A 121,896-nucleotide genomic window follows, 5' to 3' on the forward strand; every position below is an offset into this window, starting at 1 on the left:
AAAATGTGGAACATTAATTGAGATCTCGCTGGCTATTTGCAAAATGACCGTCTTACCATCACGCGGCACAGAAGCTGAAAACGTTCATCACAAGTGCCAATTTGGCCAAGTGAACCCCAAGCCGAGAATCCGCTGAATGAATTCATATATACAGCAAGAGATGGGCGAACAAAAGTCGCTTAGGTCACGATTATGAAGCTATTATTTAGAAATGGTGCCTGAGGGTTTGGCGGTCTTTGAGGCTATTCTACGTCTACGTTTTATTAGACGCTGCATCATGCATCATATGTATCTCAGTAAGGGCGATTTACCGGCGGCATTTTAAATTTTGACTTCATCCAGCAACTCAAACATTCTTCGGAATTTAAGGAATTTCGAAAAATTACTTCTTCTTTACCAATTTCTATGTTAGTGTTTTATGATCCTTAATGATCAAAACTATATTTAAATAGAAAATCATAATATTTAAACCTAAAACTCAGTAACCTATTATAAAATACCTCAAAAATCATAATCAAGGTTCTTATTTTGTATTCTTAACAAATAATTTAAACTCAAAAAATGTAAAGCAATATTGTTATTCTATCAATAATCCGATCCTATCAATGTAGCCGATTAACGTCACAGATAGCACTGTCGATCAACAAAGCGTCACGACGCATCGTTTTTTGATTTCTGAAATGCCCAACGGGAGTCAAATCCTGAGCACCCGGATATTAACTTTCAGCCAAAGCCATTCAGCGTTCGCTGATTAATTGAGTACCGTATATACTTCATTTTCAACCCCTCAAACGTCGAAAGCAATTCTGAAAGAGGAAACAATGGCGATTTATCGATGTTCTTTTTACCTCTGGGTAGAACCGCCCTTGTTATGCGACAAGTTCTAAAAATTGTCAAAGGCCCCGAAGCGAAGAAGGATTTGGATAACATTAGGTTTTCAAAAATCCACGATTTTTTGGATTTTAGCGACATGTCCTCCCACTTTTCGGGTAAAAAGCGCCTTAAGTCTAATGGAGGAAACAACCAACTAAAGAACGAAATCGAACTGTTTCCATTAATTTTACAGTCTCATTTGGACTGACACTGTTATCTCCCCCCCAAAAATGTTTTCTTAATAGTTGCATAAAAACTTTTATCTTGTATTTGATCACAATGTTTTCTTATCCAATTTTATATCTTTTCGCCTTGGCATGTGACAGCCCCAACAAGGACTCGTGTTTTCGGATGTAAAGTTCATCCAGTTTCCATTCCACCTCCGATCAGCAGAAAGAACCAGTCTTTCAAGGAATTTAAATGGCGCTTTCTGTTTTCTATCCTAAAATGGTAAAAACGGAAGGGAATTTTCAGTACAAATTTTTCATAGAGCATTTTAAAAATTTTAAATAAAAATCAAAATTAAGAAATGAATTTACAATAAACGAAATACTCTATACTACTGTTAAATCTTCTGTGACAATTACCTTGAAAAAGTAGGCCTAACGGCTTGCTGAAGGGCCGGACCAACTGAACGCGGCAGGAATCGTGTTGGGCCAAAATATCACCCCAACTGCAGCGAGTATTTTAACATTCTGTACAGTTGTTAACACAATCGTCAGTTTCCACGGCAGATTCTTCTGAACATATCGATTTCTTTGTCCAGTTAAAACAGATCATGTCCGCCATAATTTTACAGACGGATTCAACCAGTGGCTCCATCCGTGGCTTTTTGACTTGAATCTCGGTTCACCAGGCCAAACCCAAGGCCTGAACTCAAAACCCCGACTAGCGCTGGGGGAGGGTATTTGGGTTCGGGGCGAAGGCAAGGCGCTGACAAACCAAAAAATGTTGAAAATGCGTTTTGCTCGAAACAACGAAAACAAGGCAAATGATTCGGTTTCGCTTTTCGTATCAGCTCACGGACTTAGACGGTTTTCTCCTTCTTTACGCAGAATTGTCGCAAGGCCGCCAAGGAGTTTCCCCCGGAGCTGAGGTTCTCTGGGGATTCTGATCCTCCGGCAGTAGCTGCGGCTGCTGACTTAGCTCTGCAGTTAGCCCCGGCGCCACTGCTACCCAAGGAATCGAACATAGATGACAATGCGTTGAGCGAATCACTTGGATACTTCTTTGTGCTTTCCGAACTCCCATCGTAGGATTTGTGGCTAGAAGCGGGTGATTTAGGAGTTCCTGATCTCTGACTTTCGGCAGGGCTTTGAGGAGGTAGCAACCTAATCTGAGGACTTTCGGCCGAAGGCGGTGTCTTCGGGGAGCACCTTTCCACATTATTATTGTTATTGTTGGTGGCACTCCTATTAACCACAGCTGTCTCTATTTTGGATGACTCCTCGGCTTCATTTTGTTCATCAGCAAACTCAGACTTGATCTCCATATTAATAGGTTCCGATTCCGCCTCCCTTTCTTGCTTTATTGCTGGCTTTGACGACTCCTCCTCATGCCCTCCCCCTTGCTGCTGTTTTTCGGGAGTCGGTGCACCCAATCTCGGCCTGGCTTCTGCACTGCACTCACTGCCACTCCTTTCGCTGCTTGTATATCTATAGTGCTGATAGTAGGGATCATTGGTATCGATCAATGGCTTGTTGTAATCAACAGTTTCATCGATCCCCAATCGTTTCAGTATGCTGGAGGCCACAGGCGAGGTATTTTTGGTGGATGAGTTGGATGGACTACTAGCTGGCAGGCTGGCGTGTCTGGGTGGGGTGTCAAAGCTGGTTGTAAACATCTGCTCAATGGCACTCAAAACAGAAGAAGCCCCTGGAGCCTTTGCGCTACCGCCGTTCTTTTGCTCCACTAACTCTGGGGACTTGTTTTTCGTTAAAAGTTGGGCAGTAGCAACTTTGGCAATTTCTTCTGGGGCTTTTACCCCTGTAATATACTGCCGCATGCGTTCGGCAAAAAGAGCGGCATCGTTTTTATCGCCTCCCCCAGGTCCCAAGCCGGGTTTTCCTTGCACCGAGGATTTTTCGTTTGAATGATCTTCCTGCGTCGTTCCTGATCCGCCCTTCATTTCCAAAAGTTTCCGTACAGGCAGAGATTTCTCGCGCTTTTTAGGAGTTGGTCGCTTTCGCGCTCCTGCAGACTGTAAGAGCGGTTCAGCATAGTGATTGTTCTTGGCCATGTGGTTGCTCAGATCACCTAAAGAATTAAAGGCCTTATCGCAAACTTTACACGTGAGGACTGCACTGAGAGTGCGACTTTCTTCGGAACTCAGACTGTTGTGGCTTTCCTTGGCATCTGAGATGGCATTGGCATTCCCTGATTTGATAGATATACTCTGCTCCTGCGATAGGATATTCGTGTAGTGCTGGGTCTCCTGCATGTGTTTTGTCATTTCGCCTAGAGATCGGAAACTCTCTCCGCAACGCATGCACTTAAGGATCTGCATGGCCTGCTCTACACCCTTGCCAAGCCAAACGTTCTGGCCTCTAACCAATTTTCGTGGTAGTGGCGTGGGTGGATCGCCTCGATATTGGAATGCATTCTTCACATTTGCCGATGGTGAGTGATTGGAGGCGCTTCCTGAACTGTGCTTTCGGAGGTTATGATTCTGCGGCGGTGGCGGTGGAGTTGGATGGTGTTGTTGCGGCTGGGGATTGTTACTTGGCAGATTACCAAAAGGTGGTACATTCACTCCACAATGCTTACTGTCCTTCATGTGAGTGGTCAGGGCCTCCAGAGTGGGGAAACTCTGCTTGCACCACACACACCTAAACACCGAACTGGCCACACCCTTATTTTGCCAGTGTGATTGCCAAATGTTATGCCTCGCTTTGGTCACTGCGCCACTACCAGCACCACCGACTCCGGACGCTCCTCCGGATTCGGAATTCTGTTTGGATGTTGGTTGAACCGGACTTTTTGGTGGCTGAGATGCTGCCTGTGGGGTTGTGGCCTTGGAGGAGTGCATTTTTTCCTTGGTGCCCATTCCACTCGCTCCACCCTTTACAATATCAGACATCTTTTCTAGCGGATCCATTACCAAATCGTTTTTGCTATTCCAGTCGGGGAATTGTCCCGCTCGGAAAATATTGGCGGCTGCCACAGCGGCGAGATAAGGATTAACTCCTGGCAACAGTTGACTGGCTGAAGGCGAAGCCACGGAATTTGCGGGTGGGCTGTCTGACTTGAACATTTTCTTAACCTGAATGTGACCAAGTTGAGGCTCCGATTCGTGACCACGTTTCCGGGTTCCTACGGAGAGATCAAGTGGATTGTTGGCACCGTCATCAAAGTCCTCCTCCTCGCCCTCGGAAGCAGGTGGTTCAGCCGATTCCGCCCTTCCATACAGATTAGTGCGAAAGTCCAGAGCTTCCGAATTATTACTCGATGTAGTGGGCGAAGCCTGTGGAGGAAGTTTAAATGGAGCCGCCGCCTCATTAGCCAGTGGGAGTGGCAGCCGTGGACCCGCCCCAGCAGCTGCAGCAGCGGCCAAAGGAAATCCATACTGCTGGGCGGCTGCTGCAACCATGTGCAAGTACGCCTCCATTGAGGGCGGCTGGGCGGGCAGGGACTGCGGAACTGCCGGAAATGATGAGTGTAGTGTGGTGGGCCCTTCTCCGGGCATCACTCCGGTGGATAGAGTGGCTGCGTCTAACCTATGACCTACTCCGCCGCTGGCAGCACCACCACCATTCTCTGAAGAGTTTGAGTCATGCGATGGACACCGCTCGCTGGAATTCGCCGACTCAGTGGAACGCGGACGAGCTGTGGGCAGAGCGCTGCAAATACAAAAATGGTTATATACATAATTAAATTAAAGTTTATTAATCTTTAAAAATCTAAAAAAAAAGTTAATCATTCTTTGCACTTTTCATAGCTTAAAAAATAGAGACTAGATGGAAAAACACGTGATCAAAGATATGACATGGCGAACACATTATGTCAAAATAAGAACTCCTAAGAACAATAGGTACGCGTTACTACAGTAAAAATCGTACATTTGGATGCTACAGGAATAAAACGCGACTTCTAGATTCACAGAAGTGTACCTATATATACTGATAGTCCATTAGGTAGAAAAGGATTGAATTTCAAAACAAGAGAGAACGCTATAGTCGAGTTCCCCGACTATATGATACCCGTTACTCAGCTAGTGTAAGTGCGAAGGACAGTTTTTGGCGGTTTGTGGGCGTTAGAGTGGGCGTGGCCAAAAGTTTTTTGGCAAATAGATAGAAATTTACAAGACTAATACAAAACTGAAAAAATATCAAAACATTTTTCAAAAGTGTGGGCGTGGCAGCTTTGGGCGGTTTGTGGGCGTTAGAGTGGGCGTGGCCAAAAGTTTTTTGGCAAATAGATAGAAATTTACAACACCAATACAAAAATGAAAAAATATCAAAACATTTTTCAAAAGTGTGGGCGTGGCAGCTTTGGGCGGTTTGTGGGCGTTAGAGTGGGCGTGGCAAAACGTTTTTTTGCAAATCGATAGAAATTTACAAGACCAATACAAAAATGAAAAAATATTAAAACATTTTTCAAAAATGTGGGCGTGGCAGTTTTGGGCGGTTTGTGGGCGTAAGAGTGGGCGTGGCAACCTGAATCGACAAACTTGCGCTGCGTCTATGTCCCTGGAGTCTGTGTGCTTAGTCTCAACTTTCTAGCTTTTGTACTTCCTGAGATCTCGACGTTCATACGGACAGACGGACAGACGGACAGACGGACAGACAGACGGACGGACAGACGGACATGGCCAGATCGACTCGGCTACTGATCCTGATCAAGAATATATATACTTTATATGGTCGGAAACGCTTCCTTCTGCCTGTTACATACTTTTCAACGAATCTAGTATACCCTTTTACTCTACGAGTAACGGGTATAAAAATAACTAGTAGTAAATATAAATGCGGCAAAACCCAAACCAAATACAAAATAATAACCAACAAACAAAAGCCTTGATAGGGCTTTATACGACTAGTACATGTTTAACAAAACCTATTGACCGTTAAAAACTTTTTTATTTTACTATTCGCATTCGCCACAGTCAGACAATTAAGCTAATCGTTGAGACCTTAACAGCAATCTATCACCTCTAAATAGCTGAATTTTAAAACAATTTGAGCGACAAAGCTATCTCTCCCCCTTTTGTCAACCGACTTTCGCAGGACAAACATTTCTCCTGATGAGACCGGTAGATAAGCCATCAGAAGCATTGGAAATCATTATAGATCGGTTTACCTTTTATTTCGCTTCGTTCTGTGCTAAATCATTAGCCGGACAGGGGGACCTACAATGCCATCAATGGCCAAAATATGTCAACATTTCGATTTGTTATTCAAATTTTTGAGCGCCATAAGGCAAACGCGTATAGAAAAAATAAAACTCTTTCGGAGACAGCTGTGGTTTAGTGTTTTACTCGGTTCGAGGGTTGTAAAAATTCAAATGAAACAATGGCGATTAATTCGAGACTTTAAGCGTGCGTTATGAGCAATGCGGATCATAATCAAAAATACGAATCTGAGAAGAGATTAAAGTATTTGACAAACTTGGAGGCAATTATCGTTTAGACGACCGACCGACCGACCACAAATTCCTCAGGGTTTGAATAAATTAATTGGGCTGCTAAAAAATGTGCATAGAGATGAAAAAAACAAATTTTATTGCCCTCGTAGCAGAGAAAACCAAAAAAAAAGAGAATAAGGAAAATAATTTACCATCAGAGAGACTGAATCTCTAAACTTTATTTCCTTGATTTGTTCAAGTGTGTAACATTCAAATTAAAACCACTTATGATTTTAATAGCCCCGATTGTTTGCTTAGAAAATATTTCACAGAGCCATAATTCAGCGGGTTTCGTTTAGCTTATTTTGAATGATTGCCTGATTAGCTTTGAAGTATATGCAAAGATTATAAATTGTTGATGATAGCTCTATATAATAACTATGTATTTGTGTGTGTGGGCGTATTGTGCCTTGCTGTTTGGGTTTGCATTTGAGTCGGGCGGAAATAACGGAACTTAATCAATAACCACAGTTTATGGGGTCTTTTTTAGTCAAAGATTCGGATATCAAGTATTTATCATGTGCTTTTGTGCGACGAACGATCATTCACCAAAAAAACATTTTTTACCGGCATTAAGTTGTTTGATTCGGAGGAGTTTTGTCACTGGGCCCTTTCAGAAAGTCAGTATTTAATTGATGGATTGTTTACCAACAAATCCGGCCTAGCACAATATTGATGGTATCTTAAGGAACGTCGAAACAAAATCTGAGCTGCACATGGCAGCTTATTTGGAGCTCAGTTACCTGCCAGGTATATCCAGCATATCAAAGATAGTTATTACACTCACTGCGCAATCACTCACCACTAATTAGCTATCCAGATTGCAAGGGGCGATTAAGCCCGCATACAACCCGCTCGTTTCCCCTTTATTTTGCTACACTACTATAAAATACTTGGCAACAAATTTTCTCCGCTAGCATATCATAATCTGAAATCTCGTTATTCGATTAAGCTTAAATCAAAATGATTTATACGCAACTCCAGCAAGTGCAGTTAATTACAAGTTGAAATGTCTCATTAATAATCGAGAGTTACATATTGATATGCACCCGTAAAGCGAAGGCTAACTGAAACTGTAGTTGTAATTATAAGTCTGATATGGGAGACTTGTTTGGAACTAAGGTGAGAATAAAAATAATACACTGAGTACGAGTATGAACTGACCGATCAGAATTTCATTACATTAAAAAAAGGTAACTTAAACTAAATAATTTCGACAAACACTTTACTAGTAAATTTTTCTTCACAAATATATTTTTATAGCGAATACTTAACAACCGAAGATTCCTTTGTAAGTTTCTGCAAAATGAAGGTTAGAAATAAAAGAAGCCCTATTTAAACTGACTACAACCCTTCATTCCCTCTTGAACGAAATCCGACGAATCCGTTAAGGTAAATGAGTAAATATCACTAAGCACTCACATGCATCCGGAGACTCAACCACACGCACACGCACACGCCAGCGGCAAATTGTGAACATAAATCTCGCCCGTAATAGGCGCACACGGGGAAAAGGAAAGGGGGTGCAGAATGAAAAGATGGGAAGCAGAGCGTAGCGCATTTTGAGTTTTTCACTTTTTCGCATGATTTATTCAATTCGGCTACGTCATCGCCTTGGAAAATCTTTAAAATTTGTATGTATCTGCATGCGAATCAAACGAGAGCGAGACAATTTGTCGCACTTTATTATTAATACTCCAGATGCACCCCGAAATACCCACGCCCCCACAAATGTAGTGTCATAAAACACGTTTTCAGCCTTCAAGTAATTTGCTCAGACTCAAAATACTGTTCGAGTGCAAGTGTGAAAATATATCTCAAACTTGTTTAATCATAATTTCAGAGAACACCCAGATACAGATACACAAGCGCTTACCCAAGTCAGTATCCCATCATCGAACTATTGCGATTTATTTTGTTATTTTAAGATTTCCCCGGCCCCTCCCTGCGGCTCCCTTTTGACGTCAAGTTTAGCTTTTTCCGATCTGAGGGAGTGCAAATCACCGTTTTCGGACTCGTATTCGGAAACTCAGTAGTCTTGGATTGGCGGGTGGGTGTTGTGATATATGGGCGCGCTATTGGCGAGGTGCTGAATTTATAACGACAGGTGTGCGACCACGCCGAGGTGCCAATGCCAATCATTAAATGCCATGGAATCATACATTCTTGATATATTTATTAGGCCGATCTGGCTGAGAGTCTACAATAATATTTAAATGGGAATTGAACAATTTCGGAATAATAAATCGGAAGTTTATTTTTGATTTTGATTAAAACGGTTATATATTCAATACATATGGTGTATGGTTTATACCATTTTGTTTAACCATATTTAGCCTTAGGCCAGACATGTGAACGCACGTACATACATACATAGCAAACAAAAAAATGTACTTTGAATGAGATTAGTGTTATCACTTCATATGTGAATATTTCGAATATTCGTCACTTTTAGTCTAGAATTTTAAATTTAACTATGTCAAAATGAACAAAACTTTAATCCCCTGCATCTAATCGTAATAAAGGTGTGACCCAAATGGTCCATTTGAGTTTTCTGTTATCTAAATCATTCACAGTGCATAGTTCTATGGAAAATAATTGTCCATATGACACTTACCCGGCATTTAGTGCCTGTCTGTAGATCTCGAGCATCAGAGCCTCGTGCAACATTTTTAAATTTTGCTGAATTTTGACGGTTTGTTGGAAAAAACAATAAGGATGTCAGTTGGATTTCGGAACAACTTTAATTTGACACAATAACCATATAATCTATTGTTTTGCACTTGGTACGTTATCGTATAGAACTTGTTGTTGCTGGAGCGTATAACTTTAATTATTTTATATTTTTTGGATTTTTTAATTTATAAACTTTCGTATGTCAGAAAAAAATGACGTTTCGAGGCGTATGTATTTTTAATTCCTAATTTGTGTGGGTTTAAATTTAATTTAGTAATTGCATTGAATCGTATACTTCGTTAATTTGTTTGTTGATTTAAGTAACTGGCCTTACATTATATATGTAGTGTGGATTTGTTGAGTTAAATACCGTTTAATGTAAATATATGCAATAGTTTATCTTTAGTTTTGGTAATAAATATATTTTTGTGGTATATTTTATTTAACTTGTGGTAGTTTTACGTATACTTTGTTAAACCATTTGTAGTTGTTTCTCGTGTGTTTCAGTCTTGATCGAGCATCTGCGTTTGAAATTATCAAACCTCTGCTTCATTGACTAGATATGATGATGACGCCCTAAAAAACACTCGTTCTATCCTCCCCCAAAAGCGCGTTTTAAACTGAGAATTCACTGTTCTGGCGGAACCGCGGGTCGCGATGCGTGCGTCTTCTCATCCGGAATCGTCGTCACTACTCGAACGAAAGTCCAAAGGCGATTGAATTCCGTTGGCCGGGTTCCTTCGTCACTAGCATCTGCTGCGGTGCTCTGCCGCTGCGCTGTTGCTGCGCTGCCGCTGCTGTCAAGCTGACAAACAACAACAGGGCGCTGCTGCTCTGCCGTCACTGATTGATACGGATGAAAAAATGAAGCGACGCGACGGACGCGCAGCGATTGGAAGCTGCGCTGCTGTTGACGAGCAAACACGAAGCCCCCGTTTTGGCGACGGCAATTTCTGATTCGATTTTGCGTTCAGGCGACGGCTGCGCAGTTGTGTGTGTGCTGTGTGTCCCGTGTGTGCCACCCACACCCTTGCAGGACAGCTGGCTGTCAGCGTGATTAAATGTGCTCCTCTCTTGCTCGCACTCGCCGACTGAGCCGAGAGGCTAACTAATTACCGTACGATTTTTCCAGATGCGGCGCGCGGCCGAGCTTTTTCGCACGATCGTACGCAGTAACGGTTTCTTGTCGACTGACTGACACTTGGTGAAAAGAAACCGACTGGTAGCCAAAAAGAGAGCGCGAGAGAGAGAGAGACAAGAGAGAAACAAGAGCGCAGATGCAGGGCTGTCTTTTCCCCTTTGCTGGCAAGTGAACGATTGGAACTGAAACAGGGGAAATTGCGAGGAAAAGAGATGGCGTTGTCGGACCGCTCCATCTCGCTCGCTCCAAAAGTGTGGGAAATCTGTTTTGTCGTTTCGTCACCCTTCTTTCGTTCCTATTCCGAATCCGATTCCATCACAATTAAGATTTATGACAGTTTAACACAAATGCTCTCAATCGCATGCGCCGTTCTGCTCGCAGCCACTCAAACTTTGGCTGTCCCTGCTCTGTTTTTATTTCTTTGCAAAACAAACAGTAGTTGTTGCTCTCTGAGCTTTCGTCCTCGTCACTTTTGGACTCTTCCCTCTCGCTCTCCTTTCTTCACGCCCTCTGCTGTCAACTTTTGTTCGCCTTTCTGTAGCATCTTCGTGGATTTCACTCCACTTGACATGACGTTTTTTTTTAGCTTATTTCGTTTCGTTGCATGGCTGTGCGAGCGAGAAAGAAGGTAAAAACGTGGAAAAGTGGTTTGGGGCAATTTTTACTTGAAGTCAACTCATTCTACTTTTATTTTTGGGTGCCAAAACAATTGAATTAGCGACAGTCCGCCCGTTCTGTCCTCTGAAAATGTGCCTAGATGCCGCGATTTTATTAGTTTTCATGCCATGGTGTCTATGCATATATATACAATGTATTTATGTACATACATATACTATGTATAAAGCTGAAAGCAGTATACATTTTGTTGAATTGTTAAGTGCATTTTACCTAATTTACGCTTAATTACCTAATTTTTTTTTGGTCAGAACCATGTTACCTTAAATTTATAAATTGCATATTTACATGTTTATGTACGTATAATTTAGAATCTTTCGAAATAAATTTAACAAATTTTATATGCAATAATCAAATCTTTTGATTATCCCTTTGCAGAGGATAAATTGATTTCAGTCCGACGTTTGCAACGCAGTGAATGATCAGTCTTATATATCATATACATACATAGCTACCATGAGAATAATCAGTAAAAAATTGACCTTGGTTGTTTTGATAGTAAAGTATATTATTTAAGCCGAAACACTACCAATTACCTATTACTCGTAGAGTATTAATATTAGATTCGTTGAAAAGAATGTAAGAGGTAAAAATAAGTTTGTCCGTATGAATGTTTTGATCTGAGGAACTAAAAAAACTATAACGTTAAGATGTGCTGCTCTACACCAAGTATGTTTTAGAAGACTCACTTGATTGTCACCCTACACTTCTGAAAATGTATTTTTTTATTTGAACATTATTTGCCAGTTTTTTCGATATGCCAAGATTTTGGATATAATTTTTAAGCCTAGATAACACGGATTTCAATTTGAAACTTTTCAGTGTGCAATTGAATTTCATGAAGTAATTTAGTATTGGACCCATACTCAATTCTTTTATTACAATGTTTCCATTCTAAGGTTAATATAATTTTATTTTCAATGGTTCGCAAATTTGGGGTTATGGTCCATTAGTGAACGAAAAGCACACATTATCGAAATCCGAACATTAAATCTGGGGAGGCATAAAACTCGGAATCAGAGGGCTTTACTTAAGTGAAAATGACGAAAAACTGGTTCGGTTTTTCTACTTTCTGCCGCTGGTTTTATTGTTCACTGGGTCTTCATCCAATGGGAATCCTTGCTGCACTTGTTGCTTCCAGAACGGGCTCCGTTATAGGCTGAGGAAGGAATCGTTAAAGATTTAACGATCCACCAATTAACCGATAATAATCAAATTACGTGAATCCACCTGAGTCCTAAAGAGAGAATTGCATTTGGGTCTCCAGTATCATCCCCATCGGAGTCTTCTTTGTACCCGTGGCAATAAATACTTTTACGATTCTATGATTTGATTTGGGAATCTTTATTAAATATTATTTTTTATGCCTTTACTGTGACAGAGAGATCTCTTCGCGATGGGTCATCTATTGATTTTGCTGCTCCATATTAATTTTTTATGTTTTTGATCATTCAAATTTGTTTGATTTATTTTTATTTGGAATTTCTTCTGCAAACTATATTTTTTTCTCATTTGCACGGTGCTTAGCTTATTAGGAAAAATCATTATTATTTGTTTTAGTTTAATTCAAAATCTTCAGCTATTCAGCAAACACTCCATGGAGTGCAAAATAAGTTATGATATGGATGTGTAATAAAATGATCAACAGTACATGTCTCTATGTAAAAGAAAATTTTAACCTTTTGATTTATGTGCATAAAACTAAAAAAAAAAATGAAAAAATATGAAAACATTTTTTAAAAGTGTGAGCGTGGCAGTTTGGCGCTGCGTCTATGTGTCTGCAAACTGTTTGCTTAATCTCAACTTTCTAGCTTCTATAGTTCCTGAGATCTCGATGTTCATACGGACGGACTAATCGGCTATTGATCCTAATCAAGAATATAAATTATGGTCGTAAACATTTACGAATTTTCAACGAATCTACTCTACCAGTAAAGGGTATAATAATGGGAAATCACGAAGGTATAAGAGGCAGTCATCAGATATAAGACAATATTTGCCCACGAATAGCGCAATGATTGTACCGATTGTGCATAAGTTTTTTTTTATAACCGCAGTGCTTTGGATTTATTTCTTTCATCCAACGCCATCCAATTTGAAATTATATAGAGTTGTAAGTCTCCACCAGCAAATATGAGCTTAAACTTAAATATTACTTTGATGATATATGAAATATTCGAATAGAGCGATCCACTTTTGGAATTGAAGAAAATATATTCGGTCACTTGATAAACTTAAGTCTCGATTTGATTGCGAAACTCGTCTGCGATTCTGGCTGTGATAATACTTATTCATTCGATAAATCAATCAAATAAATTACAATTAGCAAAAATCATAAAACTCAATAGCACAAAGAGCGACCATAAATAAAGTCCATATAAATATGAGAAAGCAAAAAGCGCCAGCAAAAGGAAGACAATCAAAAGAGAATCACATAAAAGCTTAAGAAGTTAAGTTGTTAATTATAAATGTGAAATTTATAGCGCCACTCTCCGCCAGAAAAATTCCACAAATTGATCATTCGAGATTTTCAAGCGAATCTTGATGACAACTTGAAATCGAAATCTGGTTTTTCGGCCTCGGTTTCTCTTAATCATTATTTTAAATGGAACAAAAATACAACAATTTGGCCAGTTACAACAAATTATTTTAAATTATACGAAGGCAAATGTTTTACTTGCATTTCTATCAGTGTCGTTACTTATCGCACACTGTATAAATTTTCAAACAGCCGGACACAAAAAACGACAAGGAATAGTAAGGGAATAAAAGGAAATCGAAAGCAGATTTGAGGACTAGCATATTTTTGGCATAAAACTGATGTTAAGTTTGTAATGAGGTTACATTGTCGGGTAAAATTCATTGGAATGCACCTTATAGCTTTAAGTCTTTTAAATATTCTGCAATACACCAACCAACACTGCCTAGATTTGCGAACGCAAATTAAGGATAAAACAAGAGAGAACGCTATAGTCGAGTTCCCCGACTATCTGATACCCGTTACTCAGCTAGTGGAAAAAATATCAAAACATTTTTCAAAAGTTGGCGCGGCAGCTGTGGGCGGTTTGTGGGCGTTAGAGTGGGCGTGACAAAAAGCTTTTTGACAAATAGATAGAAATTTACAAGACTAATACAAAAATAAAAAAATATCAAAACATTTTTCAAAAGTGAGGGCGTGGCAGCTTTGGGCGGTTTGTGGGCGTTAGAGTGGGCGTGGCAAAAAGTTTTTGCCAAATCGATAGAAATTTACAAGACCAATACAAAAATGAAAAAATATCAAACATTTTTCAAAAGTGTGGGCGTGGCAGTTTTGGGCGGTTTGTGAGCGTTAGAGTGGGCTTGCCAACATGAATCGACAAACTTGCGCTGCGTCTATGTCTCTGGAGTCTGTGTGCTTAATCTCAATTTTCTAGCTTTAGTAGTTCCTGAGATCTCAGCGTTTATACGGACGGACAGACGGACATGGCCAGATCGACTCGGCTATTGATCCTGATCAAGAATATATGTATATACTTTTCAAGGAATCTAGTATACCCTTTTACTCTACGAGTAACGGGTATAAAAAAGGCACTACTTATATAGTTTTCAGGTTGGATTAACGGCTCCACAAGCTCTATCGCTCTGCTATCGAAAATTAGTTAAGCCGAAATATATGTACGAAAAACGGGGCGCTGCAAACCTATGAGCGGTTCTGTTAAGCTTTACTGGATCAATCGGCAGACTGTACGGTAAATTAAAAGTCAACAAAGCCGATGGACTTTTAAAAGGGGAGGTGGGAGGTCGACGCATCAGCAAAAGGGATTTTAGGACATTCTGAGGTGGTGCGCTATAAAAGTGGGCTCGAAAGTTTACGACTCACTGTCGAAGCATTTGCTGAACTCAAAACGCTCTTCCTCTGACCAATGCTAATAAACCATTTTTACCTAACGCGGTAGAAAAATCGTTGAATTTATATTTTATTTAATGTTTTCAAGGGCCGAATTTATTTACCAAAGTATATTTCTGCAGATTAAAACGCTCATGTGAGGATGTTTTAGATTTGGTTGTTAGGGTTAGTGAAAACTTATCCCAATTCCGGTGTTTAGTAAAATATTTACTGTTAGCATTGTGAAATATCAACAAATTGGTATACCTTTAAACAGAGTCATTTTAATAAGCCCCGCCACTCACGCAACTTCAAGTTTCCGAGCCGAAACCGCATCGGTGTTAAGCCATCAAAAAAAAGGAGCAAAGTAGCATCCCAATCGGGATTCACATCCTCGAATCCAAGCGTCGATGAGATAAAGTTGTTTGCGTGCTGCGGCTGCGTCGTTCTTTGAGTTCGCCAGTTTGCTTTTAGTCGAGTTTTATTCGGGACTCGACTTGGATTGCTTTGTTCTTGGCCCAAGCGTTATTTATGAGAATCATTATAAAGTCGCCCATTTTATTGGGTCGCCCTCGAATAAATAAGGTTCAATAAAGTTGTTACTTTATATTGACACGAGCAGGCGGCAATCGCTCGTCACATTCAGCGATCGAGCCTTTCCTGTGGATCTCCGGCCTGTTGTTTATTTATGTGAAAGTCTTGAGAAAAAATTCCCCCCTCGAATTCTGATGCTGCCCAATGTCGTGTTTAGTATGTTTGTAAAATTTGAAAATGTCTCCAATATGTTTGGATTTTTATCAAGGCCAATCTGGTTACGCCCCAGAATCGGGAATGCTGTCTGTAAAAATGATCGTGAACATATGCAGGTCCGATCTTTACGACCGGGTTCATTCTGGACAACCTCGAAATGAAAATTGTTAAAATATTTTTATGGAATTCTCGCCTTTATGATGTCCCCTTCAAACCAAGTTTGATAACCAAAGTTGCTTAGCACGCAAAATGAAGCATACATATTTTATGTTGAGTCAATGCCTGGGAGATTGAAAACTAAAAACATTTAGATGGATTAATTATGAACTTCATATTTTATATGTATGAAAAGCTTAACTCATGAAATCAATGTTCACTTAAAAAAATATGAATTAAAAATAAATATAAATAAAAATAAATAAATATAAATTTATCAATAAATTATAAATATATTAATTTCTTTTTCTGGCTTATTAAATTGTGTTCTTTGCTTCATTTTTGTATTTAAAGCGAATACAATTTTACAAGTTCTCCTGTGTGGAACTGTAGAACTTCATACCGACCAAATACAGAATTATTTAACAATATGCCTTTCTTTTCCATGTGGAAACGTATGCGCCAATAATACACTAGATTTAGTGGCTGTAATTTGGACTCTGCCATCAGCCATGAGCAACAAAATATCTCTGGTTGTGTGGCTTGGGGAGTTGGGAATCGCCCAGTCAAATCCACTAATAGGGCCGCCAATTATCAATTCGATAAGAGCAAGGGGAAAATATCACGTTGGGGCCGATTCCGCCGGTCATACCTATGACGTCAGCCGCGGTTTGTTTTGGCTGTTCGGTCAATGTGCCAATAGCGTCAGATGTAAATGAAGTTGAGTGGAAAGCAGGTTCCCGGAACGAAGCGCGGATTGAATAGGAATAGTAGGGATGTCCACCCCATTTCCTCGAGCGGTGGGTGGGTGGTGGGCGCCAGTGGAGCGGCAACAGCTCAAATGTGAAAGCGGCGCGAAACCCTTTGATCACCGCTGACTGGCCTGACTGCCCTGACTGGCTAATTGGTCCTAATGTGGGCGCTGCCTCTTTGTAATTGATAACATGCACAGGTATATCTTTATATGGCATTTCCTAGCGGCACATCCATCAACGGTCTTAGTGCCTTAAACCACTTAATTTGCCTCGTTTGTTTTGGGGCTCTGCTCCTCAGCTGTTTCTTTGCCTTTGCTGACCAGTGGCCAAAGCCTGGCGAGGGTTTACCGCAGCTGACCGCGCTTTGCCGCCAGCAAAAGCCCATTGATCGATTGTAAATTTGGCAATATGCCGCGCACAGGCCGGTTTTGACGGATTAATTCTCGATTCGGGCCTAACTCGCATTATGATGGATGGTAGATGGATCACCGACGATCGCTCTTTCATTCAGCGAGCTTTGGGTTTCGTCCGTTTGGAAAATTGATTAAGCCACGCGTTCTTCTTTTAGCAGGTGATATTTTGATATTTTGGCTACCACAAAAAGCGGCGCTAGTTACTCGATTTCTCCGACCGGCGTTCCCCAGCTTGATTGATGTCTCCAGAAAAAAAGCAAGTGCCGAGGCCGGTGAGTTTATAAAACAAAATTAAGCAAATAAACTGTCTCGCGGTGACGCTGATGTATGAATGGGTTATTGTTTTAAGGTTGTGCCGTTATATGTGGGCGCACGTATAAACACGAAGCTTTAAGTGGGTGGTGGTAGTGGGAGTGATTAATTTACCTGGGCCATTCAATACAATTGAAATCGGAGGTATTTACCAGTCGTGTTATTTAGTGTTGTACCCGTCCTGGCGTTCTCCATAAATTTATGCGTTCTTTCGTGCTTAGATTCCGCTTCGAATTATAAAATACTGAAGTAGGCCAATGGATTTACAGTTTTAGATATTTGATCAAGCACTTAACCTTAAATATACCGTACTACCGTTATAATACAGACAAAAATTAACCAAATACATACAGGATAGAATTATATTCCTAATCTGTCTATCATTCTGTCTGTCCCCGCCGCATCAGCTTGGTATATTTTGCCACGCCCACTCTTACACCCGCAAACCGTCGAAAACGATTAAATTGTATAAAATTCTTTTATTTTTCAATTTGCCCCAGCTATTTCTGTGGCTATGCTAATTACAAGCGGCAAACAGTATCTGTTTGTCGAGGAAATCGACTTTTGTGTTTGTGTTCACTTAATGTATTAAATTATTATTTTGTTGTCTATTATTTAAATATTCGCTGGGCACTGATGACCTAGTAACAAAATTGCGAAGAAAATGGTTTTCCATTTCCAAAATTCAACGCACTTGTGATACATCAGCTCGTAATAAGGTCTTGGGAACATATTTATTTTCACTCGCGAAAACCACAACCATGCAACGTGTTTAAAGTTTTGGTTAGCTTCGAGTTTAATGCGCTTTTAATGGGCTTGAGCTCTAGTGACTCCCAGGAATTTTTGAGTGGGCCATAAATACCAGGAGCATTGCTCATAAATCTCTCACTGATTCCGCTGGCTAGCGGTTTAATTGGGTGCTTAGGCATCTTTCGATATTTGTTTTGATTTCATGAGGCACTGCTGCGCATCTCGGGGATATTATATACCAGCTAGCATTCACCATTTACTGCATACAAATACACTTCATTCCCATACCAAGAAATGGGGCAAATGTGTTTTTGCCCCCCACATATCAAAACATCTGTCAGTCAACGCTCGCAGCCTGACAACAATGTTGAGATACAAATTATCTAAATTGTATCTGTACAAAGCAAATGCATCTGGTGGATTTGTTTGTTTGTTTCTACTTGGATTTTCCTCTGCCGTCTTCTCCCGCTAACACTTCCCCTCGCCGACGTTGACTTCTTGATTGGCCCAGCGCTGAATTTTCTGTGCCCCGTCGCGTAGCTATTCATTTTCCACTCTAACTTCTAGATCTCCAGCAATTACTCAGTGCTGGCATTTCAAGCCGAAACGGACTCGTGGTGAGAGATTTCAATTTAAACATTAAACTGACAGATTTATCAGGTATTAGACTATACATTCGTTAACACTGAGCTATCGCACTCTCGGCCCTGAATTTTCAATATACACACATATGTGGTTCTAATTCCAGTTCGGAGTTCCAGGCCCAGCAATACGCAATCACGTAATTAATGTGCAAGCGGTTCCAGAACGGCCACAAAGTCACATTGTTTTTTTGATCTGATATTATGATCTGATATTAATCACAGCAAACTAAAAAGGATGCTAAAGCTGCAACTCTATTTAACTTAAAGTTGATAAATAATTTAAAATTAAACGAAAAAGAGGTGGGCGATGGCAAATTAATAACATATAATAACTAGAATACTATTCGCCAAAGGGAAGGGTTGTTTCCCGTGATGAAATGATTCGTCGACCCACTTAGGTGGCTATCTGAATCTGTTGGTCAGTGAGCGCTTAGCCGCAATCGTCACCATCCATCAATCAAAAGTGCTGGCGCATTTCGAAGTGTCTGACTGGTGAGCTGCCTCCTTTCCCGTTGCGTGTTTTTGGATGACGCAGCGCAGTTGCCGACCCCCTTCATGCGTAGGCTCGCGTCATAATCAGTCGGAGAACCTCCGACATTTGGCCAACTGTCGAGCGATCGATCAATCAACTCCCCATCAGTTGAAACATCAAAAAAGTGAACTGAGTCGTTTTCCGGAGCTTTTTACTTTTTTACGCTGATTGATAGGAGAATGAAGCTACATAGTTTAAGGAGAATTTACTTAGCCGCATTTGTAACAGTTTCAATTTAGTTCTTATCAATATCCCCGTTACTTGTAGAGTAAAAGGGTATTCTAGATTATTTTAAAGAATATTTATTTGATGAGGAAAGTGTTTTCGGCCCTATAAAGTATATATATTCCAAATCAGGAGCACCAGCCAAGTCGATCTAACAAAGTCTGCCTGTCTCTAACCTTTTTCATTTTATTATTTATATGGCCAACTTCTAGCGCTAAGCTGGCTGTTAACATTATTAATGTTAACATACATACATTAATACACATTAATAATATTAAATCTCAAAGGGTGGCATACATTTTTGTTACGTTTTAAATAATACTAAAACGCGTTTTAGTTTACGGTAGCTTACAGAAATATTAATTAAAGGTTATTGCTAAGCCTTTAAGTATCCATCAAATTTAATGATTTGGCAAATGTGGAATTTAAAACGGTCTTTGAGGCCATTGAGAATTATTTCACATGTTGCACACATAAAATAAAAATTTATTTTATTCATTTTTCGCTACCACTTAAAATGCAAAAGAACAATTTATGAAAGTATAGGAAAAAAGTAAAAAAGTGAAGAGGAAACAAAGACTAAACACACGCACACCACCTAACTGATGGAATGAATAAATGAGCAGGGAGGGCTTGCGCACCAAGCAGGAAGCATAATTTTAAATTTGTATTACCACCCAGAGCCCAATGAGGAGCAGCAACAAAGGAAACCTGAATATTTTCCACTCTTCTTCCAACTCCCAAGTTCCCCAATCCGACGTACCACCCTCCACAACTCCCATTTGCTCTCTAAATGAAATGCTCAAGTGTGCAAGGAATTCTGATTTTTGCCAAATATCCTCCCTCACATCGCAATTGGAATTTTTCCCTTTACAATTCCGTTCGTCATGTAGTTCGCTTGCAAATCAATTTAATGTTAGTCATTTTGCTGCTAAGTGGGAATTTTTTTGAAATTTCATCAAAACCCGCTCCTCCACACGGGCTCTTTCTCCACTTGCCGCATTTCTCAAACATATGCTGCTCCAGGGAATTGGCTGCACTGAAGTACTTTTCCAGAGACGAGGAGACGCTTTTCGCATCTGAGCGTAACACATTTGAATGTAAATTTGCTCAGACGCCGTTGCATGTCCATGAATTCTATCCGGCCCTCCTGCCACAGGACGTTTTACTTGCCCTTAGCTGTGTTCAGGCACGGAGAAAAACAAATATTGTATTAAAATGCTGGAAAGCAGCTAAAACGCATAATAGTAAAATTTTATGATATTACCAGCGTGAGGAAAACACGTCAGGCAGTTAGTCAAATAACGTAGAAAGAATATGTAGCTGCTGCCCGGAAAACGCGAAGAAAAGAAAACACAGAGGGACAATGAAAGTTTAGATGACGAAAAACTGGAACTGACAGCACGATCCGAGCAGGGAGCTAAGGTCGGACGTAAGACATATATATGCATAAAGTTTTCCGGATTACAGAGCTCAACAGAAATCAATAAAATGGGAGATAAAAATATGTTCACTATCGAATTGATGAAATCTTTCAGATGAAAAAAGCGTTATCATCCATTTGTTAATTTCCTGGTCACAGAATTGCCAATAAGGCGAGTTGGTGAGAATTTTAATAAAAATGCAGTATCGCAAAGTAACGGGTGTTTTTTTTAGAGGTATAGAACTTTAAATTGCAATAAAACAACGATGGATTATTCGATTGACATGAATTTTATTGACATGAAAGATAATCTTGTGGCATTACATTTTAAATATGATTTCTGGCATATGACCGCCACGGCTGGCTCGGATGTAGTCCAATCTGGACGTCCAATTTGCAATGACTTTTTCCAACATATTTGGCCGTATATCGGCAATAACACGGCGAATGTTGTCTTCCAAATGGTTTAGCGTTTGTGGCTTATCCGCATAGACCAATGACTTTACATAGCCCCACAAAAAGTAGTCTAGCGGTGTTAAATCACAAGATCTTGGAGGCCAATTCACAGGTCCAAAACGTGAAATTAGGCGGTCACCAAACGTGTCTTTCAATAAATCGATTGTGGCACGAGCTGTGTGACACGTTGCGCCGTCTTGTTGGAACCACAGCTCCTGGACATTATGGTCGTTCAATTCAGGAATGAAAAAGTTAGTAATCATGGCTCTATACCGATCACCATTGACTGTAACGTTCTGGCCATCATCGTTTTTGAAGAAGTACGGACCAATGATTCCACCAGCCCATACAGCGCACCAAACAGTCAGTTTTTCTGGATGTAACGGTGTTTCGACATACACTTGAGGATTAGCTTCACTCCAAATGCGGCAGTTTTGTTTGTTGACGTAGCCATTCAACCAGAAGTGCGCTTCATCGCTAAACAAAATTCGCTTATGAAAATCGGGAACAACAGCAATCTCGTTTTGGGCCCATTCGACGAATCTACGCCTTGCTTGATGATCGTTTGGTTTCAATTCTTGCACGAGTTGGATTTTGTAAGCACGCAAACCAAGATCCTTCCGCAAAATCTTCCATAAAGTGGATGGACACAGATCCAATTCCTGTGCTCGATGGCGGATGGACTCATTCGGGTCTTCCTCAATGCTACGCTCTACAGCAGCAATAGCTTCTTCTGTACGCACCGTACGGCGTCTCTGGGGATGCGAGTTATCAATAAGAGTAAACGCGGTGCGAAAACGGTCCATGGTTAATCGAATTAACTGCTCTGATGGACGATTTTGTCGACGATAAAATGGACGTAGTGCGCGATACGTATTCCGCACAGAACCATTATTTTCGAAATAAAATTGCACTATTTGCAAGCGTTGTTCAGGCGTGAGTCTATTCATGACGAATTGCCAAACCAAACTGAGAATAAATCACTTGACAGCTGTTAAATCGGTCGCCATCTTGAACAGTAATGCCAACTTAAAGTTCTATACCTCTAAAAAAAACACCCGTTATTAGACATAAAAACCAAATTTCTCTTGCCACAGGTTTATCGTGAACTAATAAACTATTGGAAGCTGGCTTTGGAAAATGTTTACATACATTTTCATACATTTTGAAATTGGTGATCGTTTGGTAAAGTACGAGGCATATGTTTATTTCCCATATTATTTGCGTTTCATTTAATAGGGTGGCTAAAGCGGTCTGTACAAATGGGAAAATTGAAAAAAGGTTTCCTGTTGCAAAAAAAAAAAAACAAGAGAGAACGCTGTAGTCGGGTTTCCTGACTATCAGATACCCTTTACTCAGCTAGTTTCCACTTCCGTTCGAAGGAGAAATTTCAACACTGACAGTTTTTGGCGATTTGTAAGCGTTAGAGTGCGCGTGGCAAAAAGATTTTGGAAATATTTACAAGACTAACAAATATGTGAAAAAATAACAAAACTTTGGGTGTTAGAGTGGGCGTTTCAATATGGGTCAACAAACTTGCGCTGCGGCTATATCTCTGGACATGCTTAATCTCAACTTTCTAGCATTTATAGTTCCTGAGATCTCGACGTTCATACGGACGGACAGACAGACGGACATGGCCAGAGCGACTCGGCTATTGATCCTGATCAAGAATATATGTACTTTATATGGTCGGAAACGCTTCCTTCTGCCTGTTACATACTGTTCAACGAATCTAATATACCCTTTTACGAGTAACGGGTATAATAAAATAAAATCAAACGCAAAACAAGCGAGAAAACTTCAAATTGATAGAAAAAAAAAAATAGAACAGTTTGTCGGTGGAGGAGTGACCGCCAATTCAGGCGAAACGCATTACCACACTCCAGCCCTATAAGAAAGTCCAACTACAGGACCCCAATAAGCTGGGGCGTTAAAGCAGTACACTATTTTATTGGTCGAAAATGATTTTTATTTTCAATTTTCGTCTCAGTTTGAAAGTGGAAATAAGAGTATCGTGTTGGACGAATGGTCAAAGCAATTTGATTTTGAATACGTTATGGGGCGCAAAAAAAAGCACTGAGTGCAAACAATTCGGAAGAACCGTAAAAATACAAAATAAAAGCCGAAATCGAACATGGCCTGAAAGCATCAATTCCGCAACCAGATCCCCGGAATAAAAGGGTTCTCCTTCTAGTGGCAATTTTCTGATTGTTTGGCAGCCGCACTAAAAACTAATGATTTTTTATATGTTTGTTCAATGAATCGTGCAAGCATTGAAGCCCTTCCGAAACCATTCAATACAGGATCTTGCTGATTCTAGTGCATCTATTGAGAGAAGAATTACGAGTGCTTATAAATTGGAGAACATTTAAACGTTTGCTTGAGCCAAACACCCTTTTAATCTAAGAACAGCCAGATTTAACAGAAGAGGAGTTGGACTGAACAGTTGTAAAACTGTTTTGCGTCATTGAATTAAAACCTACTCTCCAATGTCAGCTGGTGCTGTCACAATATGTAAATAGCTCTCCTTTTCTCTGCTTTCATAAATATATATAAAAAACAAGAGAGAACGCTATAGTCGAGTTCCTCGACTATCTGATACCCGTTACTCAGCTAGTGGAAGGGAGAAGGAGAGTCTTAAACACAATTTTTGGCGGTTTGTAGGCGTTATAGTGGGCGTGGCAGAAAGTTTTTTGGCAAATCGATAGAAAATTACAAGACTAATACAAAAATGAAAAAATTTCAAAACATTTTTCCAAAGTGTGGGCGTGGCAGTTTTGGGCGGTTTGTGGGCGTTAGAGTGGGCGTGGCAACATGAATCGACAAACTTGCGCTGCTTCTATGTCTCTGGAGTCTGTATGCTTAATCTCAACTTTCTAGCTTTTGTAGTTCCTGAGATCTCGACGTTCATACGGACGGACAGACGGACGGACAGACGGACGGACAGACGGACATGGCCAGATCGACTCGGCTATTGATCCTGATCAAAAATATATATACTTTATATGGTCGGAAACACTTCCTTCTGCCTGTTACATACTTTTCAACGAATCTAGTATACCCTTTTACACTACGAGTAACGGGTATAATTAGTAGATAAGTGGATCCAGATTAGTATATCTGTCAGTATCCGCCTACTAGTGCCTGGAATCTGTAGTGATGCTAAGGCTTTTCTTTTGACTTTCATGAATAGTAACATGAAATTGTGAGCTCTCTGAGCGAAAAACATCTGACGCGATGGCGAAGGAATGAGGCGGAAAAATAATGGTATTTTTGCGGGCCACTAAGGGCAGAAGTGTCAACTGACAGTCGACTGACTGCGTTCGATATTTTAATGGGCCAGACGTCATTTTGGAGCCCGCCATTTGGATCCTGGCCACCACCAAAGCGCAAAATTTATGACAACATAACGAGCCAGACGATAGACGGCGGGCAGTGTGGCAAATCGGTGGGAAAGGGTGGTGAGAGATTCAGCTTGCATTAAATGTGACGTTTGGAGTCGAAAATAACAATAATCATAATTAAGGATATGCAAATGCACATTCCAGGACATCCCACTCCGAGTCCTGCACGCAAAAAAATTTAATTCGATGCGAACACAATATATTTATTATTACAACTTTATATACTTCTGGAGAGTAGTGATTTGCCAAACTACGAGGTGCTTTGATGACATAATACAAAAATTTTAATTAGAAAACATTATAAACTAATAATACTAATAAAAACAACTACAACGATCTGGTAGTTGATTCACTTAAGTAAATAGTTTATCCGCGCTTGTTTTAATTTTTCTCCAGTGTCTGTTGATCCTCTCGTGGAAGGGCGGTGGCCCGGAGTGGGCTGTAAATCGATCCATTTACAACTGCGAATGCAAATCCGAACATTCCGCACGTATGATGATGTCCCTATCCTGCAGTGTCCGCAGTCAGATACCATTGAATAATGACTGTTAATACCCTTCAATGTGCGAGGGCTCTGTCCGTCTCTTTCGGGTCTCCCTCTCCTGCCGAGGCAGTCACTCTGAATTTGCCCCTTGCCAATCTGATCTGCCATCGCACCGAAATGAAGTGGATTTCAATGCACTGCACAGCCAAGTCAGCACGGCCTGCGAAATGGACGAAGGAGCCAAGCCGCCATCCGGCGGGTGAAGTAGCAGCGTGGACGGCGGGCGAACAGGGAAAGAGCGATAAGTGCGTGAAATAATATGCGAATTGGTCGAAAAGTTTGATAAAGCACAGTCTGAATATGAAGCCTGTTACGGGATTGCAGCTCTGTTAAATAAAATAAAAACTCTTATTGTGGTACACTGCCGGAACGAATGACTGAGACTTAAAACAAGACGGACAGGCGGACGGACGGACACGCTATTCTAGTATACCCTTTTACTCTACGAGTTTACCATTTTTAGTCTACGACTTAAAAGTATAACGGTAACGGGTATCTGATAGTCAGGAAAATCGACTATAGCGTTTACATTTTTTACCGATACAACATTTGCTATAATCAACAGCATATTTAAAGATTTCAGTGTTGTTCATAGATGCCATGTTCTGAAGCAAAATTTAAAATTAGTTAATAGGGTTGGCTAATGAAACTATCTAGACACCTTTCATCGTCTTAATCAGTTTGACTAATAAAGGCGTTTGCACCTGGATCGTCTTTGCAAAGCAGAAAGCGCAGGATTTGGTTAAATCAACATTTATCAGTATGTTAAACATTTTATTTTAATACAGAGCTAACAACGAAATGCAAACTCCACAGGTTGCACTGAAACAAATGCGGGCTCAACTGCCAGCAGAACACTGAGTTGCACTAAATAATGGAGTCACTATTAACCGGAGTTATAAATTAATACAAAATAATGCACTAAGTAAATTGAAAGTAGTAAAAGCTTGTGTTGCGAGCTGTTGAATAAAACATCAATCAAGAAAGCATTTAAAGTTATAGACTTTTTTAGTGAACACTAGGTAAGGTGTGCTCAAAGTCGAAAATTGGTTTTAATTAAATCGAATTCTGTTTTTTCCGCTTTTTGTTTGCCACTCCCTCCACGCTGCACTTTCTGTTATTGCCGTGACTGCTCTTTATTCGGACCCGCCTTTGCATGCGAATGAGGCAGGACTGAAATGAAGTGAGTGAGTGAAACGCAACTGATGGCAGCCAGGGAAGTGGACGTCGACATGTCCATAGACAGGATGTGGACACAAACGCATTTTACGCTGACGCTGCGAATTGGATGCTTCACACTGGGCGCCACAAGGGCCATCGCTGCCCATTTGATTGAAATGTTGTCTGGCACTGCAACACTGCAGTAATGATGTGGAGAAAACGGAGGGGACTTCAAAACAGTTGAAATGTCGGCTGGTTGGCATTCAGGCATTTTTTTGCTCACATTGCAACAGAAAATGTTGCACCAACCACCACCCACGTTAGTGAGTGATGTATGGTCGGTCAGTTTGCGGACATATAGTGGACAATTGGATTAACATGACGTAATTGATGCGGGAAGTGTTGAGTGTGTGGCAGCTGACAGAGCTTCTTCCTTTTTCCGTCGCAGACACATTGAAAGTGCGGAAAAGCTGTTTGTTTTCGCCTACACTAATACAATTGACAGAATATAAACATTTATTTCATTTTGGAAGCCATTGCTCTGCGAACTTATTTTTTTGAGTCGAGTCGAGTCTTTTTGTCGACCAACGCTTCTACTTCACCGGCTTTCAGCTTTTGAGGCAACATTCCGTGCGGTCGTGTGCACTCATCTTCCTTGCAACCCGTCGAGCTGGTGGTTTTTCAATGCTCACCTGCCCGAGGGAGGGTTGCATTGCAAATGTTTGTAGCCGGACACGCAACGTGCATTTGGCAGTCGGAACAGTACGCTGGAAAGAACGAGGACGAGGCTATGATGTCCTGAAAGGGGCAGCCACAGACGCTGCCAATATTGACTGAACCAGAGTTCTCGCTTCAGTTCCCTTTTTTCTTCCCCTCATATGGCGAGTGAGTGGGCTTGTGTGTTATCCTTGCATTTCGATGCGATGCAAGAGTATTTTTAATAAAATAAACCCAGAAATGTAATCAACATAAAGGATTTCACAGAGCATATATGAAATTTTCTGCTGCTGATGCTAGCATGGAAGCGCTTAACGAGATAACACGTAGATATCATCCAGCAGATGTCCAGCCCCCCTTCGTCTTGCTGAGCTGCACAGTGGCACAAGATATTCCAAAAAATAGCAATTGTTTAAAATTTAAAAATCCTCGCCAAGCAATAAAATCTTAAGAAATTTAGGATGCTGCAACTAAAATGAAATACCTATGTAAATTAAATACGTTGCTCTCATCAATCTTTTTACTACGGTTGTAAGCTAAGCGCAAAGGAAAGCCTATAAAAAATATTGTCCACAGTAACCGTCAATATCCGTAACTCGTGGTATACAAGACTGCACTTGACTGTTTGAGAAATATTTTATTTTCCAACACCTACGGCTTACATTTAAGTGTCAAGTAAACTATCAACAGATGACGGTATTTTCAAACAGAGGATCATTTACTTATAAAGCAATGGGTATCAGATTGTCTAGGCTCTCGATCTGTTCGTTTTGAAATACATGTGCAATTATCGTGACTTGAGATGACCTAGCCGAGGACCAGACAAGCAGTAATACAATACTGCCCGGTGGGTCGCATGCAGATGACAGTTTATTAAATCGATTACTTTCGGTTATTGATATTCTAAATAAACATATTTTTTCTCTGAAATCTCAAAGTGGGTGCGCTGGAACGGATTCGTCCGGGCCACTGACCACGCACTGGGCAATCATCGGTGTTACCATTGTTGTTGCTGGCCATTGATAGTATTCTATGTTGAAAAATGCTCAGACTCGCATTAACGAATCTTTCTGAATAGCTTTCCTTTCGTTCCTCCCCATTGTCAAGCCAACGTCAGCTGCAGCGCAGGTAGCATCGTCGAACAGATTAGTTTATTGCTAATCAACAAAGATGGAAAACATTTCACATTTTGCATTAAATTGACTTTGAAATTGACGGCATTAGGCAAGTTGGTTGCTAAACCAAAATTTGCCTCTGCGAAATGCGTTCAAGGCGAGAGGAGGAGGTAGAGGTGTCAGGTATGTTGTCCAGATTTCCACACTTGTGCCTAATTCAAATACGTGTTTGGCCTTCTGATTTTGACAACTGGTTGAGGAAAATAGACAAATTTCTAAATGAATTTCCAGGCTTTTGAATGCTAGTATTAGTACGTAGAACGTTGCGTAATGTATGTTTGCTTTTCGAACATTTTTGGTTATGTATTTAGATGTTTATTAAAACTAATATTGAAGAAGTAAACTTAAAAAAAAAATGTTAAAGCCTACATAAAAAAATATGCCCTCATTGTGGTATCGTAGAACCAAACCCAGAACCAATCGATCGCTGCTGACTTTCTGATATTGTGCCAGAAACTCACAGATCTGAGCAGAACCCTTTGACAAGGGACCACATGTGGTGCATTCAGCTTTCGCATTGCATGTGGCTGATATTGTATGGCGGTACTGCGATTGCGTGCTCAAGATGTAAAGGTGGCTTCACTGCACTTCTGGCGCTCTATGATGGTTAAACGCTTCTGGGTTGAAACTGTAACAGCTTCAACAAGCGCCACAACAACCTCAACAGCAGGGGTACAAAACCTTCAACTCACAAACAGCAAAGTCCGGACAATGTGATTGCCGATAATTTAAACGATACTGTGAGTAATTGCATCAGGCAGGGGAGCTGAGCAATATCTGCAAATACTAGAGGTATTTCTCCAGCTAGCGACTACCAGTCATGCAATATTTGCAATTCTCGTTAAGTGTAACCCCAACGCGAAATCGAGGCACTCCAAATGACCCGGCGTAGAATGTTCATAAATTATATTAGCCTTATATGAGTTGAATGGAGAAATGCACATAGCTGTTTGAAGATACTCATGAAGCCATGGGAGTCATGCAACTGCACGTTAATCATAAACATCTTGGCAGAACTAAAAACAAACGAACAGAGTGCAGTTGGTCGTCTTTTTTTTCGCATTCAATTGGCTTCAGAATGATTTCTACAGATCTTTTCATTCAGAACACAAGAGCTGTCACATGTTCATGGAAGAGGGATTAATTTGTTTTAATTGAATATATGATGTAAATAATTTTGAAGATAATTAAGTTGTGAAGTTGTGAAGGTAAGTAATAAATACTTTTTTAGTCCTCTAAAAATTCAAGATAATTCAAAATAATTCAAAATTCAATTCAAAATAATCTTCAATAATAATAATCATCAAAAAATAATTTCAGTATTAATTATTAATAAAATATTAATTAACGCTATTTTAATACCAGAATAGATATTTCATGAAGTATTTTTTTATGTTTTTGTATGACAGCGTCACCAAAACTCTTAAATTTAGTCATTTGCGCAAATATTCATATCTGCAGGAGCATTGCCTACCCATGACATGTGTTTCTATCGGCAATACAGACTAATTGATTCTGTTTTGCAATCGTCTGGGGTCCAGTACTGCAGTTCAGCGGAATGCCAATGCTAATAATAATAATCGTCATGTAAATTGCTTTCATCTGGCTTGTGCCCCCACCTATTACCTTTCCTCCCCTAAGCGTAAGCTTGGACATTTATAATCCATCAACTAAACAGTTTGACGTAGTCTCATTTATGGGTTTATTTTGGATCCGAACTGGTTCTGGTGCCTAAATCCGACTGGTTCACTTGTCAATTGACTTCCCTTTGCTGCATATATTTTTTGAAACTTCCAACATTTTTAACATAGTATAACCTATGACATAATATGCCTAGATCGATAATATAAGCCCACAAAACCATTTCAGACATGGTACAATAAATTCAAAAATTGCAGTGTCTCAGTTAAATTCGAATTCCGATTTTATGTCTGATTATTGATTAATTCTTGTGGCTCTCGAACAGGCGACAGGCTTTTGACTCCGCTTAATAGCTTTCGGCACATGGGTATGCATTAGATGTAAGAGATACTCGGGCTCAAGCGCAAAGTACCGTGAACAAATATATACATAAATCACAAGAAGAGCATTATTCGAAGCGGGGTACGGGAAAATTCATTGAAGACAACATTCCCAGTGACGGTAAATCACTCAAGATGACATCTATCGATGGGCCCCGCCAGATAAGAAGTGTTTCGTCTCGTTTTCGCACTTTTCACAATCAACCCACATACGAGTAAGGATGAGCAGCGATACTTTGAGGAGGCAACATGAAAAGGGACATAATCATAAAGGCTGCCAACTTGACGTCAGACCTAACGAACCTCAAAAATAACCCTATTCGATTCTTTAGCTGAACTGGGCCGCTAATAGAAGTCCAATGACGTACTGCGGGCGAGTCAACAAATCTAGACTACGTATAAAATGATGATAAAGGAACCTTTTCACCCAAAAACAATAAAATGACAAAACGTTCCATATTTTTACTTTATTTATTATGGTTTAATAGTTTATAATTTTTTTTTAATAGGAATACATACCCTTTAATTGGAATACCCGCTTTACGACTGTCAAGTGTGTGAAACTTTTAGCTGGACTTGGGAGACAATGAGGTACGAGATTTATTAGCAGCTGCAAATGAATCGGAGTTAATGGAAAATACTGAACTTTGCAGTCAGGGTGAAGGAGGCATTTGGAAAGTGAATACGATATGTGTAAAAGCTGAATTATGCCATCTGAACAGATGAGAGACAAAATGCTACAAATTGAGACGGCAAAGTGGAAGAAAAGAGCCCGATCCAGACCTAAAAAACAACTTCGATAAGCGTGAAGTTAAAGCAAGATGTGGTGGGGACCGTGATATATCACACGCAACATTAAATCAATCCCAAGGAATGGCCATCCCGTAGGACAAGAGCAAACCGATGATGGTCGAAAATCGCTTTTTTTCTTTTCCTGCTCTTACCTCGAAGCTGTCGCTTTGACAATTTACTGGCCGAAACGCCGAGGGAGCGGTACAACAGAGAGGAAAGGCATCCGTATAGTTGACTCTCACTTATCTGATGGATTCCTCGAAATTTTCCTCACATGCTCAGTCGACAACAATAACAAACTGTTCGTGCCTTTCCACTTTTGAAAGCTCAGCAATCGTTGTGGGATTTTGGGCTGTGGACCGCGGTTGAAGCCCGCTGCTCCACAACCCTCAAAAGAATGAACAAGAGCATGAATAATATTTATGAGGATGAAATGTTCCCAAATGCGACATAAATATGTCCGCAACACCCGCACATGAGACGAGTGCCAGCCAGAAATGCGTTGAGCTGCCGAGAATCGGAGTTTCAGGTTTTCAGTATTGGACTATTGCCAGTGAATCCGAGGATGTCTTCCCAGGGGTGGGCAAACGAGGAGCGCTCTGAAAGCAATGGAAAGTTGTAAAGCTTTGCAAGCGTGTTCAGTGACAGTGCTGGGAATGAGGCGCATCACATGTGCAGTAATTACGAACTGGATACGGGGCGATATCGACCTCATAAATTAGAATTTGTGTCCATAATGGGTTTCAGCATTTTATTCGCATAATTAAGGCTTTCAATTTTACTTCTGTATTTCATTTTTATTTGATGCAGTAGAGAAAAACGTGGTTTGTACAAATTAAAAAAAAAACAAAATGTCTTTTTTTCCATGGCTTGAAAATACACATATATGTATGTTCTACTGGCAGACAGCAATCAATAACATTTTAAGGGTTGCTATAGAAAATAACTCGACCTACCCCTTAATTTTGATGGATTGCTGTCCTCAAAATATAGGAGAGATGTAACGTAAAATGGATGAAACTTAAAAACAGCCGAGAGTTTTGGCATTTCAAAAAAATGGAGTTTGTTGCGGAAAACTACGTATTTACTTTACAAGCAAAAAACACCCACAGAAAAGCCCCGTTTATAACAACAATCGCACAGGAAGCTCTTATAATACATATGTACATAAGTCACTTAAGCATTCAAGATGCACCAGCAAAACAACAATTCGTTAAAAGAATAAAAAGCATAAAAAAGAATAAAAAGTTAAAAGAAAACAAAGCATAAAAACAAGAGAGAACGCTATAGTCGAGATCCCCGACTATCTGATACCCGTTACTCAGCTAGTGGAAGTGCAAAGGAGAGTCTTCAACACTGACAGTTTTTGGCAGTTTGTGGGCGTTAGAGTGGGCGTGGCAAAAAGTTTTTTTGCAAATCGATAGAAATTTACAAGACTAATACAAAAATGAAAAAATATCAAAACATTTTTCAAAAGTGTGGGCGTGGCAGTTTTGGGCGGTTTGTGGGCGTTAGAGTGGGCGTGGCAACCTGAATCGACAAACTTGCACTGCTTCTATGTCTCTGGAGTCCTTATGTTTAATCTCAACTTTCTAGCTTTTGTAGTTCCTGAGATCTAGAAGTTCATACGGACGGACAGACGCACGGACAGACGGACATAGCCAGATCGACTCGGCTATTGATCCTGATCAAGAATATATGTACTTTATTTGGTCGGAAACGCTTCCTTCTACCTGTTACATACTTTTCAACGAATGTAGTATACCCTTTTACTCTACGAGTAACGGGTATAACAAGAGAGAATGCTATAGTCGAGTTCCCCGACTATCTGATACTCGTTACAAATGTGGCAACATGTTTTTCGGCAAATCGATAGAAATTCATAAGACTAAGAATAAAATGAAAAAATATTAAAACATTTTTTAAAAGTGTGGGCGTGGCAGTTTTCGGCGGGTTTTGGGCGTTAGAGTGAACGTTGCAAAAAGATTAGAGAAAATTTACAAGACTAACAAACATGTGAAAAAATATCAAAACATTTTTCAGCTTTGGGCGGTTTGTGGGCGTGGCAAAAAGTTTTTCTGCGAATCGGTAGAAATTTACAAGACTAATACAAAAAGGAAAATATATCAAAACATTTTTCAAAAGTGTGGGTGAACATGAATACACAAACTTGCGGTGCGTCTATGTCTCTGAAGTCTGCATGTGGAATCTCAATTTTCTAGCTTTTATACTTCCTAAAATATCGACGTTCATACGGACGGACAGACAAATCTATTGGTCGAAAACGCTTTCCTCTGCCTGTTACATACATATCAATCTAGTATACCCTTTTACTTCAGAAGTAACGGGTATAATAACAACTCAATTATTATACCCGTTACTCGTAGAGTAAAAGGGTATACTAGATTCGTTGAAAAGTATGTAACAGGCAGAAGGAAGCGTTTCCGACCATATAATGTATATATATTCTTGATCAGGATCAATAGCCAAGTCGATCTGGCCATGTCCGTCTGTCCGTCTGTCCGCCTGTCTGTCCGTATGAACGTCGAGATCTCAGGAACTGCAAAAGCTAAAAAGTTTAGATTTAGCATAGAGACTCCCAAGACATAGAAGCAGCGCAAGTTTGTCGATTCATGTTGCCACGCCCACTCTAACGCCCACAAACCGCCCAAAACTGCCACGCCCACACTTTTGAAAAATGTTTTAATATTTTTTCATTTTTGTTTTGGTCTTCTAAACTTCTATCGATTTGTCAAAAAACTTTTTGCCACGCCCACTCTAACGCCCACAAACCGCCCAAAGCTGCCACGCCCACACTTTTGAAAAATGTTTTGATATTTTTTCATTTTTGTATTAGTCTTGTAAATTTCTATCGATTTGCAAAAAAACTTTTTGCCACGCCCACCCTAACGCCCACAAATTGCCAAAAACTGCCAGTGTTTAAGACTCTCCTTCGCACTTCCACTAGCTGAGTAACGGGTATGAGATAGTCGGGGAACTTGACTATAGCGTTCTCTCTTGTTTTTGGTATGTTTTATTATCTAATTATTTTGTTTCCCTATTTCTGCTACTAAACATATAATCACTAATTTCACTATACTTTTAATTTATGATGTATGTATCTAAATTAGAGGTAACGCCTGTGTGTACCTTCTTGTACATGTGTTTAAATTAATGTTAATACAAAATTGAATTCACTTAACCTTTTTTTTTCTTAGAATACATTATTTGAATAAAAATATTGTTTTAGAGATGCTTTGCAAGTCGCAGCTAGCTTAGTAGCCAATACTGATGGCTAGAAACCAAGATTTTGTGAAAAGAGGAGTCGGAGGAGGAGTCATATACACAAATACGCGAGTGTGTGCGAATTCATAGGGCGGGCAAACTTAAATCATTTCAATATTGACCAAAAGCGGCAGTAGACCGCACGCTCATGGCTCATGGGGCGGCTGCGTTTACATCAATTAATAAATCTGTCGTACCGGGCGTACATTTTTCGCCAGTCGGACCGGTATTCCTATCGACTTATCCCCACAACCATGTCGGATCGGAAGTCTCAATGCTTGACCTGCTTGTCAATCAAGTCCGATCACTTTGGCAGACATCGGAATTCGCTTCAGCACCGACTTCGACTTCAACTTCTGATTCCACATGACTGGGCACACCTGTCATAATCAATCACAGCTCGCACCGCGATTTGAATGCATCAATTATAATTTTGAGCTGGACCGTGTGAACAGTCTCTTGAATTACCGTCCATTTCCACTTCTCTCGTCCGGATTTCTACATATTACTATTGATGGACTCTGACTCCGAACAGGTATCAAGTAAATTTAAAACTTTAACTTTACACCAGGCAGGTGTTAAATCATAAACAACCAAGTCAGTGAACAATGAAACTAAAAAAACTAAAATATAAAACTAAAATAAGAATATCATAACCAAACAAGTTTTTGTTTTAAAGTTGTTATATTAAGCACTCATAATTTGTCAACTATCTTGATTTATTATGTAAAATCAAAATTAAAGTATTTCATCATGCATTCATTTAGAAAGCGTCACGTGACTTGGAGATATCTATAATATACAGCTGCGAAAACAAAAATAGCAGCACTTGCCCAGTAAAACTTTGAATAAGTCTCCTACCTACAATTTAGGGCTTAAAAGGAGCTAAAATACCTTTTTAGAAAGGTTAAACAATTCAATTTATAGGAAATAAAAAATAGCTACAATTGTTTTATTTAATCTTATCTTAAATGAGGATCTTTGTTAAAAACGACAAAATTAGGCGAAAAATAAAATAGCAGCACTTCATGAAAAATGCTTAAATTTTCAATTTTAAACTTGATAGTAAAAAATTCACTAATATCAAATGTTTGCGTGCTAAAACTACACCTTTCCCACTAATTTAATATTTGGTTGGGTATCCCTTATTACCAGTAACAGGAACTCAACGTTTTGGCATGGAACCAACCAGGTCCTGACCCCGTTTTAGGGATATTTTGCTCCAGGACTCCTTAATTATACCCAAAGTTATTCGTTGTTATTTGCCTTTGAAGCTACAACTGCTTTTCTCATATCTGACCAAGAATTTTTGATGGGATTACGGCCTGGGGACTGTGCAGGCCAATCCAAAACAGGAACAGATTTATTTTGGAACGAATCCTTGGCTTTCCTGCTGGTGTACTTGGGGTCATAGTCTTGTTAATAGTATTCGGAAAAGGGTAGCATCATCGTCACCAAAATATCCACAAACACATGTTGATCCATGATGGTTTTTATCCATGGTATATTATGGTATGGCCCCAACTACATAGTACGTGAAACAAGCACATACCATTATACAGGATCCTTCGTGTTTAATTGCTTCTACTGTGTCGTTTGTCTTATATTCGGTGTTCCTAGGGCGCCTTACATTCGATCAAGATCCATTGCCACCAAAAAAAAAACACCTTGCTCTCATCTGACAATAAAAAGTTCGTCCATCTTTCGCATGGCCAATTTAAATGTTCCTTGACGAACCTAATGCGCTTGGGTATGTGTCTCCCATTTAAAAAAAAGGAATTTCCTGGGACTACAGCCTTTTAAACCATGTTCCCTTAGACATGTGTGAACTGTTTGCACTGTTGCGGATATGTTGGGATCCTTTTTCAGTTCGGTAGGAACTTTAAATGGATCCTTCTTGCTCTCGGGCACAAGCCTTTTGAAGAGATGGGTGCCCAATGATTGTTTTTTCCCAATTTTTTCGGGATTCTCGTTGTAGGTGATTACATTTCCTATCATTTTGTGTTAACATTGAAGGATTAGGCCAATATTTCTGTGTGATTTTCCTTCAGAAATTGGTTTTCTGAGCATGTCACGTTTATCTGAAGTGCAATGTTCTCCTTGTCCCATTTTAATATTTTTTTTTTAGGTATGTTTAAAAAATAATGTTGGAAATAGTAATACAAATGTGAAGTTTTATAACCATGTGCTTTTCACCAAAACAAACCGCCGACAGGTATTGAATATTTGAAAAAATCGATAGTGCTGCTATTTATACCCGTTACTCGTAGAGTAAAAGGGTATACTAGATTCGTTGAAAAGTATGTAACAGGCAGAAGGAAGTGTTTCCGACCATATAAAGTATATATATTTTTGATCAGGATCAATAGCCGAGTCGATCTGGCCATGTCCGTCTGTCCGTCCGTCTGTCTGTCCGTCTGTCCGTATGAACGTCGAGATCTCAGGAACTACAAAAGCTAGAAAGTTGAGATTAAGCATACAGACTCCAGAGACATAGAAGCAGCGCAAGTTTGTCGAGTCATGTTGCCACGCCCACTCTAACGCCCTCAAACCGCCCAAAGCTGCTACGCCCACACTTTTGAAAAATGTTTTGATATTTTTTCATTTTTATATTGGTCTTGTAAATTTCTATCGATTTGCCAAAAAACTTTCTGCCACGCCCACATGGCCAGATCGACTTGGCTATTGATCCTGATCAAGAATATATATACTTTATATGGTCGGAAACGCTTCCTTCTGCCTGTTACATACTTTTCAACGAATCTAGTATACCCTTTTACTCTACGAGTAGTGGGTATAATGAAAAAATATCAAAACATTTTTCAAAAGTGTGGGCGTGGCAGTTTTGGGCGGTTTGTGGGCGTTAGAGTGGGCGTGGCAACCCGAATCGACAAACTTGCACTGCGTCTATGTCCCTGGAGTCTGTATACTTAATCTCAACTTTCTAGCTTTTGTAGTTCCTGAGATCTCGACGTTCATACGGACAGACGGACAGACAGACGGACGGACAGACGGACATGGCCAGATCGACTCGGCTACTAATCCTGATCAAGAATATATATACTTTATATGGTCGGAAACGCTTCCTTCTGCCTGTTACATACTTTTCAACGAATCTAGTATACCCTTTTACTATACGAGTAACGGGTATAAAAAGGTATGGACAATTCAAATTTTTTTTTTCATTTTTTGATGGGAAAAATAAATAGCATTATGCGAAAAATCTGTATTTCGTACCTTCGGTACCGCAACCTTAATTTATTTGATCGAGAATAAAATTCGTAGTGGTGCTGCTATTATTTTTTTCGCAACGTACATATAAGATATACTCGATTGCGTGCAATATCGTTTTCTCTTCAGTCAACTTGGACTTGACTTGTCTTCAAAATCTGCTTTTACAGATGCTAGAAAAAAAATGTATAGATCTGTTCCTGCAGTTATTTGGACCTTCTCTGCTCAGTTCTTTTTTCGCAGCTGGTTGACAAGAAATTTATATTAATTTATTACAGCTCGGTTGACAGAGAATTAAGCGTCAGACAATTTATGGCCTTGAGGGGCAGAGAATCATTTATGTAAATATCAAGTGCGCCTCTTTCCTCGACCTATCATTTGCTTAACGATGAGTGAATTTATTTATTTGGCCAGACCATACCACTGACTTTAGGCATATCAGTAAAGATGTGGTCCATTCTTAGTGACAAGAACATGAGCCACCCGGTAAAGAAGACAGAGAATGCGAAAGAAGACAATTCAGAGACAACAAAATTTTTCGCCACAGCTTCTTTATTTTTTTCGGCAGCGACTGTCGCCAACTCTTCGCACTCGTCCCAAAACAGTCCTCTCTTTCCATCACGCTCTGGCATAAAGTTGTCGCTTTATTTCGGTACAGTCAACGCCACTCATACGTACTTCCACACACGGTGGTGCTGGTGTTGGTAGCATCATCATTAGCAAAAGAGCTGTTGGCAGCTTTGTCGCAGGCTCCGCTGTCAGAAATTGATTTACCGTTTTAATTTCAAGTTAAAAAGCTGTCAAAAATAAATCATTCAATCCACTCGTCTCCATTGCCAGCTATCCTGCTCTTCCGTATAACTCTCGGTGGTGTTTCCATTTCTTTCTTTGCGTATTTACTCATAAGGCAGTGACCCAGTTGCCAGACTCTCCCCATCTCTCGCCCTTTTGCGCAGATAGTTTACTCGCCATTCATTAACAAGAATCTGAAAATGGGGATCGGCCGGGGGCTTGATAATGTCGAGCATTCTCATTCATGAAACGGTCGAGTGGCCCGCCTGGTTAATTGAAGTCATAGACGACTCTGACACTTTTTAATTATGTCAATAACTCTGCAGCGTTGGACCCAGGGGATCAAAACATTGACTCGCATGCTAGGCCAAAAACTTTACTTAAAAGCTTCGCACCTGAGTTGACGGCGCAATCCAGTTAAAATTAAATAAAAATTCAAAAATATATAGACAGTGGCTAGTAAGCCAATTTAAGTTTGCCTATTAAGGTCACGTGAGATCAACATATAAAAAGTGTTATTCGAAAATATAAGTGGAAGCAGCTCACAGCTCATACTGAACCTCAACCAACATATAAACTAAAGATTTCCATTGATCCGACACACAAAACTGTAAGTGTGTACCAGCCAGCCACTGGAAATAATCCTAATTTGAAATCAAATAATCATATGGGCACTTGCAGACACTGGCGTCGAAATTCGATTAGAGGTATTCATGCGATCTTTTGGCACTGCAAGATGGAAGATTCTCAAACGTCTGTGAGGAGAGCTGGATGCATGCATAAACTAGCGACAACTAGCGACATCCAACAACGAAAATCCAACAAGCAACAAGCGAGAAACCACAGGCACAGACAACTACGACAACAATCGAAAAATGGATGAGCAGCCGAGGTAAATAAATCAAACTGATTTATAGTCATTCGAGTAGTCCAACGTGCCCGAAACAATGGCAGTATTGAAAAAAGGGGTGTCGATGTGGTGGGAAGTCCACGCGTGACAAATCAAATGAGAGGTGGACGAACGGCGAAGCAACGTCACTAGGGGACCCGACATGCCAACTGCAGGATGCACTTGGCTAATTGGTTGGCGAAAATAAGCACGGTGACTGATTATATTGCTTTGAAGCTGGCAGCTTTTTGGTGACACATCAACCAAATGGTCGAGCTGAACTGGCTGCCGTCGGTTGAAAAACTGACAAATGCATCTGAAAAGTGAGGCGCGGAGCTGAACGGAACATATTGAAAAGTCATGAACTCCATACACTAGCAATTGATTTCTCCTGGGGCAGCTATTATACTTCGATTTTTATAAAAGTCGGTTCCGAGCATTTAACAGTGTCTTTCTATTGATTTTTCACTTATTACATTGGTACAGCGGCTGACAGATCGACTTGGCTGTTGACGTAACTCAAGATATTAAATTTATTATAATAATCATTGCGAGTCTATAAAAAGCAAGTAAAAGCCAATAAAAGGCAAATATAAAATTCAACATATAATATATCATATCATATCTCATACCAATAATTAGACCTAACGCACCCAGCGGCGGTTACAAAAATACAATGTATTTTGCATGTCGATGAACATTAAAAAAGGAATCAGCTTCGGAAAGCCGAAGTTTATAAACCCTTGCAGTAATTATTATTTCAAATAAAGTTTTCCTTTCCTATGTATAGTCGATTTCCTCGGCTATCAGATATCCATTACTGAGCTAGTGAAAGTGTTTAAAAGAAATTTAAAAACTCATAAAGTAATTTCTACAATTTCGGAGTGACAGCTTATTCCTGTTTGTGGGCGTTAATTGGAAGTAAATGTTTTTGACATATTGATAGAACGTATTCATACGGTATTTATAGTTTTTTAGATCTCGACGTTTATACAAACAGACAGACATACTTTATAGGTTTAAAAACGCTTATTTTTACAATATTGATACCAGTTACTCGTAGGGTAAAAAGGACTGGTGCTACTGCGACTGGTATGATAGATTCGCTAAAAAGTATGAGACAGGCAGAAGGAAGCGGTTCCGATCATATAAAGTACATATATTCTTGATCAGGATCAAGAGCCGGGTCGATCTGGCCATGTCCGTCTGTCCGTCCGTCCGTATGAACATCGAGATCTCCGGAACTATAAAAGCTAGAAAGCTAAAAGCTGAACCTCAGTTCAGCATGCAGACTCCAGTGACATAGACGCAGCGCAAGTTTGTGTATTCATGTTGCCACGCCCAAATACCGCCCAAAGCTGAAAAATAATTTGATATTTTTTTGTTAGTCTTGTAAATTTCTCTCGATATGCCAAAAATCTTTTTGCCACGCCCACTCTAAGTCCCAAAAACCGCCTAAAACTGTAAGTGTTAAAATTTCTGCTTCTTACTTATAGTAGCTGAGTAACGGGTATCAGATAGTCGGGGAACTCGACTATAGCGTTTTCTCTTGTTTTAAACTAATCTACTATGTCCTTGTACCTTGTATACAGAATAAGAACACTTTATAATCAAAATCAAACAAAAAAGGATTCGCATTAATTTAAATCATATTTCTTAGACTTCGTATCAAGTTAAAACCGAAAGTAACTTATCTGAACCAAATTGGCTTGGACGTTATATATGTATATATTATTTATATATAATATTATATTATTATATTATTTATATTATATTATATTATTTATATATATATTTAGAAGCGACGTAATCGCATCCATAGTTAGAGCTTTTTGTTCCTTTACGAAAATCTGCTACTGTCGGTCGTCTTCTCTTGTGCGGCTGTGGCATTTATGGGATAATCATGAGGTTCCCTGCTGCACTTGCTCAGAAGCCAGAATTGTTCCGCAGTAAATGGTCTGTTTGCATCTGACTCCCAAAAAGTCCAAGCACACAGATACCACTCATGTTGTGCCGCAAAGCGCATTGAGGGTGTGTCATTGGTGCCTCCGTGGCTTGGTAGAGGAGCGTTTTGTTTTTGGCATTTATGCATGCCACTAAATCTTGCTCACTCACTCAAATGTGTTTCGGTCTGGTTTTTCGGTCCGTGCCCAAAGGATGCTGCCGAAATTAGCTTAAAAGCCGACTACAGGGGCTTTGGAGCTCCCAATGGCATCGGCATAAAATTTCCCGGCATCCCCCAACCCTTGGCCAAAAAATCAAATCGAGTGCAACGTTTTACCAACTCAATCACCCTGGCTCTGGTAATTATTTTGTGACGCCAAATGGGAGGCTAACGGTCATGGACTCCCTCCCGAAGCTTCCAGCCTCCTGGCCACAGGACTAGGTTCAGTCCTTTGACTGAGCAATCGAGTTTTTGGTGCAGCTGATGCCGCCGCAGTCGACTCGTAAATATGCACGCATGTCCGGGCCCATGTTTCAGTGGGGTTTTGCGATATTTGGTGGACTTCAGTGTTGTGGGGGCTGGCAGTCCGTACCGGGTGCAGCTATTTATGCGCTTTATGCATCGTGCGTGCCGTGCCCATTTGGTTGCCGTTGTGAAATCTGTGCGCCAGATAAATTCCAAACCCAAAAGGTTCATGAAAATGCAATTTTATTTTCTAAAAACATAGACGCACTTCAGCGCACTCGCATGGCCGAACACATGCCGCCCACAGTGTTCAAGGTGTCCTCTTGGCCGGGAGTGCGAATCGGATCGGATGCAGAATTGGATTGGTTTGAGTTGGGTGGCTTAGTTGTTGGGTTAACCGACGCCGCTGTTGTCCAATCGGGTATGAAATGATGCGTTTTAAACCAGGACGCCTAATCGGCAAAGTCGGATTGGTTTGGTACAGTGGGTGTAATCAAAAACTTATAGAGAGGAATTGCAATAAATAGGGTTATATACCATTGAATCAAAGCTCACAGTTTAGGAAGCAGTTCAAAGAAAATAACCTTAGAGAAACATGGCTTTATAAGTTTACTGAAAGTGAGAGCACATAAAATACTCCATGAAAAGTTTTTCGAAATTCCTGAACCACCGTGCTTCATTTGCAAGGTCTCCGAAAAGTCACCAATTGAGTGCAGCCGGCCGGCGCACAACACGATTGACGATTGGAACAATCCTACAAGCAACCCCACGCACATGGGGTTTGCCAGGACACTTTTCTGGTCATCATGGCGGCTGCGTTGCCAGGCTCTCAAATATCGACAATCAATGACAGTCACTTGTCCAGTAAAATTAGATTTACTTCATGAAGCATTTTCAGCGCTTTATGGTCCAGTGCAGTGCCCGCCCAGCGGTCGGCAAATGAAGAGGACAATCCCCAAGCGGAGACATTGGACCCACTGCAGAAGGATCTGGTCATAATTTCATCCTGGTCCGCAGTGTAGTTGCAGTATATGCGAATTGATTTCGATTGGTTGAGTGTCCGGGAAGGATGAGTATCGGGCCCTTTTGAGACGGGGAATTGCCGGCTGCGTTAAAATTGAATTTGAATTGAATCCAGACAGCGAAAGACAAAAAATACCTCGTTTACTTTTGCCAGACAAAAGTTCTTTGATTTCATTTTTATCTTCCTTTGCTGTTTCAGCTGAGAAAATAGCTCACATAGTTGACCAGGATCTTATTAGGAAATAGGCTTCCTGGGGACATTCTTTGAGAATGTTCACATGCACACCAAACCATTTAAGTATTATGTGGATTTTGGCACGCTCCATATATTGGCCTACAAAGCACACTGGTAGCACTTTAAAGTGTCCTTGATTTGTGTGAAGCTCTAGAGTTGTATTAAATGTATTAGCCAGTTTAGTCTTTTTAAATATATCACGAAACCGCAATACAAAATATTTTATTTATTATACCCGTTCCTCGTAGAGTAAAAGGGTATACTAGATTCGTTGAAAAGTATGTAACAGGCAGAAGGAAGCGTTTCCGACCATATAAAGTATATATATTCTTGATCAGGATCAATAGCCGAGTCGATCTGGCCATGTCCGTCTGTCCGTCCGTATGAACGTCGAGATCTCAGGAACTACAAAAGCTAGAAAGTTGAGATTAAGCATACAGACTCCAGAGACATAGAAGCCGCACAAGCTTGTCGATTCATGTTGCCACGCCCACTCTAACGCCCACAAACCGCCCAAAACTGCCACGCCCACACTTTTGAAAAATGTTTTGAGATTTTTTCAATTTTGTATTAGTCTTGTAATTTTCTATTTGCCACGCCCACTCTAACGCCCACAAACCGTCCAAAACTGCTACGCCCATTTTTTCATTTTTGTATTAGTCTTGTAATTTTCTATCGATTTACCAAAAAACTTTTTGCCACGCCCACTCTAACGGCCTCAAACCGCCCAAAGCTGCTACGCCCATTTTTTTCATTTTTATATTGGTCTTGTAAATTTCTATCGATTTGCCAAAAAACTTTCTGCCACGCCCACTATAACGCCTACAAACCGCCAAAAACTGTGTTTAAGACTCTCCTTCTCCCTTCCACTAGCTGAGTAACGGGTCAGATAGTCGGGGAACTCGACTATAGCGTTCTCTCTTGTTTTTATTTTATTAAAAGGATTAATTTGTAAACTTATACACAGTGTCTATTTTATTTTAAGTATTGTGAAATTACTTGCAGATAAGCCTTTATATTTATACACATATGTTTCAAAGGTAAAACTAATGTGGATCTATCGTAGCCATACATTTATAAATACCTTCTTTTTTCTTACAGTTACATTTTTTGTCAATTAACAATTTTCTTTAAAACGAATAACAAAGTTAACCTCTTTGATGCTCTTTGTTTTTCTTTTAGACAACGTGTTTTAATGGCTGCCATTAACAACATCCCGAGACCGACTACATCAACAAAACTTTGATGGCCTGGTACTGGGATTCAGGGTTTCAGAGCTTCGGTGTTTTGGTGTATGAGCCCCATTTAAAATCACTTTGCGGCTTCGCCCTTGCCGCGCGTTGTGCATAAATAAGCGGTATTTGGGGTGCGGTGGAGCTCGCCCCTCCCATCCCGCTCTCGCACCTGCCGTACCTTTGCAGGACTCCCTTGCATCCGTCATTTGGACGGACTTTCGGCGTTGATTGATGGCAACTTTTGGAACATGGCAAAGACTAAGTGGCCCGATGGTTTCCTCCCTCGAGCATCTTTATGGCTGCGACTGGTGCTAAGTTATGACGTGTTAATAATGGCGCATAAGCACAGAAGTTGTGGGCGGCACCTGTCTGAATTTAAGCGATACATGCGATGGCCGTAAGTCGATTTATTCATCTGAGCAGCAGCAGATGGCGCACTTCCAATTGATTGATTGATAATCAGAAAATGAGTAAGCCACACAACTAAAAGTTAACAGAATTAACAGAATAGAATTATCAGAAAGAATTCAAAAAAATATAATTGTAAAAATCGAAATCTATCTAAAAATATATCTAAATAACTAATATTTAAATAGTAATTTTATATATTGGACATGAAAAGAGAAAGCTTATCACTGATCATGTCGATAAGGCGAATCCTCTATTTACTCGTAGGCTAACATCATAGCTATATGAACGTCAAGATCTCAGTTTTGTATTTGTCTCGTAAATTTCTATCGGTAAGCCAAAAATTTGTCACGCCCACTCTTACGCCAACAAACCGCCCAAATTTGCCACGCCCACAGTTTCGATAAAAGTGTTGAAATTTTTATACCCGTTACTCGTAGAGTAAAAGGGTATACTAGATTGGTTGAAAAGTATGTAAAAGGCAAAAGGAAGCGCTTCCGACCATATGAAAGGTATATGTTCTTGATCATATCAATAGTCGAGTCGAGATCTCAGGAACTATAGAGGCTAGGGAGTTGAGGTTCAGCATGCAGCATGGCCGGGGAACTTGACTATAGCGTTCTCTCTTGTTATACCCGTTACTCGTAGAGTAAAAGGGTATACTAGATTCGTTGAAAAGTATGTAACAGGCAGAAGGAAGCGTTTCCGACCATATAAAGTATATATATTCTTGATCAGGATCAGTAGCCGAGTCGATCTGGCCATGTCCGTCTGTCCGTCCGTCTGTCTGTCCGTCTGTCCGTCTGTCCGTCTGTCCGTATGAACGTCGAGATCTCAGGAACTACAAAAGCTAGAAAGTTGAGATTAAGTATACAGACTCCAGGGACATAGACGCAGCGCAAGTTTGTCGATTCAGGTTGCCACGCCCACTCTAACGCCCACAAACCGCCCAAAACTGCCACGCCCACATTTTTGAAAAATGTTTTAATATTTTTTCATTTTTGTATTGGCCTTGTAAATTTCTATCGATTTGCAAAAAAACTTTTTGCCACGCCCACTCTAACGCCCACAAACCGCCCAAAGCTGTCACGCCCACACTTTTGAAAAATGTTTTGATATTTTTTCATTTTTGTATTGGGGTTGTAAATTTCTATCGATTTGCCAACAAACTTTTTGCCACGCCCACTCTAACGCCCACAAACCGCCCAAAGCTGTCACGCCCACACTTTTGAAAAATGTTTTGATATTTTTTCATTTTTGTATTGGTCTTGTAAACTTCTATCGATTTGCCAAAAAACTTTCTGCCACGCCCACTATAACGCCTACAAACCGGCAAAAACTGTGTTCAAGACTCTCCTTCTCCCTTCCACTAGCTGAGTAACGGGTATCAGATAGTCGGGGAACTCGACTATAGCGTTCTCTCTTGTTTTTCTTTTAAAATGCATGCATTGGGCATTATCATGATTCTTTGCAAAGTAAATCCGCGATTTTCGACTGGCATGAAATAAAATCTAACTAGACAGTCCATGCCCAACAATGCTCTTCTTTTTAGGGGCCTGCACAGCAGAGATCATCGATGCGATCACTAAATAGTGATACTCTGGTGCCGTTTTGATCAATTCAAAATATTTTAATCGAGGATTTTGGTGGATGTGAAAATAATAATTTATGAACATAATAATAACAAATTCGCTAATTGATTTATTGTCGATTGTATAAACACCATTCGCTTAATTTATGCCGCTGACGTCTGAGTGTTCTTTCCTTTTCTATATTCTTTGAACCAGCTTGGAGGAGCAACCAGTGAGTTAAAGCATCCAGGCCAAGCATCGAACGTCGAGCACTGGGCGCGCTTTTTGGGATGGGATGATGTACGGCGATTGTCCTGCCACAGTCGCACACACACTCTTATACTTGTGCACAAACCGTTCATTATAAAGGAGTCAGGTCGTCAGGTGAGCTTAGCGAGAGACAACACAACCGCAGGCAATCACTGGCAACAGGCAACGCAAATTAATTATTAATCAACAGAGTGAGCCCAGCATCTCGGGAGAATAAGCATCTGAAGGAAGTGGGGACCTTCACCCTTCCCCTTCAACGCTCGATCCGCGATCGTCCAGCCAAGAGAGTGATTTATGCCCTCAAGTCCCTGCTCCCAGACCTAACGAATCTCAAAAGGCCAGCCCCTATCCAAAACCCAAAGCCAGACCCAACTGACAATGTTCCGACCAAGATGGACGGCCAATGGACGGCGATGGAGATGAAGACTAAGCCCAAAACCAAGACGAAGACGAAGGCCATGCAATCAAGCTCGGCCAACACTCAGCGGTAGATCGTATACAAGGTCAAGAATTCAAGCAGATATGCTGGATTTTTAATTTAAGACTTTTTTAAATACTTTTTAAACAGTTATAGGGTTCTTTCATATGCTTGAAAGGAATTATTCCACATTTGTGTTTTTTATAGAGATCCTCGACTATCGATGCTATACGAGTAAACGGTATAAAAAACGTATATTCACTGTCCTGATGCTCCTGATGTAGAGAAGCGATGACTGGTTTTTGCGTTTGGTTCCGGAATGCCTGTAAATTAATGGCCAACTGTAATATACATATAACAAATATTTTTCAATGGATCTGCTTCAATGCGTCCAGCAAGAAGAGTTCGCCGCTCTGTGAGCCTTTTGGTTACACCCATATCAGTCAGCCCCCAAGTACGTCAGTCAGTCAGCGAATGAATGTTGTCCGTCTGTCCGGAGTCTGTCTGCCCGTCCGAATGCCCATCGCACACGCAATGGCCGCAGTATCATCATTTGGGATACTCAGATCTCGGCGGGACCAAACCAGCTTGCGGTTTACGGGGTCGCGCGGCGGATTGGGGAGATGGGATGGGAGGGCCTCAAATTGCACCACAGACACAGGGCGAATCAGAAATGCCAGAATTGAAATCGCATTTTAAATCATCTCTCGGTGGAGCTTCTCGCTCTTCACCCTCCTCGCCCACATGGTGCCCAGTCACAATCGTCTCAAATCTCGAATAACAAATCGCATAATTACGGGGAAGCGGCTGTCCATTGCGTACCCTCTCTCTACCATCTGTGCGTCCCGCTCTAGTCTTCTGCCTGGCAGCCAAAAGAAGACGAAGGAGCGAAGACTCGACACGGCGACGTAGTTCGAATATGAAATATTTTAGCTAAATGCCAGCCAAAGAAACAAAAATGTGGGATTGAAGCGTATAAATCAGCGGGTATTCGCTACGTTCCCCACCTTTCCTTTCGGTTCTTTGCAAGCTGCATCAATATGTGGATGCACAGCGGCTGTGAGGTGTCTATGTGAAGCATAAAACCAACCAGGGGCGATAAATCGAAATGATTTTTGCACTGAACACGCAATTAGTTCTCCTCTAGTGCCCATCTCTGTCTTCTCTCCACAACTTAGCATCGAAAGATTCACAGAAGATCGGAAATAAGAACGATACCAAATGATATGGAAAAATTGTTTTGATTTCGCAGGCAGATCAATGTCTCTTATTTCTAATTACACAACTAAGGAATATTTTGGAAATTTTAACCTTAGACTGTTGGGCAACAATGTTGTTGTTGTGAACGTGTCCTAAGATATACAGCCTCTTTCCTCAGACGGTAATTTACCGGTATTAAAGACTTTTGGTAACAATAATACATTTCTACATTTAATTATCCAGCTTTCGTAAAATCAAATATAAGATATTCAGTTTTAAAAGAATCGAAAGTATTTAGACCCGTTACTGGTGTAATAAAAGGGAATATTAGATTGCTTTTAAATAGTATGTAACTGCCTTTCCGACCCTTTAAGACCATTACCAGTAAGCCTCTTTCTTGGCAATATAGATTTTTTCAATCAAAATAAATTTTTTTTTAAAGCCTTAATTTTGTTACAATTTTACATTTTTCTCTTATACTCGTAAAGTAGATTAGAAAATGAAAACATTCAGCAGTACCTAACAACTTTTGCAAATGTTTTCGATCAGTTGACTGAGATGGGCATACTTTTACAAGAGGAACTATTTGTGATGAGGGCCGAAAGATTTTGACTAAGCTGAAACAACGGGATAGTACAAGCATTTGTGGCTTAGAGCTCTGAGTTAAATAAGAAAGGTGGTGAAAGAGGGCTGAAAAATAAGCAACGGTAAAAAAAGAACACGAAGTGCTATTTTTGCGGTCGTAAGGGTCACCTTCAAGGTGAGTGTAGGCTTAAAAGAGGAGAATGCAAAAATGAAAAAACGAGAGTGCTAAAGGTTTTTTCTCCCTATGTTGTTTGAGCAATAACATTTTACTCAATAAAAATACATATATAGTTTTAAATAACCCCTAAGATGTTCCACAATTTTAGTGTAATTTTATATCAGTTAGCAAAGCTGTTAATAGTGGCTATAAAGTGATATTTAAAAGGAACTGTGCGCTATTATATAATAGAAACAACAGAGAACGTTAGTCGAGTCTCCCACTATCAGATACCCGCTACTCAATTTGAAGAAGTGCGAACAAGAAATGTTCACATTTCTCTGGCATATTGATATAGGGGCATATTGATATAGAAGTGCGAAGGAGAGTCTTCAACACTGACAGTTTTTTGTGGGCGTTAGAGTGGGCGTGGCAAAAAGTTTTTTGGCAAATCGTTAGAAATTTACAAGACTAATACAAAAATGAAAAAATATCAAAACATTTTTCAAAAGTGTGGGCGTGGCAGCTTTGGGCGGTTTGTGGGCGTTAGAGTGGGCGTGGCAACATGAATCGACAAACTTGCGCTGCTTCTATGTCTCTGGAGTCTGTATGCTTAATTAAGCTTTTGTAGTTCCTGAGATCTCGACGTTCATACGGACGGACAGACGGACGGACAGACGGACATGGCCAAATCGACTCGGCTATTGATCCTGATCAAGAATATATATACTTTATATGGTCGGAAGCGCTTCCTTCTGCCTGTTACATACTTTTCAACAAATCTAGTATACCCTTTTACTCTACGAGTAACGGGTATAAAAATGTTTCAAAAGTGTGAGCCTGACACTTTTAGGCGGCTTGTGGGCGTTGCAACTTGCGCTGCGTCTAAGTCTCTGGAGTGTGCATGCCTAATCTCAACTTTCTAGCTTCCTGAGATTTTCCGTTTATTCAAACGGGCAGACGGACAGACAGGCAGACAGATAGACAGACAGACGGACAGGCTGACATGGCCAGATCGACTCGGCTATAGATCCTGATCAAGAATATACATACATACATATATACTTTATTTGGTTGGAAACGCTTCCTACTGCCTGTTTCTTTCTTTTCAATGAATTCAGTATACAAATTCAGTATTACTCTTCGAGTACTGGGTATAATAACGAAAACTTACTGAGCGCAGTAAAAGTTAATAATTGGTTTTTGTGTAATACAAAATAAAATAATTAATTACGTATTATGCTATGAAAACGGTGATCAAACATAAATTAATAAATGGCCTAAACGTTATGATTAATGGAACTACACGAAAATAATCTTGTGCATGGATTAAAATTTAAGACAAATTAAAAATAAATAGACTGTATAGTGTGTTTAAAAAGTAAAAGCTGACGTTACCATTTACGCATTCCGAAAATAAAGTCAACGAGCTTTTGGAAATCGTCCATAGTGACGTATCAATGTCCCTTCGATCGTTGGCTCAAAATATTTGATAGACGACTGACTTATCGCGTTTTGTTTATGTTTATTTCACCAAACGTAAATCGAAAGTCATAAACATTTTAAATAGTTCAAGAAAATGTCACAGTGCCAAACAGGAAAAATAATTAAAATATTACAAAGGGATAACGGAACTGAATATGTTAACTAACTGTTCCACATACGCCACAACAGAATGGAAAGGCAGAGAAGATGAACCACACTTTAATTAAAATAGATCGCATTATAGTAAATGCAGCATTGGATGAAAAGTTTTGGGCAGAAGTCGTGCATACTGCTGTTTACCTACGGAACAGATCACCAACTAAGGCATTGGTAAATATGAAATAAATATGAAGCATGGGTTGGAAGAAAACCTACAGTAATTGCACGCAATTGCACTAAATAAAACCGAAAATAGGAAATTCCACTCAAGGGGAAGAGAACTGATGATGGTTGGATACTCTGGCATATCCAAAGCGTATCGCCTGTACGATAAAGGCAGACCCGTTCGTCTTATTGAGCATATGGAAGAAGCTTCACATGAAATTGAATTTGTTTCAAAGCAGATTTCTAATTTTAGATAAAGGTGAAATTCAAGACGACAGCAGCAAACAAGAGGGAACGCTATAGTCGAGTTTCCCGACTATCTGATACCCGTTACTCATCTAGTGGAAGAGCGAAGAAGAGTCTTTAACACTGACAGTTTTTTGGCGGTCTGTGGGTTAGAGTGGGCGTGGCAAAAAGTTTTTTGGCAAATCGATAGAAATTTACAAAACTAATACAAAAATGAAAAAATATCTAAACATTTTTCAAAAGTGTGGGCGTGGCAGCTTCGGGCGGTTTGTGGGCGTAGGGTAGGCTTGGCAAAAAGTTTTTTGGCAAATCGATAGAAATTTACAAGACTTATACAAAAATGAAAAAATATCAAAACATTTTTCAAAAGTGTGGGCGTGGCAGTTTTGTGCGGTTTGTGGTCGTTAGAGTGGGCGTGGCAACATGAATCGACAAACTTGCGCTGCGTCTATTACTCTGTAGTCTGTAATCTCAACTTTCTAGCTTTGGTAGTTCCTGAGATCTCAGCGTTCATACGGACGGACCGACAGACAGACGGACGGACAGACGGACATGGCCAGATCGACTCGACTATTGATCCTGATCAAGAATATATATACTTTATATGGTCAAAAACGCTTCCTTCTGCCTGTTACATACTTTTCAACGAATCTAGTATTCCCCTTTAATCTACGGGTAACGGGTATAAAAAGAAGAAGACGTCAAAGATGACAACGATACCGCAGCACGTACTGAGCAGCGTGACAGAGGAAGACCAAGATTGCTCCAGCCTGGACCCAAAGGGTACAATTCAGTAAATATGTTAACAAATTAACAACGAATACCTCAAACTGTTAAAAGAGCTTTGGCCAGCGACAACACTGATGAGTGGCGGGCGGCAATGCAAGAAGAGTCCAACGCGCTTATAAAGAATGAGACTTGGGAGATAGCAGACTTACCCCTAGGCCAAAATTAAATAAAAAGAGACTCAACTGGCGAAATCGAGCGTTACTGGTGGCAAAAGGTTGCGGGAATACCTACGGTGTAAGCTACGAGGAGACATTTTTACTAGTGCTCAGATATGCCATAATTCAAATGTTCTTAGCAAAGCGGCTGAGCTGGACTTGTATGTGCACAAACTAGATGTGTCAACAGCATACCTACTACATATGTATATGCAAACTCTACTAAAGTTATCTATATGAAGCGGCCAGAAAAATGATCGGGTTTTGAAGCTCAATAAAATTCCTGTATGGACTCAATCAGTCTGGTCGAATATGCAACTTGAAGCTAGACGAAATGCGTGCACAAGCGAACCGTGCTTTTATACACGGAATAAGGGCGCAATCAGCCTCATAATAGCCGTTTACTTTGACGACCTTGGTAAGTTAAAGGAGATAAAACAAAGGGGCCAATACCAGCAGTAACATATTTTGCAACTCTTGGAGCAGCACGGCATGCCCAATTGTCGTACCCCTTCAGTACCATGGGATGCAGCTTTCCACCCATATGCGAAAGTCAATCCCCTTAGCTGGTGGACCAGATGGAGTACCAATCAATTACTCGGTCACTCATTTATAAAGCCATCTGAACGCGACCTGATAAAGTGCATTCGCTGTGTAAGCTATCCCAACGAAACACCAACTGTAAAGCAGATACTACGATTCTTAAAAACTACCCTGGATTTGAAGCTGAAATATCAGAACACTGGACAAATGGTGGCTGGTTATTGGGGTGGAAACTCTATAGATCGCAAATAGTATAGTGGTCATATCTTCATCTTAGGAGGCAGCACTTTTACATGGGAAAGCAAGAAGCAGACGTCAGTTGCATTGAGCAACACAGAGGCTGAATATATGGCACTTTCCAAGGCAGCCACAGAAGCAGTATAAAAACAGTATAAAACATTTCCTTCTTCTATTTTAATATCTAAATGGAAATGAAAATGGCGCACTTTGATCTACATATTTAATCTCAATAGTTTTCTATTGATAGCTTTTAATCTGAGAGACACATTGCGTAGAAAGCGACGGACGGAAAAACAAACGGACATGGCTATATTGACTTGGCTGTTGATACTTCTCTAAAATATATAGTATATATTGTAAGTGTGGTCGTGATATTTTATCAATTGGTCTTGTCGTGTAGTCTTCGTTTACCTTGGTTCGTTCACCTAAAATTTACTTTAAAAAAAAAACATTTTTTTTCGGTGGAAACTGAAATTTTGTATGCAAAATTAAAACTTCAAAGAATTATAAAAAATAAACTACTTAAGGCCCGCAAAATAAATATGTCGGCTAAATTCGCCTCTAATATACCTTTACCGTTTAGTCTTATACATTCATTAACGAAAAAGATCATTAAGTTGAATAAAAAACTTGTAAGCAAATAAAACCAAACAGTGTTTTAACTCAAACAAACTCTGGTCTGGTACGAACTGAAAAACCACTCAACTATTTGAACGTAACTCTCTCAATTGTACAAACGAGTTCGAATTTCGAATTTTCTGTGGGAGAAGCATCGCGTCGTGTGCGTCGTACGCTTGCTGGTGAAAAGTGCGCTGTGAATTACGTTTTTTTATTTGTTTGCACTGTTTGTTCTAACAAATTGAAATTAAAATACCACAGTGTATAAGATCTACCTTACCGAGAAAAGACTATTTGGTTTAAGCCAACCTTGCAATTTTAATCCGATCCCCAGGTTAGAAATACATATATGTATAGCCCGAAATTACAAAATTACAAAAGAAATTGTATTTGTGTTTTGATTTAAACTAACGGACTTATTGAATTATTGTTTTGTAAATTGATTTCGTACCAATTAGCCATTAAATTTTAGTTAATTCAAAGTTTGCTTGCATATCGAACAAAATCAGCTGATTTGGTTGTTTTTAAGGTCAGTGGCGTACAACGGAAAAGGGGTTTCAAGACATTTTCGTTTTGCCATACAATTTGAAGGGTCCCTAAGCAGTTTATATTAAAGGTATAAAAACTCATAAATTAATATGCTGTTGTTTATTATCAGCAAAACTTCATATTATATGTATGTATGTAATAATTTTCTGATATCGAAACCCCCATCCGAACGCCTCTGTCCACAGTCTATTTTCGAAAATTCGACAAGCGAAAGAGCAAGAGCAGTTATTGTTTCATGAGTACGAGAGCGTAGACCGGTTTTCGCTCTCGCTCGTTTGAGTGATTCCGAAAGATGAATGAGTGAGACACGACAGAATGGCTATGATGTTATACCTTCCAAAATTGATTCTTATGTATTTCTGAAAAGATTTTTAAAAATTAAATTGAAATAAATCTTTTAGGCTAAATTGACTCTGCACCAAGTAATATCAAAGGCAAAAAGTTTACCCTTTATTTAAGATTTTCATCTCCCTAAAATAAAATTTAATAATAAATAAACATTTAATAAATGTTTAGGCTGAAAAACGTTCCCCCTACCAGTTACATACTTTTCAACACGTCTAGTATACTCTTTACCCCAAGTAGTAATGGGTATATGTATTAACCAAAGGAAAATAATATCAGATGGAAAATAAAATGGCCCTAAAAATATTTAAATTCCCCATCTGATGAGTTCTAAAAAATTACTTTAAAATAATTTTAATACTTTTCGATTTCTATTTTAAATCATTTCCCATTTTAAGGCGGTCTCTGTGAACTGTCATGTGCAGTGACACTGCTGAAAGTTTTATTTATGCCAATGAATTCTAAATTGTAAAATTTTTCACTGAGTTATTTTTGGGAGGAGCAGAAGTTGTATCGAACTCCGGCGGAAGGCCGGTTTCCGACCTAAAGTGAATGCAACAGAGAACCAATGGCTATTCCCTGTCTTACTTACTCCCTGAGCTCCACTGGAATGTCAATCAATTCTCTGTCAGATTGGTCACGCTGACTGGTCATCGTTCCTCACAGACACGAGGCGTATTCTGGAAGCATCTAAAAGATACATGAGAACTCATGGAACAGCAATGGCTGGTGTTTGTTTATTTAAAATGGTGGACCTTGACTTAAATAGATTGGATCAGATGGCATGACTCGGAGGAGAACATTAACCGCGATCCATATGGCTAATTCTAGCTCGACAAACGTGTCATTTACTGGAAGGTTGTTTTTGTTTTCTGCACCTCTTACCAAAAATTCCCTGTTTCGATTCAATTTGTTTTGTTGCACTTTATAGAGAAAAAATTTGATTTTAACCCAAAAACATATATTTTTTTAGAGGACTTCAGAAATGGATTTAGCGAAAGGCTTTTACGCATCCTAGTAATATTTCACTTGTCGAGTTAGCTCCCTTAGTGAAAAAGAATAAACAATTTACTTTTTTTTAAAGCTTGCTTTATTAAGCAGAGGAATTTTTGTTATCACAAAAGGTTATCTTCTATGTACTTCTTTTTTTTCAAAATGTATCGTATGCCCAATTCATTGGCAATATCAAGGGCGAAAAGCAGACAACGAAACGGAAGCGAATTACAAACAAAAACAAGAGACAACGCTATAGTCGAGTTCCCCGACTATCTGATACCCGTTACTCAGCTAGTGGAAGGGAGAAGAAGAGTCTAAAACACAGTTTTTGGCGGTTTGTAGGCGTTATAGTGGGCGTGGCAGAAAGTTTTTTGGCAAATCGATAGAAACTTACAAGACCAATAAAAAAATGAAATAATATCAAAACATTTTTCAAAAGTGTGGGCGTGGAAGTTTTGGACGGTTTGTGGGCGTTAGAGTGGGCGTGGCAACATGAATCGACAAACTTGCGCTGCGTCTATGTCTCTGGAGTCTGAATGCTTAATCTCAACTTTCTAGCTTTTGTAGTTCCTGAGATCACAGCGTTCATTCGCACGGACAGTCAGACGGACAGACGGACATGGTCATATCGACTCGGCTATTGATCCTGATCAAGAATATATATACTTTAAATGGTCGGAAACGCTTCCTTCTGCCTGTTACATACTTTTCAACGAATCTAGTATACCTTTTTACTCTACGAGTAACGGGTATAATAATTTTGTATAGCTGGAGAGCTACGATTAAGAAAAATCATGCAAATTCCTACAAAATGGGTGATGTTTTTATACGGGTGGATAAGGGCGCCCGGCGGTAGACAATTAAAAATATATTTCAAGCGCCTGGGGTCTTGGGTTTATACTTACTGAGTGACTGGCATGTCTGTTGCCCCCTAGCCAAAGTAACTGCCCCTTGAAAAAAGGGGGCTGTTAAAAAAAGACAAGAGGAATTTTATGCATAATTCTCTCGCTTTTGTTTTTCCCTTCTAGCCCCCCCTCTCTTCCAACACCACCACAACCCAACTTCCCCAAACCGTAACAAAATCAGTTTGAGTTGTGTGATTGTGTACGTGGTCATAACGGTTAAGGTGGCCATGACTGAGTGCAGTCCACCCCAATGGCCACCCCCTGTCAGAATTGATTGATTGAATTGCCACTTTATAAAATTTGTGAGCCTTCCGAGATGTGCGTGGAAATTCGTGTTCTCGTCTTCGCCTTCCTCTGGGGGTGGCTCCGTCCGGAGGGCGTCTGGGTGGATTTTCTTTGGTTGTGTGGCTCACCGAGGGTTGTTCCTGCTGATTTGTGTTTGTGTGCGCGCTGGCTAACAATTTGCAGCATAAAATACATAAAATTATGTGCAGCGCTGAGGCGGCCATTAAACTTGATAGATTTATGACAGACAGTAGCAAAGGAGCTGCACAAAAACAAAGCGGGAGTGTCTGTATGGGGTCTTTCACGTCAACCCCCGTAAAGAAATAAAGATTAAAATTGCAAAACTGTCCCAATGAGATTTGCGCCCCACCGGAGGGGATATTCTGTAAAATTTCAGCGATTAATATAATTTGCGACTTTATACATTTTAATACTCTGATTTTTTACGATTAGCTTTAAGATTATAAATATATGATGCAACAAGAACGCGTGCTGATACTAGTTATTCTACACCAATTCTAACGCTGTGTTGTGATCTAATTTTCTTCCGGACAATTGTTGCCCCAATACTTATCCAAGAAAAAGATACAAGACAAAAGATAACTCTATATTCGAGTTCCTTAACTATCAGCTAGGGAGTCCGACGGAGAAATTTAAAAATTGGCTAACCAAAAAAAAGAAAAACAAGTACAAAATAAAAATGGCATAGTTAGAAATTGACAACACATGAAAATCATGGCAAAATATAAAAAGATTTCTTCAATTTGATTGGGCGTGCCAGCCTTCTGAATTGACCTTCGCGGCGTGGACGTTAATACAATCTGCATGCTTAATCTTAACTTTTATCTTTAATAGTTCCCGAAATCTCGACGTTTATATAGAAGGGTTGGCTCGGCTATAGATCTTGATCAATAATACATACTTTATAAGAAACTCTTCCGATGACTTCATACATACCGTTTCAAGGAATTTCTACGAGTAACCGGTATAAAAATCAATAAGCTCGAATTTCCTTGGGCCACTTCTGGAATAACCGTAATGAAAAAGGATCCAATTTAAATGCAAAATAATGGAATGAAAGGCTTATTAGAACAGATGGGCGCAATTAAGAACTGGCCCAAATAAATGAAGTAAATCAGCCACCTATTCCTTTTTTTTCCTTTCTAGAGCTGGAAATTACAAATTGATTGAATGGTAGATTCGGTGGAAAAGTTGGTTTCTGCCTTTTGTGTTTAAGGTCTATGAGACTTTTGGAGTGCGTTTGTGCGAAACTGGCATAAATTTCCATTATTTATGGGAGCTGCTGCTGTTTGTGATATTTTATTTCGCGCAAGGCAAGCGAAGGATAATTTGCGCCCAAAACAACAGCACAAAAAATTCCGAAACTTAACAAAGAAAAAGCGTCCAGAATGTTTGGAATTAATTGCCCAATCTCCTCCAATAACAAACAGAAAAAGAAGCTAAGAGAAAGGGAGAAAAAATGGTTTTAATTAATAAAATTGAATGTGTGCGAAAATTGAAAGGATTTTTCGGCCCCTTGATGTTGTTCTCCGGCATTCATCTTCGACGCTCATTCGCAGGCTTTCCTCAATGGTCTCATTTTGAATGCAAATGATTTATGCCAGAAAGTGTCCTGGCCGAAGAGTCGGGGCCACAAACTGGATTAGAGAATGCCAGCGGAGGTTCGTTTCGTTTCACACCCTCTAAACTTTTTCACCCATTGCAAAAGAGCGGACACAGCCGGCAAAGTTTTGCCCCAAACTTTGGAGGTCGCCTACGATTCCTCAATTACCCGAGGGGTATGTGCCGTTGGAGCCGAGTGGGAGAGGGGAGTTCTTAAATATTTACTCAACATCCTATTATCCCCATGCGGGCTGGGCTGGGATTAGGACCGGCAGCGGACCACGACCCGAGTTTGTATCAACATTTAAAACGATAAACTTACCACATACACAGACACCCGACAGAGAAAAATGCAAAAAGGACGAAGGACACGTCTTGTCTGTCACACCAAAATGTCACCGCGGGGTGAATTACTGGCAAACCAAGGGAGAAAAATGCTGAACAAACAAAAATTCTTAGATAGCTGGAAAATTCAGTTGAACTAGTGAATGCTCTTAGGTTTTCCATAAATTTTTATGTATGTAATATGTATGAGAAATATAAAAATACTAGTTGTTATAGCAGTGCCCTATACATTTGAGTAGTCAAAATATCATCATATGACCCCTGCGAACTCTATTTGACTTTATTTTCAGTGCATTCAAGTTTTTATTTGCCGGAAGGATTCCCCTAAAACAAAGTCATTGCACTACGTCTATGTGTGAGCAAGACGACATCATAGTGAGGCACGCGCCTCACACATACAAGCGCAATACAAACAACAATGTGATAGACACAACCAGCCAGAAAAAGACAGACGTAGCGGGTGAAAGGGAGAGGACGACAGGGGGAAATGGGCCAAGCGTGTGAGTGATTTATGGCGCTGCAAGTGACGAGGACGAACCAGAATTCTTCAGGATAATGCCGACATAACGAGATTGTTTTATGTACACATTTTCTCCTTGTTTGCGCCGTTGGTTCGTTGCCGTTGCTGGCTTTCGGATCCGGATGTTCTGGAAGGAGGAGTTTTTGTAGGTGGAGTGGTTTAACGTTGTGTGTACACATAATGACGCTTTTCGCTGAATATTCACGCTCTGTTGTTGGCGTTGCGCACTGCAAATAGGAACGAGATATATGTATGTACATAGATACACGCATATGTATGAGTGTATCCAGCCTGTGGCGATGTGTGTATCAGATTATTTACCCTGACTGCATCTGTGGGCGTACTTTTGCCCAAAGGACCTTCAATCAAATCAGTAATTCTTACTCAGTACGTTAATGAGCTTCTCATTAATTTGTCACCCACAAAGGCTCACCTGATTTTTTGTTTATATGTATCTCCAAACCCGCAAACGAATTGTGCAACTGTTGTTTAAGCTGGGCGTAGCTTTGCGCTATTGAATTCTTTGAAATGGGAGTAATTTGATAGATAGACTAGTTTGGCGGATAAACTTATTTATCGCATTAAAAAAGTTAAAAACTAGTGACGACACCACATTTAAAATACAAAAGTAATTATATAACTAGTCGAACTTGCACCTCTTCTGCTTCGTGGACCGGCTTCTTTTGTAGGACGAATATGATTTTAATATACCCGTAGTGTAAAAGGGTATACTAGTTATACCCGTTACTCGTAGAGTAAAAAGGTATACTAGATTCGTTGAAAAGTATGTAACAGGCAGAAGGAAGCGTTTCCGACCATATAAAGTATATATATTCTTGATCAGGATCAATAGCCGAGTCGATCTGGCCATGTCCGTCTGTCCGTCCGTATGAACGTCGAGATCTCAGGAACTACAAAAGCTAGAAAGTTGAGATTAAACATACAGACTCCAGAGAGATAGAAGCAGCGCAAGTTTGTCGATTCAGGTTGCCACGCCCACTCTAACGCCCACAAACCGCCAAAAACTGTCAGTGTTGAAGACTCTCCTTTGCACTTGCACTAGCTGAGTAACGGGTATCAGATAGTCGGGGAACTCGACTATAGCGTTCTCTCTTGTTTCGTTTAAAATTATGTAACATGCAGAAGGAAGCAAATCCGACCATATAAAGTATATATATTTTTGATCAGGATCAATAGCCGAGTCGATCTAGAGCTAAAAAGATTGAGCATGCAGACTTCTGTGACATATACGCAGCGCAAGTTTGTTGACCCATGATGCCACGACCATTCTAACGCCCACAAAGCGTCCACCTGGCCAGATCGACTCGGCTATTGATACTGGTCTTGAACTTTTATATTCCCTTTACGAATCTGGTATACCCTTTTACTCTACGGGTAAGAGGTATTAAAAATAAAAAACGTTTCAAGCGTGTGGGCTTCGCAGCTTTGGAGGCTTGTGGGCGTGGCACAAAGATGTCTTGTAAATTTCTATCGATTTGCAAAAAAACTTTTTGCCACGCCCACCCTAACGCCCACAAATTGCCAAAAACTGTCAGTGTTTAAGACTCTCCTTCGCACTTCCACCAGCTGAGTAACGGGTATCAGATAGTCGGGGAACTCGACTATAGCGTTCTCTCTTGTTTTTTTTGTAATGCCTTCTTGCACTTCCACTTGTGCACTCTCAATCATGTGATTGGTGAAACGCAGTGTATTTGAACTACTATTATGTACATAAAAAACAAGAGAGAACGCTATAGTCGAGTTCCCCGACTATCTGATACCCGTTACTCAGCTAGTGGAAGGGAGAAGGAGAGTCTGAAACACAATTTTTGGCGGTTTGTTATAGTGGGCGTGGCAGAAAGATTTTTGGCAAAAAAATGAAAAAATATCAAAACATTTTTCAAAAGTGTGGGCGTAGCAGCTTTGGGCGGCTTGAGGGCGTTAGAGTGGGCGTGGAAAAAAAGTTTTTTGGTAAATCGATAAAAAATTACAAGACTAATACAAAAATGAAAAAATTTCAAAACATTTTTCAAAAGTGTGGGCGTGGCAGTTTTGGGCGGTTTGTGGGCGTTAGAGTGGGCGTGGCAACCTGAATCGACAAACTTGCGCTGCTTCTATGTCTCTGGAGTCTGTATGCTTAATCTCAACTTTCTAGCTTTTGTAGTTCCTGAGATCTCGACGTTCATACGGACGGACAGACGGACGGACAGACGGACGGACAGACGGACATGGCCAGATCGACTCGGCTATTGATCCTGATCAAAAATATATATACTTTATATGGTCGGAAACACTTCGTTCTGCCTGTTACATACTTTTCAACGAATCTAGTATACCCTTTTACTCTACGAGTAACGGGTATAACAATGGGAATGAATTATCTCTTCAACAACTTCTGATATTAAACAAAAAAAACTGCTTAACGAGGTAAAAGCAAGGGTCGATCGCGCCTTTAACATACAAACGTTCTTATAGTTATAACCTTTTGTTAAGAAATATTATTTTGCACTTAATTCAAAAATACAATAAATATATTAAACTTACTCAATCTCCATGCTATAATAAAAAATTGACAAGGATAAGAAAATATCGCACAGAAGTGGATACCAAAACAACCGAGTCGTTCTATTTTGCCTCTTATTTCTAATGAATTTTATTAAAAATTTTGGAAAAGAAGGGTAATCGACCACTCTTTTATTTATCTTTTTTGTGAAATATAATTTTGCATTCACCAAATTCGATTAAAACCGGAAATTTAACGGAAAGCACAAAAGCGTCCGTCCTAATCAGAAGACCTATGAATGTATATGTGTACGTAATAACAAAGCATAGATACATGTGACTCATTCCGTTGTAATTGGGACTGCGCCAGTGTCCTTCTTGTCCTTCTATTTTTCATAATTCCTAATTTCCGTCTAAAAATAATTCTAATTTTAAACGTTAAGTAGAAATTATTTTCAAAACTTTTCGCTCTAACTGCTTGTTGTTGTAAATTTACAACTAAGCTGAGCAGGCGGGCCGTCGGAAAACCAAAGCAGAAAAGGAATCCCCTGCCGACCATCAGCTACCACCCCAGCCCAACACCCCTAAACGCCCTTCGACCACGTCGATACAAACAAATTCTCATTAATGGCCAGGGAAGCCTGCTGTAGATGGAAACTGAACTGAGGTCTGAGCTAACGCAAAATTATTACACTGAAGCTCTTTAAATATTTTAAATATCGAATAAAATTATTTAAAAATTATTTAAGTTGCAATATAATTGAAATTCAACTTTACGAAATTCATATAACTTCCTGGGAAGCCATGGCACCAATTTATATATATATTGCTGCCGCTCAAACTGATTTCTCTCAGTCTGCCCTCAGCGAAATTTTCGGTATGTAAATAAGTCGGGCTTGTGTTAGCAATAGAGAGTGGGGGTTGGTGGTGAAGAAAATATGATTTTGACAGAAAACAACAAAACAAAATCCATAATTCAGGATAAAACATAATTCCACTCAGAAAGAGAAGGGGAAAGGAGAGCTTGAGCGTGAGTGGGATGGTCATAGCCTACGCAGATGCAGAAGAAAAGGGAAAAGTCTGCATGAAAAGCGTCGAAAAAACATTTTGAATTACGGTAAAATGGCGGGAAAAGGCAAATGAGCATCAGCAGAAGAGGGTAGCGTGGTCGGGAGGCAAGGGCGGAGCAGTAACAGTTATTTATTTAATCCCTTTACGCGTTTTTATAACATTTCGAAAATATTTTAAATGCTTTGGCGACGTGGTCGGGGTTTTCCATTTTTATTGCAAGCTCTTCTCTCCAGGAAGCGATGTCTGCCTGCCATCGGTTGATTCATGTCGGTTCCTCAGTGTTTGTATCATTAAATTTTTATGCAAGAAAGCAAGACACTTTATAAGGAGCAGCAGAAAACAACATTTATGATAAGAACGACAAAAGAATTAGAGCTTAGTTTCAACACTTTGTCATATCGATAAAAGCTGGCACGAACAATAATACAATGTTAAAAAATCTATATACAATTTTATAACTGTGGCAAGTCCAGTATTCTCTATTTATGTATGAATTTTGGGTGACATCATACGCTATGGTCAAGTTCCTGGACTATCGGATACCCGTTACTAGCTAGTAGGGAGGCGAAAATATATTTTAACACTTTGGCACACCGATGGATAAGGCAAAAAATAAAACTGTGGCTTGGGCGGTTTATGGGAGAAAGAGTGGTCGTGGCCAAAATGTTTACCAATCGAAAATTTGTATAGAGTCGGAAAATCTTCTTTCTACCCTTTTACATACTTTTCAACACGCGTTCAACCATCCTTTTAATCTAGGAGTATCGGATATAAAAATGAAGTTGAGCCTGCTTCAGTTTTTAATTTTTATCAAATTTCATAGCAATCCTTTTGGTTTTCGCGATACCTTTTGATTGGTGTAATTGGTATTGTGATCCTGATGCACTTCGTCACTATGTAGCTGCCGTCCATAGTGTTTTCCTTTTATACCCGTTACTCGTAGAGTAAAATGGTATACTAGATTCGTTAAAAAGTATGTAGGCAGAAGAAAACGTTTCCGACCATATAAAGCATATACATACATACATATGTATGTTCGTGATCAGGATCAGTAGCCGAGTCGGACTGGCCATGTCCGTATGAACGCCTCGATCTCAGGAACTATAAAAGCTAGAATGTTGGGACTGAGCATGCAGCTTCCAGAGTCATAGCCGCAGCGCAAGTTTATTTTCAAATTTTACAACGTTATTTTCAACCAGGTCCTGGCACCGTTTTAGGGATATTTTGCTCCAGGACTCCTTAATTATACCCAAAAGTTATTCGTTGTTAGTTGGCTCCAACTGCTTTTCTCATATCAGACCAAGAATTTTTGATGGGATTACGGCCTGGGGACTGTGCAGGCCAATCCAAAACAGGATTTTGGAACGTATCCTTGGCTTTCCTGCTGGTGTAAGGTCATAGTCTTGTTAATAGTATTCGGCAAAGGGTAGCATCATCGTCACCAAAATATCCACAAACACATGTTGATCCATGATGGTTTTTATCGATGGTATATTATGGTATTGCCCCAACTACATAGTACGAGAAACAAGCCCATACCATTATATAGGGTCCTTCGTATTTAATTGCTTCTACTTTGTAATTTTGCTTGTATTCGGTGTTCCTAGGGAGCATTACATACGATCAAGATCCATTGCCCCCAAAAAAAATCACCTTGCTCTCATCTGACCATAAAAAGTTCCTCTATTTTTCGCATGGCCAATTTAAATGTTCCTTGACGAACCTAATGCGCTTGGGTATGTGTCTCCCATTTAAAAGAGGGACTTTCCTTTGACTACAGCCTTTTAAACCATGTTCCCTTAGACATGTGTGAACTGTTTGCACTGTTGCGGATATGTTGGGATCCTTTTTCAGTTCGGTAGCAGCTTTAAATGGATCCTTCTTGCTCTCGGGCACTAGTCTTTTGAAGAAATGGGTGCCCAACGATTGATTTCTCCCACGTTTTTCGGGATTCTCGTTGTAGGTGATTGCATTTCCTATCATTTTGTTTCAGCATTAAAAGATTTGACCAATATTTCTGTGTTATTTTCCATCAGAAATTGGGTTTTTGATCATGTCACGTTTATCTGAAGACATTTTTGGGTTTAGGATTCAACAGTATTCAACTATAGCCTAATGAAACCTATTATGGGATCTCCGAGATGAAATGGGCAAAAGTTGGAGGAAAATGAAAATGACAGCACGAAAAATAATTCTAATCTGCTCATGAATATTCCGTTTACATTTTCATTTTCCAAAAAGGACCGACCAAAGCGTAAACCATCAACAAAAAAGACAACCCCAGGAGCGAAGTTGGAAAGGCGGTGCTAATGCGAAAGCCAAAGAAATACGACGACGTCACTGATGGAAAAGCGGGCTCGGGTTGTGGGGTCGGAAAAACACAAGCAGGGTGAAGCAGTCGGCTAAGTGTACAATGGAAAAAAGCACATACATATATATCCCGGCAATCGTTTGATATTTTATTTTATTGGAGCTGGGCCGACTACACTGCGTAATAAATCCTATTAAATTATACATTGCAGTCGACATAATTACATCTACCAATGAGCTACCTATATGAGCTAAATTGTGAAAAGTATTTAAAATGTTACTTAAAAAAAACCGTGTCAAGGGAATAGCTCTTCATTTGATGTCCTTTTGTTAGTCGTAAGACAAATTGGAAAAAATTAATGGATGAAGAAAAGTAAATATAAAACTTCTTCGAAGAACCACTCTTAGATATGATGTTTTTTTGGTTACTTCTTCACACATTAAAATTGAGTATTCTACCTTACGACATTTTTATGGATTTTGTAAATCTGCAATAAAAAATTGTTCCTTATTCCACAAACTTTCATTGTCCTCCAGAACTTGTTCTTTGCTTTCCATGCAATCCTCTTTCTCCCAGTGCCCATCTCCATGTCTTTTGTATTTTGTATTTCCTCCACCACAACTCCAGAATTTCGCTGATGGGTAGTCGTCGTTGAAGTGCCGCAGTTACCAGCTTCATCGTCATTCTCGCTTTGGTCGCCATCGAAATTATAAACTTGGCTGTTAAAGAAGGTTAAGTGATAAATTAACGCCACTGGCCCGTTCTCCGCCAGCAATATTTTTGCTTATAGCTAAGATTAGAGTGGACTGTAACTTAGAATCCGAATGGGAATGCCTTTTGCACGAGTGGACTTTTAAGTTTATTGTGTTTTTGAAAAAGGAACTAAAATGGAGCTCAGCTTGAATCGAATATTTACGAAAAGAAGCTGTGACATAAATACTAGGGAAGGTATACGATTCTATTAATGGCTGCACTTATTGTCCGAGCGTACTTATTGTACTTATTGACGAAAATTGCCCTAATGCCCTAATACAAAATAATGCAGAGTCCCCTCAAAATGTTATTTTTCCTATAATATGTAAATACAACTAATATAGATTAAAGAATAGATTAAACCAGTTCCCAGACTATAATATACCCGTTACACAGCTGGAATCTATATCTCTGGAGTCTGCATACCTAATATCAACATTCTAGCTTTTATAGTTCCTGAGATTAAGGCGTACGGAATGAACTGACATAGTCAGTTCAACTTGGCTATTGATCCTGATCAGGAATATATATACTTTAAATGGTCGGAAACGCTTCCTTCTGCGTTTTACATACTTTTCAACGAATCTTGTATACCCTTTTACTCTACGAGTAACGGGTATAAAAATAAGTTTCAATTGATATCGCCAAAAGAAAAGTGATGTACTTTAAATATTGATGACGTTTTGCACAGAATAATTTTTGTCACATAGGATTTTTGTTTTTGTTAGCTTCCAAAAATATTCCCTACAATTTCGATTCGAAATGTGCTTTTGTCATTATTTTTCTTTGTTCGTCAATTTATGGTAGTATCCAATAGTTTGATGTCTGGTCGAAAGAAATAAGCAAAATGTGCTCCTGCAGTATACGTTGCTGCTTCTTGTATAGCTTGATTATCTTCTCCTTCGTCTACTACTATAACGATGTGGTGGTCGACTACCTAGTCTTCGAGGAGCAGCATCTTGTGGAGAAATACTCTGTGGACACTAAGAGCTGTCGTATGCTGACTATGGTTCCCAATGAACGCGACGTAATGTTCCTGTGGCGCGGCCTTCGTAGAGACTTGTGCGCCAGCAACCTGGACATGTCATCCTTCAGCAAATGCGAATATAACTACCTGAGAACGGAAGTAAATATAGAGCTTGCTAAAGCAAGATATGGCGTCGAGACTTTGGAGAGTTTCAAGTGCATTTATTATGCCATGGAGCGAAACACAGATTTCGACAATCGCTACTTGTATAGCAGAGAATTCGAGTTGCTCACGGATGGTAATAATACAATCGAACCCCATGTGGATATCATAAGAGCTGAGTGCTTTATCAACGCTAAAAACATCTACAACGGAGTCCATTTTTACATTCATCCAACCGACAAATGGCTGCGCAACACCCAGGGTCTCCCTCCTCTGAAGTTGGCTTCCGACGTCGGCAGTTTGTCTGTGTTGATCGTGGGCCTAGATTCCATTTCCCAAATGCATTTCCACAGAAGCATGACTCGCACAGCCAACTTTCTGCTATCTCTTCCGCACGTGGAATTTCAGGGGTTCAATCGGTTAGGTGATGACAGCTTCGATACTATGATGCCGTTGCTTAGCGGCCTAAGTGGGCAAGAGATGAAGGACATTTCGTCTAACCTCAGCAGCCTGGACAGCTGTCCTTTTATCTGGAAGGTTTTCCAAAGAGCCGGCTATGAAACGGGCCTGGGCGAGGACAACATAGACAAGAGTCTGTTCGTGAAGGGGTTTCGGGAGCCGCCAACAGATTTTTACCTTCGGCCTGCTCTTCTTGAGATGTGGCTGAAAACGAGAACGGACGGATTACTTGGTATCCACTGCAACGAAAAGGACAATTACGCAATGGTGCTTAGGGAGTTCCTATTCAAGATGCTTCCCCATCATAAAGCGCACAGGTTCTTTACATTCCTTTGGTGGACCCAGGGCATCGATCACCTATTTAACTACGGCCGGAAGCTGGATCAACCGTTCCTAAAAATGTTTAAAGCCTTAGCACAGAGTGGTATTCTTAAGAACACAGTGCTCTTGGTGGTTTCCAATCACGGGTTAAATAAGGGCCGGTTTTACAAAACCGTGCAGGGCAAAGTGGAGGAGAGTCAGCCCCTGGCCATGCTTTGCTATCCCAGGTGGCTGGAAGAACGATATCCGCAAGCTCTTGGCAATTTAAAGAGTAACAACCGTCGTTTGGTCACCGCCTTTGATTTACATGCCACTCTTCAGCAATTCCCAAATCTGACGTCGCTGGAGGATGAGAAACTGAAGCAGCGCAGATCTGATTTATGGGCAATGGGCAAAGACATTCCGCGTGGAATAAGCCTTTTCTTGCCTATTCCAGACCATAGAGACTGTTTCTTGGCCGCCATACCCACGGCTAACTGTCTGTGTCAGCAGCTTAGAAATGTCTCGACTTCAGATGGCTATGTTCTGAGGGCTGCACGCCTCATTATTCGAAACCTCAATAAGATGACCCGCACACATACTCCGCCTTGCAAGACTTTATACCTGGTACGGGCTTTGACTGCTGATAATTGGAGACGCATCGCAGATGAGCATCAGTCCGAATTTAGGGTGCGAGTGTTAGCCACTCCTGGCGAGGGTCAGTTTGAAGGAATCGTTAGGTATTCGGGATATACGCTGGCTGTAGACGGCCTTATAACACGCGTTAATGACCACAGAAATGGCTCTCAGTGCATTAGAAACTACTTGATTGACATGTATTGCTTTTGTCCTTGAGCCGCCACATAAAAATTTTATTAGGTCGAATGTTTAAGCTTTATTGTTTCTAGGCGTTAAAGTCTGCGTGGTTAAAGTTCAATATAAATTTGGACTTGCACGTTAAATTCAAAATCATTTGGTCTTGGGGTTTAAAAAATCTCCCTTTCGTCTGCCTCCCATTTGTCTGATCCAACTGCTCCAGCTTGTGCCAATCTTACACGAAAACGCTACAATCACGATTGCTCTCTGCGGCAAAAGGTCGAAGTTTCTAAAACTAAAACTTGAAGAGGATCTGCGAGAAACGGATACACTAATTAGTTATAGTATTAGAACATTTAAACGTATACCTAATTTTTAAATGTCATTCGTTTCTACGTAATTTCGGCTCCAGTAGCTTAACCAAATCTTTACCTGCAGATATGCTGCAGGACACCAAAATGGTGCGCATATCAGTTGCCCTTGTCGATGCCTTGTTGGCAAGTACAAAGTTGATAAGAGCCTGTGCGTTAGGCTGGCAGTTAACTCGATGGTATTGTGAGGGACGGGCATTGCATCTTTCACCCATGAGTTAAATTTATCAGTCTGCAGAATGGGCAGGTTAAGAGGTGCGACATCTGCTGTGAAGTCGCTGAAATAAGTGCCACACCCCGCATACTCAAACAGGTTGCGGTGTTTGCGTTGATGCGTGTCCCGGCGGAATGGTGGGTGGCTGCCAAAGCTGAGGGCAGCGATTTGCGATTTGCTAATTTTCTGTTCTAGATCCAACATGAGATGTTGAAGAACTATCGGGTTTTTACATTTTAAATTAACTAAATTATTCAATGAGTATTTTTGGGTATGTACGAGTAATATCGAACGCTCTTTTACGTTTTCCGGCCAACTATTTACTTTTCTATCATTCATAGAAATGGTCACCTTTAGAATGTAACTTTTCGGTGACTTTTCGAGAGATATTCAATAACGAAAATAAAAGTTTAAGCTCGAATAATTCAAAACCAAAATTTAAATTTGAGATCGAACGTTGTTAGTCCAAGCAGTAGAATGTAATGTGGACGAGGACGTAAAGTAATTATTTTAAAAACGATATACATACGCAAAAATTAATATTTTAAAAACAATTTGTGTTAACTTTATAAGCAAAGTATATTTGTATCACACTCCTTAATCGTTAATATTATCGTGTGATTAGATTTGAAAATTGTATTATATTTTATTTATAAACTAGAAATTTTAATACAGATGTCGGAATGAAAATAATTAATTTTTGTGTATGTATGTATACTTCGTGCATCGCGTTAAAAAAGGACTTTATTTCTCAACTTTGGCAACTTTAAAGACGGAGAATTTTACAATACTATTTGAGAAAGGCCATAACTACTTCCGAAAAAAGATAACCTTATAAGAAATTTAACAAGGAAATTTCGGCAAAACCGTGTCAATTTGTTAAAAATTCATTCAACATATATATAAGTTCTCTATTATTTGAATAATAACCGGAGAGTCAACTGGTTAGTGTGTAGTGTTTTGAAACACATCGAATGCATAGTACCACTTTCGAACAGCTGACTGGAGTTCGAAAATATTTAGAAACAAGTGTTCCAGAACTTGGAAAGTTTGTATTTAATTTTGCCAGGCGTGAGAATCTCTTTATACTTGTACAACTCATCTGTAAGCATTTCCTGAAATGCTTCTGTAAGCATTACCTTCGTAAACGTTACTGAGATTTTTTTCTGGATAATTAATTATTATTAGGAAAATTAATTAATTATTATTAGGAAAATTAATTAATTATTAATAAAATGTCTATTGAGTGTATACTAACTAAAGTAGAGGAAGTGTTCCCAAGGAATATAACAGTCCCGGTTCTATAAATATTTTATTTTTCATTTTATTTAAATACAATAAATCGATCAATTTCAGTAAGTAGCCTTGTTATTTTATCCTGGAGAGAAGATGCAAACAAAGCCGACTGTGGTAGCTTTATTATATAATTTAATATTCGGTAGAATATTAAGCTGGAACATTTTATGATAAAAAACAACAAATAATTTGACTCAAATTGTTCCCCTCTTCCACCATCTAAAATCCGAGACTTCTTTCGTCTTCTATAACAGATATTGCGGTTTATTTTTGTCAAATTCCAGAAGGGAAAAACACAAATAGTTAAAATCAATATTATATATAATTTAAAACTAGAGCTTTTTTAACACACTTGGCAAAAAAAAATTTTAATGATTACATTTTTATTATTATTAGCGGATTACGATCAGGTAACATTTTCAAGACACAGTATTAAAATGAGAATTTAAATTCTCTAAGGTGTCAACGCATTTAAACAGATTGAAAATGTTTTTTTATGGCTTTGGTTGGGTTCCTGAATGTCTTGGGGGATAACCCCATTAACATATTATTAGCCCATGTGGGTAAGCTTTTGCAAAGCTCATTCAATTTGCCGGTACAGAGAATTTCCCAACATCTGTTCCTTACAGGAACCATGAATGCTAGGCACTGGTTTTAATCTTATGATTTATACAAAATTAAGGTCGCCATATAGTCGCATTAATTACGCCTCATAATGAGTGATTTATGCGAGAGCTCAGCCTTGTGGCGGCGTCTAGCATCAGCAAGCATTATTTCCATCCCAGACCGTCATGTCCTTCCTCAAATCACAACCTAACGTCGTGATAAGAAATGTTCTGCCAACGCCTGCGGCCAGAGAGTCACATTAGCAAAAATGCCCGTAATTATGCTTTTTATGATGTCACTCATACTCTGCTCCACCCAGGTCAGTACCTTATCAGCCAAGTTGTGTTTGTGGTGCTGGATCTCTAAAAGATTTTACGCATTCTTAATTCTTTTTTTATAAGCAGCCGGCATCAATTACCCGTATATTCAGAAATTTGTTAAAACAAGTCTTTGGGACTGATTTTAGGACCTTTTGGCCAATATCGCAAACTTTACCATGTTGTTCCTTATTTTATTTGACTTGCGATGAATACCTTAGTTACATCTGCAAATAGCTAACATAAAACAAAGATGGTCCGGATTGTTAAGTTAGCTAAATTCCTAAAAAGGAAACTTCATTATCCTTGCAGTAATTATTTATTTGAAAAAATTATTTATTACAAGTAAAATTGTTAATAAGTTTATAAAAAATACCGATAGCTTTGGTGGCAAAAATAATTACATTTTCCGCCGGCGAGGAAAAGAATTCGTGTGCGCTTGATGGTTTCAAATTTCGACTTAACTTATATTTCCACATGATCAAAGTTTAATTGGTGCAGCTCTGTACAAATTGAGAGCGTTTCGTCATCAGCAAGAGAAAGTTGGAATCGTATGATATAGGAGCGATAGCTAGTCGCCCCCCAACTCGAAACAACGAAAAGTTGCACCAAGTGGTCGTGTCTTCATGAATGAATGGGTTCATTCGTTGAAGACTTGGGCTAACCTTGGAGCCTTTACGAGCCTTTTCAAATTCTATTTCGACTATTTTAGGAAAAGTTTCATTGTATTCAGTCGGCGACAAAGTTTCTTCAAAAACTATACTCTTGTCTTTGCAATTTCTTATAAAGCGGAACATAAAGCGAAAACTCGATGACATCAACTACTCGGAAGTTTGCACAAAATCGGTCAATCCGACTGCTTGATGACGCAAAACTTCATCGTCCAGCTCGAAATGTGCATTCTTGGGCCAGTTTTCCTCTTTGTCTATCAGAAATAGTGGTCCAGTGATGATGAACCAATTTCGTCGACGTCACAACCTCCATAGATTAAAAAACCTTTCAAATAAAAAAAAAATTTAGCATTTTTTTTCCTCCATGTATTTTTATTCATTTCAAAGATCAAGCGCCCCCAATAAAAAACCCTTTATAACCTTTGGCAGTTTTGCTAGGAATATAAGCGCAAGCTCCATAAGCTCTTATGGGTCGGAAAAGGCAACTGTACAGGTGACATCAGATCGGTATGTACAAACCGAGGAATCAAAATCTCATCCAGTTGAGAAAGAGTGCTTTTTAGCATATTCCTCCAAGCTGTTTCTAAATGCATCGGAATCGACTCATAACAATCTAACTTATTAAGCCAAAGTGCGTGCAATAGGATCTTTAATGACAATGGGTCTTAATTAGCCGAGGGTCTTCGGTAGGCAACCACGATATTCCTAACGCGTTAGTTGACTTAGTTGAATCCGAGATGGGTCCACTCTATTCAATACCACATAAATCAACATTGCATTCGAAATTCTTGTATCGTCTCCTATCGATAACAGAGAACCATAAATCGACGAAACAGTAACGATAAGGTTTCTCAAGGAGAGACTAAACAATGTTGAAATATTATTCACAAATATTAAATATTCGTTATCCGTAAACCCTTTTAAACTGGCCAGTGCCGTTTTGTAATTGCTCTCCGTGACTTTGTAAGCTTTAATTGTCAATAAATTGGATAACTGGAATGCTGGCGACTTTATGAACCAAAGTTTCGAAAAAGCTGATGAACTCCGAATAATCTCCATTAAATTTTGGCAATGCCAAATTCGGAAGTCGCGCACGAGTTGGGGATACAGCAGCTGATCCCGAAGTTTTGCTGATGCTTGCAGTCTTCCAGACAAATACAAGAGTAATTATTTTTGCCTGGCTCACTATACAAAGTTCTTCTTATTCTAAAATCGGAATAGCTCCCTGGTTGTTCGTTTAATCGTTTAAACCCATGTAATTTTTATACCCGTTAGATTCGTTGAAGCAGAAGCTTCCGACCATATAAAGTACATATATTCTTGATCAGGATCAATAGCCGAGTCGATTTGGCCATGTCCGTCTGTCCGTCCGTCTGTCTGTCCGTCCGTATGACCGCTAAGATCTCAGGAACTACAAAAGCTAGAATGTTGTGATTAAGCATACAGACTCCAGGGACATAGAGGCAGCGCAAGTTTGTCGATTCCTGTTGCCACGCCCACTCTAACGCCTACAAACCGCCAACAACTGTCGGTGTTGAAGACTCTCTTTCGCACTTCCACTAGCTGAATAACGGGTATCAGAAAGTCGTGGAACTCGACTATAGCGTTCTCTCTTCTTTAAACATGTTTTGATATTGTTTTATTAGTCTTGTAATTTTCTGTCGAACCGCAAAAACTGTCTGTGTGGAAATTTCTCCTTCGCACTTCAACTAGCTCAGTAATGGGTATCAAATAGTCGGGGAACTCCACTATAGCATTCTTTCTTGTTTTGTTTTATTTTTTTCTATGGCAGCTATGTGTTAACGTGGTCCGATCCTGTTTCTTTTTATTTACTACCTGCAATAGAAGGAAAGCTTGTGGGAATGTTTTATGCAGATAGCTTTAAAACTGAGTGACTAGTTTGCGTAAGAACGGGCTTAGATGTTGATACTGGTAAAGTATATACATATAAATATACATATACATGGTCACAAATGTCTCCTTCAGTGCGATGCAATCTTCTGACTGACCCTCAGCCGGGGTATAAAAATAGTTTTATTCCTTATTCTCTAAATCATATTTATGGGTTACTAAGAGGTGTGAGGGTCTTAAAAACGGTAACGATCTCCACCCACTCCTCCAAAACGCCATAGAGTCGTAAATTCGGTAAACGCCTAAGTGGTTTTCTTACTTAAAGCCAGCGGGTTTTAATTGACTTGACTATTTCTAATGTTCCTTCAAAGATGGTCGTCGAAACATAAAATTTAATTTTATGTACACTGAACCAAGTCGGCAGAACACAGCATTTTAAAAAAATTAATTACGTTTTAGTTACGCTTCCATTGTTTTTTGATCTGCTTGATTTGTCGCCGGCCGAGTTTAATCATCATCATCGAGGATTTTTTGACAACCGACCGAGGGGCGCTGCCGTGTATGCCGTATGGCTCGAATCGAGAGAATATTGACGCGATATAGCAATTTTATTAATGAGATCTAAATATGTGTTAAAAAATATAGAATTGATTGCTTTAAGAGCGGCAGAAAATCAAGATTAGAAATAATAGAACAAAGTCTATTATAGACAGAACATCATTCTCTGTAGGGGTCATGCAACTCAAAGTTAAATCTACAATGATTTAGGATTAGGGTACGTAGTTTTTAGTGTATCTGCTCAGGGAAGTTTAGCCGACTAACCAAGTCAGGTCTATCAACTTCACATGAACAAGCTTACAAATGAAGACTGTTTCAAGCATGTTCAACTGTTCTCTATATTGCAAACATAAACGTAATTGAACACAAAAATATCACTCTCTGCCGGTTATGTTACTCATTACTGATGATTATCCGAAATGATATAAGCAATTTCAAGTTAAAAATGAACCCACGCGTTAAAAACAAAGAGAACGGAACCGCTGCATTACGACAGCGGGAAAGGCGATGACCCAATGGTAGCCATTTAACAAGGAATCCACCCACGGCACAGTCATGGTGTCATGAAGATCGCCACAGCCGAAACCCAAGCCGATGAATAGAGTGAGGCTAATGTCCGTCTGCTGTAATTGATATACATATATTTATTAAAATTGAACGCTAATCGCTAAGGCGATCCTGTGATCATGTCATGAACCTAAGTCCACAGCGATTACAAATAAGCTGTTTGTCCATTAAATAAATATAACCTTCACAAGTTCGCCGCCTTGCCAGTGAAATATAATGCATTTTCTGAGTGCCTTTCAAGCATTCCCATGATGAGCCACTTCGACAGATTAAGGAAGAGAATAATAACAAATTCCATATTATATATATGGCCTATAATCGGTTGGACTCACAGGCAGATAAAGAAGAGGCAAAAGCAATCAGAACTCTAAATCTGATGTACACCGCTAATTGCGCATAGATTACCAGATGCATGCGCGATATAACAGGCGAAGCCGCCCCATTGCAAGACTAAGTATCCAGGGAACATGGTCAGCAAGGGAGTGCGGATGAGTGTTGGCCAGCTCAATGAGAAATTGCGACAGAGACAACTCTATTCGGCCAATTTGCAGAGGTGCGCCCGAGAGACTAGGAATCGCCAAGACCATTGCATATTTATTTCAAACTGACCCATTTGGTAATATTCATAATTTAAATTCATACGAGAGCCGCTTTGGCTGTTCAGCACCAAAAGCGGCATAAATTCTCGCTGTCACTTTTTTAGTGTGGTGCCATTTGAGTTTATTTGCGAAGGGTGTTCTGTCATAAGTTGCCGCCAAATTGTTGCGTTGTACCTGCTGCGAGTCGTAGGAAATCAGATTTAAGGATCCCACTCGGCCAGCCTGTAACTCAGAAACCATTTAAGGCGTAAGGTACTTTATGAATTCGTCGTGGGCCGAGATGAGAGTTGCTGGTGCGCACAAATCGAACGAGCGCCATCAAATATGTCCGTTTAAATGTACGATCATTCTTGCCTTAAATGCAAACTAGTCTGATCCCTCGCTAAATTATTGTTAACGATTTGCACTTAATTTCGGTCGTACGTTTGGTTCGATTTGTTTGGTCTTGACATTAAATTGTATTGTAATGGCTAGAGGATAGGTTTCGATACGGTCTATCAGAATAATAATATTAATAATAATAATAATATTATTGAATTGAATTATTTTCGAGTTCAACCCAGGCACAATTATCGGGTATGGTTTATATTCTATAATATACACATAAAAATTCAGCAACCTTAGGTTCAGCTTTGGTTTCCTATTTATATAATATATTAAAAAAGACAAAGATACTCCTACGACCGAAACAAAGAACTAATTACCGTCTTTATCGGGTTAATGCAATCGATTAGCATATTCTCTTTTACGATGTGCCTTAATTTACGATACCGCATTTATTATTATTGGCATCTCCGTATTTCTCCTCGTCAGCTGCCAGGCAATTTTAATTTCCAATTGAAATTCCCCCTCGCTGTTTTACAGTGGCCGGCTAAAAGATGCGACAATACCGGCAGATGCCACTCATGAGGACTCTGGATCTGGACCCAGGTATCGTGAATCTGGGTTGGTCGGGAGGTACCTGTTGAGTGCATAGCGATTCGCTGGACGGTCATCAGGCTTATGTGGCATATAATTTTTTTTTTGGTCCGCTCATGAAAGAGTGGTCGTAAAATTTTTTGATGACGTTTGTCAAGCTGCCAGGTTGGCCCGCATGGCAATGAATTTTTTCAGTTTGTACCATTAAATCGATATATTTATGACACTCCACTTAAGCTCCATCAAGTGAAGTATTTTTGACTTGTTTTCGTTTTTGGTTTATTTTTAGACTTCAGGTGAGTGACGCCCAAGAGAATAACTTGGACTAAGAACCGGACATTTTTATTTGAAAGCAGTTATATTTTACATTTAAGTTAAATATATGGAGCAAACGATTTTTTACTAAACAGAAATTAACCAACGTTTTAAGCGATGGCTCATTGTATGCGTTTTAATACATCACAATTTGCATGCCAATACTCATACTTTAAATTAAATACTTTGTTATCCACTTAAAAGGAACGTCCCTATCAAGACCACCAGCCCACTTGGACCAACTTGTCCACTTACGTGCAGACTGTTTGGATTTGACAGCAAATTTTAGTTGTACAGTATTTCTATATTTTTCTTGTTCCAACTGACGACGACGGCTTCTACATTCAAACAGCCATTTGCTCCCCCTATTTCGCGCTTGTGGTACCAAATTGGGTGATAACTCCTTTTTAATGGTTGCGCTTTGCCTGACTGGATTGTTGCTGTTTTTCTACGTTCTTTTCTATTTTTATTTTTATTTGTCCCGCTTAAACTCATTCTTCGAATCAAACAACCACGAGGATTCCACGCGGCTCCCATTGGCATCCTCGCGTACGATTTTCTTTCTCAACTGTGTTGTGCAGTGTTTGCCTCGAACAACAACAGCATTAGTGTAACAACAGCAACAATGTTGTCATGTTATTTGTTGTTTCGCTATTGCCCCATTGCTTTTATTGTTGTTGATGACGGAGAGGTTTGTGATGTTTCGGGTGCAGATTCCCTTGGATCTGGTTCGGTTTTCGGCTTGGGTTTGGGATAGGGCAGGCGTTTGGATTGGCATAGTCCGTGTTGTTCGTAGTCACAAATGCAAATAATAGGAAAATGTTGCTATTCAGCAACACTGAAACTGCATTTATGATTTAATTCCTAAATATATCTATGGCGACTTTCCCCATTTTCAGTTTCGCTTAGGGGATTCAATAAAATCTCCGCTAAAAGTTATTAATTTAAACACAAAATGCATCTCAAAAAACGATTAACAACCAAATATTTGTAGTTAAAAATTTCCGGAAACAATATCTATAGCTAATTAACGCTATAAAATTGCCACGGTTGTTAGAGCAGCATAGGCAATATTTTTGGGCGCCTTATGTTCTGCTGCCAGCATGTTAATTGTTACGTAAATGTTCGTTTATCACTCACAGAACCATCATGTAGGGTGGTGGAAGTGGCCAATATGGTCCTTTCTTGTTGGACGGATGAGGGCGACAATCGCGGATGTTCGGCATGGCCCATCCCCCATATAAGCCAGATCGCATGTCCCGCATTCCCACATGGATCCATATCGTCCGGGCGTAGAAACGGTAATGGAACGAGGTTCTGCGTCGGAATTGTTATGTTTTTCGTATTTAACCTCAGACATGGGCCTCGTTTGGATAAATTCCCGCCAACTGCTGCCAGCGATTGGTGTCGCTGCAATTGTGCGCTAAAATTATTAACAACCGAGACGACAACACAACAGCAGCACAGCGGTAACATCGGAGTTCCTGGCGTCAACGTCGACTTCGACGCATCGTTCATCACGCTCACATGTGGCGGAAATGACACTTTTACATTTAGCATCTCTAAAGGGCCGGAAAGGGACAGCAGGACACGAAGAGAGAGACAGCAGCAGTGGCAGCAGCAACAAAGCCTTACACGGATGCAGCACAGACGCCATAAACTTCGTTTTTGACAAGCCGCAACACACAGGACAAGCGGACAACTGTCGAATACGTAACGTGGAGCTCGAAGAACAGGACGTGAGTTACGGACACGGCTATGTCAACGCTGCGGTGGCCATGGCTGTTGTTGCGACGCACGGTCTGAGGACTGCGGGAACGAATCTCAAGCCAATAAATTGACTAAAAAAACTGCGAGTTTATTTATATCCCCCGTGAAAAGGAGTTGGCTAGAAAGCTAATCCGTCAAAAAATTATTACATATTCGGCAAAGCCGAGCTTAAGAACTCATTAGATTCTAGATTCTCTTTTAATATTTTAAACTAAAAGGCGTACTCGAAAATGCAGCAACAGAAAATCATTAAATAAGCTTACGCGTTATGTGTTCGAACTTTTTAAAGTGAAATCCTATGAAAATAATGTCCAAAACAAAAGAAAACGCTATAGTTGAGTTCCCCGGCTATCAGATACTCGTTACTCAGCTTGTGGAAGTGCGGACGAGAAATTTTCAAATTTTTCTGGCATATTGATAGAAATAGGAAAAAAAACGAATTAAATGAAACAAAATCAAAAAATGTTTTAAAAGTGTGGGAGTAATCGATTCCAAAAACTTTCCAGCTTTTATAGTTCCTGAGATCTCGATGTTCGTATGGACGGACAGACGGACATGGCCAGATCGACTGCGCTGTTAATCCTGATGAAGAATACATACATATGTACATATATACATTATTTGGTCGTAAACGCTTCTTCTGCCTGTTACATATTTTTCAACGCCGATAAAATTTCATATGTTTTATTTTTGGGTGTACAGATTTTGAATCCTTTTTTTTTGTTTTTCCTCAGATAATTATGAACCCCGACCATTTAAAGGACACTCATCTGTGCATTAGGTGCAACGCCACTATACTTGGACTCACAAAATACATTGAGCATCGAAAACGAAACTGTATCGTACCAGAAAAGCAAAATGTTTCGCCAAAAGCCGATGGACGAGCAAGAATCTCCTCTGGAACTGAAGTGTCACCGTCGATTATCAGTAGCAGTAATTTGGATCACACATATGATGGCTTCCAGTTTACGGAACCGGACGCTCCAAGTAGTTACCTCCGCAAAACTACCGCCAGTCATGGAGGAAAGACCTCAAAGTCCTTGACGGAAGCTTATGATCTTCCGTACGAGCTTGGAGCCGATCTTTTCTTTTCGTCCCTACAACTGCAGAGCGTGGCCACGGGTGGGAAGATAGTATCGGTGGCCCGTCAAGAGCGAAGCAAAGATGAGACGTGGGTCGCACCAACTGGCGATCCCCTACTGAAAGCAGTTAGGGAGCACGATGAAACGGTGTTTAAGCCGCTTCACTTTGACCATGAGTCACCAGAAGCGAGTGAAGAGGAGGATGATGAGGATGAACAAGAGGAATTTGATGCGGAAGAAGATCACGAAGAGTACGATGTAAGGCGTCAGTCACCGCCCATTGTGCCCGCCAGTCACACAGGTGGTAAATGGAAGCCGGAATCGCGGCCGCAGCTACGACATCCGCATATAGAACGCCTCTCGCCAAGTTGGGATGAGCCCTCTGAAGATAACTACATTCATCCTCCAGCGGACCATACAAAAGGCAAATGGGTTCCGGGTAGCAAACAGCTGGAGTACATCGAAAATATAGATCTTACTAAGCTGGACCAACCGGGGGCTAGTTATTGGTGCAACATCTGCTGTAGGCGACTGAAAAGTCGATTATATTATGACCAACATTTGAAGAGTGGTTACCACATTAAAAGAGCTGAAGCAGAGTGCGAATTAGAGCAAGCTACTCTAGGCAGAGAACTTACCCTAAGCAAGGACTTCTCAATAGAAGGCAATGAGGACAAAAAAGAACAAAAGCCACCAAAACGACAGAGGAGAGCAAATCTTCTGCGATGCGATCTATGCCGGCACACGATGGCAAGACATTTGATGGGCAAACATTTAATCTCCCATTTTCATTTTAGAAGACTCCAGGAGCAGAGTCGAATTAGACGGCAAAAGTGCTTGCAGGAAATACTTAAGCATATGGGAAGCATAGTGAGGCAATCTCCTTTTCAGTGCTTGCCTTGCCGATTCTATGCTAACACTGAAGAGAACTTCATACATCACTGGCAATCCCACGAGCACTTGCAGCTAACAAAGAGACTGGGGGGAACTTTTTGGTGTGCCTTTTGTCAGTTTAGCTCCAACACCAATAATTCTATGTTGCTTCATTTGCTGGACTCCTCTCATAAGGAGGTGCTTTTAGCCCTTAATAGATCGGTTCCCATATACATAGCCCAAAGAAGACGGCTACAGTGCTCTAGGTGTGGAATGGAGTTTTTGTACAACATTCAACTACGTCGACACTTTATCTCTGATCATCCGGGACATGCTCTTACAGGGACGGCAGCCGATGAATACCAGAGTAGGTTTCGATGCAATTTGTGTGGATCTTCACAGACATCTCGTTTAGCTCTTCAACGTCATAAAAAGCATAAGCACCTCCTGGCAAGGTATTTTTGTGCAATCTGCCGATTAGAATTCGACTCCTCTTTGGATGCGCGACGTCATAGAAGCTTGATGGAACATAAGCAAAAAGCAAGAGCCCAAATGACTATTTTACCACCCGAAAAGGAAATAGAACATATGCTAAAAGAAGTTTTAGAGGAAGCAGCTCCGAGTTTACCCGCCAAGAGGAGTGGGGATATTAGGTGCGCGATTTGCAAAAAAACGTTTGAATCGTCTCAAAGCTTAACCAAACATCAAGCAGAAGTTCATTCATCAGATAATCATTTGTGTTTGAGTTGTGGTTCAAGCTTTAAATCTGCTCAGTCACTAGGAAGACACACACGCAGATGTCAACCCCTGGCCAGCACATCATCCCCCCCTCATCCATTCCTAGCCCAAAAGAAAGCAATCTACTCCTGCGATCAATGTCAATTCCAATCTCAATATGAGTCCGATCTAGTTTATCACCGAATTTTTCACACAAGATCCGGAACAATAGGAAAGAACGAGCTTCTTCAGTGCCCCTTGTGCCCGAAGAATTTCAAAAAGCACTCCCTTAGGCCTCACCTAAGGAACCATACAAATGAAAAAATTTTTGAATGCACGGAGTGCCTTCAGAAATTTGCCAGAAGACACAACCTGAAGAACCACGTTATCACGAGGCATGGTAAAGTAGGTGATCAAGACCAGACTGAATTTTCTAAAAAAGATGTTGAACAATCAAAACCCAAATATCAGTGTGGAACATGTGGAAAAATACTGGCCAAAAAGTGAGTAGTTAGCATAATGTTCAACTAAGCAGCTTCATTTTAAGGTACTACAACTCCTCGCCAATTTGTTGGTTTATTTCTGCAATTTTATACCAAACAAAGACCGCTAATTAGAAATTCGTAATAGCCCCAGGCCTGTGACAAGCTGCTACGGAATTGCTGGTCATATGGAATTGTCACAAATTGTAGTATTTTTCAAAAAACGCCCAAATAGGTTTCATTCAAATGAGACTTAAATAAACTATATGAAAGCCGAGAAAAGTGCCGTTAGGAAATGAAAACCAAGCAAGAGTTTTGGTTGCGTTGCATTAATTAAAAATTCCTTGCTGCGGTATGTGAGAATAAGTATCCGAAATAATACAGCAAAATATAACTCATTAAGTGCTGGGCATTCCGGCCAAAAAGCGCGAGGACACCCCCAAGCGTGGACAGCAGCCACATGGTATGCACTGCGCTTACAAATCAAGCTTGCGGCTATTTCACCAAAAACTGCAATATCCCCACTCCAAGAAATAAATATTTTTAAGGGTAAGCAACTATGGAAGCGGGAAGAACCACATTAGTGGTCTGATGTAATTCGGAAATCATCCCTTTAGGGCGCAAAACAACATTAATGGAATGACTGCATCCATATCCAATTTAAATAACAAAATTAGGATTTGTTAGTTTATTATATTACGTAATAAGAATGACGGTGTTTGAAGTTCTTAACGCGTACCTGATAGTTAACAAAATGTTTTCTATGATTGTTTATATGACCATATACACACACATTTACACTACTATTTATGTTAGGACATGTTTTTCATTAAATCGTTCTCTATGAATTCATTCTGTCCACCAGAGGTTTTTATTCTTAGGAGTTCTTATTATGGGTACAGATTGTACCACAACATCGAAACATATTTTGATATCCTTTTAGTTCTTTCTCCTTTTAGTCCCTCTCGTAATTGAATCTCAAAAATAAACCTATTACCACTGACATTTCTTAATCGCATCGTCGAACTCCGCTGCTCTTCATAACTACTCATAACTTTCGAAGTTGTTCACTTCCCTCTGCCAACTAATTCCTTAAGCAAACATTAAGTTGAAGTGCAATCGGGACCAAGATGGAAACAGGAGACCAACCTTTCCGCTGGGGCTGAGAAATTTCTACTTTTCAAGCGATTATTTGAAAAATTTATTAAAATGCTCATTTGAAGTTATTGTTGTGCTCGCTTGATGTAGATACTTTGCTTTTACGACTAACGAGACCAAGTGGCCAGCAAAGCTGCCGGATGGTGTCGTGGAGTGGAGTCTCTGAGCTCTGCAACTTTCAGTACGCCTCAGTACCAAATGCGAAGGGAGGCCACGGGGACAGGAAGGACGACGACATCGTCAGTCATGTCAACAGCGGAGCGCTACACACGCTTCCGGAATTTCAGACTTCAGCTAACTCAACTTTTACGTTGGTCTTTAAGCTTGCAACTCTTGGAGATAACAGTCCTAGGGATTGAATATTGTAATTCTGAATAGACTGGCAATTACAACGTCGGTTTTCAATTTTCTAAGTTACTTCTTACTAATATAAACACATTTTAATTTTTAATATTAACGTTAATCACAAAATTCTCATGATAATGCAATAAAATGTAATTTGAAAAATTAATTAATATTCCTAAATCTACTATTTTCTAATTGCCCAAAGATTTTCAAATTTAACCAGTTCAAAGCTGCTACACTATTATTAAAATATGCACCTGTGTTGTGCAAGGACAAGCAAGGAATACAATTCCTCCTCGTGTCACGTTTTCATCGCTGGATGATATCCTTTGCGAATTCTTTCTGCAGTGCCGAGTTGGGATGGTGCTCCAGGAGGAGGCGGCTGAAGTTTGAGGCGTCCGCTGACGACGTCGTCGCCATCGCCGCGTCGGGCAATTCACTTTTATTGAAATAGCGTGCAATGTTATGTTGGCTGCCTCTGCTAGTCGAACTCGGATTCGGATTTGGAGTCGGTTTCGGATCTACCCCCTCCATCGCCGTCTTGCTTTGCCCGCTTTTCCTCTTTCTCAGTGTGCGCATTTCTTTTTTTCAGTTGGTCCGTCCTCCTTTTTTTCATTCGGTTTATTTTTGTATTTTACGTCATTCCTATGGTGCATCATTCGTTTGCCGGCAGTTGATTCTCTTGATGGCACAAAGTGCAGTGGAATTCATTTTAATGGTCGCCGTCGTCCTCCAGTGATCCGGACCGCTACCACCCACGTCCCGTGCTCTCCCCAAGTTCCATCACTGGATAGTCAATTTTACAAACTTGATTTTCCATTCCCAATGACGCCAGCCCGCTCCATTGGAGGATTTAGGGATTCTGCTGCCACATTGCATTCATTCATTTTTATGAATCTGCGAAATTGAGTCGGACATTCTTCGGTTTGCGGTCGGCTGGCACTGGAACGTGTTGTTCGAGTCCTCGGTCTGATGTCTCAGTCACAATCACCCACCTCACTGTGGATTCCAGTTTGTTGTTGATGGGCATTGGCATATTCTGACGCTGTCATGTTTTTTTAGCATTTCTTTTTTGTTCTGATTGTTGATGCTCGTCTAACGAGTCATGAGGGAATTTAACAATTCACATCGAGAGCTAAGTCCAACCTAAGAATCAACCATATATTTACGTTACATAATGTTCACAAATATGCTTCATAATCATATTATAAAATGTAAAACAAGAGAGAACGCTATAGTCGAGTTCCCTGACTATAAGATATCGGTTACCCGATTTTCAAAAGTGTGGTGACATGACAGACTATTGCGTTTGGTTGGGCGTGGCAAACATTTTTTGTCAAATCGATAGAAATTTACAAAACAATAAAAATATGAAAAAATATCAAAACATTTTTCAAATACGTCAGTTTTGTGCGGTTTAGGCGGTTGGGCGTTAGAGTAGGTGTGGCATGGGATCTCAATGTCTATACGGACAGAGCCAGATCGACTTGGCTATCGATCCTGATCAAGAATATATACATATGTACATATACTTCACATGGTCTTACTCTGCGGGTAACGGGTATAATTAGTGGTTATATAGTCCGAGTATAAGTACAGCCACCAATTCATAACAATGGCACGTTCCACAATGCTTTTAAATGATCATTTAAAACTTCAAGGCATAAAAACAACATCATAATAAAGCCAAAACAAGAGAGAACGCTATAGTCGAGTTCCACGACTATCTGATACCCGTTACTTAGCTAGTGGAAGTGCAAAGGAGAGTTTTCAACACTGACAGTTTTTGGCGGTTTGTGGGCGTTAGAGTGGGCGTGGAAAAAAGTTTTTTGGCAAATCGGTAGAAATTTAAAAGACCAATACGAAAATGAAAAAATATCAAAACATTTTTCAAAAGTGTGGGCGTAGCAGCTTTGGGCGGTTTGTGGGCGTTAGAGTGGGCGTGGCAAAAGGTTTTTTTGCAAATCGATAGAAACTTACAAGACAAATAAAAAAATGAAAAAATATTAAAACATTTTTCAAAAGTGTGGACGTGGCAGTTTTGTGCGGTTTGTGGGCGTTAGAGTGGGCGTGGCAACCTGAATCGACAAACTTGCGCTGCTTCTATGTCTCTGGAGTCTGTATGTTTAATCTCTTTTTAGCTTTTGTAGTTCCTGAGATCTCGACGTTCATACGGACGGACAGACGGACATGGCCAGATCGACTCGGCTATTGATCCTGATCAAGAATATATATACTTTATATGGTCGGAAACGCTTCCTTCTGCCTGTTACATACTTTTCAACGAATCTAGTATACCCTTTTACTCTACGAGTAACGGGTATAACAAGTCTAGAAAATACACACACGTATCGGTATAAGGGGTTTAAATGCTGCTGGTGGTGTGATGCTAGACAAGTGCAAGGGTGACATTTAAGGCTAATTTCCTGCAACGATTTTTATTTCGCTCAAGTTTGCCAGATAAGCACTAAAGAGTCGTCTAAATGAGGGAATAGAAAGGAAGGCATTTCCCTAATTACACATGGTATAGAAATGTTGCCACGCCCTAACGAGTGTGCAGGGGGTAATGGTGGTGCACTGTGGCAACTAATTCCACATGCAGCACGGGCCGAGGCATCAAATCCGGCTAATATCGCGCCAGCGAGAAACAACTCTTAGCGTCTCAGACCGGGAAAAGAGGACAGACAAGGACTTACGTACCAATTACACGAAAACAGCTCAGAAAGGGTATGTACCGGTGGGCGTCGTGGGTGAACGTCTACCAGTGATGCTTGAACCATTTTACGAAAATTTCACAAAAATAACATGACTCCAAAGGTTTTAGATTCACGATTTGTATGGAGGAACATTTAAGACCAACCTTCAAATATGTTTGTAAAAAAAATAATTTCCTACATATGTGCTGTAAAGCACGTGGAACTGGCTGGGTGCGAAACATTCATGTAGGCAAGGCTTTTTGTGTTTCCTTCACCCAAATGATATTAAGATATATTACATACAAATAATCCTTTAAAATGCAAGACCCGTTACTCGTATAGTAAGAGGGTATACTAGATTCGGTGAAACGTATGAAACAGGAAGAAGGAAGTGTTTCCGACCATATCAAGTATATGTATATATTCTTTATCAGGATCAAAATCCGTCGGTATGAACGTATGATCCAGAGACATAGACGGAGCGTAAGTTTGTTGACCCATGTTGCCACGCCCACTCTAACTCCCACAAACCGCTTAAAACTGCTACGCCCCCTTTTTTTAATAATGTTTTGATATTTTTTAATTTTTTTGTTAGTCTTGCAAATTTCTATCGATTTGCCAAACCGCTCAAAACTGCCACGCCCATACTTTTGAATAATGCGTTGATTTTGTATTCGTTTTTTAAATTTCTATCGATTTGCCAAAAAGCCGTTTGCCACGCCCACCCTAACGCCCACAAATTGCTCAGAACTGCCACGCCCACACTTTTCAAAAATGTTTTGATATTGCTTCACATTTGTGTTAGTCTTGTAAATTTCTCTTGAACTGCCAAAAAACTTTATGTCACGCCCACTCTAACGCCCGCAAACCGCCAAAGACTGTAAGTGTTAAAATTTCTCCTGAAAATTCTGAAAACGGAACTTTCGGCTTTATAACCATTGCATTATCTAAATCCTTTGGTATTTCATTTTCGGCGAAAAGGCCATATCGGCACAACTAGTGTGTGCCCACTTCCTGGTGACTGACACCGAAAGCCTTATGCATGGGGGCTGGCTTGACTAACGCCCCGCGGCCAAAAAGTTTTCACCCAAAAGACAGGACAAGAAAGACGCTGTCATAAATATTTATGCGAGTTGGGGGAACAACAATGCGAACGCGCCCGGGCAAACATTCAGCTGCTCCAAACTACACATGCGATTGTCTTAGACAACCGAAGACAGGAGTCCTTCTTGGGGCAGAGGCTCCACCGCACTACACCTGCCTCCCTTGAAAATTCTGCATCTTCGTGCAGCCGACAATGAGCAGCAGGAAACATTTCGCACCTGCCGCACCCGTAACATGTTGGCTCAGCGATGTCGTTGGAGACAAGAGGAGGAGCATCTGCTGAGGGCATGAGCATCTCTGAAATGGATGGCGTGCTAAAGTTGACACAACACCCGGACAGAGCCAACGGTTTGTCCTAGATTGCAGATGCTGCGCTCCGACTCCTCCTCGGCGGGTGTGTTGATGACAGCTCCACCCCGTCCCATGTCTGAATAACAGAGTGGAAAAGGGCAAAGTTTTCATCGCAAGGCGTTTTCGTCAACTAATCGGCAACGAAGCTGCTTCCAGGAGACGCAGGATATGGCGTCTTATCTCAGGGAGTTTCACCTCTGAACAGTTTTTGGAAATTAATCCTGGCTATGGGGCTGACTCGAGAATATATGCACATCATATGCGCACTCCAAGGTGAAAGCATTTATTGTGTAAATTTTTTTCGTTATTGATTGAGTTATGTTTTGTTTGGATGGAAGACGGAAATATTTGAATACTTAGATTATATATATACAGATATACAGTTTTTATATACAGTTTTGCGCTCTGCTGATCGCCTGATATGTGGTCTAAGCTATAATTGAATTGTTTCGAGAACAATGAGCTAATTTAAATGAGGCAATACAGTTGAGAACGTAATTTTGCACGGTCTCGAGAACATTTTTTCCGTTTTTCTCTGGGCGGACACACGTATTAATGAGACAAACGGTTATGGCTAGGAAAACTCAAGAACTTCACAAGAAGTCTGGAAAATGCATTTGGGGAAATAAAAGTTAATGTCGGAGGTAAAAATACAAATGGAAGCTGGAAAACGAACTCGGTAAAAGATAATTTTGTTCGTTCAGCATAATGTTGGCGCTACTCTCTCCCCCGATTCCGCGTGTCTGCTCCCATTATTCCAGCAGCAGTAGCAACAGAAACAAGAACAAGTTACGGCAAACTGTGCAGGCAAAATGGCATCCTTTTGTCAAGTCTGGCACAACCTTCAAGGAGTTGCGGCCTCCCACCATCTGACATGCCCTGCACCTTCTCAACCGAGCTCGAGTCGTTGTCATTGTCGTTGCTATTCAAACTCCATACAAAGTGACATTTCACATATCAACGACGCCCCTGTCTTTCCCCACCCTCTCTAACGCGCGATGGCATCATTACAAATGCATGACAATGTTGTCCCGTCCATATTCAAGAGAATGTCCACACCCCACAGCCCTTTATACCGTCCACTCCAAAGCCGTATCTCGGTTTTTGTCTGGAAACGAAAACTTAGATTAAAGATTGAAACTTTCTTAATGTCGCGCCTTATTAAGAGAAATCTTTTTCCTCCTGGAATACGAAATGAACTAAGCAACTTACAACAATGCATGCCGAGAAAAGACAACACATTTGAAAAAATGCATTTCAATATGGTTATAATAGCTAAAACTGGCGATTTTAATGGACGTCAATACAATAAGTAAAGTTTACCTCTAAACCTGAGGCACAGCCACTTTAAGCACAACAATTCTGCCCCAGCATATTTCAATCCTGTTGTTGCTCCAATACTAATACTCTTTGGGCACTAGAACTACCCTCAGCTGTTTCGATTAATTAGGCGTAATTGATGTGCAGAAACTTTTGCCTACAAAAATTTGCATTTTTGTTTTGCGGATCCTTTTGACTTAGCTGCGCCTGGACAATCGTGGACGTGGCATAGAACTCGTCTGGGTGGGTTTTTTGGTTTGGATACGAACGTGCCTTGTGTCTTTGTCGTCCATAAAACGTGACTTTGGTGCGAATTACTTTTCCTTGATTTAATGTAATTAAAAAATTTCCGGTTTCTACAAAACATCGGGAATAGGGCTTACAAATCTGACAGACTACTGCACATGGCCTGATTTGGTCCTTAATCTTCATTTAAAACATTTCCAGGTATTCCCTTAAACTTCATGAGATCAGCCACTCGAAGACAGTTCAGCGCCTCTATCGCTGCCATTTTACGGACTGCTCGTATGCAGGGCGAACCCCGGAAAGCTTAAAAACTCACTTGGTCTCCCACTCTCAGGAAATACACAAATGTGCGCGGAACAACTGCAGCTATGTGGGAAAGAGCGAGCTGCACCTGAAAAGGTGAGTGATTAATTGAAAAATCAATCCATTCTGCATACATATAACGTATTAAAATTTTGACCAGAAAAATTTCAAGAATTTAATTTTTGTTAACAATTAATAAAGTAAAAGTATATTTATACCCGTTACTCATAGAGTAAAAGTATAGACTAGATTCGTTGAAAATGATTTAAGAGGTAGAAGGAAACGTGTCCGACAATAATAAGTATACATATATATTCTTGATCAGGATCTATAGCCAAATCGATCTGGCCATATCCGCCTAGATCACTGGAACTATAAAAGCTAGAAAGTTGAGATAAAGTATGTTAATTCCAGAGACATAGGCGCAAGTTTGTTTCCTAATTTTGCCACGCCCACACTTTTGAAAAATGTTTTGATATTTATACCCGTTACTCGTAGAGTAAAAGGGTATACTAGATTCGTTGAAAAGTATGTAACAGGCAAAAGGAAGCGTTTCCGACCATATAAAGTATATATATTCTTGATCAGGATCAATAGTCGAGTCGATCTGGCCATGTCCGTCTGTCCGTCCGTCTGTCTGTCCGTCTGTCCGTCTGTCTGTCTGTCCGTCCGTATGAACGCTGAGATCTCAGGAACTACAAAAGCTAGAAAGTTTAGATTGGGCATACAGACTCCAGAGACATAGACGCAGCGCAAGTTTGTCGATTCATGTTGCCACGCCCACTCTAACGCCCACAAACCGCCCAATACTGCCACGCCCACACTTTTGAAAAATGTTTTGATATTTTTTCATTTTTGTATTGGTCCTGTAAATTTCTATCAATTTGCCAAAAACCGTTTTGCCACGCCCACTCTAACGCCCACAAACCTGCACTTCTACTAGCTGAGTAACGGGTATCAGATAGTCGGGGAACTCGACTATAGCGTTCTCTCTTGTTTTTAATATTTTTGTTAGACTTGTACATTTTTTCTCTATGCGCCAAAAATCTTTTTGACACGTCCAGAAAACGCCAAAAGCGGTCGGTGTTGAAGACCAAGGTCTCCCAGGTGCCAGAAAACTAAGTCGGTATATACTTATCTTCGAAATATTAAACTGAATGTACATGGAAAGAATACGATCCGAAAATCAAGGTTAATACAATTGCCGGTATCAAAGTAAACGACCAGCATTTTCAGCAAAAATTTTCATTTCTTAAACGAAAAGGAGTCTGAAAATAGAAAAAGCAACAAGTGCAAGAATGTCATTCATAATTGAGGACTTTGAACAGCAATTGCATAAATTGAAGAACAAAGAAAGGACGCAGATCCACTTGGCAGGGGAACAGGTGTGTGGCGATACATTGAAGGAGAACAGTCTCCAAAGTCGCAGCTGCTTCCTTCCCTACATAATCGTGACTTATCGATCGCCTTTAATGTGCATATTAAATTCTTGTATATTTCTACTACTCCACCGAGTTTAAGGCCAAATGGCCGGCAATATAGTTGAGCCACTGTTGGCAAGCCACTGTTCAGTTGGCCTCCCCAGAGTTCACCATTAAAGAAGGAATGGAACGAATCGAAAAGTGCTGCAGATTGCAGGTTGTAAGGGGCTTTGGACTAAGACGAAGATGAGGCGGATGGCCGTCGTCGGTTTTCTGATCGTTTTGATAGGGACACTTACTTCCTTTGTATGCCACCGCCGCACATTGATCGAAGAGGCTCATTTTGTTGCGCTTAAATCATATCTTTGGAATAAACATTATTAGATTCATATTTGCATTTTTTGTCAGTAGAATACAATATCTACAATTTTATGGACAACTTTTTAAATTGTGAAACCCAACATTTTTTGTTTGTTAATTAAAATTTTTCCATTTTTTCTCCCAATTTTTATACCTGTTACTCGTAGTGTATATGAGTATAATAGACTCGTTGAAAAGTATGTAACAGGCAGAAGGAAGCGTTTCAGACCATATAAAGTATATATATCTCCTGATCGGTAGCGGAGTAGATCTGGCCATGTACGTCTGCTAGTCCGTATGCATAGACGCAGCGCAAATTTGTTGAACCATGTTTCCGTATGAACGTCGAGATCTCAGGAACTACAAAAGCTAGAAAGTTGAGATTAAGTATACAGACTCCAGGGACATAGACGCAGCGCAAGTTTGTCGATTCAGGTTGCCACGCCCACTCTAACGCCCACAAACCGCCCAAACTGCCACGCCCACATTTTTGAAAAATGTTTTAATATTTTTTCATTTTTGTATTGGTCTTGTAAATTTCTATCGATTTGCAAAAAAACTTTTTGCCACGCCCACTCTAACGCCCACAAACCGCCCAAAGCGCCCACACTTTTGAAAAATGTGTTGATTTTTTTTCATTTTTGTATTAGTCTTGTAAATTTCTATCTATTTGCCAAAAAACTTTTGGCCACGCCCACTCTAACGCCCACAAACCGCCAAAAACTGTCCTTCGCACTTACACTAGCTGAGTAACGGGTATCAGATAGCCGGGGAACTCGACTATAGCGTTCTCTCTTGTTTTATTATTAGTCTTGTGAATTTCTATAGATTTTCCAAACAACTTTTGTGGGCGTTAGAGTGAGAATGGCAAAAAATTTTTGCAAATCGATACAAATTTACAATACTAAGAAATAAAATGTTAATATTATCATAAGATTTTTTTTAAATTTGTAGTTTTTTTTAGTTTTGGGCTGTTTGTGGGCGTAGCAATATGGGGAAACACACTTGTGCTGCGTCTATGACTCTGAAATCTGCATGTTTAATCTCATTTTAGCTTTTATAGTTTCTGAGATCTCGGCGTTTATAAGGTCAGAGAGATTCGGGCAGATCAACTCGGCTATTGATCCTGGCCAATAATATGGTTGGAAACGCTTTCTTCTACCTGTCACATACTTATCAACGAATCGAGTACACCCTTTTACCGGAGTAACGGGTACGACAAGAGACGAAAACGGTTCCTTTTACCTTAAAATACTTTTAAACGAATTTAGTATCCATTTTCTTATATAAAAAGTTGTCCTGCCCCGAAAATCGAGTCTTGCATAAATCTTGCCCAGGAATCTGGACTCTTAGACAGAAAACTGTTGTGATGTGCTTAACTCACATCCGAGATCTTCAATTAGCTATCAAAAGGCAGCGGTGGCAATCCAGGAATTTCAAAGCGCAACCAACAAAGCAATCGGTCGGCAGTCCCGGCCTGGATTTGCAAGCCGATTCGCGGCTTTGTCGACATTCGACTGTGGTATAGGGAGGATGAGTGCGGAGGGGTGGAAGCCTCCTACAACTGCTGGAACGATCTTCAAACTCCATTACTCGCCGCTAATTAAGCCTACCGAGTCGCGCATGAGTCGCTTGGTCTTGGGCTTCAGACTTCAGTTTATACAGTCGAAGCTTAAGATTTCACACAGATTTCGATTCCAGCAGCCCGAGCCCACAAAAAACATTGGCAATTAATTGTGAGTCGGTGTGCCTGTAGCTGATAAGTGGAGTGGACATCCAACACACACATTTGCAAGGAGCCTCCTTTATTTGGCTTCTGGGGAAACAGCTACACAAGTACTGGGTATAATTGAAGGCGCGTAACTCAAGTCGAGTGAGTGCGGGTACCTCTCTTTCCGTGTAGAGCTTATTGGTACATCACTAACGGGATAATCATCAAGGGATAATAATATTATTATTTAAGGTATGGCAAACAAAAGGATTAAAACGATAAGCATATGTCATATCATCAGCATATGTTATATTTTGCAAGATGGAACAGATAAAATGATTGACAATAATTTTAAATTACGTTTTTTAGATCCAATGTTTTTAGCTATTTTTGTTATATTAGGCGTTGTTTCTTTCTTTTTTAACGATTTTATTTTACAATATACATACCGAATGATCTCTCAGATGTAGCCCTTTCGCTAGTCGTTCTGACCAGACGGCTCGATTGGCCAATATAGGTTTCCCCTCCTAACCAAAAAACTGATCACCATCTAAGACAACCGGATTGGCTGAGCCTTCTTTTTGCTTCTTTTTGAGTCGAAAGGCAATTGGCAATGGCCAACTTGCTCGTATTTTGATTTCAAGCGAGTGATTCGAATGCGAAATAGCAATTAGTTCTGAGTGCGGTGGCGGGACAAGCCGCCACTGGAATTTACTGTCTAATCAAGCGTTAAGATTTTAAATATGGCTTCGCTCAAGTTTCCCTTCTGTTTTTCCACAGGCACCTCAAGTCGGCTCATTTCACGGAGAAGAGTAGTGAGGAGTGGTTTTCGTGCGATCAATGCGATTTCAGAGCCCGATTCAAGAGTCACCTCCGTCGGCATTCGTTGCGCCACTCGGGCCAGAAGCCCCACCAATGCCCCCACTGTGACTTCCAGTGCAGCACAATAGATAACTTACGTAAGCACATCATCAAGACGGGAAAGCATCCTGGAATGTTCATTTATCAGTGCGTTAAATGTTCCGAGGCTGCCAGCGAAATATTCAAAAGCAACAGTTACAAAGAGTACCAATATCACTTGGAGACTCACAAAGCTGATTAAGAAAGTATTGCAGGGAACATTTTTACAAAATATTATTTTATTTGCAAGTTTGATCAACTAAATTAATCTTAGAACCCTAATTTTAGGTTCATAACATATATCCCGTACGTAGTACGTTATGTGGATTGATGTCTACTACTAAAATAATTGTTTATAAAACAGAAATGTTAAAGAAAAACGAGAGAATGCTGTAGTCGAGTTCCCCGACTTTCTGATACCCGTTACTCAGCTAGTGGAACTGCAAAGGAGAAATTTCAACACTGACAGTTTTTGGCGGTTTGTGGGCGTGGCAAAAAGATTTTTGGCAAATCAAAGTAACTTGAAAAGAGTAACAAAAATGTGAAAAATATATAATATAATAATATCAATATATATTTTTCAAACGTGTGGGCGTGGCAGTTTTGGTCGGTTTGTGGGCGTGGCAGTTTTTCTGCATATCGATATTTACAAGTCACAAAATATAAAAAAGTTTTGGGCGGTTTGTGTGCGTAAGAGTGGGCGTGGCAACATGGGTATATTGCGTTTATGTCTCTGTAAACTGTACGCTTAATCTCAACTCTCCAGCTTCTATAGTTCCTGAGATCTCGACGCTCATACGGACTGACAGACGGACATGGCCAGATCGACTCGGCTAGTGATCCTGATCAATATTTTATGGTACAAAATATATAAAAAGTATGAAACGTTTTTGCGTGACGGATTTGATCGGTTAGTGAGCGTTAGCTGGCATGACAATTATCTAAAAACAATCTTGAACTGCGTGATTGTCACTAGTTAATGCATGCTTATTCTTGGCATTCAAACTTTTATAGTTTTGGAGATCTTGCCGTTCATACGGACAGATATGAAAAAATTGACTCAACTAGTGAACCTGAAAATATGTAAGTCTGCGTCCTTGAATGGAAAACACTTTCATTATATCCCCGAACTATTCTGAGCGAATTTCCTTTCTTTTAATAATAAGTGCCACCTAGCCCATGCGTACGAAATGGTATGAAAATCTATAATATAAACAGATGTTTTTTAATTTCAAGCTTTTAAGGCTACTTTTATCCTTAAAAATGTAACAAATTTATTAGTATTATACAATCTGAAATTATAAACAACTTGTTTTAAATTTTCGTTTATTGTTTCTCATTGTGTGAAATCAATGTCGAATGCCTGAATTGTATTTAATTTTATGTAAGTAATGTGGTTCTTCAATCGAGCCGCTGGAGGATTTGAAATAGCCTTTTAGGGTAAACAGAAATTACAGCTTTGATTAGAAATAAAATTCTTACAGTACTCTAGGATGAATACAAATAAAAACCCATTCATGATGCTCCACCCACCAAGACCTCAATCATTCAGTGCAATCCACAATAAAAGCGACCTCTTATAAGGCATCAGATATTGAGGTACCGAATCCAAAAGCCTGTTTGATGCTATGCCAGTAATATCGGTACCAGTTTGTTTTCATCGCATCATATTCGGACGCGGGAATCCCGGTCTGCTTAAGCGACATCATTGTGCTGGATGACTGCAAGTAAAAAGCGTGATATGTGATATGTGGAGTATTTTCGAGGACAATAATTATTTTGCGATAGCACTTCAAAAATTAGTCAATGAAGCTAAAGCAAGGATCGGAGACCTCAAAGGTAAAAAAAAACTGCATTTTAACTCAAAATAGTAGGCTTCAGGCGAGCCTGGCAGACCACGAAAGGTATTCGTTGTCCCATCCACTGTAAACCTAATGGAGATAAGCAAATCGGATCCAAAGACAGTCTCAGACGGTCTGCAGGGCATTTACAAAAATGAATGGCAAAAAGCGATAAATATCGAATATCAAAGTCTTTTAAAAAATGGAACTTGGGAGCTTGAAGACACCAATAAAAATTTAAATATTTTAGGATGCAATAGGTGTTTACAACCAAACGACATGCTGATGGCAGCATTGAGTAGACTGATAAGTAGATCGTAAACGACGTCGACATTCGATTCCACTTCGTCCAAAAACAAGTAGAAAAAAAGAATATCAAGTTCCAATATTTCTCTACTACGTATAACCTGGCAAATGCCTTTACTAAACCCTTAGCAAAGGAGTAACACTTACAAAACTTCAAATTTCAATTTTTAAAGCTATACATTCGAGTTGAGGCAGAGTTTGTAAGAACATTTCATTTGCAGTTTTAGAGCAACTATAATGTATAACAGCTGATTGAGATTTTGTTTCGTTACCCTATGTTGTAGTTTGTAAGCGAGACATGATTCACTGTATTTAAGATATCTAACTTGACATGACGTGGTTCCCTTATTCGGTCTAAGTTATCATCACGTGGTTATATTGGAATACCATTGTAGCGAACTATTTCCTACAAAGGTTATGGGCCTAGAACCCTGTTAACTTGGAATCGTTTAATTGAGTGTTACGTCGGCGCGATACCCTTGATTTGCGGTAGGGTTTTTCCATTCAAGAAAGAAGTGGACAGTCAAATAAATAAATGTCAAAATGACACATGGAAGTATGTCATAGGAAAAGTGGAGCCGACAATGACAACCACAGAACAGATGTCATGGCCAAAGACTTTTACAAGCTCACGTGAAGTGTGGCAAAAGTTACAAGAAATATATTTTGCATATGAACCCGCCAGAAAGGACAGCTTGTTTAAACCATTGATTAAATTTTAGATCACGAGCAACGATAGGATTTCCCCACAAGTTACCAAATTTGGTTCGATTGCGCAGAATTTGAACGATATCGATGTTAAAGTTGATAAATGTGGTTATATTGGTTATACTACCATTGAAGCGAACTTTTTCTTACATTTTGGATTAATTTTTGCATTTTTTCAAGATTTTTGCAAAAAACAATACAGTGCTGATAATTCACGAATACGTGAATTGCTGTGATTTTTAAATAAAACAAGTAACTTACGGTTTCTTCCAGCTCTATGATAACGTTAGAGTAGTGACCAGATGACCAGTTTTTCAGACGCCAGCTCTGCTTAATTTTTTTTTCGGGGACAAGCTCTTCGAATTTTCCTAGCACATTGCCTCCGTAAAGAATGAATCTGCAATAGAAGTCCAAAAAATAATTACCATAAAAAAGAATACAACAGTAATACCCCTTACTCGTAAAGGGTTATGTTCATTGAAAAGTATTGGACAGGCAGAATGAAGCGTTTCCGACCATATAAAGTATATATATTCTGTCCGTCCGTATGAAGTCGAGATCTCAGGAACTATAAAAGCTAGAGGTTTGAGAATAAGCAGAGACCTAGACGAAGAGCAAGATTGTTTCCAAGTGCATATTGAAAATTTCTATCGATTTGCCAAACTATTTTTTTCAACGACCACAGTTTTGGCAAATGTTTTGATCTCAAAAAACTTGTTGTTTCCTATTTCTATCAATATGCCAGAAAAATGTGAAAAATTCTCGTTCGCACTTCCACTAGGTGAGTAACGGGTATCTGATAGTCGGGGTACTCGATTGTAGCATTCTCTCTATTTTTTAATGGCGTTATGCGATAATATGACTCTATTGCAAAAAATATAGTTTTTACACAAACGATAAAAAAATTATTGTAAAATTAATGGCGGCTTAGGGACATGAAGAAACTCACTCGCCACCGCGCACGGCATCGACTTTGGCAGGTGCCCTCGTAAAAGCGGTGACCATCTCCGGCTTTGTGAGAGCGTTGTAAAGGTCGTTAGCGCTGCAGTGGAATTCCTCTGTCATCGAGAGGGTGCGAACGTCCAGCTTACAGCCGATACCAGAGACGTTGAGTTTAGGAGCCGCCACCAAGGTATTTTGAACTGCATCACGGGTATTGTTGGCATTCTTAAAATTTGCCACAGAATTTCCCACTCCGGCCTCGTCGCCCTTCTTTGGTAGGATCAGGTTCTTCGAGTACTCCTCCTTTAACTCGCGAATGTATGAAGCCAGCTGCTGCCGCACGCGATCACGTCCCACGTTGTACATGAACTGTTTCAGGGTCTCCGACTCGTCGTTGGACTCGTCGATTGTCACAGTGATCTCCACGTCCGCCAGTTCGTTCTCCTCGGAGAGATTGGGAATGGTCAACTTGCCCTTGTGGCTCAACTTGCTGTTCTTTAGGAGCTTTCCGGACCATTTGAGCACCAACTCCCACTCGTAGAAAAATATGAGCTTGCCCTTGCGATTGTTTACGGTGGCCTCCCCGGAGCACTTGTCCACAGAGTCCACGGCGCACTCAATGTCGCTGTGCCCTGCTTTTTGAGAAGTTTACTTTTAGGTTAGAATATACATCTGTCATACTAGGACTACAAATATCTATATACTCGCCTATTTTAAAACCCTGAAAAAGCTGATGTAGGCGATCCTTGGACCATGGCGTTGCGTTCTTTTCCGTCCAGTGCCAGTTGTTCACGTTGGTGGCGTCGGGCCGCTCCTCCACAATCCAGCGCGGATCTCCTTCTCCCCACTTGGCCATCGCTTTCTTATGGTTAACTGTCTTTAATTGTATGAAAAGCTGGAAGATGTGTGTCTTAACTAATTCTGACAATTCCAATGGCCAGCGAGTGGAATTTTCTAGAATTCTGCGGTTCAAAATAGGGATGTAAAAAATTATCGATGCTAGTGCACACATATGTTGGCAGCGTTGCCACCAAGACCAAAATATGTGTGCCGTCAAAAACGGAATGATGTCTAAATAAATTTGTATTTCTTGACGATATTTTAAATGAAGTTATGACCAAAAACGTCTGTTCAGCAAAGTTTATTAAAATTTTAAATAGTCAGCAAGCATTGATAATATATGTAAAGTGAGTTTGCCAATCAAATCAAATTTAATTCTTGTATAAGTTATTTTAATGTTTTATTTTTGATGTATTCCCAAAACTTTGTATACAATTCGTTATAAGTTATCATATTTTCTTAGCGTGCAAAAATTGTACTAATTAAATTTTAAATAGGGTTTTACACAATTCCCACAAAGCGTCGTCGTCATCGTAATGAATATTACCCATGGAGTAAAATTTATCTTTTTTTTGATTCGTATTAAAGTGTGCGGAAAGAAGAGTTTCTGATCCTTAAAAGAATATTTCCTTACATTCCGAGATGATCATGTCTGTCCTATTCTTTATACTTACGATTCCAGATATCACTGGGTACACGTGCAGCAATTTAATAAAAAAAATTGGGTGCCAACAAAAGTATTTTACAGACTTTCAAGCTGCTTTGAAATAAAAAAGAAATGACCAGTACTAATATTTTAAAAAAATATTTAACGTTTCTTCGCAAGCAAATGAATAACAGTTTTTTGTGATTGCACTGCTTTAAAAGCTCTCAAGTTAGAGTAAGGTAAAACATGAAAGATGCAGTGGAATCGGGATTTTCAAGCTGTCTTGAAATAAAAAAGGAAATTACCAATACTAATCTTTAACGTCTCTTTGTAAACAAAGGAATAATACTTTTTTGTGATTGCACTGCTTTGTAAGCTGAAAGATGCAGTGGAATCGGGATTTTATAAAAGTTGCCACACGGAACTCGCGTAACACCCAGCTTAAGTCAGTATGCACTTGATATTTTTCAGCAGTATTTTGTATTTTTCATTTACACATCCCTAGTGGAGAGCTGAAAGAAAATGGCGATAGAATTTTTTTGGTGTTGATTTGTTTATTATCCGCTCGTCTTAGATTGTTCAATGAAACGCCTTGAAAATTAGCCAACTGCTGATGAAAAATGTACAACTAGATGTATGTCGTGCGCGCGAGACTGTGTGTAGTAGCTTAGTAGCTCCGCGATGATTAGCGCAATGGACAATTTTGACAACAGATCGTACGGAGCCATTTCAAAGGGGCGCAGTGAATTCTCAATGCCAGGTAAACAGCAGATATTGTCGCTTTCCCAGAGGATATTGTGTCAGCATATACAGAATACGGTTTTTTATGTTGATGCTAATTTTTTTAATTCATAAATAAGGATACCCACAACTAAAATGTAGGAGATGCAACAAGCCATATTCGTACGTGTGTGCTAGGTGCAGTGTTAGTGTATGCGTTCTTATTTTATGGACTTCAGAAGAATTCAGTCCGAAGAGCTTTTGTAACGCGAATAAGACAATTTGCACAATTAGCAATCCATTGTGGTTTTATTGATTAAGGGAAATAAGTGACAAAGCGAGAATTGTTTATTTATTGGCCTTACCTTTTGACGTAGCCCACGAGATTCTGTAAGCTCTTTAAGGTGTGTTTCTGGAATGCTGTTCTAGTGCGTTCGTTTATTTTTACTGTTGTTGCAGCGTCACAATTTACAAAATAGCTGAATTATTATTGATTCGCCTTTGGTTCTTGCAGAACTTACACAAGAGCAGCAAAAACTGCTGATTGAGCTGCGCCGCAAGAAGCAGGAACTTTTGCTCGAAATACAGGTAAGTAACACAAAAAAAAATATACTGTGACTCGTAAAACAATAGATATAAGTACAAAGTAAGTACAGTATAAGTGTTTAGTGGAGCTTCAACTACATATAATATACTATAATATATTTGTGTGTATCGATTTAATACGTTATATTTGTTATATACTTGTAGCCGCCTAAAAAATTAGAACATCCCTGCAGTTCTATTATACAATTGAAACTTGCATTCCTTTTTCATAATTTATATATCTGGTACTCGTATAGTAATACTACGTTCGTTTAAAAGTATGTAACAGGCAGAAAGAAGCGTTTCCTACCATATAAAGTATATTCTAGATCAGGATCAATAGCCTTGTTCGTCTGTCTGTCCGTACGTATGAACGTCGAGATCTCTGGAACTATAAAAGGTAGAAGGTTGGGATTAAGCATACAGATTCCAGAGGCATAGACGCAGCGCAATTTTATTTCGTAATGTTGCCACGCCTACAAACCGCCTAAAACTGCCACGCGAACACTTATGAAAAATGTTTCGATATTTTTAGATTTTTGTATTAGTCTTGTAAACTTCTATCGATTTGCCAAAAAACTTTTTGCCACGTTATTATACCCGTTACTCGTAGAGTAAAAGGGTATACTAGATTCGTTGAAAAGTATGTAACAGGCAGAAGGAAGCGTTTCCGACCATATAAACTATATATATTCTTGATCAGGATCAATAGCCGAGTCGATATGACCATGTCCGTCTGTCCGTCCGTCTGTCTGTCTGTCCGTCCGTCCGTATGAACGCTGTGATCTCAGAAACTACAAAAGCTAGAAAGTTGAGATTAAGCATGCAGACTCCAGAGACATAGACGCAGCGCAAGTTTGTCGATTCATGTTGCCACGCCCACTCTAACGCCCACAAACCGCCCAAGGCTGCCACGGCCACACTTTTGAAAAATGTTTTGATATTTTTTCATTTTTGTATTAGTCTTGTAAATTTCTATCGATTTGCAAAAAAAACTTTCTGCCACAGCTCAAAGAAGTTGGGTCCGCAAAAATCGAATTTTTGAAATTTGAAAGGTGGAATCGTTTGCCCATCGTTTGCCCATGTTTGCCCACCAATTAGTTTTTTTTGCCCACGTCCAGTTTTCAAGATATGAAATTTCGAAAAATTTCGAAAATTTTCGAACTTCAAAAAGTTGAGTTTTTTGAACTTTTTTTTTTTAAATCGCAATAACTTCGTTTGCCCACGTTTGCCCACCCTTTAGAATTTTGAAAAAACTTTTAGTTTAGAAAATATAAGCACTTAAAGAATTAAGCATTTTCCATACCCCAAAACTAAAAATTTTCAAACAAAATCGTTTGCCCACCCTCTAAAAATGCTTTTTATCGTTTGCCCACCCTTTAAAAATTGTTTTTTTCGTTTGCCCACCCTTAAAAAAAAAATAAAAACGTTTGCCCACCTCTTAAAACTAAAAATTTTCAAACAAAATCGTTTGCCCACCCCCTAAAATTGCTTTTTATCGCATAAAATTGGATTCTTAAAACAATTTACCAAAAAAATTAACCCTTTGTCACAGGTGCGCTGCCACCTCCATCGACATAAGCAAAACGACGCTGCAATCAGTTTTCATACTTGCATCTCATAATTTACGCGGAAATCTTTATCTATCTCTTTCTTACTCCCAAAAAACGATCAAAGGCCAGAGGTGTTGTTGCATATAACCAACATATACATATAAAAAAAAACACACATACACATTTTCGGTTCTCCTATCTGCACTGAAAAAATCAAGTTGAAAAAAATGAAAATACATAGTTTTAATGCTTTTGAAAACTCCAAATTATGTTGGATAACAATATGGTAAAGCAAACACAATTGTTTTTATTTTTTTCTGGGTTGTATGTATGTAAACCAATTTGCTAGCAACGAAACATACGACTGATTTTTAGCAATGTAGCTTTTCAGTCGGACACCGAGGTAACTGTTAAGCATATGAAATTGTTGTTGCTCAGCATAAGGAACTAGTGAAGAATAAGCAGAATACACCATAATGTTTTTGTAATATGTACGTATGTATGTATTGTCAATGCGGCAAGTACCACGTGTGCGTGTGAATTGGAGCCACAGCTTACTGAAAGTAATTTTTAATTGAAAATATTTTTTTTTTAAGGGTGGGCAAACGAAAAAAACAATTTTTAAAGGGTGGGCAAACGATAAAAAGCAATTTTAGGGGGTGGGCAAACGATTTTGTTTAAAAATATTTAGTTTTAAGAGGTGGGCAAACGTTATTTTTTTTTAAGGGTGGGCAAACGAAAAAAACAATTTTTAAAGGGTGGGCAAACGATAAAAAGCAATTTTAGGGGGTGGGCAAACGATTTTGTTTAAAAATATTTAGTTTTAAGAGGTGGGCAAACGTTTTTATTTTTTTTTAAGGGTGGGCAAACGAAAAAAACAATTTTTAAAGGGTGGGCAAACGATAAAAAGCATTTTTAGAGGGTGGGCAAACGATAAAAAGCATTTTTAGAGGGTGGGCAAACGATTTTGTTTGAAAATTTTTAGTTTTGGGGTATGGAAAATGCTTAATTCTTTAAGTGCTTATATTTTCTAAACTAAAAGTTTTTTCAAAATTCTAAAGGGTGGGCAAACGTGGGCAAACGAAGTTATTGCGATTTAAAAAAAAAAAAGTTCAAAAAACTCAACTTTTTGAAGTTCGAAAATTTTCGAAATTTTTCGAAATTTCATATCTTGAAAACTGGACGTGGGCAAAAAAAACTAATTGGTGGGCAAACATGGGCAAACGATGGGCAAACGATTCCACCTTTCAAATTTCAAAAATTCGATTTTTGCGGACCCAGCTTCTTTGAGCTTTCTGCCACGCCCACTCTAACGCCTACAAACTGCCAAAAACTGTCAGTGTCTAAGTATCTCCTTCTCCTGAGTAACGGCTATAAGATAGTCGGGGAACTCGACTCTGGTTCTCTCTTGTTTTTATTTTTTATACGTTATGTACATACATATGTATGTATATATCTAAAGTAAGGGAATTTTAAAAGCTTTACCCAGCCCCAGAAGTGTTCAGAAGTTATGGGTGTAGGAAATGTATAGCTGATTTTCCGATGAACTGTTGCGGTTTTCCAAACGGTGTTGAAGTATAGTTTCTGATGCTAAGCTTATTGCAGACAAAAACAAGAGAGAACGCTATAGTCGAGTTCCCCGACTATCTGATACCCGTTACTCAGCTAGTGGAAGTGCAAAGGTGAGTCTTCAACAGTTTTTGGCGATTTGTGGGCGTTAGAGTGGGCGTGGCAAAAAGTTTTTTGGCAAATCGATAGAAATTTGCAAGACTAATACGAAAATGAAAAAATATCAAAACATTTTTCAAAAGTGTGGGCGTGGCAGTTTTGGGCGGTTTGTGGGCGTTAGAGTGGGCGTGGCAGCATGATTCGATAAACTTGCGCTGCGTCTATGTCCCTGGAGTCCGTATGCTTAATCTCAACTTTCTAGCTTTTGTAGTTCCTAAGATCTCGACGTTCATACGGACAGACAGACGGACAGACGGACGGACAGACGGACATGACCAAATCGACTCAGCTATTGATCCTGATCAAGAATATATATACTTTATATGGTCGGAAACAATTCCTTCTGCCTGTTACATACTTTTCAACGAATCTAGTATACCCTTTTACTCTACGAGTAACGGGTATAAATATTGTTTTAAAAAATTCAAAATCTTCTATTGAAAATGGCTATTAAACAGAGCGTCGGATTTGAGCAAAAGATGTTTTATATTTTTTATTGATGATATTACCCTTCACCAGACTCATTGAAAATAATTTTCCTTTGGGCTGCCGTCCACAGTTATAATTTTGGTAGAATACTAAAAGTCAAGACATCAAATTTTAATTACCAAATCTACTTAATTTCTTACTCGATTTAAAAAAACACTGTATATAAATTGTACTGCTGTACGATACAAATTAAAAGAAACTGCACCTCAGTCTAAGCAAGCGATCCTTATATCCTGATCCTCTGGAATTCGTTCATAATCCACTAGCACCTTCAGAATATTCAAGGCTTCGTTCCTTGAGCTCATATGGCGCGTTGCTCTGCACGATTCTCTCTTAGTCATTAATGACGGTTTGCCAGAGTAAGAAAACTGCGTCGTACGTCTCTTCAGGCAACGCCGAGCGCATTGAAGATTTTTCACGTGCAGTGATTGTTATTCTTCGAGTGTGTACCAAAAATCGTGATCTAAAGTGCACGAATTTTTATTTTGTTTTATAAACAGTTATCATTTTTGTTACTGCAGTGATATGTTCAAATTGTTATATCGTAAGATTGTGAAAAAACCTAATGTAAAGGTGAGTGTATTAATAAGTCATTAATAAATTTGTATGTGTGTATCGTAACACGTAGCAATTAAATAAATAATTCTTACAAAAAAGCTTTTGCTTAAATTAAAGTAAATTAGTAAAAGGGTTAAAATAACATTCAAGTTATTGATAACGTTAAAACGTCATCTTCCTTTATAAGTTTTAACTATTTTTACTGGGACAATATGTTGTTATCTTGTCCTACGTCGACACATATATGTACATATGTACAAAATATATGCTGATTCCATCAAATTTCCGTTGCTACACTATTTGGTTTTCTTGAACTCCTAAATATCGCGCTTTATTATTTCTACCTAGATATCCACTTGACATTTTGTCCCATACCTTTCACTCTTCTGTTCCCCGACTACCTGAAATAAATATGGTAAATATAGCAGTACAAAAATTACCAAGGACCTTCCATTTTATTTGTTCTGCACCGATTTAGTTTATATTCTTAATAAGGTCAAAAACGCTGAATTTTACCCATTTAAATCACTTAACTAACGAATTATTTTAAAAACGAGATAACGCCAAAGTCAAGTTCCCCGACTATCAGATACCTATTACTCAGCTAGTGCAAGTACGAACAAGAAATTTGAACATGTTCGGTAGAAATAAGGAACAAAAATAATAAAACGAAAAAATAAAAATATTTTTCATAAGTGTTAGCGTGGCCGTGTTGGGCGGTTTGTGATCGTTAGAGGGGGCGTGGCAACATTACGAATCAAACTTGCCCTGCGTCTATATCTCTAGAATCTGCATATCAACCATATAACTTTTATAGGTTTTGAGATCTCGACGTTCATACGGACAGACAGAAGGACATGGCCAGATCGACTGCGAAAGAGATCCTGATCAAGAATATATGTATATACTCTACAAAATCGGAAACGCTTCCCTTTTACCTGTTACATACTTTTCAACGAATCTAGTATAATCTATTACTCCACGAGTATTGGGTATAAAACTGGTTGTTTGTCTTTTAAAACTAATGCAATGCAATGATCTGTTTGGTATTAACAATACTTGAAATGTGTCGATTTTGTGTGTTTCGGAACGATAAAAAGCAAATGTCTCCTTATTGTATACTAGATTCGTTGAAAAGTATGTAACAGGCAAAAGGAAGCGGTTCCGACCATATAAAGTATATACAGTTGCGAAAAAAATAATAGCAGCACCATAACGTATTTTATTCTCGATCAAAAAAATTAACGTTGCGGTTCCGATAGTACAAAATACTGATTAGAAAATACTGAATAGATATGAAAATGAATGAATGAATGCAAATAATGAATATATGAAACAAAAAATTTTAATTGTCCATACCTTTATTTTTTATAATTTTTTTTGGAAAAACAAAAATAGCACCACTATCGATTTTTTCAAATATTCAATACTTGTCGGCAGTTTGTTTTGGTAAAAAGCACATGGTTATAAAACTTGACATTTGTATTCCTATTTCCAACATTATTTTTTAAACACACCTTAAAAATAAATTTTTAAAATGGTACGAGGAAAGCATTGCACTTCAGATAAACGTGACATGATCAAAAGACCAATTTCTGAAGGAAAATCACACAAAAATATTGGTCAAATATTTCAATGCTGAAACAAAATGATAGGAAATGCAATCACCTACAACGAGAATCCCGAAAAACGTGGGAGAAATCAATCGTTGGGCACCCATCTCTTCAAAAGACTAGTGCCCGAGAGCAAGAAGGATCCATTTAAAGCTGCTACCGAACTGAAAAAGGATCTCAACATATCCGCAACAGTGCAAACAGTTCACACATGTCTAAGGGAACATGGTTTAAAAGGCTGCAGTCCAAGGAAAGTCTCCCTTTTAAATGGGAGACACATACCCAAGCGCATTAGGCTCACCAAGGAACATTTAAATTGGTCATGCGAAAAATAGAGGAACTTTTTATGGTCAGATGAGAGCAAGGTTGTTATTTTCGGTGGCAATGGATCTTGGTCGTATGTAAGGCGCCCTAAGAACACCGAAATTACACAGTAGAAACAATTAAACAAGGAGGAACCAGTATAATGTTATGGGCTTGTTTCTTGTACTATGTAGTTGGGGCAATACATTGGATAAAAACCATCATGGGTCAACATGTTTTTGTGGATATATTGGTGACGGTGATTCTACCCTTTGCCGAATACTATCAACAAGAGTATGACCCCAAGTACACCAGTAAGAAAGCCAAGGATAAGTTTCAAAATAAAAATGTTTCTGTTTTTCAGTGGCCTGCCCACTCCCCAGGCCGTAATCCCACCAAAAATCCTTGGTCGGATATGGGAAAAGCAGTTTTAGCTTCAAAGCCAACTAACAACGAATTACTTTGGGCTATAATTAAGGAGTCTTGGAGCAAAATATCCCTAAAACGGGACCAGGACCTGGTTGGTTCCATGCCAAAACGTTGAGTTCCTGTTACTGGTAATAAGGGATACCCAACCAAATATTAAATTAGTGGGAAAGGTGTAGTTTTAGCACGCAAACATTTGTTATAAGTGAATTTATTACTATCAAGTTTAAAATTGAACATTTAAGCATTTTTCATAAAGTGGTGCTTTTTTATTATACCCGTTACTCGTAGAGTAAAAGGGTATACTAGATTCGTTGAAAAGTATGTAACAGGCAGAAGGAAGTGTTTCCGACCATATAAAGTATATATATTCTTGATCAGGACCAATAGCCGAGTCGATATGACCATGTCCGTCTGTCCGTCTGTCCGTCCGTCCGTCTGTCCGTCTGTCCGTCCGTCCGTCTGTCCGTCTGTCTGTCCGTCCGTATGAACGCTGTGATCTCAGGAACTACAAAAGCTAGAAAGTTGAGATTAAGCATACAGACTCCAGAGACATAGAAGCAGCGCAAGTTTGTCGATTCATGTTGCCACGCCCACTCTAACGCCCACAAACCGCCCAAAACTGCCACGCCCACACTTTTGAAAAATGTTTTGATATTTTTTCATTTTTGTATTAGTCTTCTAAATTTCTATCGATTTGCCAAAAAACTTTCTGCCACGCCCACTATAACGCCCACAAACCGCCCAAAGCTGCTACGCCCACACTTTTGAAAAATGTTTTGATATTTTTTCATTTTTGTATTAGTCTTGTAAATTTCTACCGATTTGCCAAAAAACTTTCTGCCACGCCCACTATAACGCCTACAAACCGCCAAAAACTGTGTTTAAGACTCTCCTTCTCCCTTCCACTAGCTGAGTAACGGGTATCAGATAGTCGGGGAACTCGACTATAGCGTTCTCTCTTGTTTTTAGTCTAATTTTGTCGTTCTTAATAAAGTTCCTCATTTAAGATAAGAATAAATAGAACAACTGTAGCTATTTTTCAATTGCTAATAAATCTTTAAATAAGTCTCCTACTTACAATTTAGGGCTTAAAAGGAGCGGAAATACCTTTTTAGAAAGGTTAAACAATTATCTTTTTTGTAGGTCAGTTGCGATATGACTTATGACTTAAATAGGTTAAATTACAATGTGATCCTTTTTTCTACCTTAAATAAATATTATATGGATTTATAATGAACTGTTTTCATTTTCCCACAGAGCGACTACAAAAAAGACCTACATACATATGTATGTGCAGCCTCTAAAGGTAGTTCCCCCTTAGTTTATAAAATGTGCTGTTGTATGTGAAAAATATTCTTTAGGCTAAGAGTACGCCCATCGTGCTCTTTTATGCTCTTCGAGCAACTTGTGAGAGTTTGCTAGAGAACTGTATGCCACTCGGGTGGAAGCGTTACTCTCTCAGTCTGAGTCTGGGAGCCCTCGCAAAATGATGAGGTGACGGATACGGAATTGTCGGAGTGCGCGTTTTTTTTAATACTTTTTGTTCGCATTCTTTTCACTTCTCGAGCGCCAGCAATTTTATGAATCACACATACAAAAAGTGGAATGACAAATATATTTTAGTACGCAGCTTCTGTTCTTTGTAGTGTTGAAATTCCAAGTGCGTTGCTACAAAATAATCGAAAATTAAAATTTAATAATAAACTTTGATTTATTTTCGCTGGACATGTGTTCTAAATAAATTGATTGATGTGGAAAAGATAAGAGATAGCAAATATAAGTGACATCTTATCTTATCTCATTGGTTGTGCTGATAACGAAAAGAATACGTATTTTCACCCAGAAGACGCTTGACAGTGCAGATCGCAATAAATTGCAATCTATTTGAATTATCGGAATATTACATGTAAATATGCATTAAAAAGTTTCTGCTTTTTATCTTGTGCAAGCAATTTACAAGTACAAAACAATGTGCGTCACTTATTACTCATGATATTAAATATAAATTGATATGTTCAAGTGTCCGCTACTCAACCAGACACATACTAATGTATTTTGATTTTCTTACTGTTCATCCGTGATGTCGCTACTATGTATTTTATCTGTACATACTGCTCGTTTTGTTCGTGCTTTGATGCCAACCGGTTCTGAATTTTTGGTGTTGTCAAAATGTTTTGTAAAATTATGATATTTTTTATAAGTGTCGAGGTGACAGTTTCGGGAGGTTTTTGGACGTTAGGTTGGGCGTGTGCAACCATATTTTTGCGTACTGTAGAAAAAAAAGACTGTAAAAAAACAAGAGAGAACGCTATAGTCGAGTTCCCCGACTATCTGATACCCGTTACTCAGCTAGTGGAAGTGCAAAGGAGAGTCTTCAACACGGACAGTTTTGGCAAATCGATAGAAATTTACAAGACTAATACAAAAATGAAAAAATATCAAAACATTTTGCAAAAGTGTGGGCGTGGCGGCTTTGGGCGGTTTGTGGGCGTTAGAGTGGGCGTGGCAAAAAGTTTTTTTGCAAATCGATAGAAACTTACAAGACAAATAAAAAAATTAAAAAATATTAAAACATTTTTCAAAAGTGTGGGCGTGGCAGTTTTGGGCGGTTTTTGGGCGTTAGAGTGGGCGTGGCAACCTGAATCGACAAACTTCCGCTGCTTCTATGTCTCTGGAGTCTGTATGCTTAATCTCAACTTTCTAGCTTTTGTAGTTCCTGAGATCTCGACGTTCATACGGACGGACAGACGGACGGACAGACGGACGGACAGACGGACATGGCCAGATCGACTCTTTCTTTTCTTGTTTTTTTTTATTTTGTATAGCAATCAAGCCAAGAAGTTGCCAAAAACACTTCTACCGACCGGTCAGAAAAAGGGAATTGTGACGTTAAGAGTCCCCTGGTCTGGCATACATTTTTACTCTCTTTGCCGATGGTGCCAAGAATGAAAATGGCGCGCGCTGTCAGCTTGTGTCTATTTTGGGCCATTGTACAGTAACTTAAATAGTTGGAAGTGTAAATAGTGCGGCCAGTAAACTTTAAGTTACACTGGTTGGCACTAGATTTTTGCTACCGTGTAACAGCAGTCATATATATGACTCACTTTCAGGGCTAAATTTGCGGACACATTGTTTTGCTTAATCGCCAATCTTATCTTTGTATGCGCAGGGAACTGCAGGAAGTACGGTTTAAAAAGCCTTTCTTGGTATATACTCAGAGCCAATGCGGATGCGTCCAATTAAGATATTGGGTCATCCGACTGCAGTGCAAGAATTTTTCGCTGTGCAGTCGCTAGAGGCATTAAGTTCAGTAGATTCTATGAGCTTTATTTTTGTCCTTTCCAATATTTTGTTTTGTGCGTCTGTTCGTTTTTTGCTGAAACTTTTTGAAAACAATTTTATACCGAACCGACAAGGCACCCCCTGCATCATTTGCATGAGCTCTGAAAGCCAGAATAGCCGGGCATCAATTGTAAACCAACATAAGCAATCCGATTGCATTGCGTTGGCTTGCCCCTTGGTCGCTTATAGTATGTGCGAAAATAATGTAATTAACCTTTTACAATTTATTCCAAATTTATTCGCTGGTATTGAAGCGACACGTTGCCCAAAGTATTATAATTTCGTGGCAAATAAATATTATACGGATTTGTGTTGGACTGGACTCTCATATTGTTTTGCTAAAACTGGCATCAAAACAAAGCACAATTTACATCATGATGTGAATGTGACGGCAAAAATATTTGAAATCTGTTTTCACAGAAACTGTTATCTTGTTCAATTAAAACTAAAGTGCCAAAACAAAAATTTTCTAGGCAGAAAATAGTCTTGAAGAGTGTATGACTAAATGTACGTAGTATATAGTCCAAATAAGAACACTAATGTTTTATCAGAGCGTGTTTTAAACTTATTATTAGCGCAGCTTGAATATATTAGTGTAATTTCCAATGAATGCAGTGAAATCAAAGTTCATATAAAATTTCCAGATATTGCGAATTACAAAATCTAGAATGTTGTAATTAATTTCAGAACTTTGCCCACAACGCCCACAAACTTTCCAAAATTGCCACGCCTTCCTAACATTTTTTATGGATTTTGTAAACTTCGATTTGTCAAAAAACTTTTTGCCACGCCCACATTAACGTCGACAAATCGCTCAAAAGTGCCACTTTTGAAATTTTTTGTTCGGAAAAATATAAATTTGACGTTTTAAAACTGGAATTGTTTGCCCATGTTTTCGCACCTATTATTTTTTTTGACCACGTTCCAATTTTAAAATTATGAAATTTCCAAAATTTCACCTTCTCACTCCTAACTAATTAATTTGGTTAGCTTACCTCTTAATACTAAATATATTCACTTAACGTTTGCCTTCAAAAATGGTTTTTTAGTTTGCCCACCCTTACAAATGAATAATTTCGTTGCTCGTCTCTTAAAACTAACCATTTTGTTTTTGTGGATAAATATGTGAAAAAATGTGAAAAAATATGAAAATATTTTTCAAAGGGTGGGCGTGACAATTTTGGGTGGTTTGTGGGCGTTTGGGTGGGCGTGGCATAGACCTGCGTCTGTGTCTCAACTTTCTAGCTTTTATAGTTTCTGAGATCTCGGTGTTCATACAGACGGACATGGTCAGACTCTGCTTTTTATCCTGATTAAGAATATATATACTTTATACGTTATACTTTTCAATAAGTATAGTAACGAAAGAATATTAGTCCAGACACACGGACATAGCTAGATCGTCTCGGCTTGCGATCTAGATTAAGAATATATATATATACCTACTTTCTGTTAAATTTTTTTCCCGTTTGACTCGGTTTTATATACTTTGTATGGTCGGAAACGCTTCCTTCTGCCTGCTACATACTTTACAACGAATTTAGTATACCCTTTTACTCTACGAGTAAGGGGTATTAAAATAACGGAGACCAGTTCTGATCGGACACAATGTTTTAGGGTGCAGTACGGAGACGAATCTCTTCAGTAAACTTTGAGTAGTCTTTTGATAGGTTAATCCTATACAAATTTTGCACAATCTAGTATACCCATTTAATCAACGAGTAACGGGTATGAAAACCAAAAACACGCAATTGTACTTGTAAATTGACTACCTTAAAAGGTTGCACCAAAAAGATCTTCTTAAACTTAGATCTATACAATTTTCAGCGAGACACTATGGAGAGGCATGCTTAAGTGTCGCATTTTTTTATGAGGAAGTAAGCAATTGTGCAAGAAGGATGGCCTCCCTCCACCAGAGGCGTCCCAGCATAAGTAACTGGTTCTCCTCGCTTCGTCGGCAGCCCAAAAACAAGAAGTGCTCATCCGGTTTGGGAGGCAGAGACAATGTTGGCAAAAAGCCGGCGTTGCAAAGGAGCTGCTTTGACCTATCCGCGACGCCGGTGGGTTGCGATGATCGTTTAAGGGTGAAGTTCCCTGAAAGTCGGCGAAGCAACAGCACTTTTTACATCAACACCGGAAATGTATCTTCTGCTTGTTTTAAAGACAATCGTAAACTTCTAGTGGAAAGGGACAGTCGTAGTGATAGTAGCCCTAGCAGCATTTGCGTTCGCTGCTCTTGCAATTTAATCACAAAAAGCGGAGACGGAATAGAAACATATCCTATAACCACGCCTAAGTCGGACATTAAGATCGCGCTGAAACCACCACCCAAGCCCCGTTCCCCTTCCATTGCTCCATACACTAGTGTAGCCACATATAACATCACAAAATTAGCGCCGGATAGCCCACCTCCCGCAAGCCCAACATTAAGCACTCAAACCGTAAATTGCAGCAATGTTACCTCGAAGGTCACCGAGGTGCAGCACCTGCCCTGCGATGAACCTAACACGGAACTCATTAGCAGGCGGACGGAGTACAAGAACACAACCATCACAACGACAACAAGAACCTTAATTGTGACGCGACCCATCGAAGTGCTATTAAATGAAAATGGTGAAATAATCGCACGGCGATCTCCGGACAAAACGCGCTCTAATTTCCTAGGCCGCATGCTAGACGTGAATAATGAAATTGAAACTGGCGTCAACCCTCCCGAGTTGTTTCTGAAAAATTATCCTTGTTCGAAACACAGTTCACCCCTAACACCCGATACCTGCGATATGCGCTTCATTGACGACAGCTCCAACTTGCAAAGTGAGTCCGAGCGGAACTCTATTATATACAAAACCAACAAATATAATTCAAAGAATAAAAACAATAACCGCAAGCGGGACAGTCTGCAATCGAATCTGTGCGAGAGTTGCCACATGCTTCTTGAGCAAAATTGCATAAATACTGAACGGAGTCACAACCTAGTCAACCTTAGGCGACCATCAAAGGTATGAATAGTGGGCAAAAATGGGATCGTAATAAACTTCATGTTATATTCCAGTGGTAGGAGAAAGCGTAAAAAAATATTCTATGATAACTTTTATAGAATATTATAGTCGAATTCTCCGACTATCTGAAACCCGTTACTCAGCAGGTGGAAGTCCGAAGGAGAAATTTCAGCACTAACAGTTGTTGCCGGTCTGTGGGCGTTGGGGTGGGCGTGGCAAAAAGTTTTTTTTTTAGCAAATCTATAGAAACTTACAAGACTAATAAAGAAATGAACAAGAGAGAACGCTATAGTCGTGTTCCCCGACTATATGATACCCGTTACTCAGCTAGTGGAAGTGCGAGGGAGAGTCTTCAATACTGATAGTTTTTGCGGTTTGTGGGCGTTAGAGTGGGCGTGGCAAAATCGATAGAAATTTACAAGACTAATAAATAAATGAAAAAATATCAAAACATTTTTGAAAAGTGTGGCCGTGGCAGTTTCGGGCGGTTTGTGGCAGTTAGAGTGGGCGTGGCAACATGAATCGGCCAACTTGCGCTGCGTCTATGTCCCTGGAGTCTGCATGCTTAGTCTAAACTTTCTAGCTTTTGTGGTTCCTGAGATCTTGACTTTCATACGGACGGGCAGACGGACGGACAGACGGACATGGCCAGATCGACTCGGTTATTGATTTCTTTCGATATACCACAAGTATTTTAAGTTTTCTTTGCACTTCTCTTTTGTGTATATCGCTGAGTGCGGACCACTTTTAAACTAGTTTTATTTTTTTTATACCAGTTACTCGTAGAGTAAAAGGGTATACTAGATTCGTTGAAAAGTATGTAACAGGCAGAAGGAAGCGTTTCCGACCATATAAAGTATATGTATATATTCTTGATCAGGATCAATAACCGAGTCGATCTGGCCATGTCCGTCTATCCGTCCGTCCGTCCGTCTGTCCGTCCCTATGAACGTCGAGATCTCAGGAACTATAAAAGCTAGAGATTAAGCATACAGACTCCAGAGACATAGACGCAGCGCAAGTTTGTCGATCAATGTTGCCACGCCCACTATAGTCGGGGAACTCGACTATAGCGTTCTCTTTTGTTTTTACCACATATGAAAGCTCGCAAATGACTTAATTTGAACTGTGTCTATAATGAAAATGAAGCACTCTTTAACTTAGAGAGTTTAATCTTAAAAACATTAATTATGTTAGGCTTGTGTAGAATATGATTAAAATTCTTACATTTTTAAATATACCATTTTAGCAAATAAAAGATGAGTTGTGCGAGGTTGTATCGGAAATGGAGGCGCTGGATGTGCCCGATGACTGCAAGCATTCCAATAAGGATAAACAGATGTCCATTGGGCGTAAAAAGTTTAACATGGACCCCAAAAAAGGTAATAAATTGTTGCAAACTACCCGGTTACAGCCATTATTTCGAATTGGTTCCCAGAATTCTTACTCTTAGCGAAATAATTTTGTAACTAAAAATTCCTGAAAATTTTATTTGGCACAAGAAATATTAAAATATTATATTTTGTCCGACAAATAGAAGGTATATACAGTAGAATCCAGTTATAACGACTCCGCCTATAGCGTCAGTCCTGTTATTGCGACGGAAACTCGATAGCTTGGTTGGTCCCCATACAAAGTTATATAAGGGACCTCGGGTTAGTACGTCTCCGCTTTTAGCAACAAACCGCTTATACCGACAAGATTTTTTATAATTCAACCGGATATTGCGACGTGCCAAACAAAAAATACAGCAAAATAATACCAACAAATTTAAGCATGAAACGACTCTGTTAGAAATGTATTTAACTATCAGTGACCAACGTCACAAAAATGTTTACAGCGTGCGTGTGTAGACCACATGCCTATATTCCATGAGATGTCCGGTTATATTTCTATTTTTTTTGGCTTTTTTCTACGAAAAACCATGTTATTTGATTAAATTTTTTGGTTGATTAAAAAACTAATTTGTTTTATGTTTAAACATATTACAAACATGGCAACCATAAAATAAAAAAAAAAATGTTTTTTTTCACTTTTCTGTTAGTGCGTCTTCCGGGTATAACGACGTCAAATCGTTGGTACCTTGAAAGTCGCTATAACCGGATTCTACTGTCTGTCCGTATGAACGTCGAGATCTCAGGAACTATAAAAGCTAGAGATTAAGCATACAGACTCCAGAGACATAGACGCAGCGCAAGTTTGTCGATTCATGTTGCCACAAACTGCCATGCCCACACTTTTGAAAGATGTTTTAATATTTTTTCATTTTTTTATTGGTCTCGATTTTCCAAAAAACCCAAAAACTGTCAGTGTTGAAGACTTTTCTTCGCACTTCCAATAGCTATAGTGGGTATCAGATAGTCGGGGAACTCGCGTTCTCTCTTGTTGTTTTCGTTAGGATCATATAATGTTCTCTTGCAATATTAACCGTTACTTGTAGAGTAAAAGGGTAAACTATGCAGTATAGGCCGAGATTGTGCTTGAAGTGAAACGTTACAGTGCGGACTATATCGTCTTCAAACACCCATAAAGTTAAAGTCTTTTAGGCTGTGACATGCTTATCGCGTTGAAATATCTCTACAGAAAATCTTCATTAGTCGAGTTCCCGGACTACCAGTTACTCAGCTAGTGAAACATTTTCTGGAATATAGGTAAAAATTGGGGAAACAAATTTTAACATATTTTCTCAATAGTGTGGGCGGGACAGTTTTGGTCGGTTTGTTGACGTTAGATTGGGCGTGGCAAAGAGTTTGTTTGGCAAATCGATAGAAATTTTCAGGACATCAAAAAATAAAATCATATCAAAACATTTTTCCAGAGTGTGAGCGTGAAGCTGCATGCTTTTTATAGTTCCTGAAATCGAGGCGTTCATATGGACATGGAAAGTTCGACTTGGCTAACTTTCCTTTTGCCTGTTACATAATTTTTAACGAACTAAGTATGTGTACAATTGTTCCATTATATCACGTTGTGTAGGGTGCGGAAAGTAGTATGAGCTGCTAGCTTGTGTAGTAATCGAAACTTAATCGAAAAATATACTGGAGGACATTGGCTTTATACGGACACACATTTCTTGGAGGACAACTGGCAAACAAATGATTGTGTACCACTCAGAATTGACTGTTCTGGGTTGTCCAGTTTTTCTCAAAAAACAGGCTATTATTTGCGTGGAAAGTGCTTCGTGCGGGAGCAACTTTTGTTGGATTTGCCTCATCTTGAAACACCCATACAGTCGACTGCTAGACATTTTGAAGCACCGCGATCGTATTTTTGGAGCATTCCCTTCGACCAATCAACACGAGCGATTCTTTTGAGCGATTGACAAATTGTGCAATTCATGCAATATTGAATGTATGCTGGTCCCAATAATGCCTAAGGTTGTCTCAATCCCACAATAGGTCACATGACGATGAAGTTGTAAAAAATAATCGAACAAAAACGACTCACGCTTCAATTCTATTTTTGGGTGAAATCAATTTAAGTATCTGTAAACCCCACAAATAGGGCTTGTATGTTAAACGTCCTTTGTACATATACCATCAAAAATGTCAAGAATTACGACAGAACTTTCATTTGACAGATTGCAACCCTAGGGTTGACCATTCGCGAAATAAAAAAGGCATTGTTGACTCAGAATTGGAGTAGATTGTAAGTTCAGAGAGTGCGCTTGATGACAATTAGCCGCATTAATGTGTCACTTTCTTATTAAAATTAAAATTCTGGCGATAAGCCTGGGCGGACATATCGAATTAAAGACTCGCCTCAACAGTTCCTCTTTATATTATTTATATTATGTAGAAAAGCAAAGGAAATCATTTGAATTAAATGTTTAAAGTCAAAGGCTTTTATCCGATGATTGCCGCTGGCAGAATACTTAGGCGAAGTAATAAATTACAGTTGAATTTTGTATGCCTTGAGACCCAAATCTTTGCGATCCACAGTGTCGATGGGCAGAGGTGTAACTCCTGCGCACGGTGACGAATCGATGTGTTCGGGTCTTCTGTTACCCTGTCCTCAACGGCCGCCATATTTTCTACAGTGCGCACTCTGCAAAGTGTGGTCGGTGGCCGGAGGTTAAAAAAAGTGAATTGGGTGCGATGTCAGCTGACATCAAAGATGGCCGAACTAAACCCTAATGAAAAAACAAGAGAGAACGGTATACTCGTTACTCCGCTAGTGGAAGTACAAAAGAGAAATTTCCACACTGACAGTTTTTGGTGGTTTGTGGTTAGAGTGGGCGTGGCAAAAAGTTTTTCAGCAAATCGATAGAAATTTACAAAACTAATACAAAAACAAGAAAGAACGCTATAGTCGAGTTCCCCGACTATCTGATACCCGTTACTCAGCTAGTGGAAGTGCGGGAGAGAGTTTTCAACACTGACCGTTTTTGGCTGTTTGTGGGCGTTAGAGTGGGCGTGGCAAAAAGTTTTTTTGCAAATCGATAGAAATTTATAAGACTAATAAAAAATAAAAAAATTTCAAAACATTTTTCAAAAGTGTGGGCGTGGCAGTTTTGGGCGGTTTGTGGGCGTTAGAGTGGGCGTGGCAACATGAATCGACAAACTTGCGCTGCTTCTATGTCTTGGGAGTCTGTATGCCTAATCTCAACTTTCTAGCTTTAGTAGTTCCTGAGATCTCGACGTTCATACGGACAGACAGACGGACATGGCCAGATCGACTCGGCTATTGATCCTGATCAAGAATATATATACTTTATATGGTCGGAAACGCTTCCTTCTACATGTTACATAACTCTTCAACGAATTTAGTAAACCCTTTTACTCTACGAGTAATAATGGCTGGGCTGCAGTTAGGAAACCTATATTTAATATTTTTAAAATTTTGTCACTTTTTTTTAGGCATTGAGTACCTCGTTGAAAACCGGCTGCTACGTCATGATCCCCAGGACGTTGCCCACTTTCTCTATAAGGGAGAGGGACTGAATAAAACAGCCATTGGTAAGATATTGTAATTAATATTTATGGTTCTGTACGCCTTAATGGCCTAAGATGAAAAAAATCAAATAGACACTTTAGGAACAAACTTATTTCTAGGCGATTACCTCGGCGAAAAAAACGATTTTAATGAGGATGTGCTCAAGGCTTTTGTAGCGCTCCACGATTTCACCAATCTCATTCTCGTACAAGCCCTTAGGTAGGTAACTGACAACCCTTTTTATTATCTCTATCGCTAATATCATTTTTCCTCTCCTCTTCCGCTACAGACAATTTTTGTGGTCTTTTCGGTTGCCCGGCGAGGCACAAAAGATCGATCGCATGATGGAGACCTTCGCGCAGCGCTATTGTCAACTAAATCCCGATATATTCACTAACACAGATACTTGCTATGTGCTCAGCTTCGCAATTATAATGCTAAACACCTCACTGCACAATCCATCTGTAAGCACTGATAAAATCTGATTTGGATAAAAGAAGGACTCACGAGATGAGATCAGAATAACGTTTATTTCCAAAATAATAAATTCGGCTATCAACATTTTGATTAGTTCGCAGTAGAGATTCCAGAAATGCAGAAAGCTTACTCCACTATATTTTGTCTAATAAAGATTTACAACAGGAATATAGAGTTTTTATACCTTGCAGAACAGAGTATATTCATGGCAACGCATTTAATTAGACATTGGCAACCATATGAAGTATATATTCTTGTCCAGTATTAGTAACCGATTTGATATATGTATGTACGTTTGTCCACATTTTTCAAAATTCCCGAAATTCTTTTCCAATTGAAGCTGCCAAGAATTTATCAAAAAATACATACAATTAATGTTCCTTTACTGTTTTTGATGTAGAAAAGTTTTTCTGTAGTAGTTAAATCAAAATTTGACGACTACATCTTATATGAACCTGGAAAATTAACTGAAAATAATAAGTTTGGTTGTTTTTATTCGTTATACATCTGTATTTATATAACTAGTCAACTTTTTTTTTTTTATGTTTAACGCGAGCTACCATTTTGCTTTCAACAGGTTAAGGACAAACCCACCGTTGATCAATTTATATCTATGAATCGTGGCATCAACAACGGCGGAGATTTGCCCCGCGGCCTTCTCGAATCTCTTTACGAGTCGATTCGAACGGAGCCATTTAAAATACCCCAGGATGATGGCAATGATTTGATGCACACCTTCTTCAATCCCGACAAGGAGGGCTGGCTGTGGAAGCAAGGCGGCAGGTAAGTTGATAAATAATGCCATGATGGTTAACTGACCAACGAATTGCTCTTTTTTTTGGCTAAGATACAAATCGTGGAAACGACGTTGGTTTATTTTGAACGACAATTGCTTATACTATTTTGAATACACAACGGATAAGGAGCCACGCGGTATTATACCTCTAGAGAACATATCAGTACGCGAGATTCACGATCGCAGCAAACCGCACTGCTTTGAGCTGTTTGCGACGGGCGGTGCTGATATAATCAAGGCATGCAAGACTGACTCTGAGGGCAAAGTATGTATATAGAATAATAGAATGTACTTCTCAATTAGTTATTTTTTCCTATTCCAGGTTGTAGAGGGCAAGCATACGGTGTACCGTATGTCCGCTGCCACAGAGGAAGATCAACAGGAGTGGATCAAGCGTTTAACGCAGTCTATTAGTCATAATCCGTTTTATGACATTCTGGTACAAAGAAAAAAAAAGGCACTCAGCAAGAGTTAATATTAAAAAGAAGCTTTGCGAAGCTTTTGTCTTGGATCTCAGTAAAACGCTGGTACTCGCGTGCGTTGCTCTTTACCCCTATTTAAACAACTGCATATGCATATACCAATTATATACGTTGTGTTGTGAGAGTATTTCCATGTTGAACTAATGCTTGTAATTGTTTTACCTTCCGCATTGGTCCGATCCCAAATAATGTCTTTGTATTTTGTTTGATTGACTCGAAACAAGCCATCACACGCCGACGCACTTTTTCTCTATTGTTGTGATATAACTTATTAAAATTTAGAATAACCAAAATTAAAATAATTGAAAATTGCATAAAGTAGAAATACACATTTATTCACATTTTCTTTAGTGCAAATTATAGTTTAGGTTCATCATAGACATAAGTCTTCGAATATGGTTTGAACTTTTATAACATAAGTTGTCCCACAACCCTTTATTATTAAAAAACATATCCCAGCCGCCAAACAGTGTACATTGTCTATATGTTTAGTTATTGGATGCAAATGAAAATAGCATACAAATGTTGTTGACAATTGTTGACAGCTAAAAAAAAGTGTTATTTAGATCTAAAAGATAATTCTTACAGCGAATAAACTTTAAAATAATTAAACAAAGAAATTTTAAATTAATAAATACAACTCTTAAATGCATTTAGATGGCAATCTGATTTTAGGGAGAATTTTGATTACGTGACATAGTTTTTTTAAGCCAAAGATCGAATCTTAACTTTTATTAGCCAATGCTAAAATTACCTTTTTACACAATTTTTATAAGTGGAAGTGTTTTAAAAATATATTTTTTAATGTTTGCTAATTTGAAGAGGGAAACGGTTCAAGCGCCACATATTTGGAAGTGCAGAAACGCATGCCTAATTTAATAAAAATGTGTGTAAGCAGAAAACTATAAGTCAAAAATTAAACAAGAAAGAATCTTGTAGTAGCCATAAGAAGCTATTAGAATATAGTTATAGTAAATTGCGTGTCGTTGGGCTGTGATATCATTGATAGGAAAGAGCTTCTAGCAGATCCCATATGGTTTGATCTGTGTTGAGACTGAAAAAAACACTTGATCGCACGGCTTACGGACGTCTAATCTTAATGTTTTTTAAATTTTGAATTATTTGGAAATCGCAGTACCATATATGTTTGCAATATTATAAATACTTTAGCTTTATTTGTATATCTACACTGCTGTGTACTATATTGTGTTTAATCGAAAACAATGTACATAACGTGCAACATTATTTAAGTGTACTATTTGTATTCGGTTACTATTTTGTTGTACAATGCTGTCTTATATGGGCAGTTAATGTCTTTGCTAGCGTGGGCGTACATTTTCAATAAACAGAAATAAAAATTAATATATGTCGGGATCTTGAATATAAAAAATGGAAGTAATAATAGTTTAGATTAGTATATTTACTGCTTTAAAACTAATGTGAACAGCTAATATTCATAAAATAACATTAATATATCAAGAAATACTTTATATCGTTTATAAAAAAAATTGAACTAATTTATGGACTTATTTAATTTAAGGGATTTAAAACTATTTGGCTTATGTATAGACTTCAAATTAGAGTCCAGGGATGTCGGGATAGGGGAACAATTAAGTAACCAAGATTTTTGGCTTAACGTGAATTATTGAAATTTTATAATAGAATCCCCTGATTATTTGTGCTTTTATATCAAGGGAATTTACATGTGATCTAAGTTAAACGTATCTTTTAGTAAAATTGAAATTTAGACAAGTGTGTTTAACTATTTCGGGCTTTTCAACTTTCTTCCCGCCGTCGGTTTTAAATATCCTGAACATACATATCTATATAAGATCATCTCGTAGTCTTCAAGAGATGTCTTCCTTTTACTTTTCTGCTGTGGTGCTTTTCTTCTGATAGTATTAACTTACAATTGACCAATCATGTCCTAGGTAACCAAAAATTGTCTTCCTTCACGTAACGCCACAACTTCATGTGAACACGCTGGTGTACATGAGCTGCTGTTTAAAGACGTTACTCCTAGAGTAACGGGTATCTGATATTCGAGAAACTTGACTTTAGCGTTTTCTATAGTAATTTATACCCGTTACTCGTACAGTGAAAGAGTATACTAGATTCCCCTTTTATATTTGGCGTCATTAAATAATCCAGTGATAAAAAGTGCAGTCAAACAGCAAATGGCTCCATATTTTTGCTCTTCATTAATTTATTTGCATAAGCCACAATATTTTAAATTAAACGAAGTGAAACTAACAAATCTGAAATTTTTGACCAAATATCGCATTAAAAAATTTAAAATAAAAAACGTCTTGTTTTTCAATTATATTTTATGTTTTGAAGTGTTTTTTAACTCTCTTTTTTTGTAAGAGGCGCAATAAC

At 39.4% G+C, this 121,896-nt stretch overlaps 5 protein-coding genes across 7 annotated transcripts; 3 read left to right on the plus strand and 2 right to left on the minus strand.

The window, feature by feature from the left end:
* Positions 1–1,118: 1,118 nt before the first annotated feature.
* On the minus strand, positions 1,119–9,347 carry LOC120445743 (protein teashirt). Its single transcript, XM_039626318.2, has 3 exons — positions 9,113–9,347; positions 1,461–4,712; positions 1,119–1,315 (listed from the first exon to the last, which is right to left on the minus strand). The coding sequence occupies exons 1-2, from the start codon at positions 9,163–9,165 to the stop codon at positions 1,901–1,903; spliced, it is 2,865 nt and encodes a 954-aa protein (XP_039482252.1). The 5' UTR covers positions 9,166–9,347; the 3' UTR covers positions 1,119–1,315; positions 1,461–1,900.
* A 43,951-nt stretch (positions 9,348–53,298) lies between these two features.
* Positions 53,299–93,680, plus strand: LOC120445824 (zinc finger protein 407). 2 transcript variants are annotated; one of them, XM_039626441.2, is made up of 4 exons: positions 53,299–53,528; positions 78,891–81,331; positions 88,732–88,929; positions 93,106–93,680. In XM_039626441.2, exons 2-4 carry the CDS (start codon positions 78,897–78,899, stop codon positions 93,425–93,427), a joined length of 2,955 nt encoding a protein of 984 aa, XP_039482375.1. In that variant the 5' UTR covers positions 53,299–53,528; positions 78,891–78,896; the 3' UTR covers positions 93,428–93,680. The 2 variants fall into 2 exon arrangements, with proteins under 2 accessions (XP_039482375.1, XP_039482376.1); XM_039626442.2 differs by lacking the exons at positions 53,299–53,528; positions 78,891–81,331 and adding an exon at positions 86,409–87,237.
* Positions 66,123–68,172, plus strand: LOC120445825. Its single transcript, XM_039626443.1, has one exon. It carries the CDS (start codon positions 66,247–66,249, stop codon positions 68,140–68,142), a length of 1,896 nt encoding a protein of 631 aa, XP_039482377.1. The 5' UTR covers positions 66,123–66,246; the 3' UTR covers positions 68,143–68,172.
* An 854-nt stretch (positions 93,681–94,534) lies between the features above and the next one.
* On the minus strand, positions 94,535–98,088 carry LOC120445972 (activator of 90 kDa heat shock protein ATPase homolog 1). Its single transcript, XM_039626704.2, has 4 exons — positions 97,731–98,088; positions 97,030–97,654; positions 96,342–96,477; positions 94,535–94,946 (listed from the first exon to the last, which is right to left on the minus strand). Exons 1-4 carry the CDS (start codon positions 98,032–98,034, stop codon positions 94,803–94,805), a joined length of 1,209 nt encoding a protein of 402 aa, XP_039482638.1. The 5' UTR covers positions 98,035–98,088; the 3' UTR covers positions 94,535–94,802.
* A 927-nt stretch (positions 98,089–99,015) lies between these two features.
* Positions 99,016–119,991, plus strand: LOC120444938 (cytohesin-1). 2 transcript variants are annotated; one of them, XM_039624942.2, is made up of 9 exons: positions 99,016–99,268; positions 99,743–99,816; positions 114,077–114,209; positions 117,687–117,785; positions 117,882–117,981; positions 118,052–118,226; positions 118,817–119,022; positions 119,087–119,300; positions 119,358–119,991. In XM_039624942.2, exons 1-9 carry the CDS (start codon positions 99,190–99,192, stop codon positions 119,508–119,510), a joined length of 1,233 nt encoding a protein of 410 aa, XP_039480876.1. In that variant the 5' UTR covers positions 99,016–99,189; the 3' UTR covers positions 119,511–119,991. The 2 variants fall into 2 exon arrangements, with proteins under 2 accessions (XP_039480876.1, XP_039480873.1); XM_039624939.2 differs by lacking the exons at positions 99,016–99,268; positions 99,743–99,816 and adding exons at positions 108,194–108,392; positions 111,656–112,827.
* The last annotated feature ends 1,905 nt before the right edge of the window (positions 119,992–121,896 follow it).

This window comes from Drosophila santomea, chromosome 2R (genome assembly GCF_016746245.2).
Source record: "Drosophila santomea strain STO CAGO 1482 chromosome 2R, Prin_Dsan_1.1, whole genome shotgun sequence".
NCBI classification, from domain to species: domain Eukaryota; kingdom Metazoa; phylum Arthropoda; class Insecta; order Diptera; family Drosophilidae; genus Drosophila; species Drosophila santomea.

Coding starts and splice junctions, on each gene's coding strand:
- LOC120445972 (XM_039626704.2), bottom strand. CDS start 98,034: ATGTGTGCACTAGCATCGATAATTTTTTACATCCCTATTTTGAACCGC. Junction 97,655..97,730: donor TTTTCAGGGTTTTAAAATAG/GCGAGTATATAG, acceptor CTCAAAAAGCAG/GGCACAGCGACATTGAGTGC. Junction 94,947..96,341: donor TCATAGAGCTGGAAGAAACC/GTAAGTTACTTG, acceptor TTTTACTTGCAG/TCATCCAGCACAATGATGTC.
- LOC120445825 (XM_039626443.1), top strand. CDS start 66,247: ATGTGCTCCTGCAGTATACGTTGCTGCTTCTTGTATAGCTTGATTATC.
- LOC120445743 (XM_039626318.2), bottom strand. CDS start 9,165: ATGTTGCACGAGGCTCTGATGCTCGAGATCTACAGACAGGCACTAAAT. Junction 4,713..9,112: donor AGACAGGCACTAAATGCCGG/GTAAGTGTCATA, acceptor TTGTATTTGCAG/CGCTCTGCCCACAGCTCGTC.
- LOC120444938 (XM_039624939.2), top strand. CDS start 111,727: ATGGCCTCCCTCCACCAGAGGCGTCCCAGCATAAGTAACTGGTTCTCC. Junction 119,023..119,086: donor CTGTGGAAGCAAGGCGGCAG/GTAAGTTGATAA, acceptor TTTTTGGCTAAG/ATACAAATCGTGGAAACGAC. Junction 119,301..119,357: donor AGACTGACTCTGAGGGCAAA/GTATGTATATAG, acceptor TTCCTATTCCAG/GTTGTAGAGGGCAAGCATAC.
- LOC120445824 (XM_039626441.2), top strand. CDS start 78,897: ATGAACCCCGACCATTTAAAGGACACTCATCTGTGCATTAGGTGCAAC. Junction 81,332..88,731: donor GGAAAAATACTGGCCAAAAA/GTGAGTAGTTAG, acceptor AAACATTTCCAG/GTATTCCCTTAAACTTCATG. Junction 88,930..93,105: donor AGCGAGCTGCACCTGAAAAG/GTGAGTGATTAA, acceptor GTTTTTCCACAG/GCACCTCAAGTCGGCTCATT.